Source organism: Monodelphis domestica, chromosome 4 (assembly GCF_027887165.1).
Source record: "Monodelphis domestica isolate mMonDom1 chromosome 4, mMonDom1.pri, whole genome shotgun sequence".
NCBI classification, from domain to species: domain Eukaryota; kingdom Metazoa; phylum Chordata; class Mammalia; order Didelphimorphia; family Didelphidae; genus Monodelphis; species Monodelphis domestica.
In genome coordinates this window covers 438,695,159-438,839,337 of record NC_077230.1, presented here as the reverse complement: position 1 = coordinate 438,839,337, position 144,179 = coordinate 438,695,159, and the positions used below count along the sequence as shown (strand labels likewise).

Genomic DNA, 144,179 nt, shown 5'->3' with positions numbered 1-144,179 from the left:
AGCATTATTTTTCGTAAGTCCCTCAGAATTATCCTGAATCATTACATTGCTTTTAGTGGCAAAGTCAATCACAATTGATCATTCCACAATGTTTCAGTTACTATGTTTAATGTTCTTCTGGTTCTGCTCATTTCACTCTACATCAACTCATGTAGTTCATTCCAGTTCTTATAGAAATCCATCAATTCATCATTACATATAGCACAAAATATTCCATCACCATCAAATGCCACAATTTATTCAGCCATTCCCCAAAAGAGGGACATCCCCTCATTTCCCATTTTATTGCCACCACAAAAACAGCAGCAATAAATATTTTTGTACAAACAGGTATGAAGATTAAAATTAACTCTCCCCTGATTGTGAAGATTAAATTGTAACCCCAGCCTATTTTTAGATTTTAATCACCAAAAGTGCAAACATTCCACTTAATCATTAAGTGGGAAGTCTGTGACCCACATGTGCAATAGTGGGTGATGAATCAGAATCAATTCACTGCCTCCTGGTCAGTCCTAAAGCAGGATTTCGAATATTATTGGTAGAAGTAGAATTAGGGGAAGACACAGGAAGTGATGCAAGAAAAAGTGTCCTTAAAAGGAAATGACAACATCCTGAGTGAGGGCTACTGGCAGTTCTTCATTCTTTGAAGTGGAGGCTGGACCCGATACCGTGCTCCTGGTGAGGCTGTTTTAAAATCTCTTCCTTTGAACTGACACATGGTGAGTGAAAAGCTGATTCTTAACTGCTGGATATTCTGGGGGAAAAAAACACTAACCTCAGGAGAGACTTACCTTATCCTCTGTAAATGCTAAAAACTGTAAATGCCAAAAATGTAAAGGCTTTTGATCAAAATTGTAAGGATAATTTTAATGTTTTGACTTAAAATCTAAAATAAGTGGTCTCCATGGGAAATTCCCAAATATGAAGAATTACCCAAGTCAGCTGGGATTATGGAGATTTTAATTAATAAAAAAAGAAGGAATTAAAGGATGGAGAGAGAGAGAGAATTAATTTAAATTGCCCAGGATCAGGCTGAGCCAAACAGTAGGAAAAAGGCCTAGGCCATTTTGGCCTAAGGGAGCCTAAGGGAGAGGGAGTCAGTCTTTATCACTCACCACAAGATCATCTCCAAGCAAACTCCAGTCCTCCACTGAATCTCCTGAACTGAGTTCAGAATCTCACTCAATACATCTGACCTCCTTTTAAAGAGAATTTTCTCTTATATCACCTCCCCTAAATGTTCACGTCTACCAATCACAGTAGATGCTTTTTTCCAGGACTGCCCATTTTTAGTTTTCACCTTCTTTAGTTTTTACCATCTCTGGTTAGATAAAATCTTCTGAGTACTTCATACCTCCTTGTTCATCTTGCCTTTTGTAAGTTACTTTACCTTTTTTGTGATTAATTTAACCTTACAAGTACTTAACACCTTTTTGTATTAGATCTAAAAATAGACCTAGCTTAAGGTTTTAGCTTTACTATAAGGTATGAGTTGGGGAGTTTCATTGTTCAATCAGGAGTTTACAACTTTATCTTCCCCTAAGGCTCTGTATGAGTAGGGTGGAGTAATTTTAAAAGTTCCCAAATACATTCCTGATTAAGTATCTCCATTGTTAAAATAGGGGAATAGTGTAACCAAATATTCTAAAGTAGAGTCTGAGTAAATTTTAAGATTCACAACTCTCTCTGATTTTTTTATTTCACTCTATCTACATTTTGTAAATAAATAGTAAATAAATCTCTTTGGAGCTCCCTCATTCCTTCTTCTAAACAATTTTGATGTTAGCTGGCTCCCAGATTCCATTTACTCTTAGAAGCACAAATTCCTGCCAGTGATAGACCACTGATCCATGGTAGGAATTTTTCTGTGTCCCCAGTTATGCAGTTTATTATTGGTATCTGTCCTCTTGGTCATTTTTCCTCATTTGTCTGAAAATCTCTTCCTTGGGAATGATCAACTATGAAAGACTTAGCTACTCCGAAAAAAGAAAATGATCCAAGACAATTCCAAAGGACCCATGATGAAATATGCTATATACCTCCACAGAGGGAATTGATGAATTCTGAGAAAAGATTAAAGAAGACTTTTAAAACTTTATTTTTCTTCTTTGTGTGTGTGTGTGTGTGTGTGTGTGTTTTCTTTTGCAACATGGCTAATACAGAAATATGTTTGGCATGACTTCATATGGATAATCAATATCATATTGTTTGGCTTCTGAAGGACAAAAAGGTGAGGAAGATATGGGAGGGAAGGAGAGAATTTGGAACTCAGAATTTTAAAATGAATATTACTTTTTTCATGTAATTGGAAAATTTTAATGAAAAATATATTTAAAAATATCTTCCTTGGATCCATTCTCTCCCTCCCTTCTGGGTATTAGTTGTCCACAAGAGCTCTGGTTCCCCTTCTCATGAAGGAGAATGAGTGATACCTCTAAATGCCAAATCCCTATCAATCATATGTTTTGTAAGAAAACTCCTCTCTCATTATAGAATATCTTTCTTCTCACATTGAAGCATTCTCCAATGGTTCCCTTTTTCCACCACTGAGTAAAAACCTCCCTTCTTATTTTCCCTTTTTTAATTCCTCCTTTGACATCCTTGTACATTCACATTTGGGCTCTTCTTTTTGAGAGAACTCAAGATTCTGAAGGAATAGAGTGGATTTGAACAGCAAGTGGTGAATTGTGGAAACTGAGTGAACCATACTGACTCCATCTTAGGACTCAATACTGGAACTTGTTCAGTTCCCTTTCCAATTATGGATCTAATTAAAATTCTGTCTTGTAGGAAAACTTTATTCACATGTATGAATTGAGAGAAAAACTTATGGTATTGTTTGAACCTGTTCCTGAATGGCTGTGAAGCTGGACCACTTTGATCTGCTAGTTAGAGATCCTTAACTAAGGACTGTGGTTATTCAAGTCAATCAGACCCAGAGACTGATGTAAGGAATTTTCTCACTAATATGCATCTCAAGTAACCCATTTGTCTTATCAGAAAACTGGTCTCATGCTGATTAGTCAGTTATTGTTTCCATGTTCCTTTCACTATTTACAAGTACATGGGGGAAGAGGGACATCTCTTTTTCTGATTTCAGGGAATTGAACCTATTTACTCTTCCCTTCCCAAGTTGAAAAGTCCCTAATTTTTCACACAATAAGAAATCATATCACCTAAGGTTGTATTTTTTCATTTCAATTAACTTGCCTTATTGGATTGTTTTAATGCACAAATGTCTAACTCCTCCTGTGTTCAGGGTACAGTCTGAAGCTGAGAAAGAGGCCTGGTTCTAGTTTGCTAGGAAATGGCATGCATTGCTTAATAAATCAAAATGTTCAGAAATTCAAACCTTTGTTTCCTCAGTCATTTCATCTTCTCTTTCTTGGATAGAGCCCTAAAGACAAAGTATTGACAGGGCTACTCCATGATACTTCTAATTTGTTTCTCTCTCTTCATTTGAATGCAGTTTGGGCTTACATCTTGGTATCCTTATGTGCGTTCAGAAAGAAATATCTTAATGACCTCTCTGTTGATATTTTGTCATCCTTGTTCTTAGTTGTTGTATTTCTTTATCTTTCTTCTATATTCATTGTCTGAGTATTTGAGATTTACATATTTTTAAGGTATCATTTTTCTTTTAGGTATGTTTTGAGTGATCCCTTTAAATTGGATATTCATCTCCCCCACTTCCCCAATTATGGTTATCCTCCTATTTACAGGGTAGGTATACTTTAACTTTATCTTGAGCTCCTTTACTTATTGGAACACATTATTGCATTCTTTCCTGCAGTTCGTAGAGGATGCAAAAGTCTTGAATTATTCAAATTTTTTTCCTTTTAATTTGAAGAACTTTCTTCTCGTTGCTTATAGAATTTGTTGTTTGTTAGTAGAAGTGTTAGGTTTATCCTCTGTGTGTCTTGGAGTTTGCAACATGCGTCTTTTTTTAGCATGTTATCTGTGGATTTTTGTTTTTTGGTTGACTCTTGTTTTCCATTATGGTATTTGGATTTTTTGACTTATAATTTTCTTCAAGGAGTGCTACAATTCTGAATTTGTTATTTTTAAGAACAACATGCTTTGATTCTATGGAGATTGTGCTTTCTTTTTGAGTTGTAATTTTTTTCTTTCTCTTCTTTCTTTCTCGTCTCTTCTGATTTTCATTCTCTTCCTTATAATTTCATTGTCAAATGACTATCCTCTCTTTTGTTTCTTTGGTGAGACTTGCCACTATGTATTCAAGTTTTTCTATTATGTCAAATACTTCTCTTGTGTAGGACATAAATACTGTCCTCACAATTCTTATTTCTTTTTTGAACCTTTCATGAATGCCCTCTTGTGTTTCCATGCTGTCTTGGAAATCCACAGGCTCTTCTGTCCAATCATAGGCTGTATTGTTTTCTTTTGTCTTACAATATTTATTCATAGATACCTGAATTATGTTAGCATTTTTGGAGGACACTTCTACTATTAATAGCTTCTCTACTTGTTCATCTGCTTAAATGGAAGCTTTAAATTGAGTTTCCTTTCTTTTGATCCATTTAATAATTTCATCTCTTTTATTTATTTTCTTTTATTGTTCACTTTTCAATTCCTTCTCTCCAATGCTGGTTTTCCTAGGGTCTAGATCTCAAAGCATCTCAGTCTCTTCTCATGCTGGGCAATTCATGTTTAGTTTCTCTTGTTTTTTGGCCTAAACAAAGATTTATTTCCCTAGTAGATAATCCCTTTTCTCATCTTTAAATGATAGCCAAGTTAGTGACACTATTTGGTCAATTCCTTAGAGATCAAAGTAAGAGCAAAAAGAACACATATGAACAAAAGTATTTGTATCAGCTCTATTTTTTGTAGTTGCTAAAAATTGCCAACCAAGGGAGTGTCTGTCAAGTGGGAAATGATTGATCAAACTGTGATATTTGAATGTATTTAATTTTACTATATTATAAGAAATTACGAAAGTAATGATTTCAAACTCATGTGAATTGCTACAAGATTGAATGAACTGAACAGTTTCTACAATAACAACAATATTATAAAAAACAAATAACTTTGAAAGGCTTATGACCTATGTTTAACAAAATTACCAACCATGATCTACCTCTTAACAGAGTGGTCATAGATTGAGATTGCTGATATATAATTGAGCAATATGGGGGAAGTTGGTTTTACTTGACTATTGTAAAGGTTAAATTCATTGAATATATGCAATTTATTTACCAAAACAGAGGGGAAACAATAAAGTATAGAAATGTGAAAGAGGTTGGAGAAAATAACTATACTAGTCCTTAGCCAGGAGGGTCAATAGTGAGTAATCACATGCCGTGGGCTCCTCAAAGATGGAAGCTAGTCTCTTACGATACTAGGAAGGGAATCAGCCTTTTCACTCATCCAACCAAGTAGTCCAGAAGTCAGTCCAAGCTGAAGTCAGTATCCACACTGAAGTATTCAATGAGATTCCATCAAGACTATCTCCAGGAGACACTGTCCATGAGACTCTAATTCATGAGCTGAAGGGTTTCTTGGCTTTTTTTTTTTTTTGGCGGTTTCCTGTCTCTGCCCCTCTTCATAGGGGCCACTCACAGTTTCCAAAATTGTCACACATCTCATCCTCTAAAGGTAGCAACTATCTTCTTAGGGTTCACAACTTTGGATTCACATTTTTCTGAGTGTGTGAACTTTTAAAACAATTCAAAAGTTTCAGGCTGTTTGAGTTAGAGAAAAGGATGAAGCTCTTCCAAATATCTTGCAAGCTTCTTACTTCTAAAGGGGTTAACTCTCCTCCTAAGGGTTTGTGGACTTCCCTTATTTTAGTGTTAAGAATGGTTGTATTTGCTATTGTTGATTAATTCAAAAGTAGACAAAAGAGACTTAATCCTGTCTTCAGCCTAGTGATGTACTGAGTAAGGGTACTTATGTTATTTTTATTCCAAAGTGTTAACTCCAACTAGGCAAAGAGAAAAAAGATTCCCTTTTTACAAGTGAAAATACAGAATAGACAAAGAGAACTAAGAATTTCCTTTCACAATCACCCCCTGTGATTCTTTGGGAGACTAGTCTCCACAGTGAATCAATTTACATAACTATCTTGTATCTCTAAATATCTAATTAAAGATGCATACAATATTCAATAATTAAAGATGAGAGAGAGAGACAGAGAGAGAGAGAGAGAGAGAGAGAGAGAGAGAGAGAGAGAGAGATCAATGATTGCTAGTCACATTGACAATAAGCCAATTAGGAGGGAAATCCCCTGTGGCATAAAAGTTTACATTGATAATACTTGTGTTCAACCCCCCAAAGTTCGATCAGTTATACTCCAAAGTTCATGCCTGATCTTCTGATGCTGTGGTGGATTTCTTTAGGCATCTTCATGGTGCCTTCTTCAAACAATTCATCATCTAGATTCAAAGAGTTATCAAGCTCTCTTTCCTGAAATGTTTCTTTCTCAAAAGGTGTTTTTTGTTTTATTGCAATTATGCCCCCCAGGAGGGTATTGACCAACATTCATATTAACTTGGGATACATGATTGAGTTATGGGATATATTCAATCAGTTTCAATAGAAACTTCTCTCTTTATATGTGAGCAATAAATACAAGAATCCTTTTATCCAATTTTTATATCTCTAGGAGTGGTTAACAGTACTTGAAATGGACCTTCCCAGGAAGACTTAGTTGCTCCATTATGCTGGAAGGTTTTCATGTATGCCTTGTCTCCTGTGTTTAGGTCTTGAAGTGAAAAGTCTATAGTTCCTGCTTGTACTGCAGCTCCAGATTCAAGGAGTTCACATAATTTGTTTTGCAATTCTTGTTTATGTGTAGCAATAGAAGTATCTCCCCCTAATAATAATGTATATGCAGGAGAAAAAGGTAAAGTTTGTATAGGAGAGTGTCAAAAAAGCATCTCAAATGGTGAGATGTATAGATCTCCTCTAGGCCTGCTTGGAGATAATAAAAAAAAATCTAGGGGGGAGAGCTTCAGGCCATTTTAGATGTATTTCAGTGCATAGTTTGCCAATCCTAGTTTTGAACTCTCTGTTCATTCTTTCAACTTGTCCTGAGCTCTGAGGATGATATGGTACGTGGGATTTGGGAGTTATCCCCAAACAGGAATAAATGTGAGATAAAAGTGAATTGGTAAAATGGCTTCCCCTGTCTGAATCAATACATGCAGGCAGGCCAAAGTAAGGAACGATATCTTTTTTAAAAAACATTATTTTATTTGGTCGTTTTCATACATTATTCACTGGAAACAAAGATCATTTTCTTTTCCTCCCCTCCCCCCCCACCTTGCCCTCTCCCATAGCCAACGCATGATTCCACTGGTTATCACATGTGTTCTTGACTCGAACCCATTTCCCTGTTGTTGGAATTTGCATTATAGTGTTTATTTAGAGTCTCTCTTCAGTCTTATCGCCTCCAACCCTGTAGTCAAGCAGTTGCTTTTCATCGGTGTTTTTACTCCCACAGTTTATCCTCTGCTTGTGGGTAGTATTTTGTAGATCCCTGCAGATTGTTCAGGGACATTGCATTGATATTAATGGAGAAGTCCATTACCTTCGATTGTATCACAATGTATCAGTCTCTGTGTACAATGTTTTTTTGGTTCTGCTCCTCTCGCTCTGCATCACTTCCTGGAGGTTGGTCCAGTCTCCATGGAATTCCTCCACTTTATTATTCCTTTTAGCACAATAGTATTCCATCACCAACATATACCACAATTTGTTCAGCCATTCTCCAATTGAAGGGCATCCCCTCATTTTTCAATTTTTGGCCACCACAAAGAGCGCAGCTATGAATATTTTTGTACAAGTCTTTTTGTCCATTATCTCTTTGGGGTACAGCCCCAGCAGTGCTATGGCTGGATCAAAGGGCAGACAGTCTTTTATCGCCCTTTGGGCATAGTTCCAAATTGCCCTCCAGAATGGTTGGATCAATTCACAACTCCACCAGCAATGAATTAATGTCCCCACTTTGCCACATCCCCTCCAGCATTCATTACTTTCCTCTGCTGTCATGTTAGCCAATCTGCTAGGTGTGAGGTGATACCTCAGAGTTGTTTTGATTTGCATCTCTCTGATTACAAGAGATGTAGAGCACTTTTTCATGTGCTTATCAATAGTTTTGATTTCTTTGGCTGCGAACTGCCTGTTCATATCCCTTGCCCATTTTTCAATTGGAGAATGGCTTGCTTTTTTGTACAATTGATTTAGTTCTTTATAAATCTGAGTAATTAAACCTTTGTCAGAGGTTTTTATGAAGATTTTTTCCCAATTTGTTGCTATCCTTCTGATTTTGGTTACATTGGTTTTGTTTGTTCAAAAACTTTTTAAATTGATGTAATCCAGATTATTTATTTTGCATTTTGTAAATCTTTCTAATTCTTGCTTGGTTTTGAAGTATTTCCCTTCCCAAAGGTCTGACATGTATACTATTCTGTGTTCGCCTAATTTTCTTATAGTTTCCTTCTTTATGTTCAAGTCATTCACCCATTTTGAATTTATCTTGGTGTAGGGTGTGAGGTGTTGATCTAAGCCTAATCTTTCCCACACTGTCCTCCAATTTTCCCAGCAGTTTTTATGAAATAGTGAATTTTTGTCCCAAAAGCTGGGATCTTTGGGTTTGTCATATACTGTCTTGCTGAGGTTGCTTGCCCCCAGTCTATTCCACTGATCCTCTTTCTTTCTCTTAGCCAGTACCAAATTGTTTTGATGACCGCTGCTTTGTAATATAGTCTGAGATCTGGGACTGCAAGACCCCCTTCCTTTGTATTTTTTTTTCATTATTTCCCTGGATAGCCTTGATCTTTTGTTCTTCCAAATAAACTTTGTTATGGTTTTTTCTAAATCAGTAAAAATAATTTTTGGAAGTTCCATGGGTACGGCACTAAATAGATAGATGAGTTTGGGTAGGATGGTCATTTTTATTATATTGGCTCGTCCTACCCATGAGCAGTTAATGTTCTTCCAATTGTTCAAGTCTAGTTTTAGTTGTGTGGAAAGTGTTTTGTAGTTGTGTTCATATAGATCCTGTGTTTGTCTCGTGAGATAGATTCCTAAGTATTTTATTTTGTCTAAGGTAATTTTGAATGGGATTTCTCTTTCTTGTTCTTGCTGCTGAGCTGTGTTGGAGATATATAGAAAAGCTGATGACTTGTGTGGGTTTATTTTGTATCCTGCAACTTTGCTAAAGTTGTTGATTATTTCGATTAGCTTTTTGGTTGAATCTCTAGGATTCTTTAAGTAGACCATCATGTCATCTGCAAAGAGCGATAATTTGGTCTCCTCCTTGCCTATTTTAATGCCTTCAATTTCTTTTTCTTCTCTAATTGCTACTCATAGTGTTTCTAATACAATGTCAAATAATAGAGGTGATAATGGGCATCCTTGTTTCACTCCTGATCTTAATGGGAATGGATTTAGTTTATCCATATTGCAGATGATATTAGCTGATGGTTTTAGATATATACTGTTTATTATTTTTAGGAATGACCCTTCTATTCCTATGCTTTCTAGTGTTTTTAGTAGGAATGGGTGTTGTATTTTATCAAAGGCTTTTTTTGCGTCTATTGAGATAATCATGTGGTTCTTGTTGATTTGCTTGTTGATGTGGTCAATTATGTGGATAGTTTTCCTTATGTTGAACCAGCCCTGCATCCCTGGTATAAATCCTACTTGATCATGGTAGATGACCCTTCTGATCACTTGCTGGAGTCTTTTTGCTAGTATCCTATTTAAGATTTTTGCATCTATATTCATTAGGGAGATTGGTCTATAATTTTCTTTCTCTGTTTTTGGCCTGCTTGGTTTTGGAATTAGTACCATGTTTGTGTCATAAAAGGAGTTTGGTAGAACTCCCTCTTTGCTTATTATGTCAAATACTTTGTATAGTATTGGGATTAACTGTTCTCTGAATGTTTGATAGAATTCACTGGTGAATCCGTCAGGCCCTGGCGATTTTTTCTTAGGAAGTTCTTTGATGGCTTGGTGGATTTCATTTTCTGATATGGGATTATTTAAGAAAACTATTTCTTCTTCTGTTAGTCTAGGCAATTTATATTTTTGTAAATATTCATCCATATCACCTAGGTTGGTATATTTATTGCCATATAGTTGTGCAAAGCAGTTTTTAATGATTGCCTTAATTTCCTCTTCATTGGAGGTGAGATCCCCCTTTTCATCCTTGATGCTGTTAATTTGTCTTTCTTCTTTCCTTTTTTTAATTAGAAACCAGTTTTTAACTATTTTGTCTGTTTTTTCAAAGTACCAGCTTCTAGTCTTGTTTATTAGCTCAATAGTTCTATCACTTTTGATTTTATTATTTTCTCCCTTAATTTTTAGGATCTCTAGTATGGTTTTCTTCTGGGGATTTTTAGTTTGTTCATTCTCAAGTTTTTTGATTTGCATTTCCAATTCCTTGATCTCTGTCCTCCCTTATTTGTTAATATATGCACTCAGGGATATGAATTTTCCTCTAAGTACTGCCTTGGCTGCATCCCATAAGGTTTGAAAGGATGTTTCGCCGTTGTCATTTTCTTCAACGAAATTGTTAATTGTTTCTATGATTTCTTCTCTAACTATCCAATTTTGGAGTATCATATTATTTAATTTCCAATTAATTTTTGATTTGGCTCTCCATGTACCCTTGCCGATCAATATTTTTATTGCCTTGTGATCTGAAAAGGCTGCAGTTATTATTTCTGCTTTTCTGCATTTGAGTGCCATGTTTCTATGACCTAGTGTATGATCTATTTTTGTGGATGTGCCATGTGGTGCTGAAAAGAAGGTGTATTCTTTTTTGTCCCTATTTATTTTTGTCCATATGTCTATTAACTCTAATTTTTCTAAGATTTCATTCACCTCTGTTACCTCTTTCTTGGTTATTTTTTGGTTTGATTTATCTAAATTTGATAGTGGTTGGTTCAAGTCTCCCACTAACATGGTTTTACTGTCTATTTCCTCCTTCAATTCTCCTAGTTTCTCTATTAAAAATTTGGATGCTATACCATTTGGTGCATACATGTTGATTAGTGATATTTCCTCATTGTCTATACTCCCTTTTAGCAGAATATATTTACCTTCCCTATCCCTTTAGGAATAATATCTTTTAAGAGTATCTTAGAAACAGAGGCCACTGTGGTTCAGGCAGTAGGAAATGCTTCTGGAAATCTGGTCAGCTGATCTGTTATAATTAGACAAAATTTAAAACGTCCAGGGTTGGCATTGTAATAAGATCTATTTGCAGGTATTCAAAAGGTGTGTAAGTCAAAGGGCACCCACCAAATGCCTTACCAAGAAATGTGTGTTGGTTATATTCTTGGCAAGTGTGGCAGATTATACACACTTTAGAGACTATAGTGGTTATACCAGGGGCTATCCATACTCTTTTAACAAAGTCAACAATAACTTGCATGCCAAAGTGACCATTTTTATGCACAGTTTGGCATATTTGGTGATAAAAACTTCTAGGGAGCAGGGGTTTTCCTTCAGATGAAACCCATATTCTATTAATCTGTTTCAACTTAAGTTTTTGCTTTCATTCTTCCACTTCATTTTCATTATAGGAAAGTGATACATGTGATTCATTATTTGTTGTCAAAATTAAAATTAATTCAGGTCCTACTACAAACTCTAGTTTTTCAGTGGTATCTGCTTGGTCATTTCCCTTAGAGTCAGGGTGAGCCCACTTGTATAGGCAGAGCTATGAACTACGTCTAAGGCTTCATGTAGCTCAAGAGCATAAAGAACTTCATTAATAACTTTTGCATTGGCTATACTTTTTCAAGCTGAGGTTAAAAATCCTCTGTGAAGCCATAACATACCCAAATGCATGACAAATTCCAAATGCATATCTAAAGTCTGTGTAAATTGTTGCCCTTTTTTCTCTGGTAATTATACAGGCATGTTTTAAATCTGTAAATTCTGCACATTCAGCACTTATATTTGACGGTAATGAATCTGACTATACAATGGTAAATTCTGTGACTGCTGTGGCTCCAGTGTAATGTATACCATCAATCATGAAAGAAGAACCATCAGTGAATAACACTAGATCTGAGTTGTCTAAAGTAATGTCCAAGAGATTATCTCGAGGTTTTTCAGTCATGGACACTAAAGATTCACAGTTGTGTAATGGTTCTCCTAAAACTGGCAAATCAGGAAGCAAAGTGTCAGGGTTAGGAGTTGTTCAAAATTTTAAAGTGATATTTCTATTGTTTAAGAAAATTATTCTGATTATTCTGAGTCTTTGATCTGAGAATGCCTGTGTTCTATGTCTGAGCAACAATGCTTCTACTTTGTGTGGGCAAATAGTTGTTTATGGGCATCCCAATATTAAGTCAGCCTCCTTAGTTACTAATACAGCTGTGGCATCTATGCCTCTAAGCCGTGGTGGTGCTCATGAAGCTACTGGGTCCAACTGGGCCAAATAATAAGCAACTGGATGCTAAACCAGTTCCAAAGTTTGGGTTAAAACACCGGAAACCACCCATTTTTGTTCATATACATATAAAGTGCATGGTTTATTATAATCTGGGATATCTAGAGCTGAGGCAGACAAGATAGCCTGTTTTAAATCTGACAGGGCTGACAAGTGTTTTGTTTCTAATCTAAGTGGTTCAGTGACTAAATCTTTTCTTAGAGCTATAAGGGGTTTAGTGATTTCCCCATGGCAAGGAATCCACAATCTAAAAAAACCTGTTGCTCTTAATATTGCTCTTAACTGTTTCTTAGTAGTAGCAGTGCTTAATTTGTTAATATCTTCAATATGCTTTGGAGAAATAGAACAGGAACCAGTAGTTAAAATGAACCCTGAATATTCCACATTGGGGAGACACCATTGAATCTTTGCCTTAGAGACCCTGTGTCCTCTATTATGTAATTCTAACAGAAGATGTTTGCTATCTTCTTGGAATGCTGCTGCATTTTGTGAATCAAAGAGAAAATCATCCACATATTGAATTCAGTGACTTTAAATTGAATATTATCTGTATCTTGGGCCAAAATTAATGCTAAAAGGGTAGGGATTTCCATGTACACTTTTGGCAATTGACACCAGGTCTACTGTGAAACTTTCCAGGTAAAAGCAAATATATTTCTGAAATCTTCGAGAATTGGGTCAGTGCGGGGAGCCAACAGACCCCCATTGGTTGACATAATGACAGTTTGGGAAATGGGAACTGCAAGGCAGCCCCCTAAGAACAAAGCCCCCTGTTCACCCCCCTCTCTGACTTCTCTTTCTCAAACTTTCCTTACTAATAGGCTTGTTATGATTATTGTTTCCTCCCTAACATAGGAGAAATAACATGAGAGTAAGTACTTATAGGATCAATAGGTATATATTCCACTTTAATCTCCCTAGGTTATTACCCCCAAAAGATTACATTTACAGAATTAAAGCCCAAAGATTATTGCCCCCCCCACCTCCTTTCCTTCTCCACAGAGCTACATTCACTCCCATTACAAGCCAGGCAAGCCAAGAATATCAATCACCTTCACGACACACTCCACTGAATTCTGTTTATGGACAGAAACCAAGCAACAATTCCAGGTGCTTTAAAGTAACATCAAAAAAATAGAACTTGTAAATTGAGGAAAACCCCAAATCTGGTCTGTCATTAAATTGCCCTCTAACCTTGTACCTAGCTATGAAATGTTTTGATAACCATATCCTAAGTAATTGTGATTGATTGGGAAAGCAGACCAAAAGTAACAATAGTTCTCGTAGGTCAGGGAGAACTAACCTCTAGATCACCCTGTTTATGTCATTCATCTATAGCAACAATGTTTCAGTGACTCTCTCCTTAGGCTACATGTCTTGTTAAGTTCCATGGAAACACATATGTAGGAAATTGATGTGGTGTCAAAGAAGTATCTACCTGAAAACCTATATAATAAATGAACCACAGTACTATGGAAGAACACTGTGTGACACCTATGCACATGGGCCTGAGCACACAGTGTCTCCCATCTCCATTACTCGACCAGATTGTCACACTTAGATGGAGAAACCTCAGACCCTCAGAGAGACTGCTAGATGGATCTCCTTAGGCAAGATCTCCTTGAACAGCTATCAGGGGACTGAGACAATCACCCCAAAAGAGAGGGGGACAGACCCAGGACAAGAAGGGGAGGGAGGGCATGAAGTAATTTCTCCTACTCTTGCCCCTCCCAACAAAACTTCCTGGAGAAGATTTGAGCAGGCAAAGCTGGCAGAGGGGCATCTACAGGCTGCCCATCCTAGCTCAGCAGACTGAGCTCTGGAACTGGGCTCAGGAAAGTTCTGGGGCCCTTCCATTTGGGAGACATCAGAACGTAGATGGCCTCCTCACTGGAATCTCTGCTTCAGCATGGCTGGGGCTCCCCACCACTTGGCTAGCCTTCCAGAGATGACCCATGAGCAGGTTCTTCCCTGGGTATGTGTGTTTCCATGTAGGTAATCCATAGAGATCTGCAACTAGCTCAGGGAGAGAGCCTAGACCTGAGACTTTCCTAGTGGACTGACCTCCTCTCCAAGGTTGATGGATACCTTCTCTGCAATGTCAAAGCCCTCGAGAGTGACCTGGTACAAGAAGAGGTTCAAGAATTTCCCAAGTGGCACTGCCAAGAGGTGGCAGTGGCAGGGCTGGAGCTGGGTCTTCCTGACCTTGGGGGGAAAGTCCTGAGCACTCTGCAGCCCTATCTCCTGGTCCCAAGCAAGACTTTTATTTGGGGTTTGTTTTCTTGCTAAAACAGATCAACAGAGGATGCCCAAAGGGATAGGAAGCACCCATCTCATTTTACACAAGATATTCTGAAAAGAGTCTATAAGAATCTAGGAATGATACCTAAAGTATCATGTTCTTTATCATCCACAAAGTTCAGGTCAAGTGGAGCATGTAAATAGGGAATTTAAGACTATGGTGTGAAAAATATGTGCTGAAATTCATCTAAAATTATCAGATATTCTTCTCATAACTTTGTTTTACCTACATACAAGACCAAAAGAAGATTTACATATATCATCTTATGAAATGTTCTTTGGACATGCTCCATTGCAGGCAAAAACTTGTAAGGCTATTTATGCATCTCTCCTAGGAGGAGATTGTCAAATTGCTTCTATTTAAATGCATTACAACAACAGCTTAGAGAACTACATGATATGAGAGAATTGATCCAATCTGGTCCATTGATTTATTCTCTTCATAGTTTTCAACCAGGTAATATGGTGTATGTGAAAAATTTTGGTAAAACATGGACAACACAAGAGAGTTGGGTAGGTCCTTATCTGATTGTGTTAGTTTCACCATCTTCAGTGAAAGTATTAGGAAGAGATTCATGTTATCATTGTTCACATATTAAATTAGCTTATGGAATTGGATAATGAAAATGTAGAAATTCTTGAAGAAGAACAAGAAGAGTTTGTGGAAAGCTGATATTCATTAGGCAAATAGAGTCTGCAGTCAAACAGATCAGTAAGGAGAGGAGAATTCCAGTGGAAGAGGGCATTTGGATAAAAGAGGACATTGTTGTTAAGAGGAGGATTCAGAAAATTGATGGACATTGTACAAAGACTGAAAGACTTAGAAATATTAAGCAGATGAAGATTTTGAAGAGAATGTTCAATGAAGAGGATCAAGTGATTTAAGGACTAATGATTCTAAGGAATTTGGGTAATGTAATATAGAAACATAACATATAATCATAAGCATTCGCCAATACATATTACTACAATGGATTATGGAGATGAATATTTCTTCAAGCAAGATGAGAAGAAGAAAAAAATTCAAGATAAGGAAGGTATATTGCATGCAACAGTAACACTAAAATAACACAGCATAACTTAGCATGAATTGCAACATCACAAACATATATTCAAAAACAGATATCTGGTTAGGATACATTTATTCACTAGTTGAATGAGTGAAACAATGTAAAGCTAGGTACTAACAATGTTATAATTAGTTATAAAGTAGTGAGTTACTAACAAGTAATAGTTAGCTACTTAGTATAGAATTTAGTATAGGATTTAGTTCATTTAAAATAGTAATAGTATAGGTAGACAGGATTAGTTTTAGGAGATTTTATTAAGATAGGGCTGTAATTTGATAGATTAGAATATGAGGTTGATAAGATAAGGTAAGATCCTGAATTACATTACAAAATACATTGCAACATACCTAACAACATGCATTACATAGTACATATGACATACAACAAATCACATATCACACAAACATGTAAATTCATATGTAAATATATGTAAATTGTGTGTATTCTTGTTAGTATTGTAGAATTGTATTATAGGGTATATATGTATATATGTAACATATATGTTGTAAGGATAATTTAGGGTCATAACCTAATCTAAATTTAATTTTTGGTCACCAGGTGATATGCCAAATAAAAATACCCAAGTCAGTTTGGAAATATATCGTGGTTTAATCAATATATAGGGAAGAAATCAAGGAGAAGAGAGAGGGAGAGGGTATAGGATTTCTCCCACCTGGCCTGTGCCAGGGGGAATTCAAAATCCTCCACCACAAGGTTTCTGAAGATTAGAAGCTTCTAAGTGGATCGTGTTTAGAAGGTAAAAGAGAAAGAAAGAATCAGCCTAGAACTCTGAGAGATCTCAGAGAAAATGCCTCACTGAACTAGGTTACTAGGTTTCCTCCAGTATGGTCTCAAGGAAAACTCCCCACTAAAACCCAGATAATAGCAGCTGCCATACTAAGATGCAGACACACTCAGCCAGCTGTCACCAGCCACCTCTCCACCATCCAAGAAACCTGAGAGAGGAAGTGACAACCAAATATATAGACAGTTTTACATCCTTTTCCTGCATCTCACATGTACCAATGATATCTTAGGCTTGACTTAGGACAGCCCAGGGAACTGTCAGTGGTTTCTGATTTGCCATTTGCTAGCAAATGTCTGTCATAAGTCATCCTCGTAAATACTTAATCCTTATGTATGGGTGTAGACATTCCTGATTTTGTTAGACTAAGTAGGGTGGAGTAATCTAAAGTTCACAATGTAAGTATAAACTGTATATATGTGTGTATGTATACCTTACATGTATATATTTTATGTATGTATTTATTATATGTATATGTGTGTTATGAAAAAAGATCATATTTGATAAATTCCTAACATAGAATAAGATTATGTTTAATTTTCATCTATTGTCAAATGTATTTTGCATAAGTAAGTTTGATGTCTTGGTTTAATTTTTTGTAAAACTTATGCAATGTTGTGTTCATTGTATTTTTTCAAAAAAATTTTTGCTATTTCTTATATTGCAATAATAACAGAATTTTCTGTATTAGTTGATAAGAGTAGTATTTTATAATTTTGATGTTTTGCATGAAATTTGTTTGTATTTTGATTTTTGTGTTATTTGCTTGTTTTGATTTTGCATATATTGGATTGGTATTTTGAATTTTGCAAGTGTTTATTGTATAATTTCCCTTTTCCTCTCCTTGATTAAATCCCTAGAGTAAGATAGGATTAGATAGGATAAAATAGATGAGTGTAGGTTGTTTATTATTTGGGGTAAGAATTTTAGTTTAGGTGGGGTATAAATTTGTTAGTGCACAAATACTAAAATACTGTTTTCAACACTATTTTGGCTTTGTGTAAAGGGGGAACTGTTATAAAGAGATAAGGAAATCCAAAAGCAGGAACAGGAGCTGCTGAAAAGGCAGAAGCAGAAAGATTCCAGAACTCTGGAGAAATGGCAGGGCTATTGCTTTTCCTAACAGTCAGAAGAAGGAGGAGGTTAATTTTTAAACCAGTCTTCTAGGTTGGACCTAGTGATCTGGTTTTTATCTCTCCTGTGGCTTTCCTGTTGATCTGTCACAACTTTCTGCACCTGTGTATCCTGTGGACAGACTGAGATATTCCTACAGAGCTGCTGAAGACACCAAAAGCCAACTGTCAGTGAGACGATCCTTTTGAAATCTGTCCTGCTTTACCTTCCTATCCTACTACCTCCATCACCATCCAAGGAGGCAATTTGGGTTAGAGAAGCGTAGTTTATAGTAGGTAGTAGGATTTTTAGGTAGAGAGCTAACTGACACTGCAGACTCCATCTCTCCGAAGTTACCAGCTTGCTTTGGGCTCGTTAGTTTAGATATCCCAAACTCTTTTCACTTTTCCCTTAGTTATTAAACCAAACTGTCCTGTTATAATACAGTGTCTGTGTTTATTAACTTGGGGTCTGCCTCTGCATGCCCTCGATTGATATACCCTTTCCCAACCATATTACTGGCCCTGTAATACCACCCTTGAACCTACAATTATCCCAAATAAGTTAGTCAAATTCAGTTCAGTATTTCAGAGTATGGGTTTCATAAGATTATTCTCCGACAAAAATGAACAGGGAAGTATGTTTTGTATGATGAGACATGAATAACCCAGATCGAATTGCTTGCCAACCCAAGGAGCAGGGAGGGAAGTTAAGGGAGAGGAGACATTTTGCATCATATGATTTCATGTGAAAAGAAAATTAAAAATTAGAAATTAGAAAGATGGAGAGACCCCTAAATAGATGGAGAGAGAGACAGATGGGGATAATAGGTAGTGTATAATTAGAATATTGTACCCTAGGATTCAGTTTCCCAGAATCCCACATTTGTTCTCTTTATGTCCTTACATTTTAGAGATAAAGTTTTTGTAACCCTGCCCCTCTCCCTCTCTTCTCCCTCTAATGTGGTTGGGAAAACTTCTCTTTACTCAGTCTTTTACATTTGTCTTTTTATTTCTACTTCAAGTGATTAATAAATCTCATAAAATATAATACCTGGAGTTATTGGATATTAATTTTAATCTTGCATTTCTGCCATGCCACAAAGGGATAGAATCCTTACTTTTTTAAGAAAGCCTTTGAGTAAAGGATAGGGAGCAGATAAATTATGCTCCTGCCAATAAACTGCTTTTCACTGTGCTTTTTTTTTTTTTCTCCACAGGCTGTCCACAAGCTACTGCAGTTCATGCCGTCACTCCCCTCACTCTCATCATAGCCTCCCTATTGATGTTTTTTGTCCAAGGGTCTGAGAGCTGTTTGGAAGCACCTTCTTTTTCCTGCCAGAAGGGTGAGATCCAAATCCAAATGGGCTACCTCCCCCTACACTCATGTGGGTCTCAAGCCTGCACTAGCCACTTTTCAGCAGGGGAACACAGTATGGAGCAGCCAATCCACTCTATCCCTTAAACTCTAGCCTGCATAACCCAGGAGAGCTTCCATGCTCCTGGCTATGGGGGTGGGGACTGAGGTATCATGGGGCCACTAGTTTTACCCCTAGGGGGGAGACAATGGAAAGTTACTCTTAGAAACCTCTTAACTTTAGCCAGTGCATACTAAGGTAGCACCACCTATAGACAGGAAGTAGAATTGCAAGTATCTATGAAAGTGCAGTGCATTACAGCATTAGGATGCCCTTTCTTACTACTGTTCATGGGTATACTGATTGGATACCTTGCAGTTGATAGCTTGAGTAAACCTGAGATTCAGGGAGGAGATTCATCTCCCTACACACCCTTGCCATTTTGGCCTGCCCAGTCTCTGCAACACATCCAAAATGGGGTTCATCCACATTATCCTCAGTGTAGGTTTGGGGAACCCCAGAGGTGTAACAAAAGGAATCAGGATGGAAGACAATACTGGAGAGGGAAAGGAACCTTAGAGTCTAGAAGCGAATTTTTAGCTTTTCCGATTCCATTGATCACTGTTTCAGTTTGTTTCCCTCCAAATATTGAAGAAGACTTTGTAGTACCACTATATGAATTGGAGAAAAGAATTCTTGGATTGATTGCTCACATCCTGTCACATATATTGTATTTGCTGATTATTTGTTTTAAGATTTAATTTTGTTTGTTAAGCTCACATATTAATCTAATCTAATCTATTCTGTTACACTAAGTCATTTTCAGCTACTGTGTTTTGGGCATTACCTATATGTTCTGTTACATTGTCTTTATTTGTACCTTCCCCTATGACTGTACTGGAGAAAATACCATTTTAAAGGTCCATAAACAAGTTGGACAACCTCTTTTCTGTGACAAATTATAAGTCCTTATTCTGGGTTTGTAACCGGATCCATCAAGATCACGTTGCCTTAACAGACTTTTGTTCCTTTTTGCCTTAATTGTCTCATAGATGATAATGGATGAACTCCATCAAACTGGTTACAAACTGTACACAAACTTTGGAGAATTTAATGACCTAAGAATTTAAATTGATTTTTAGGGGTCTTCTGAAAGGATTTTCAGATATCTATTAGCACCACTAATTCTGACTGATCATTTGCCTGCCTTTGATTTGTTTGTAACAAGAGGTCAGGGTCCATTTAGTAGTTGAAGTAGAGTGCAATAGCACTATTGTATTCCCCACTTCTGCATTTATAAAAATGTAATGGATGAGACATCTGAAGTGATTTTCACTATTGTATTCCTTGCCTCCACATTGCAATGGATGAGACATATAAAGGCATGCCTTTTATGCTGTTACTATCTCATACTAGAGGAGGGAGGTTTCCCAAGGGGCTTGGTTACCTGGTGACAAGTTATAATCTCATTCAAGAGGTGGGAATGATTTTCCTAGGGGGCTTGGTGGCTCATGGGTGGTTTTTATGTTTATAACTCTTCATCTTATTCTACCCTTCCACCAGAATGATCTAGATCCTTGGTAACATTTTTAGATCCAAAAGGTTTTCATCAACAGGTTTACACAGGTAAGAGGTTTGTATTTTCTGGGCTCCTCTGCCACATTTTGGAATTATGGCAGTAATAGACTTCTTTAAAAATGTCTTGGCCAAGGCTGAAAGATTGCCTAGATCTGGAGAACTTTTGAGAAATATTCATGAGCTTCAAAGGTTGTATTTTTTTTAATGCCACACAAAAACTCATATGAATCCTAGATGATAGTGGCTTTGTTTGCTATTGTCATTAAATGAGCTATTATGATTTGGGGGATTTGGGTACTTCTTTGAATGTGCAGTAACTGCTGTACTACTTTTTCAAATCTTTTAACTAAGAGGCCTTTTATTCTTTGGATAGAGGAGGTAAGAGGAGTGAGGGGGTGAGAGGAAAATAGGTCTCCCTAATTTTATTAGTTATATTTTAAAATTGTGTTTGGACTCTGAATATAAATATGCATATGTATGTATATATATGTATATATATATATATACATATATATTAGGCAGTTACCAAGGATTTAATTCTAAATCCCAAAATGAATTACTAAAGTAAATGGAATTTATGGTAGTTTATTTACAATGTTTATAATAGAAGAAAGATATTAAGGAATGAGAGAGAGAGAGAGAGAGAGAGAGAGAGAGAGAGAGAGAGAGAGAGAGAGAGAGAGAGAACTCTGGCTTCTTCTGATACCAGTTAGAATTTCTAAGCCCCAGCCAGGGGAAGAGAGTCTCAAGAAGTTGAGCCTTTCCTGGAGGCTTCATGTCTCCAGAAAGGCAGGGTCACTAAGTCAGCTTTTCACTCACCAATGGAGCAGTCTTTTTATTTGGTCCATTACAAACATTATTCCTTGGTTACAAAAATCCTATTCTATTCCTCCCTCCCCTCCCCCTGCCCTTCCTGTTGCTGATGTGCAATTACATGTGTCCTTGATCAGAATCTATTTCCATGCTGTTGATGCTTGCACTGGGATGTTCCTGTAGAGTCTATATCCCCAATCATATCCCCCTTGACCCATGTAATCAAGCAGTTATTTTTCTTCTGTGTTTCTAATCCCATAGTTTTTCCTCTGAATGTGGATAGTGTTCTTTCTCATAGATCCCTCTGTGTTGCTCAGGATCACTGCATTGCCACTAATAGAAAAGTCCATTACATTCTATTATACAACAGTGTATCAGTCCCTGTGTACAATGTTCTACTGGTTCTGCTCCTTTCACTTTGCATCACTTCCTGGAGGTTGTTCCAGTTCCCATGGAATTCCTCCACTTTATTATTCCTTTGAGCACAACAGTATTCCATCACCAACATTTACCACAATTTGCTCAGCCATTCCCCAATTGAAGGGTATCCCCTCATTTTCCAATTTTTGGCCACCACAAAGAGTGCAGCTATGAATATTCTTGTACAGGTATTTTTTCCTTATATCTCTTTAGGGTACAAACCCAGCAGTGTTATGACTGGATCAAAAGGCAGACAGTCTTTTAGCAGCCTTTGGGCATAGTTTCAAATTGCCTTCCAGAATGGTTGGATCAGTTCACAACTCCACCAGCAATGAATTAATGTCCTGACTTTGGCACATCCCCTCCAGAATTCATTACTTTCCATTTCTGTCATGTTAGCCAATCTGATAGGTATGAGGTGTGATACCTCAGAGTTGTTTTGATTTGCATCTCTCTGATTATAAGAGATTCAGAACACTTTTTCATGTGTTTATTAATAGTTTTGATTTCTTTAACTAAAAATTGCCTATTCATGTCCCTTGACCATTTGTCAATTGGAAAATGGCATCATTTTTTGTACAATTGATTTAGCTCTTTGTAAATTTGAGTAATTAGACCTTTGTCAGAGGTTTTTGTAACGAAAATTGTTTCCCAGTTTGTTGCTTCCCTTTTACTTTTGGTTGCATTGGTTTTGTTTGTACAAAACTTTTTAATTTGATGTAATCAAAATTATTTATTTTACATTTTGTGACTTTTTCAATGTCTTGCTTAGTTTTAAAATATTTCCTTTACCAGAGGTCTGACATGTATACTACTCTGTGTTAACATAATTTACTTATAGTTTCCTTCTTCATGTTCAAGACATTCAACCATTCTGAGGTGATCTTGGTGTAGGGTGTGAGTTGTTGGTCCAAACCTAATCTCCCCCACAATGTCTTCCAATTTTCCAAGAAGTTTTTATCAAATAGTGGATTTTGGTCCCAAAAGCTGGGATCTTTGGGCTTATCATAGACTGTCTTGCTGAGGTCATCCTCCTTTCTGTCTCTTAGCCAGTACCATATTGTTTTTATGACCACTGCTTTATAGTATATTTTGAGATCTGGGACTGCAAGGTCACCTTCCTTCGCATTTTTTCATTGTTTATCTGCATATCCTTGATATTTTGTTCTTCCAATTGAACTTTGTTATGTTTTTTTCTAATTCAGTAAAAAAGGTTTTTGGTAGTTCAATGGGTATATCACTAAATAAGTAAATTAATTTGGGCAGGATTGTCATTTTTATTATGTTAGCTCTTCCTACCCATGAGCAGATAATGTTTTTCCAATTGCTCAGATCTACTTTTAATTGTGTGGAGAGTGTTTTGTAGTTGTGTTCATATATTTCCTGTGTTTGTCTTGGCAGATAGATTCCCAAGTATTTTATATTGCCTAGGGTGATTTTAAATGGAATTTCTCTTTCTAACTTTTGCTGCTGAGATGTGTTGAGATATATAGAAATGCTGATGACTTATGTGGATTTATTTTGTATCCTGAAACTTTGCTATAGTTGTTTATTATTTCCAATCCCTTTTTAGTTGATTCTCTAGGATTCTTTAAGTAGACCATCATATCATCCACAAAAAGTGATAGATTGGTCTCTTCATTGCCAATTTTAATACCTTCAATTTATTTTTCTTCTCTAATTGCTACTGCTAGTGTTTCTAGTACAATATTAAATAATAGAGGTGATAATGGGCATCCTTGATTCACTCCTAATCTTTTGGGGAATGCGTCTAGTTTATCCCCATTGCAGATGATGTTGGCTGATGGTTTTAGATAAATACTTTTTATTATTTTTAGGAAATACCCTTCTATTCCTATACTTTCTAGTGTTTTCAATAGGAATGCGGTCCTTTATGTCAAAGGCTTTTTCTGCATCTATTGAGATAATCATGTGATTTTTGTTGGCTTGCTTGTTCAGATGGTCAATTATGTGGATGGTTTACCTAATATTGAATGATCCTTACATTCCTGATATGAATCCCACCTGATCATAGTGGATAACCCTCATGATGACTTGCTGGAGTCTTTTTGCTAGTATACTATTTAACATTTTTGTGTCTATATTCATTAAGGAGATTGGTCTATAATTTTCTTTCTCCATTTTTGACCTGCCTGGCGTTGGAATCAGTATCATATTTCTGTCATAAAAGGAATTTGGTAGAACTCCTTCTTTGCTTGTTCTGTCAAATAGTTTGTATAGTTTGGGGATTAGCTGTTCTTTGAATATTTGATAGAATTGACTTGTGAATCAATCAGGCCCTGCAGATTTTTCCTTAGGGAGTTCTTTGATGGCTTGTTCAATTTCTTTTTCTGATATGGGACAATTTAAGAATTCTTTTTCTTCTTCTGTTAATCTAGGCAATTTATATTTTTGTAAATATTTGTTCATATCACCTAGATTGGCATATTCATTGCCATATAATTTGGCATAATACTTTTTAATGATTGCCTTAATTTCCTCTTTATTGGAGGTGAGGTCTCCCTTTTCATCTATGATACTGTAAATTTGATTTTCTTCTATCCTTTTTTTATTAGATTGACCAGTATTTTGTCTATTTTGTTTATTTTTTCAAAATACCAGCTTATAGTCTTATTTATTAGTTCAATAGTTCTTTCACTTTCAATTTTATTAATTTCTCCCTTAATTTTTAGGATCTCTAATTTAGTTTTCTTATGGATATTTTTAATGTGTTCACTTTCAAGTTTTTTGATTTGCATGTCCAATTCATTGACCTCTGACCTCCCTAATTTGTTAATATATGAACTCAAGGATATAAATTTTCCTCTGAGTACTGCTTTGGCTGAATTCCATATATTTTGAAAGGATGTCTCATCACTGTCATTTTCTTCAATGAAACTATTAATTGTTACTATGATTTGTTCTCTAACTAACCAATTTTGAAGAATCATATTATTTAATTTCCAATTAATTTTTGATTTGGCTCTCCATGTACCCTTACTGATGGTTATTATTTTTGCATAATGATCTGAAAAGGTTGAATTTATTATTTCTTCTTTTCTGCATTTGTTTGCCATGTTTTTATGACCTAGTACATGATCAGTCTTTTTGAATGTACCATGTGCTCCTGAAAAGGTGTGTTCCTTTTTGTCCCTATTTATTTTTCTCCACATATCTATTAACTCTAATTTTTCTAAGATTTCATTCACACCTTTTACCTCTTTCTTATGTAATTTTTATTTGATTTATCTAAATTTTATAGTGGTAGGTTCAGTTCTTCCTCTATTATAGTTTTTCAATCTATTTCATCCTTGAGCTCCACTAGCTGCTCCTTTAGAAATTTGGATGCTATACCACTTGGTGCACACATGTTGATTGCTGATATTTCCTCATTGTCTATACTCCCTTTTATCAGGATGTATTTACCTTCCCTATCCCTTTTAATTAGATCTATTTTTACTTTGGCTTTGTCAGATACCATGATTGCAACTCCTACTTTCTTTCTATCAGTTGAGGCCCAATAGGTTTTGCTCCAACCTTTAAATATAACCTTGTGAGTATTGTAACATTTAGAATAGTTGTCTACCATAAACTGTGGCAGTTAAAAGAGTGGATGCCATAAACTGTTATAATTTAAAATGGTTGATGTTGTAAATTGTAGTGAGTTAAAATGGTGGAAAATATAAATTATGATAGATATAAGAGATGGTGAGTAAATTTGACAGCTGAAAATATGTTTCACTACAGTGTCTTGGTTTTTAAATCAAATATAAGGTGGTCGCCAGGGAATATATTCCCAAATTATGAATATGCCCAAGTCAACTGGGTTTTATAGAGAATTTAATTAATAATACAATGAAGAATTAAAGAAAAGGAGAATGAGAGAGAAAAAGAATTAATGAGAAAAGAATAGGTCTGCCCAGGGCAGGCCTGGCCAACCCAGGCCTAAGCCTTAAGAGAGAAACCAGTCAGTTATCACTCACCACAAGAATTGTCTTAAGCAAGGATGTTTGGGAAACAGAGTCTCCCCAGAGGGAGTTCCAGCCAGAGTCAGCCTCCCATGGGACTCCTTCTCAAGCAATCTTCAAAGGGCCTCCTCCAAAAGGATCTATCTCCAAGGACCTAAGGATCTATATCCAAGGATCTATCTCCAAGGATTCTATCTCCAACCTCAAGAGATTCCTTTTCTTATATAGGGTTTTTTTTCCTATGTCACCTCCCCTAAGTTCTTCCATCTACCAATCACCGTAGATGTTTTCTAAAAGACAGCCCATCTGAATTGCTGCTAAATCGACTAATCTCTTCAGTATATCTGAACCAGAGAAAATGCTGCTGTGTCGACTAATCCCCTCAGTATGTCTGAACCAGAGAAAACACAGCTGAGTCGACTAATCTCATTAAGAGAAAACCTACCCGACCTTTTTTAGGTACCTAGCATCCCATTGTATCAATTCTAAAAAACAGGCATGGTTCAAAGAACGACTTGCCTTATTATAAGCATGGGTCCAAGTACTTTCATTGTTTAGCAAGGAGTTTTCTCCCCTAAAGCAGTCTTGAGTACGGGTGGAGTAGAGGTCCACCCATAGCAAGGAGTTTTCTCCCCTAAAGCAGTCTTAAGTACGGGTGGAGTAGAGGTCCTCCCATTTCTGATCCTGGCGAGTTCTCACATCAAAATGGAGAATGTTTCCAGTAGGGAATTTGTTCCAATGGAGGATTCCTCAATGTGAAAATTTTGAACATTCACAAGTCTGAGAAATTTAAAGATTTACAGTATCTACCTGCCTCAGGTGTGTTTCATGTAGATAACATATGGTAGGATTTTGCATTGTAAATCACTCTCCAATTTCTTTTCATTTTATGGGTGAGTTCATCCCATTCACATTCGAAGTAATGGTTGTCACTTGTGTATTCCCCAGCATTTTGATATCCTCTCCTATTTCTGTCCTTTCTTCTTTTGCTATAACCTTTTAAACCAGTGGTTTACTTTTAATCAATCCCGCTAATCCCCTCCCTTAATATGCTTCCTTTTCTGGCCCCTACCTTTCGTTCCCTTCTTGTTTTTTTAGTGTCCATTAAGTCCCTTCCCCCCTCTCTTTCCCTCCCTTTTTGTACTCCCTCCCGCCTACCCCTCTTAGTTTTCCCTTCTCACTTTCCCTGTAGGATAAGATAGAATTCAAGACCCCAATGGATCTAGAGGCTCTTCCCTCTCAGAATTGATTTCACTGAGAGTAAGGTTTAAGTATTACCTATTAGCACTCTCTTCCTGTCCTTCTTATAATAGTATTCTTCCCCTCCCCTTCCCATGTATATCTTTGTGTGATAAAGATTATCCTATTTATTTTATTTCTTCAAGTATCTCTTGGTACCATCTTCAATCCCTTCCTCCCTTTTTCTTTTTTTTTTTTGTATATCATCTTATGGCACTTGTTACCCCAATCCCTTCCTGTGGATGATTCTTCTAATTACTATAATAGTGAATATAATTTCTGAGAGTTACAAACAACATTTTCCCCATATATTAATATATATAATTTGATCTAATTGTAGCCCTTGATGAAAAGAGTTCAAATAAAAAAGCATTTTCCCCTTTTCCCTCTCTTTCTCATTTACCTTTTTATGTTTCTCTTGACCTTCATGTTTGGATATCAGACTTTCCACTTACTTCTAGTCTTTTCTTTACAAATACTTGGAAACCTTCTATTTTGTTGAATGCCCATACTTTCCCCTGGAAGTTTTGATGTATAGGTTATCCTTGATTGAAGACCCAATTCTCTTGCCTTTCTGAATATCATGTTCCATACCTTGCAGTCCTTTAGTGTGGAAGCTGCCAGGTCTTGTGTAATCCTGATTGGTGCTCCTTGGTATCTGAATTATTTCTTTTTGGCTTCTTGCAGAATTTTCTCCTTAGTTTGAAAGCTCTTGAATTTGTCAATTACATTCCTGGGAGTTGTCTTTTGAGGATTTAGTGTAGCGGGTGTTCTATGAACCCTTTCAATGTCTATTTTGCCCCCTTGTTCAAGGACATCAGGGCAGTTTTCTTGGATGATTTCTTGTAGTATGATGTCAAGATTTCTGTTTATTTCTGACTTTTCAGGTAGACCAATGATTCTCAAATTGTCTCTCCTTGCTCTGTTTTCCTATTCTGTAATCTTATCAATGAGATATTTTATGTTTTCTTCTATTTTGTCAGTCTTTTGACTTTGCTTTATTAATTCTCACTGTTTTGCAAGATCATTGTCTTCCAGTTGTTTAATTCTGGTCTTTAAAGACTGGTTTTCCCTTTCAGTTTGGCCTATCCTGCTTTTCGTGGCTTCCAGCTGTTTCTCCAATTGTGAGTTCTTGTCCTTTAAACAGTTATTGTCTCTTTGAACTATTTCCCCCTTTTCTTGCCAGAAGGCTTCCATCTTTTTGATAAGCTCCAATTTAAATTCTTCAAAAACTTGTGGACAATTTCCATTTTGGGGGGAAGGTTTTGGATTTATTTGAGTTTCCTCCTCTACTTCCTCTGTAGCCTGGGTTTTTCCTCCTTAAAATTTTTCAAGGGTCAATCCCTTTTTCCTGTTTTTCTTGGAGGGAGGTTGTACCTCCTGGGCACAATTTGCCATCACAGTGGTGGTTTTTCCTTCCATTTTAGTCAGAAATTGGAGTGAAATGGACAGGCTCTCTGTGTATGGATTTAAGGAGCAAGGATTTTGCCTGAGGCCAGCTCTCGATTCCCCACAGCTTCTGCTGTTTGCTGCCCTTCTCTGTGCTATCTTCCCATGAGCGCCCACGGTCTGTGCTCCTCAGCCTGCTGGGCTTTCAGGTGTAGCTGCTCTCAGGGGTATGTCTTTGGTGGTCTTAGTCACTGCCAGGGACCTAGAGGTGCTCCTTACCCACTCTAGCATTGCCCTTCTCTCACTCACTGACACTAGCTCTGACTGACTCCATAGGTTGGGTGGGAGAGGGTAGATCAGTTCACATTTTTATGGGAGATTTTTTACCCTCTTATAGTGTGGAAATGCCCAAATCCCACATAGCTTCAATACTGGGCCCTACTGTAGAGTCCCTTCGTTCTTATGAATTTGATTTTTTTTTCGTCTTTTGAAGTAGTCTATATTGGTGGGTGTTGAGGAGAGGAAGAGTCTTGCATCTAGACTGCCACCATATTTACCCAGAAGTTCCCCCCAAGGAAGTGTTCCATGAGTCAGAGTCCAAGTTGAGACAAGCTTCAAGCCCACGATCCAAGGCTCAGTCAACAGCAAATCTCACTCGAAGACTCTCCCCAGTCAGAAGACTATCTCCAGAAGACAATCTCTTCAGACTATCTTCTCAAAGACAATCTGCCTGGAGACAGTTTTAAAGAAGTCTTGGTGTCTGCCTTCCCGTTGCTCCTCCGAATCACTGCCCGAATCTCTGAACAAATTTCTGAATGTCCATCTTCCCTTCAGCTCCAAGTGACTAATCCTTCCCTCCAAGCTCGAGTGAGTGACTCTTTCTTTTTCAGTCTTTTTTTCTCTATTTAAAGACCTTTTTCTCTTGTGTCACCTCCTCTAAATTTTCACATCTACCAATCACAGCAGATGCTTTTCTCCAGGACTGTCCATTCTTTAATTCTCACCTTCTTTGGTTAGATTATATCTTTTAAGGTTACTTAACACCTCTTTTGTTAAGTTCACCTTTTGTAGTTACTTATCACCTTTTTGTAGTTAAAATCTAAAAAAAATATTATAGCTTAAAATTCTAGCTTCACTATAAAGTAAGAGCTAAGTACCTTCATTGTTACAATCAGGAGATTACAATTTTATCTTCACAATAAACAAAGAGCTAAGTATCTTCATTGTTACAATCAAGAGATAGTTAAATCCCATCTTCACATATGCCCATTGGTTGATGATTCTAAGATGTATTTAAATTCAGGAAATAATGGTATCTTTCCCTTAGGAAATATGTTAACAGCAAAGGCTGACTGGTTTCTTCTGAGCTAAACCCAAAAGTCTTCTCAGCACTCAGTCATATAGATAATCAATGACCAAAAAGAGTTTGTCTTCTATCTTTCTCTTCCAACCACCAGAGAAGAAATCTGGGCTTCCTAACTGCTCCCTTCAAAATTCCATTAGAACTCTGTCTCCATGGCATTTGATTGGCATTTTACCAAGTTCCAAGCCTCTTGATTTTTCTGCAGATCCATTTTGTCACTTCTCAAAATCCTCATTTACAACTCACACTGTGGATCATGGCCAAGTTAAAAAAGAAATGGACCTCATTTGGGGGTGAGAAACCTTTGTATTGCACCTCTCTTGGGCAAAAACAGTGTGTCACTGATTATGAACTATATACTTTTGATTTTTTAAATGTTATTATTGTTTTTTCCTTGTATGCACAATAGATTATTTGAGTTTTCTTTTTTCTCTTATTTTTTGTGCTTGAAGCACATGTTACAAGTATTAATGTTTGTTTTGTTTTTTTTTTTATTTTGTACTAGGGTATTAGCCTAATGTCAATACATACCCAAAAGCTTTAGACTATGGAAACCTTCTACTGATTGTTTAATATTATGGGACTTTTAATAATGATTCTGTCTGATTCCAGGAGAAGGGATCACAAAAAAGCCACTGCACAGTGCCAAGCAGAACAAAGTTAATCTGCACAGTGCCAGCAAGCACAAGGTCAAGGAGACCAATCAATCCCAATGGAATTGATGAAATTCTACACCAAGACAGGGGACTTGGACTTATTTTGGGGTTTGAGGAAGTAGCTGTTTACAAAGTGAGAAACAGGATTACCTCATACCAGATCTACACTTCTAGGAAGTACCTGACTTTGGCAGCCATTCTGGCTCCCATGTCCCTGGGAGCAAAGGCAAAATAAGACCAAGGAATGCTAAAATATAGTCCTTTTTCCTTCTTTAATATGGTGACAATTTTCTGTAGTCCTGGCTACTGATTAGGTAAGTGTGTAATTGCTACTACAGGCTTGTGGGACAAAAATCACTTTAATCAGGCTCTAATTCAAGGACCTTTTATAGGTTTATTTTTCCTTACTTAGAATTTTTACACATAAGATTTTTATATTTTATATTTCATTAAGATATTATTTTTTTGTTTTTATTTGGATTTTTTGACATTTTTTATTTCCTTTGACAAGTGATTCATATAGCTCATAACTCAGCCATGTATCCCTGGGTGATCTGTGCGTTTGTCAACACCCTCCTCTGGTGGGAATGTATTACTTATCCTATAATGCATAATTTAAATGCTTTTGAGGGTAATTTTGGGATAAGAAACTTGTTATCTCCCCGAATCCAGAAAGTGAACTGTTTGGAGAAGAATCCATGAAGATGCCTGCAGAAACCACACACTACACCAAAAGATGCAGAAAGGATGTTGGGATGTGGTGATCTGACCTGGGGGTGGGGGGGGGGAGTTAACACATTAATTTTGAATGTACATTCTAATGCCAAAGGGAACTTCCCCCTAATTGTTTTGTTTTACTGCAATGTAGCAATCATTTGTTTGGGGATTCTTTCTCTTTTATTTCCCTCTTATCCCCAAATTTTGTAATTTCCCCTTAGAGAGTACAATATTATATGTACCTCTATTTAGAGATCTTTAGAGATATAAGTTGGTTATGTGTACTGATTCCATGGGGAAACTAAGCATGTAAATCTGGGAGATTTCTACATACTCATTGTCCAATGGAATCACAGTAGGGAATGAGTAATTAGAAATTTGCACTCAAGGACTCCATTTCCCAGAATACCACTTTGGTCTTCACATTACATTCTGAAATTTTAGAGATAAAGTTTCTGGAACCCCATCTGTCTCTCTCTCTTCTCCTTCTAACGTCTTTGGGGAAACTTCTCTTTACTCATGCTTTTATTTTGGTCTTTTTATTTCCTCTAATTCAAGTGATTATTAATAAATTGTATAAAATATAATCCTTGGAGTTATTGGATATGAATTTTAATCTTACAGTAGCTTTGCTTAGCACTTGGCACACTGGCACATAGTATGCTCTCAATAGAGATTTATTATTTGATTAATAGGCGAATGGACAGATAAGTAACAGACAAATGAATTGATGCATACATATAGATGAATAAGTGAACAGAGAGGCAGATAACCATAGATAGACAACCAACCTGGGGAGGGCTAACAGAGAAAAGGTATCTCCAGAAAGCTTTTTAGCCAACCTAGTCTACACTCCCCCCAATCTGGGCTGCTCGTTGAGTTCGATGTTTGACAGCATCTCTGCCTTTGCACCAACTGCTGCTGAGATGCTCCCCCTCCTCCCCACCTCAAGTCAGATGGTCCTCTCAGACCTCTCAGTTCAGGTCATTCCTTTCCCAATTCCCCAGGACTTCTTCAGGCTCTTGCCAGAAAATGAGTTCTCTTGTAGCCTTCTGAGTGCTGAGATACTGAGGCAGCCATTGAAAATGCCCATGGAGCAGCTACTCATGCTGCCCTGGAGCTCAGCAGAGGGAGTAATGCTGAGGATATAGACCTGCAGAAAGAGAATCATTGAACCCCAGGAAGCTGAAGAGATAGAGAGACAGACAGACAGAGACAGAGAAGACAGAAGAAGGCACCAGAAAAGGCCTTGAAGGACACCCATAGTAAGAGAGAAAGGCTTGGATGATTTGGCAGAGAATACTGAAAAGGAAGGATCAGAGAGGCAGGACTAGAACTAGAAAGCAATGAGAAGGTCTCAGCACTCCCAGCCCCAAGGAGAAACCCTGAGGAAAGAGGATCAAGGAAGAAAGGGGGGTCAACAGTGTCCAAATGCTTCAGAGAGAGCAAACAGCATAAGTGAGCCTCCAGGAACCCTTCTAGTTGGTATCCAGGAGGACAGCAGCATGGAAGCTCTCACCTGTGGAAGCACACACTCACATACTGACCCAGTAACCCAGTTAACAAAGGACAGGGACTCCTTGGCTGTCCTCCATGGAAGGAAGAGCTCAGGGCAAGGGGGAAGAGCTGGGACTTCCATGGTTCAGCCTGTGCTCTGGGGAATGGGGCAGCTGGTGGTGGATGGAGCAATGGATTCATATTCATGATTTCAAATCTGGCCACAGACTCTTACTAGCTGTACAATCCTGGGCAAGCACTCAGCCCTGCTGCCTCAGTTTCCTCATCTATAAAATGAGCTGGAGAAGAGAATGGCAAACCACTGCAAGAAAATCCCCATGAGGGCTCACACAGTGTAGGACACAAATGACTCAACCACTCCAGGGACTAGAGGAAGTCTTGATTCCATTCAACAAGCTGCACACAGTGGAGCTAGCTGTGGCCCTGAAAGTTCATCAGGCCAGGCCAAAGGCATCCCAACCCAGCAGGAGCTGAGTGTGGTTTCACCCTGAACCCGAGGCCCTGCTCACACAGCTCCAACCTATGTGGGCAAGGCTTTCAGTTGGGTTTCCTTCTTTGTCAATTAGGGCTAATAATAGTTGCCTGGGCTCTCAGGGGGCTGTTGGGAGGGAAGTGGTTTAGGAGCCTTGAAGAGTTGCTCCTGTTTCAGTGATCATGTTCAGCTGCTCTGGGTCTCTCTGGAACCACCAAGCCTGCTTGTCCCTGGGCTGTTATCCCCCTTGGGTGGCTGCAGACCATCTGCCCCTCCCCCCACATCTCCCTTCTTCCTCCCTCCAACACCCACCTTCCACCTCCAGCTCTGAGAACCATCATCCACTGAAAGCTGCTTGTCTCTGGAAAGGGGGCACCAGGGATCTGTCCTCCTCTTCCACTCCATCTCCCAGAGACTTTCCACACCACAGTTCTCTTACCTGAGCACCATTCCCTTCTCTCAGTTGTCCTGGCCATGAGGGGGGCAAGAACAAACTTGCCTTTTTTCTTTGTACCTCCAGAGTTCAAAGCAGTGTTGGGGAAGTAGGAAGAGCTTAAGAGGAGAGGCTGGTGGCCCTGGATAGAGCCCTGACGTCAGGAAGACTCCACGTGGTGGCCTCAGACACTTCTTAGCTGTGTGCCTCTGGGCAAGTCCCTCATCCCTGTGGGCCTCAGTTTCCTCATCTATAAGATGATCTGGAGAAGGAAATAGCAAACCATTGAATTCCTCCACCTCAAGAACCCTCTCATGTGACAAATAATTTGTAGAGGTTCCGATGAGCAGTATTGTGAGGGCAGAAATGCAAAGAAAGCAGACGTTTGAGTATGTAGAAGAATAAGAGAAGAATAGAAAAAAGGATCCGAGGCCGTGATCTCCACTGATTGGGAGGGGAGGCTGGTGTACTCCAAAGCAACAATGGAGTTTGGAAGAAGAGTGGTCTGGGTCTTTGTCTGGAGAAAAGGTCATGATTTCTGTTATGGATGGGGAGAGTTAGAGATATCTAAGGGAGAGCCCATTGGAGGAGTCTGAGGGGAGGATGGGAGAGAGGGTAGGACTGGACATCTAGATCTGGGGATCATTTAGACTGAGGTGGTAACTGACCCTTTCCCCTAGAATTTATATATCTCCTATTGCTTCCCCAATTTGAAATGTGACTTTCTTTCCATACTGCACTTCTCTTCTCATCGTCAAATACCCCCGTTTTCTTTTGAAAAATTATTGACTTATTCTTAGCATTCATTTTGAGTCCCCACAGCAGCCCCTCCTCTCTACACTGACATGACATCCATCATACATGTGAGATCATACAAAACATATTTCTATATTAGTCCTGTTGCCAAAAAAGGAATAAAAATAGAATAAAAAGCAATATGGTTCAATGTTCACTGAGGGTGCATCAGTTCTCTCTCGGAGGTGAAAAGACTTTTTCAACATAAGTCCTTTGGGATTGTTTTCCATCATTGTATTCATTGGAGTAGCTAAGTCAATCCCCAACAGATGGACTTCCCTTCAATTTCCAGAGCTTTGCCACCACAAAAAGAACTACTAGGAATATTTTTGTACAAATAGTCCCTTTCCCTTTCCCTTTGATCTCTTTGGGATACAGATCTAGTAGTGGTACTGTTAAAAGTTATCGTGCATCAAGCTAACAGTACTTTGGGGTCAACAAGTGTGTACAGTTTCATAGCACTTTGGGTATGGTTCCAGGGGCTTTTCTCCACAATGGTTGGACAAGTTCACAAGTCCACCAACAGTGCATTAGTGTACATCCACTCAAGCATTAGTCATTTCTGATAGGTGTGAGGTGGAAAGTTTTCATTTGCATTTCTCTTATCAATAGGGATTTAGGGCATTCTTTGATTTGTTTCTTCTTCAGAAGACTGCCTGCTCATATATTTTGGCTCTTATTTCTTTATGGATATCAATTTGTCTTCATTCCTCTATATATTTGAGAAGTAAGCCTTTTATTAGAGAAACTTGCAGAGAAACTCTGATACCCTCCATTCCAATTTTCTTTTTACCTTCTAATTTTGACTGCATTTGTTTTGTTTTTGCAAAACCTTCTTAATTATATGTAATCAAAATTTTCCATTTCACCTCTCATGATTCCCTCTCTCTCTTTTTTAGCCATAAACTATTGATTTACTCATAGGTTTGATAAATACATTTTAATTGAAAATTTTATTTAATTAATAAATTTAGAGTATTTTTCCATGGTTACATGAATCGTGTTCTTTACCTCTTCTCCTTCCAGGCCCCTCCCATAGACAACAGGCAATTCAACTGGGTTTTACATGTGATAAATACATTTTTATATATTTTCCTGATTTACTTGTGATATCACTCTTTATGTCTAAATCAGGGATCCATTTTGACCTTTTCCTTGTTTATGTTGTGAGATGATGTCCTAGAATTACTTTCTGACAGACTACTTTAGTTATCCTGGCAGTTTTGTCAGATACGATATTTGGATCTACCAAATACTAGATGCCATAGTCATTTCCTATGGTATATTGTGTACTGAGTCTATTCCATTGATCCACCAGTTGATTTCTTCCTCGTACTAAAGATTACTGCCTTGTTTGAAATCTGGTACTGTTAGGTTCCCTTTCTTCACATTTTCCCCTATCAATTCCCTTGATATTTTTGACTTTTTTTAAGGTGAATTTCCTTCTAGTCCTATAAAAATAATTCTTTTATATTAATTTGATTGGTCTGAAACTGAATAAGAAAATTCATTTATTCAGACTTGTCATTTGTTATGTTGACTCGGCTTATATATGAGCAATTAATGTCTTCCAATTGTTTCTGTCTTTATTTGTGTAAAGGTGTTTTACAATTGTGTTATTCATAGAGCCCTTGGTATAACCTGAAAGGTAGTTACAGAATTGTATTTTCTATTGTCTTGAATATGTTACACTGTCTGCAGTTATTTGAAATGGAATTTCTCTTTCTAAGTCTTCCTGCTGGATTCTGTTGGTAATATATAGAAAAGCTCATGATTTATGGAGATTTACTTTATATTCTGCAACTTTTTTGGAGTTGTTAACTGTTTCCATTAGTTTTTAAACCCATTCTCTTGGTTTCTCTAAGTCCACCATCATATCATCTGCAGAGTGATGGTTTTCTTTTCTTGTTGCCAATTCCTATTAATTTAATTCCTTTTCTTGTCTTGTTGCTATAGTTACCATTACTAGAAACAACATTGAATAATAGTGGTGGTAATGGCCATCCTTGCTCTTTCTCTGACCTTCTTAATCCCCTTCTTTTCTAGGGACTGACCTAAACCAGTTCTTTCCCCTTCAGTATCTAACTCAGATTAATTAATTAAGAAGTCAAGGAACACAGGACCAAGAGCAATGTGTGAGGAACTCCACTGAAGCCATCTGCCCAAGAGGAGATCAAACTCTTCATGACTACTTTTTCAGTGAGGGCATTATACTAGTTTGGAATCCATTGGAGATAATAGCAGTCATTTCTCTAGTGCTTTACAATTCACAGAGCATTTCATATCCATTCTCTCATTTCATCTTAACAATAACCATGCAAATAAATGCTTTTAATAACTCCATTTTAAAAATAAAAAAACTGAGGCAGACAAGGCTTAAATGACTTGCCCCCAATCACAAATCTAAGAGTTTGAGCTAGGAAGGGAACTGAGATCTTCCTGATTTCAATAACACTTTCTTCACAATGCCACCTGGCAGCCCCAAATAAGAAGCCAGTACATAGAGGGTCTATGAATGAAGAAGAAAGAGGGAAGAAGAAAGGGCAGGATATGACAAAACTGGAGTCAACCTTGGAAATGGTTTTGTCAAACCCACCTTGTTGTATAATATATTTGGAAAAAGAATCTTATAGACATGAAATGACTGGTCCAAGGCCAGATTCATTGTTGGTGGTACAGTGTAGAATCCAATCTCCATTTCCCAACTCCAAGCACATTACCTTTTCTTCTAAATATTTCTGAGATAACACTTGAATGCCTGAGAAAAATGATGTGAGGACTGGAACAAGGAAGGAGAGTCAGAATAGTTTGTGGAAGTCAAATAATCCAAATTTCACAAGTTTTTTTTCAGGGTCCAGGGAGACCTAATTTTCAGGGGGTGGAGATTTTCAGCAGTTTCGGCCACCACATCCTGGACTTGGCCCCTGGTTCCTGGCTCCGGCCACTCCTTTACTTCTCACATCTGAGGCCATTCAGTGCATATTGGAACTGAAGATCCACCATGCAGCCCACAAGTATAGTTCTTCTTTGGCTTGTGAGTCTAGGGGACAGACTTAAAGGGAGGAAAGAGATTTGGAAAAGATATTTGCATTGTAGAATCTAGGAACTGTGGATAACAACAAGTGCTAAAGACAGGCTACATAGAGTGATTAAAATCCCGCAACCTGGCTCTCCTTCTGTCTGACCAAGATGAAATTACTGTTGGTGGGGACAAATGAGAAGACTTCTCTCACAGTGCTCTCCATTATAGGGCTGTGTCTATACCAGGGAATCAAGGCACAAACAGGTGAGTCCTTTTACCCAAATGACCCTTGACTTTGCTAGATCAATATTGACTCTCCCTTGCTATGCAGGGGATGGAGAATAGGATTGAGAGAGGACTGTCTGGGATAAACTAATGGGTAGATAATGCAATAGACCTGTGTTGGCAAACCTATGGCATGCGTGCTGGAGCGGGCTGCTCTCCTCCCACTCTCCACCATGCCTCAGGACATTTTTTTCATATCATCTGCCCCTCTACCCAGCAGCCCAGTGGAAGTGTTCCTTCCTCTTCTATCTGGTGTCAAGGAGACAGATCATATGTGGTGTGAGGGTGCAGTTTGGGCACTCAATCTCTAAAAGGTTTGTCATCACTGCAATAGACCAATATTTAGAGAGAGCTAGAATGTGGCAATTGGAATAATAGAAAGACACTGGGATCCTTCTAGAGATCAAGATTATAATTCCCTTCCAGCTATATTCCCCAGACAAACCAACTCTGGTCTTATTCCAACCCCGATGTCCTTCTGCATTACAAGAATACCGATAGCGGTCAGGGTTCTCCAGAAAACCAATGCATCAGCCTCTGGAAGTGGGGAAGCTCATGATGCACAGAACACAAAGTAAACAAAATACAAAGTAAAGTCATGGCTGAAGATTTAAATGGTACCTTCACACTGGGGTTATGGCTTATCCATGCAGTATATATCTTCTATGCACATGGCAGTCCATATGCTGAATCCTCCATTAGAATGGAAGCTCCTTAAGGGCACAGACCACATCTTTTTCTTTCTTTGTATTGCCAAATTTAACACAGTGCCTGGCAATGGTAATGACTTAATAAATGCTTGTCTACTCATTGGGTTATTGAGATCTCAGTGGCCTCCTATAGCTGAGAGAGGGGAAATCAGTACAAAACTAGTCCTGGGAGCCAAATGAAAGGGCTCCCTCTGCTATTTGCTGCCAGCTACCCCTCTGTGCATGATATCTATGGTCCTGATGAAATCAGTTTCACAGCAGGGTAGCATTTCTCCCAGGGATCTCTTGGAGACTCAGGCTACATTCTTCCCTTTCATCCTCTCTGAATCTATTTCCTAGGTGAGAAAAATCCCTTCATTCAGAATTCCCCAGAGTATTCTTAGCCCTTTAAATCCTGTGGGGATGTGGTTCAGGAGATGAGGGAAACTTTGTTGTATTTCAAGTTTTGGAAATTTTTATTTAATTAATTGATTTAGAATATTTTTCCATTGTAGCAGTCCACTCCTAACTAGGGGCAAGGGGGAAACAGTATGTGCAGATTGCTCAGTCTTGGGCATGCTCAGTAGTGCTCATGGCTGGGAAGGCCTCTGACCCTTGACCCCAGCTTCTCCCAGGTTAGGCGGGAAAACAGGTTTCTTTGTTCTCACCTGGTTAAGAGAAACCACACCTATGCCTTGTCATTGACCAATGAGAATCATCCCTATGTACTGTGTATATTTGCATATCAAAAACTATATCTAGCCCAGCAGGCTCCGCCTTCTCTCTCTCTGCTCTCTGCCCTCTGCTCTCTGCCCTCTGCTCTCTGCTCCTCCTTCTCTTTCAGGCTACCTGATGGCTGTCCTTGCAGGAGCTTGGCCTCTGGCCAAGCTCCATCTTTAATCTTTCTCTCTCCCCCTTTCCTTTATATACCATGCTTTTGCCTCAATAAACGACTTCTCTTTGCATACCATGTGAAAGCTGTCCGTACCTTCTTTCTCGCTTCCCCTTTCCTTCTCTCTCTCCCCCTCCCCTCTCAGGGGTCGTAAGGGGCTGGTCCCCGACATTCCATGGTCACAAGATTCATGTTCTTTCCCTCCCCTCCACCCACCCCCCAAACTGATGCTCAATTCCACTTGGTTTTACATGTGTCATTGATCAAGACCTATTTCCATATTATTGATATTTGCACTTGGGTGATCATTTGGACTTTATATCCCCAATCATATCAATAAGGGGAACTTTAGATTCATCTGGTCATTCCCCCTATTTTTGCAGTTGGAGAAAACAAAACACAAGGAAATGAAGTAAATTCAGTAGGATTATACATTGTTAGAAAGGCAGGATTCTAATCAAATACTTCTGTTTCCAAATCCAGTGATTATATAAGTGTCAGTAATTTGTTTTGTTTTGTTTTTTCAACCCTTACCTTCTGTCATGGAGTCAATACTGGTATTGGCTCCAAGACAGAAGAACATTAAGGGCTAGGCAACGGGGCTTAAGTGACTTGCCCAGGATCACACAGCTGGGAAGTGTCTGAGGCCAGATTTGAACATAGGACTTCCCAACTCTAGGTGTGACTCTCAAAAGACTGTGCCACCCAGCTGCCCCCAGTAATTTGTTTATTGAGGAGGATCTGTTCCTTGTCTATGAACCAGCACTGACAGATTGAGAAACAACTTGCTCACTCATTTCACCAGTTTTTATTTAACCCAGACCAAGCACTGGGAATAAACATAAGGGTGACATAGTCTCTGTCTTCAAAAACTTTTTAAAAAATTCTTTTAGAAGGACAGAGTACACAGTGGAGAGGGCAGCAGGAAAGGGAGTTCAGATCTATATGGCCCCAGGATATTGAATCACCATGATTTTTGCCAGTAGCAATGGAAGCAGGGATTTATTTGCTGTCAAGAGGCCAAGATTCCAACATGAGTGGATACTCACACCATTTAGAGAGCCTCTCCATGCCTCAGCTACCCCAATTCTCAGATGAGAAGAATAATTCCTGGGTTAGTTACCTTGAGGGGTTGTTTTCTGGAGAATGCTTTTGTAGGCATTTGTAGGTTGCAAAGTGAGATTGAGATAATAGACCTTTGGGTTATCCTCCTCATTCTTCTCATCCCTATCAAAATGAAGCCATAGATGTAAAGTGCTTTGCATACCTTCAGGCTGTATATAAAATTGATCTAGCACTAGATATCAAAATTGGCCACTGTTTAGGGGGCAGCTGGGTAGCTCAGTGGATTGAGAGCCAAGCCTACAGATGGAATGTCCTGGATTCAAATCTGCCCTCAGACATTAACTAGTTTTGTGACCCTAGGCCAGTCACTTTACCCCCATTGCCTAGCCCCTACCACTCTCTTGCCTTGAAATGAATACATAGTATTAACTGTAAGGTGGAAAATAGAGGTGTTTAAAAAATTGCCTACGTCATTAATGGGGGTGGGGTGGCCTTTATCGTGAGCCAGTACTTCTGAGAGTTCCAGAGACCTGGACTAGAAGATCTAGAGAACTCCATCTATTTCTGAAGCCAAGAAGATATCCATGCACTTAGATAGAAAAAAAAATAATGATAACTATTTGTATGTAATTGTTTTTCTTTGGAATCCAGTGTATTTTAATTTAATGGTTTTAAAAAGCACAATTCAGAGGAGGATCCATAACTTCTACTACATTGATTGGTAAAAGGATCCATGAAAATCACAAAAAGATTGAGGGCCTCTGCTAGGGATCTTCTCATTCTAAATGGTTGACATGTCCTCATGTTCAGGATCTTGGTGCTGAGAGTTCTAAATGCCCCCAGAAAGGTTACTGTTGAAGGAAAGCAGGATAACAGGAGTCTTTGGAAAGATACTGGGGGGAGGGGGGCGGTCTGTGTTCCTTTCTCTCCATCTCTGAGAATCTAGAGAGGACTACACAGAAAGTTCTATCACCTCTGCTCTGCTGTCCCTCTGGGGTGTTGGCATGTAAATGTGCAGATGGAGGTTGAGTGCTGTAATGGACAGACCACTGGGTTTGGAGGCTGAGCACCTCCCCACCTGCCAAAGGTAGGCTCAAGCTGGAATCATGTGAACCATGGCAGCTGTCACCTCCACCACCACCACCAGCAGCAGCATTCTCCCTAATATTGTGTTTATCATATTGTTGTCTGTCCAGGAACTCAAGGTGTGTGTAGGCAGAATCTGCTTCCTTTAGGAATGGTAATGGAAGGAGTCTCAGGTGGGATGCAGAGGAGACAATCTTCCTTACCTTTCTCTCAATCAGTACATTGAGGGGGAGGATTTATTATTAGTGTCTTGGTATCTCCAGTCAATGAATGAATCAATAAGCATTATCAAGGGCCCAATATATGCTAGACATCCTGCTGAGTTCTGGGTATACAAAAAGAGACATAATACAGTCCCTGCTCTCAAGGAACTTATAACCCAATGGGGAAGACAAGCAAGTGTGTACAGAGCAAGTCATATCCAAACTAAGTGGGAAATAATTGAATGAAGAAAGTCTTGGATTTGAGCCAGCTTAGGGAAGGCTTCCTATAGAAGGTAGGGTTTTAGTTGGGCCTTAGAGGAAACCAGGGTGGTTATTAGTCAGAACTGATGAAGGAGACTGTTTAGACATGGGGAAGAGCCAGAGAAAATGCCAGGAGTTGGAGATGGAACAGGCAGGAAATCAGTGTCACTGGATTGAAGAGTAGGGATTGGGGAGGAAGAAGCCTGGAAAGGTAGGATGGGGTTACATACTAAAGGGCTTTGAATGCCAACCAGAGCATTTCATATTTTTTTTCCTGGAGGAAATAGGAAGCCACCATATCTTATATAGTGAGAGGGTGACATGATTGGCCCAGTGTTGAAATGGGAACCACTTTAGTGACTTAATAGAGAATGGATTGGAGTAGGGAGAGACTTGAGGTAGGCAGACAGCCCAGCAGACTATTCTAGCAGGCCAGGTTTGACACAATGGGCACCTACATTAGGGTGGTGGCAATGTCATAGGAGAGAAGATGAGACAGTGGAGTAGTGGAGTACTGAGTGGAGAGAGAGCTGCAAGGAAGAAAGTATCAGGCTTTGGTAACAACTTGGATCTGGAGTGGGGCAGTGAGAGATAGTGAGGAATCCAGGATAATTCCTGGAGTGAGAGTCTGAAGGACTAGGGAGATGGTGGTACCCTTGACAATAATAGGGAAGGTGGTGAAGGAGGGTTTAGGGTGGAAGGTAATGAGTTCTGTTTTGGACACATTACATTTAAGGTAACTACTTATCCCATGACCCAGAGGCTGCTGGAGATGTGACATTGGAGGTCAGCTCAGGCTGGAACAAGATGGGTAGATGGGACAGTTCTTAGCATAGAGATGGTAATTGAATCTATGGGAGCTGATGGGATGGCCCAGTGAAGACTCAGAGAGGAAGAAGAGAAGAGGTTCAGGACAGACGCCAGAAGAACACCTACAGTTAGAAGGTGTCATCTGAATCCAGCAATGCAGACAAAGTAGGAGCAGTCAATCACATAGGAAAGGAATCAGGAGAGAGAAATGTCATGAAAACTCAGAGATGATAGTATCAAGGAGAACAGAGCGATCAACAGCAGAATTGGAGGCTACAGGATAACTCAGAGAATGAGGAGAGAAGAGGCCATTGGATTTGGCAGCTAAGAGACTAATTTGCCTTCCTCTGTTTGATCTAGTAATTCCTTTGCTACTCAAGCCCCAGCTTCCTTCTATTTCCCCTTTCTGCCCCTTTGTACTGGCTGACCCCAGTATCTTCCTCTGTGAAATGGAGACAATAGTACCTACCTAGGGCTATCTGAGGGTCAAAGGAGATATTGCTGAAATGCTTTGGAAACTCTGAGCCAGTAAATATATGGTACTTGGTTACTTCCTAAACTGGAGAAATGGAAGGCAGGAACTCCTTTAGGCCAACAACTCTGGGCCACAGGCCTTATTCCCTTAAAAATAGAGTTAGGAGAAAAGTTTTGGTCACTTAACATAGTGGGAAGTCAGATTGTAGCTGCAAAGGGCAGAAGACAGAGAGGATGAGAATTAGTGGGGAAGGAAGGAGAAGTGAAGGCTTTTCAGGATGGGGTGGTGTGGGTCTGTTTGTAGGCAAGAGAGATTGAAAATAAGGGCTAGACAAGAGGCAGCCCCCAATCAGGAGAAGAGTTCAGGTCAGAAGGTCCTCCAGGATTCAGTCTCTGGTGTGGGAGGCTGAGGAGGAGCTTGTGGAGGAGGTTGCTGAATGGGGGCCATGGGAACATGGTGCTGCAGGGCAGGATTGTGGCCTGGAAGGAGCACAGGACTTGTAAGACTGGAAGAACAAGGCCCTAAGGAGCTCCCAGGGCTCTTTTCAGCATGCTGTTGGGCTTCCCTTTTAGCACCAAAGGAAGGCAGTTTCTTCATGGAATGGTTGGGAGTCATGTGTGGCCAGGAGGTGAAGGCTTAGAGTGTCAGTCCTTGAAGACTGAACTATGTATGAAGGGGTATAGCCAGGTGCAACAGGACAGCGCCAAATCTCCCCTCTCCCCAAGTGCTGTGTCAAGGCATTTCATCCCCTCCCCTTCCTGAGTAGCTTGACCTGTCCATCAAACATTCCTACCATAACACAGTTGCCCCAGGTTTTCATCCGTGTACGTGTCGTATGTCAATAACTATCAAGGCTTTGCGCTTGAGAGGAGAGAGATTCGAGAAGAGAAGGAAGAGGGAAGAAGGAAGAGGGAAGAAGAGGCAACAGAGCAGGCAGGGGTAAGAGGGAAGGAGGAAGTGGCTTTCAGGCAGGGCACCTCATGGTCAGGTTACTCAGAGAAATGCTTGTCTGCCCTTTCTAATAAACGTGATAAGATACGTATCTGGGTAGAAATATTCCATTTGTATTCAGATTTGCAGCCACTGGACCGCCTTTTTTAGGACCTTTCATTTTCTTCTGAGAAGTTTTGAATGAGGGCTTCAATAAGCTTAAGAATAGAAACAACTTCAGTTGCTCTCCCGCCTACATACATGAACCTGGCTGAGAAAGAGAAGCAGAACCGTCTAAAGCACGTCCCCAGATGGATTGGTGAGAAACTCCCTCCCATTTGTATCTCCACCCCCCCCCATTCTTTTCCTTAGCCCAGGTTGGGTCAGTAGAGTCCTGGCCAAAGCCCAGGAGCCAAGCCCAGCCCAGCCCAGCCCCTGACTTCCCCGGCACATGAACCTGCTGGCTCCTACTGCCGCTTTGCTCAGCCAGCTGCTATGCTGACTATGAACGTGCCCCTTAAATTAATCCTGGGTGTCCTATTAATCTGTGGATTCGAATTAGGGGCTCCCTGGGGCAGTAGAGAAGGAAATGGAAGCTTTTTGCACAGACAGAACTCAGGCCTGACTTTTCCAACCCAGTCACTGAGACTCTTGACCCAAAGCCCTCCCACTGCACTTGGCACAGCATGGCCCTGGCAGACTGGGGGAACGGTACGCAGGGGTGGCCCCCTAGGAATTGGTGTAAGACCTCGCCGCAACTTCTGACTCTGGCCGTGAGGGGCTGGATCAGAGAACCCGCATGCTCAAAGGTCAGACCAAGAGGGAGGTTCCTGGGTAAAAAACTAGCACTGATTGATCAGCTCCCTGGTAGTTACCGGCGTCCCCCAACTTTTGAAAGTAACAAGTGGCTGCTTGCTCACACTGGGGCAGGAGAAGGGACTTAACCCCATTTTTCTTTCCCTTCTCCCTTTCCCCCCTCAAACAGGCCATAGAACTGGGCTAAAAGGAAGTGCATTTTGGAATTATTTTCTTTCCTCCCTTCCCCCCTCTGCATGTTACAAGGAAGTTCTCATTTCAATTTTCTCTCTCGCTCCTGTAAAGATGAAAATTTAGGGAGACTGAGGCAGGTAGAAATTAGTTTCTCTCTGCAAGGAGTATTATATTTTTAGTGGTTTATTAAAGGTTAAAGATTAAAGAAAATACATAATAATAAAAAACAAGTGCCTAGATCAGAGGCCTAGGCCAGATAACCTCACATCACGGAAGAGACGCATCTGCTCCAAAACGGAAGTCCAAAAGAGCCCTCAAAAGCCTTTGTAATCAGCTTAAATACCTTCTCGATCTCACCCACCTCAGAATTCCGTGGGATTACAAAGCATTTTGGGGAAGTGGAGCAAGGGCTTGTGGGGACTGAAGTCCAGAGTTGAAATCTCAATTTTACACTCCCCTACACTCAAACTTTCTTTGCAGTCTGCCTGTCTTCCTTCAGCATATGAAAACCCACATTTTCTCTCAAACATACCTTGCAGACTTCCTGCCTTCTATAGCATATCAAAAGCCACATTTTTTCCCCTTTCTCTTCCTTTACCTTACTGCTTTTAGAAAGGGAATTCCTTTAAGTGCTTTCCACTCTATGTGCATTTATAGCGCCACCTACTGTCTAGAATTAAAACAGCAGGAAAATAAAAAGAATTCCTTTGCTACTGCTACTAGTGATGAAAAATGTAGCAGTGGTCCTCAGCTCACTCCTGTATGGTGTGAGACATGGACACTGTACCGGAAGCACATGAAGCAGCTGGAGCAATTCCACCAACGCTCCCTCCGGTCAATCATGAGGATCTGATGGCAGGACCGAATCACCAACCAGGAAGTCCTCGACAGAGCCAACTCCACCAGCATCGAAGTCCTGGTCCTCAAAGCCCAGCTACGATGGTCTGGACACGTCATCCGCATGGACCCACAGCGAATACCAAGACAGGTATTCTACGGTGAACTGTCAGCTGGACTCAGGAAACAAGGCCGACCAAAGAGAAGATTCAAGGATCAGCTAAAGTCCAACTTGAAGTGGGCTGGCAGGACACCAAAGCCACTAGAACTCGCTGCCTCTGACAGAAGCAGCTGGCGAGCCCACATTCACCAGGCCGCCATCTTTGAACATGAGCGACGTTGACGTCTTGCCGCTGCGCGTGAACGCCGACACCAGGCCACAACCGCACCTCCCGTAACAACTGGCGTCCCAGGCCCCATGTGCCACAGACTGTGCGCCTCATCCTTTGGACTTCAAAGCCACATGAGGGTACATCAATAGATGAAAACGCACAGAGACAATTGTCATTCTCGGTCACCGAGAGACTACCACAACATTCAAATAAAAGGATTGTTAATAGTTATATATTAATAATGTTGAATTTAAATGAAAACCAAATTTCTAAAATTGAACAATGCCAACATTAAATTAAATTAATTATATGCACTATTAAGGAATAATTTTACAACACAATAGTATTAATAATACTATCAATAATAATAATTATTAATTTCTAATAACTATTATTAGTCACTACTAATTACTAATAGTTATTATTTATGACTGATACTTATTTATGTTTGTGCGTTATTGTTGATTATTAATAACAATTATTATAAATGCATATTATTAATCATTAATAGCATTCTCAATAATTATAACAAATGTATATTGTTAATAATTATTAATAACAACAATTATTACACTAAATACACATCCATTACTGATACAATTGCTATGCAACTATTACTGTTTCCTTACATTATCTTTTTTGTTTTAAAACTCCTCTTATTGCCTTCCACAATAACACTGAAGAACTTTGTGTCTCCATTTCTTTATGTTTTGGGAACTTTTCATTGTTTAAGCTTACCATTTAGCAATACTCAAAGTAGCTTAAATAGGCAGATTAAGATGTACAGACTAGACAATATGTGAAATACTGCAACACATCAAGGGAAATCAGGAAATATTCCTCCTGTTTCACCCCTGCATGCATTTCTAAATTCCTGGAGTGAACCTGATTTCCCTTAGGAGAATTGAATGACAAAGATGCTAGAAAGCTTTGAACGGCATAGATGGACACATCTTTTACCTGGCCAAAATATGGCTCTTTTGACTTCAAGATCTTAAAAGATTTGAAGATAGACATTAAAAAAAAGATTCCAAAGATTATGAAGACTGGTTCTTGTGGGCATATCATTTTGATAAATTGACCATTCACTCCAGTGAGGAAACCATTCTGTCTTTGGAAGGAGACCATTCTAGCTTAACTCCCTCAGTGCAATCTAGCAAGAAACACAGTCTATCATCCCACCTGTCCTGTGAGGAGGGTTCTCCTCATACGGACTGTGATAATTGAAATATTTGGGAGCAAGGGAAATATATAACAATTATGACTGCTGAAATATGTTTTCTACTGTGTCTTGTTTTTATATAAATATAAGATGGTTGCCAGGGAATATATTCCCAATCTATGAATATGCCCAAGTCAACTGGGTTTTATAGAGAAATTTAATTTATAATACACTGATTAATCAATATAAAAAGAGAGAAAGTAAGAAAGGAATAAGAATGAAGGGCCTCAAGCCAATAAGGCCTAGACCTCAGTCCTAAGAGATAAATCAGTCAGTCGGTTTTATCACTCACCCAAGATCTCTCTAGATAAGGCTTCTCATGCCAACCTCAGGCTCCACCTTCAAGAGAGCCTCCTTTCAAGAAATGTTTTCAGAGAATTCTCCTCCTGACTCCTCCTGAGTCCTCCTTCCACAGCCTCCTTCAAAACCTCTCCAGGAGCTCTCCCTCCAGGACCTCTATCCTCTCAGACCTCCTTCAAAGCAAAAAAAAACCCTCCCCAGAGCAAAACCTCTCTCCAGCAGCTCTCCCTCCAGGACCTCTCTCCTCTCAGACCTCCCCCAGAGTCCCAGACCCCGCTATCTTTAAGCCAACAATCTAAGGTCCCTCCCCTCAGTTCTTACATCTACCAATCACTGTCGATGTCTCCCCTGTGCCAATGGTGGCTCTAGCTTAACCCAGGACCGCCCAGAGGTCTGGCCTCTTTGCACATGTCTGTTGAAGGTCATATTCTCAAATACTTAAATCTTGATCTTTGCTGCAGCCCTTCCTAAATCCTGTTACTCTGAGTAGGGTGGAGATTGTAGTTTCCAAGACCTGGTTCTGTCATTCCAAGTATCTCTATTGTATCAATTCTAAAATCAATCATGACTCAAAGAACTTCCTGTTCTATGTTTAAGCATAGGTCAAAGCCCTTTCCAAGTAGTCTTAAGTAGGGAGTAGAAGGATCCTCCCATGCCTAGGAGTTTCATATTCCAATAGAGTTCTTACTATAAGTAGGAAATTTTTTCAAGTATGAACTTTCCCAATGGGGAAATTTCCAACATTCATTACTCTAAGAAATTTTAAGGTTTACATGACCCAAACCAGGACTTGAACCCCTCAGCTCCTCTCCCTGTCAGACCTCACTCATCCCCTACTCCTCCTTTCCCCTTTCCACCCAATCTAACTCTCTACCCTCCCTTACCATCCCACCACTCATACCACAATTCTAACTATCCAGTGCCCAACTATCTCCCCTATCCGCACCTGTACCATCCCTACTTATATCTTTTTCCATACCCTCCTTCCCACCCATCTTACTATGACTCCTCTAGACCTCACCCCTCCTACTCCTCTCTACCCTGTACCCAGTCCAACCCCCTTCCTCTCCACCCCATCCCCATCCCCCCTATTCCTCTCCACCACACCCCAGTCCCACCCCTGATCCTTTTGCTCTTCCTCCCCACCTGCTGACCAGATCCATTCCACCACCCCATTCCCTTCCCCTACTAGCCTCAATGCAATCCATTCCATTGAATTCCAGAACACAGGCCAAGCAGCAGTTACCACAGATGATTCAATAAAGGTCTTTTCCCTCTAAGAGATGTCCCTACATGTAACAGACATGGAGATTTAGTAAACATTAGATTTCATACACCTTTTTCTCCATAGGACATTGAGAGATTCAAAGAAAAATTTCCCTCATTTGAAACAGAGCCTATATTTTTAATAAATAAGATTGAGAACATTTTTCATACACATAACCCCACATGGCTTGATGTGGAAGATTTTCTCCAGGTCTTCCTAACAGAAATGGAAAGGAATAAGATTTTTTTCTCTTGTAATCAGGTCCAGGGAGAGGAAACAACTTGTTGGCCAACTGAAGATCCCAAATGGGACCCAAATTCAGAGCAAAATTACTTACAACTCTGCCAAGCTAGAAATGCATTACTAAAAGCTATGAGACTGTTCTGATAGGCCTGGTACATGGACTAAATTTTACAATCGTAAGCAAGAAGATAATGAAAACACCTCCCAGTTTATGAATGGACTTAATTTTTAAAACCTTTACCTTCCATCTTGGAGTCAATACTATATATTGTCTCCAATGCAGAGGAGCGGTAAGGGCTAGGCAATGGGGGTTAAGTGACTTGCCCAGGGTCACATAGCTGGGAAGTGTCTGAGGCCAGATTTGAACCTAGGACCTCCCGTCTCTAGACCTGGCTTTCAGTCCACTGAGCCACCCAGCTTCCTTATGGATAGATTTATTGACCCGGGCGGAAGATATTTTAAACTCGACCTTTATAGAGAAGGGACCTTAGACAAATCAGAATACAATTTGTGAAAAATAGTTGTAAGGTAGTTGGGAATTATTTTATGACTCGCTGTCCAAAATGGCCTACTATGGACCTTGAAGAGCTGAAAATGGTGGCAGTTTATGCTTTTGAGGGACATAAGGAAAAGGAGAAGAACACTAATTTGGTGGAAGCATTAAGGAAGGAAATAAAGGAAATGGCTGCTAAACAGGGTGAGAAGAATAAGGAGAATTCTACTTTAGTAGAGACATTGAGGAAGGAAATAAAAGAATTTACTAAAACAGTTGGAAAGGAAAAGCAAAGAGAGATCATAGCTCCCTTACGAGAATCCACAAAACAACCACTAACATGTTATTTTGTGGAAAAGTGGGTTATGTAATTTTGAATTGTAAGAAGAGGAATCAGATAAATAGGAATAGAAGTTTCAGGAATAATAATATTAATAAGAGGAATTGTTATTCAAATTAGGCAAATCAAGACTCACACCAAAACATCTGTACTCAGTGTGGGAACTCCCCTCTTTATGGGGAAGGGACGTAGAGGTGTGGACAAAGGGATTGTGATGAATGGTGGTACTTGGGAGAGGAAGGAACCTCAAAGAGTCTGGAGGTGAATTTTAAAACTTTTCAGACTCCATTGACGTATTAATATTAACTGTTTCAGTTTGTTCCCCTCCCAAGAATGAAGAAATCTCTGTAACACAATTCTAAATATAAGATGTATGTAATTTAATGTCAACTACTTCACAAGCTATCAAAATTGAAATATTATTTTATTGTCTTTATTTGTACCTCCTCTATGATTGTATTGTAGAAGAATATCACTGTAAAAAGTCCATAAACAGCATTTTGTTCCTTTTTTGCCTTTGTTAATTGTCACTTATATGATGATGGATGGACTCCATCAAATTGGTTTCAACCTGTATGAATGTTTTGGAGAATTTAAATTATTTAATAACTTACTTGATTTTAATGGATCTTCAGAAGTGATTTTCAGACGCTGACTGATCATTTGCCTACCTCTGAGTTGTTTGTAACAAGAGGTAAGAGTTCATGTATAGTTGACATAAAATACAATGGTATTGTATTTTTCCATCTCTGCATTTATTGTAAATATAATGGATGACATATCTGAAGTGATTTTTGCTTTTAAAAAGTCCTTGGATCCACGTGAAAATTGTTGGGACATATTGAGTATAGTTGTGTTACACTATTACAGTCTCAATCCAAGAGAGAGGGAGGTGCCCAAGTGGCTTAGTTACCCTGGGATGTGTTATAATCTCATTCAGAAGGAGGGGATGATTTTTCCTGTGAAAGCTAGTAGCTTTATAATGGTTTTTTATATTTGTATCTTTTCATCAACTGTACAGAGGTTTTTCTGGGTTTCTCTCCCAACACATTTTGGAATGAGGGTAATAATAGACTTGGTTAAAAATATCTTTGCCAAGGCTGAAAGATTGGCTAAATCTGTAGAACTTGTGACAAATATTCATGATTTCAAAGGTTTTTGAATGGCACACAGCAACTCATGTGAATCCTAATAATAGTGGGTTTGTTTGCAGCAATCCTTAAATGGGCTCTTATAATTTGGAGGATTTTGGTACTTCTTAGAATCTGTATTAGTTGTTGTACTACTGTTTTTAAAGGCTCTTACCTGGTGAAAAAATTATGTACACTCACTGTGGATTCTGGCCAAGCTAAGAGGAATATAAATTTCATTTTTGAGTTAGCACATTTTGTGTTGTGCCTCTGCCTGTCTAACACACTGTCACATTGAATATGAACTGTGAAATTATGACTTTTAAAATTATTTTTATTTCTCTTTATGTTTGTAATAAGATGTTTGTTTTTCCTCTTTCTTTTTCTCTATCCTTAGTGATACTTGGAGAACACGAAATCAGTATTAATTTTTTTTAACTTGAAGGATATAGTTTACAGTATAAGTTTACAGTATCTATTAGCCCTAGTAAGATGCATACCCAAAGGCTTTACACTATGGAAACCTGCCATTTATTAACAAATGATATAGGACCTTGTTAAATGATTGTGTCTGATTCCAGAAGAAGGGAACAAAAGAGCCACTATGCAGTACCAAGTAGCACGAGGTCAAAAAGGACCAAACCCAATGCTGGGAGGATTGTGGAACTTCTATGCCAATACGAAAAGACTTGAACCTAGTGTGAGAATCGAGGTTGACATATGTTAAGATGCAGAACTCCTTGTATCACACTCCATGTGCAACATTCTGAGTCAAGTACCTCAGTTTGGCTACCATCCTGGCTCCTCCTATCTCTGACAGTGAAGGTACAATCAGACCAGGGAATGATTTTTCCCATTTCCAGCTGAAACTTAGTCCTTACTCTCTTATTGTTTGGCAATTTTCTGTAGTCCTGGCTGCAAATGGATAAAGTGCTATATTGCTGCTATTGTCTTATAGGCTTATGGTACACATGTCACTTTAACTGGTCCTTGCTGTGATTCAAGAACCTGTTACAGGTTTTTTACTTTTTACTCAGAATTTTACACATGAAAGATTTTAATTTTATTTTTATCATTTCTGTATTTCTTATTATTTTTATACAGAACTTAATTTTAATCTTTTATTTGGGATTTTTGGGGGTGGGTTTTTTTAAAACTTGTTTCATATACCTCATAACTCAGTCACAAATCCCAATGTGATTCTGGCATTGGTCAACACCCTCCTCAGGGAGTATTGTGTAATTATCCTAAAAATCGAGGATTTAAATTTTTTGGAGAAATTTCAGTAAAAGAAACTTGCCAACACCCCAAATCAAGAGAGCATATTCTTTTGGAGAAGGTGCTGTAAATCATTACTGATTTACTGAAGAAGTCACACATGGCATCAAAAGATCTAGAATTAACTTTGGGATATAATGAACTGAACTGAAGGGGGTTGAACATTCTTATTCTGAATGTAAACTCTTATGACAAAGGGGACTGCCTCCTAATTGGCATTTTTTCAGTGTGTCTATCAATCAGGTTTTGTATTTTACTCTCATCTCTATTGTATCTTCCTCTTAGAAAAATGCAATATTGGAGATACTTTTAGCTAGAAGTTATTTAGAGTTATAAGATAGTTATATTTAAATGATCCACTGGGGAGACACGTCTCTCAAAGGATAACAGGGGGTCTGTGTCAAAGAAGATCATACCCTCCCCTTCCTGAGTAGCTTCACCTGTCCATCAAACATTCTTGATCCTGTACGTGCTGTACGTCAATAAAAGTCTAGACTTTGGGCTTAACGGGAGAGAGAAGCGAGAGGAGAAGGAAGAAAGAAAAAGCAGGAACAGAGCAGACAGGAGTAAGAGGGAAGGAGGAAGTGATTTGCAGGCTAAGCACCTCGTGGTCAGGTTGCTATGAGGAATAATTGTGTACCCTTTCTAATAAACTTTATAAAATATATATCTGGGTAGAATTATTATTCCAATTCTTATAGCCCCCCGGATCACCCAGAGCATCCCTTAGCATGTGGGATGGGCCAAGCACTGTTACACAGACACAGAGTGTCCTACAAGGCTGGGAGAGAGTCCAAGAAGGGCCCTTGATGACCCTCTCCATACTGGATGTGTCTCCTGATATTCTGGGGGTGAGGGCCAACACCCACCTTACTCATTGGCCTCCTTCTCTCCCAGGACTCCCCAAACCTGACATCTTTGCTGAACCAAGCTCTGTAGTTGCACCAGGCACCAATGTGTCTCTCCATTGCTCAGCATTCCAATTGACTCCTTGGGAGTTGTTATTCACCCTGTTGAAAGCTGAGAACCCTGGATATGTTCTTGAAGATAAGACAGGAAGACAGGTTAGGTTTTCCCTGCCATCTGTAAAGGTCAGAGATGCTGGGAGCTACAGCTGTTTTTACTCTGAGAGGAGATCCGCAAAGGGGAAGTCAGAGACCAGTGAAACCCTGGACTTGGTGGTCACAGGTAAGAAGATGCCTCAGAGGGGTCTGCGGTCAACACTGGCCCCTCCTTCCCAAGCACGAATGGCCCAACAGAGACAAAGCCATCATGTGGAGGGAGCCAGCTGAGCTCCAGGAGCCCTTCAGGGTCAGAGGGTGAAGGAGATGAGGTCCGTCTACTGCAGTTGAAATGGAGGGATGGGACAGAGTGTAAATAGAATAGAATCCCAGAGCTGGAAAGGGCCTTCCAGTTCAGGTGACAAATTCTTCAGTCCTGAACAAACAACATGAATCCCAGAGAAGGGGATAAGGTTGGCCAAGGCCACCGAGCAAGGGAGGGACTGAGCCAGGACTGGCATCAAGGCTCCTGGACTTCCAGGTCATGCTCTGAGCCTTGGCTCATAGGATGGACTCCAGCCCTGCCTGTGGTTCCCCTAGAGAGAAGGTGGGAAGAAGGGAAGACTTTGGAATCCTTCCATTAAACCTTCCCCTTCTGAGTCCTCCTCTAGAAGGGCTGGAAGGTGGGAGAACCTTGACCTAAGAGGATCTCTTTCTTAGATTCGTAGCACCAGAGCTAGAAGGGAACTTAGTGGCCCTGCTGTCCAATGTCCTCATGGGAAAATGAGAAGTTCTGGAGGTCCCCCAAGTCACAGAGAAGGGGCAGAGCTTGGCGTGAAGCCCAGATGCTCCCCCTCCAAATGCAGCCCTTTCCCCATGGCGCCATGCTCAGGGCTGGAAGGCCTGGTAGACTTTGCTAGTGCAGCTCCCTGAATTGAGAAACGATGAGGCATTGGGGGCCCGGAGAGGGACTGGCCATTTCCCGATCACACCGTTGAGTAGGGACAGAGATGAGCCTCCAACACAGACATTCCGTGCCTGGTCTGGTGGGATTTGGGAGATTTTGGTTTGCTTTGTCTGTTTTCTTGCAGGTTCTCTTCCTCAGCCCTCCCTCCAGGCCTTGCCTACTGCTAAGGTGTCCCTCAATGGAAGGGTGACCCTGAGGTGTGTCCTGCCAATGAAACCATCCCTTGGAAGTGTGATGTTTATGTGGCTGAAGGCAGGGATCCCAGAACCCCTAGGACGAGCCCTCCAGCAATCCCAGAGATGGGCTGATTTTACCCTCCTGTCTGTGAGAGTCCAGGATGCAGGGAGCTTCAGATGTGTTTACTATGAGAAGACAGTCCAGCCTCGGGCCTCAGAGCCCAGTGAGCCCCTCCATGTCTGTGTGACAGGTGAGAAGGGCACCAGGCTCCGGACCCCGAGCTGAGGGACGGGGAGTCACCCAGGGAGGTTGGAGAGGGTGCTAGTCAGTGACTGGTGTAGGAGGGATCCTCCATGCTTGGAGCGAGGGCAGAGGGCTCCTGGGGGGAGGCAGGGGGAGATGTAAGAAGGGCTCCCCTCCCTGACACTGGCAGGGATCAGATGAAGGCCCTCTTGGCCCAGGGAAATCCAGGGAAAGGCAGCTTCCAGGAGCAGAGAGAGAGAGAGAGAACAGAGACTTGGAACATGGCCGGGGCTTCTGCCCTGGTGGTCTGCTCTGACATCTCTTAGACTCTGTTAACCTTCTCAATCAAAGGTAAATTTTCTCCAGAAGTCAGGAAGGGAAAACCATCTACACATTCACCCAAGTTCCCTCCAAGAGGGAGGTCAAGACAATTAAAGCTGAAGCGCACTTCCTGAAGCTGACTTTCTTCTTGAAGCCCATTTCCCAGCCCTAAAATTCAGGGCCTTTTATACTGGCTTCTTGTCCCTTCCCCCTATTCACTTTAGGTTTCAGGTTAATTCACATTAGATTCAGGTTAATCAAAGCCTCCCAATTGCCCAGCACTGCCTGGGGTGGGGGGTGTCTTGTGGGATCCATTTCTCACCTCTGAAGGTGTTAATTCTTATTATGGGTCTCTGAAGGTTTTATCTTTTTATCGAGGGATTCACAGTTTCTGACTGGGTTAAAGTGGTGGAGCTCTCTTTAGTGGTTATCTAGGTACTAAGTAGGGGTACTAAAAGAAAGAGCTGACTAAGTGGTAACTCAAAGAAGACAAAGAGAATGAAGAATTCCCTTTCAGAGGGATTAAAGCTGAACATATAGAACTGCAGAAAGAGGATCATTGAACCCCAGGAAGCTGAAGAGATAGAGAGACAGAAGAAGGCACCAGAAAGGGCTTTGAAGGACACCCACAGTAAGAGGGCAAACCTTGGCTGATTCAGCAGAGAAGACTGAGAAGGAAGGAGCAGAGAGGTAGGACTAGAACTAGAAAGCAATGAGAAGGTCTCAGCACTCCCAGCCCCACGGAGAAACCCGGAAGAAAGAGAATTGGGGAAGAAAGGGGGGTCCACAATGTCCAAATGCTTCAGAGAGAGCAAACAGCATAAGTGAGGCTCCAGGAACCCTTCCAGTTGGTGTCAGTGAGGACAGCAGCATGGAAGCTCTCACCTGTGGAAGCACACACACACATACTGACCCAGTAACCTAGTTAACAAAGGACAGGGACTCCTTGGCTGTCCTCCATGGAAGGAAGAGCTCAGGGCAAGGGGGAAGAGCTGGGACTTCCATGGTTCAGCCTGTGCTCTGGGGAATGGGGCAGCTGGAGATGGATAGATTCATCTTCATGATTTCAAATCTGGCCACAGATTTTTACTAGCTGTGTGAACCTGGGCAAGCACTCAGCCCTGCTGCCTCAGTTTCCTCATCTGTAAAATGAACTGGAGAAGAGAATGGCAAACCACTGCAAGAAAACCCCCCTGAGGGCTCACACAGAGTTGGACACAAATGATTCAACCACTCCAGGGACTAGAGGAAGTCTTGATTCCATTCAACAAGCTGCACACAGTGGAGCTAGCTGTGGCCCTGAAAGTTCATCAGGCCAGGCCAAAGGCATCCCAACCCAGCAGGAGCTGAGTGTGGTTTCACCCTGAACCCGAGGCCCTGCTCACACAGCTCCAACCTATGTGGTCAAGGCTTTCAGCTGGGTTTCCTTCTTTGTCAGTTAGGACTAAAAATACTTGGCTGGGCTGTCAGGGGGCTGTTGGGAGGGAAGTGGTTTAGGAGCCTTGAAGAGTTGCTCCTGTTTCAGTGATCCTGTTCAGCTGCTCTGGGCCTCTCTGGAACCACCAAGCCTGCTTGTCACTGGGCTGTTATCCCCCTTGGGTGGCTGCAGACCATCTGCCCCTCCCCCTGCATCTCCCTCCTTCCTCCCTCCAACACCCACCTTCCACCTCCAGCTCTGACAACCGTCATCCACTGAAAGCTCCTTGTCTCTGGAAAGGGTGCACCAGGGTCTGGTCTCGTCTTCCACTTCGTCTCCCAGAGACTTCCCACACCATAGTTCTCTTACCTGAGCACCATTCCCTTCTCTCAGTTGTCCTGGCCATGAGGAGGGCAAGAACAAACTTGCCTTTTTCTTTTTATCTTCCGAGTTCAAAGCAGTGTTGGGGAAGTAGGAAGAGCTTAAGAGGAGAGGCTGGTGGCCCTGGATAGAGCCCTGAAGTCAGGAAGATTCCACGTGGTGACCTCAGAAACTTCCTAGCTGTGTGTCTCTGGGCAAGTCCCTCATCCCTGTAGCCCTCAGTTTCCTCATCTGTAAGATGAACTAGAGAAGGAAATGGCAAATCACTGAATTTCTCCATCTCAAGAACTCTCTCATGTAACAAAAAATTTGTAGAGGTTCAGATGAGCAGTATTGTGAGGGCCAAAATGCAAAGAAAGCAGACGTTTGAGTATGTAGAAGAATAAGAGAAGAATAGAAAAAAGGATCCGAGGTTGTGATTTCCACTGATTGGGAGGGGAGGTTGGTACACTCCAAAGCAACAAGGAAGTTTGGAAGAAGAGTGGTTTGGGTCTTTGTCTGGAGAAAAGGTCATGTTTTCTGCTATGGATGGGTAGAGTCAGAGATATCTAAGGGAAAGCCCATTGGAGGAGTCTGAGGGGAGGATGGGAGAGAGGGTAGGTGTGGACACCTAGATCTGGGGATCATTTAGACTGAGGCGGTTACTGACCATTTCCACTAGAATTTATATATCTCCTATTGTATCCCCAAACTGAAATGTGACTTTCTTTCTATACTGCACTTTTATTCTCTTCTTATCTTCAGATCTCCCCATTTTCTTTTGTAAAATTATTGACTTATTCTTAGCATTCATATTGAGTCCCTGCAGCAGCCTCTCCTCTCTCCACTGACACAACACCCATCATCCATGTGAGGTCATTCAAAACATATTTCTATATTAGTCATGTTGCCAAGAAAGGAATAAGGAGACTTCCGGGTAAACATGGCTGCAATCTAGAAGCTTCCTCTCCCCTGCACCGAACAAAATAGACTACCTCAAAAGAGCATAAAAATCATCTTTGGAAAAATGGAGGGAATATCCAGTACCCCACAGAAATGAAGGTACATAGGATTTGAACATTGCTACACTATAAGAAGGAGGAAAAGCTTGCACAAAAACATGAACTGAGCCTCCCTTCCCCCTACTCCCTCAAGGAACCACAGTAGGGGCTCAAAGCGCTCACCGGGACAGTAAGTGAGTGAGGATCATCTCTGTCTGGGGGGGGGGGCACAGCAGGGTCCTTGGGATCTGAAGACTGCTAGGAAACAACCTCTTAGGGCGGTTTCACAGGAGAACCCTACGCACTGGGGAGCTCACAGAAGGTGGGGCCCCTGCAAACTCCGAACACTGAGGACTCTCGAGATACTGAAAAAACTACCTAAGGCCAAAGTGTTGCCCCTCACTGTAGTGAGGGAGGGGGCAAGCCAGGCTCCCTGGAAGCTGACAAGGAATACCAGAGATCCACCCCTCAGAGCGATTTCACAGGAGATTCCTGCGCATGGGTGAGAAGAGATCACTGAGCACAGGGGTGGGTGTGCTAAAAAACCTTAGAGGATGGGAAGTACTAGTCTGAGGCAACCTAAATCCACACAAAACCCGCCCAAATCACCCAAACCTCAAACCAAAAAGAAAAGGGATGGCTCACATGACCCAAAATCAAGCCTCCAAGAAGAAAGGGGAAAAAGTGACTATTGAAAATTTTTATGGCAGGAGTACCCAAGGAAAAGAAGAGAAAGAGGATGAAATCCACACAAAATCAAAACATGCCCCCCCCAAAATGGAAATTATCCACAAGCTCTGGAAGAACTCAAATTGGAGCTTACCCAAAAGATGGAAACCTTCTGGAAAGAAAAATGGGAGAAAGAGATCAGCAGTCTGATAGACAAGACTTCACAATTGGAGAAAGAGCTGGAAGTCTCTAACAAAGGAGTAGAACAAGCTGAAAAAACAAACGCAGTCCCTAAAGTCCAGAAATAAGCAACTGGAAGACAGTGAGCTTGCAAAACAGCAAGAATTAATAAAGCAAAGCCAAAGAATTAACAAATTAGAAGAAAACATAAAATATCTCACTGACAAGGTGACAGACCAGGAAAACAGAGGAAGAAGAGACAACTTGAGAATCATTGGTCTGACCAAAAAACCAGAGGTAAACAAAAACCTCGATGCTATACTACAGGAAATTATAGAAGAAAATTGTCCACGTGTTCTGGAGCAAGGGGGCAAAATAGAAATAGAAGGGGTTCATAGAACACCCTCTGTACTAAATCCCCAAAAGACAACCCCCAGGAATGCAATTGCCAAATTCAAGAGCTTCCAAGCAAAGGAGAAAATCCTACAAGAAGCCAAGAAGAGGAGCTTCAGATATAGAGGAGCCCCCATAAGGATCACACATGACTTAGCAGCTAACATGATAAGAGACCGAAAAGCATGGAACACAATATTTAGAAAGGCAAGAGAACTGGGTCTCCAACCAAGAATCAACTACCCATCAAAACTGACTATATACTTCCAGGGGAAAGTATGGGTATTCAACAAAATTGAAGATTTCCAAGTATATGCTAAGAAAATACCAGAACTTAGTGGAAATTTTGATATCCAATCACAGAAAGCAAGAGAAACATGAAAAGGTAAATATGAAAGAAAGGGAAATGGAGAAAAATCTTATCTTTTTCTTTAAGTCAAACTCTCTTCTATAAGAACTACATTTATATCGAATTATATATATATATATATTAATATGAGGGGAAAATGTATTGTGTAACTCTCAAAAATTGTATGCATCATAAGAGTAGTTAGAAGAATCACACATAGGGAAAGATTGGGACATCAAGAAGATTTTTGAAAGAGGGGACAAAGAAAGGAAAAGGGAAGGGGGAATCATCAACGATGCTAAGATTTACTTCAAGAAATAGGGGGAGGGAACTAAATAGAATAATCTTTCCCATACAAAGATACACATGGGAAGGGAGGGGGAAAACTCTCATATGAGGAGAGGAAGAGAGCACAAAGTGGTATTACTTAAACCTTACTCTCAGTGAAATCAACTCTGAGAGGGAAGAACATCTAGATCCATTGGGATCCTTAATTCTATCTTATCCAACAGGGTAAGAGAGAAAGGAAAATTAAGGAGGGGGACGGAGAGGGAGTATAAAAAGGGAGGGAAGGAGAGGGGGGAGGGGGAGGGAGCATTAAAAGGGAGGGGCTAGAAAGAAAAGCATATCAAGGGAGGGGACTAGGGGGGCTCACCTAAAGTAAATCACTGGTTCAAAAGTTTATGGCAAAAGAAGAAAGGTCAGAACTAGGGGAAGATATCAAAATGCCAGGGAATACACAAGTGACAATCATAACTTTGAACGTGAATGGGATGAACTCACCCATAAAACATAGACATATAGCAGATTGGATGAGAACCCAAAACCCTACCATATGTTGTCTTCAAGAAACACATATGAGGCGGGTTGATACTCACAAAGTTAGAATTAAAGGATGGAGTAAGACCTTTTGGCCATCAACTGATAGAAAGAAGGCAGGAGTTGAAATCATGATATCTCACAAAGCCAAAGCAAAAATAGACATGATCAAAAGGGATAGGGAAGGTAATTATATTTTGTTAAAAGGGACTTTAGATGATGAGGAATTATCACTAATCAACATGTATGCACCAAATGGTATAGCATTCAAATTTCTAATGGAGAAACTAGGAGAACTGAAGGAGGAAATAGTAAAACCATATTAGTGGGAGACTTGAACCAACCACTACCAAATTTGGATAAATCAAACCAAAAAATTAAATAAGAAAGAGGTAAAAGAGGCAAATGAAATCTTAGAAAAATTAGAGTTAATAGACATATGGACAAAAATAAATAGGGACAAAAAGGAATACACCTTTTCAGCACCACATGACACATTCACAAAAATAGATCATACAATAGGTCACAGAAACATGGCATTCAAATGCAGAAAAACAGAAATAATAAATGCAAACATTTCATATCATAAGGCAATAAAAATATTGATCAGTAGGGTACATGGAGAGCCAAAGCAAAAATTAATTGGAAATTAAATAATATGATACTCAAAAATTAGTTAGTCAGAGAAAAAATCATAGAAACAATTAAAATTTCATCGAGGAAAGTGACAATGGTGAGACATCCTTTCAAACCTTATGGGATGCAGCCAAAGAGGTACTCAGAGGAAAAGTCATATCCTTGAGTGCATATATTAACAAATTAGGGAGGCTAGACATCAATGAATTGGAAAGGCAAATCAAAAAACTTGAAAGTGAACAAATTAAAACCCCCCAGAAGAAAACCAAACTAGAGATCCTAAAAATTAAGGGAGAAATTAATAAAAATTGAAAGTGATAGAACTATTGAACTAATAAACAACACTAGAAGCTGGTGCTTGGAAAAAACAGACAAAATAGACCAAGTACTGGTCAATTTAATTTAAAAAAAGGAAAGAAGAAAGGCAAATTAACAGCATCAAGGATGAAAAGGGGGATCTCACCTCCAATGAAGAGGAAATTAAGGCAATCATTAACAACTACTTTGCCCAACCATATGGCAATAAATATACCAACCTAGGTGATATGGATGAATATTTACAAAAATATAAATTGCCTAGACTAACAGAAGAAGAAATAGATTTCTTAAATAATCCCATATCAGAAAAAGAAATCCAACAGGCCATCAAAGAACTTCCTAAGAAAAAATCCGCAGGGCCTGATGGATTCACCAGTGAATTCTATGAAACATTCAAAAAACAGCTAACTCCAATACTATACAAATTATTTGACATAATAAGCAAAGAGGGAGTTCTACCAAATTCCTTTTATGACACAAACATGGTACTGATTCCAAATCCAGACAGACCAAAAACAAAGAAAGAAAATTATAGACCAATCTCCCTAATGAATATAGATGCAAAAATCTTAAATAGGATACTAGCAAAAAGACTCCAGGAAGTGATCAGAAGAGTCATTCACCATTATCAAATAGGATTTATACCAGGGATGCAGGGCTGCTTCAATATTAGGAAAACTATCCACATAATTGACCACATCAACAAGCAAACCAACAAAAATCACATGATTATTTCAACAGATGCAGAAAAAGCCTTTGATAAAATACAACACCCATTCATATTAAAAACACTAGAAAGCACAGGAATAGAAGGGTTGTTCCTAAAAATGATTAACAGTATATATCTAAAACCATCAGCTGATATCATCTGCAATGGGGAAAAACTCAAAGCCTTCCCAATAAGATCAGGAGTGAAACAAGAATGTCCATTATCACCTCTATTATTTGACATTGTTCTAGAAACACTATGAGTAGCAATTAGAGAAGAAAAAGAAATTTAAGGCATTAAAATAGGCAAGGAGGAGACAAAGTTATCGCTCTTTGCGGATGACATGATGGTCTACTTAAAGAATCCTAGAGATTCAACCAAAAAGCTAATCGAAATAATCAACAACTTTAGCAAAGTTGCAGGATACAAAATAAACCCGCATAAGTCATCAGCATTTCTATATAATTCCAACACAGCTCAGCAGCAAGAACTAGAAAGAGAAATCCCATTCAAAATCACCTTAGACAAAATAAAATACCTAGGAATCTATCTCCCGAGACAAACACAGGAACTATATGAACACAACAACAAAACACTCTCCACACAATTAAAACTAGATCTAAACAATTGGAAAAACATTAATTGCTCATGGATAGGATGAGCCAATATAATAAAAATGACCATCCTACCCAAACTTATTCTTCTATTTAGTGCCATACCCATTGAACTTCCAAAAAATTTTTTTACTGATTTAGAAAAAAACCTAACAAAGTTCATTTGGAAGAAAAAAGGATCAAGGGTATCCAGGGAAATAATGAAAAAAAATACAAAGGAAGGTGGCCTTGCAGTCCCGGATCTCAGACTATATTATAAAGCAGCGGTCACCAAAACAATTTGGTACTGGATAAGAGATAGAAAGGAGGATCAGTGGAATAGACTCAGGGTAAGTGACCTCAGCAAGATAGTATATGACAAACCCAAAGATCCCAGCTTTGGGGACAAAAATTCACTATTTCATAAAAACTGCTGGGAAAATTGGAAGACAGTGTGGGAAAGATTCAGTTTAGATCAACGCCTCACACCCTACACCAAGATAAATTCAAAATGGGTGAATGACTTGAACATAAAGAAGGAAACTATAAGAAAATTTGGCGAATACAGAATAGTATACATGTCAGACCTTTGGGAAGGGAAATATTTTAAAACCAAGCAAGACTTAGAAAGAGTCACAAAATGCAAAATAAATAATTTGGAATACATCAAATTAAAAAGGTTTTATACAAACAAAACCAATGTAACCAAAATCAGAAGGAAAGCAACAAATTGGGAAACAATCCTCATAAAAACCTCAGACAAATGTTTAATTACTCAAATTTACAAATAGCTAAATCAATTGTACAAAAAATCAAGGCATTCTCCAATTGATAAATGGGCTAGGGACATGAATAGGCAGTTTTCAGATAAAGAAATCAAAACTTTAATAGGCACATGAGAAAGTGTTCTCAATCTCTTATAATCAGAGAGATGCAAATTAAAACAACTCTGAAATATCACCTCACAACTAGCAGACCTGGCTAACATGACAGCAAAGGAAAGTAATGAATGCTGGAGGGGATGTGGCAAAGCAGGGACATTAATCTACTGCTGGTGGGGTTGTGAAGTGATATAACCATTCTGGAGGGCAATTTGGAACTATGCCCAAAGGGCGATAAAAGAATGTCTGCCCTATGATCCAGCCATAGCACTGCTGGGTTTGTACCCCAAAGAGATAATAAGGAAAAAGACTTTGTACAAAAATATTCATAGCAGAGCACTTTGAGGTGGCCAAAATTGGAAAATGAGGGGATGCCCTTCAATTGGGGAATGGCTGAACAAATTGTGGTATATGTTGGTGATGGAATACTATTGTGCTCAAAGGAATAATAAAGTGGAGGAATTCCATGGAGGCTGGAACAACGTCCAGGAAGTGATGCAGAGTGAAAGGAGCAGAACCAGGAAAACATTATACACAGAGACTGATACAGTGTGGTACAATTGAACGTAATGGACTTTCTCCATTAGTGTCAATGCAATGTCCCTAAACAATCTGCAGGGATCTAAGAGAAAAAACACTATTCACAAGCAGAGGGCAAACTGTGAGAGTAAAAACACCAAGGAAAAGCAACTGCTAGACTACAGGGATTGAGGGGATATGACTGAGGAGAGACTCTAAATGAACACTCTAATGCAAATACCAACAACATGAAAATGGGTTTAAATCAAGAACACTTGTGATACGCAGTGGAATCACGCATCAGCTGTGGGATAGGTGGGGGGGGGGGAGAGAAAATGATCTTTGTCTCCAATGAATAATGCTCGGAAATGACCAAATAAAATAATGTTAAAAAAAAGATTTATTTAAAAAAAGGAATAAAGATAGAGTGAAAATCAATATGGTTCAATATGCACTCAGGGTGCATCAGTTCTCTCTCGGAGGTGAAGAGCCTTTTTCATCATGAGTCCTTGGGATTGTTTTCCATCCTTGTCGTCATTGGAGTAGCTAAGACCTTCCCAGTGGATGATTGGGTCAAAATTGCAATGACTTTGTCCAGGGCTCCCTTGGTTCCATTCACTTCACTTTGTTTTAGCTTATACTCAACTCCTCTTCTCCTTCATCAGTAAAACAAAACACACAAACCCTCACCATCCATCTTAGAATTAATATCATGGATTGATTGTGTGGCAGAAGATTAGGAAGTGCAAGGCAATGGGGGGTAAGTCACTGGCCAGGGTTACATAGCTAGGAAATGTCTGGGGCTAGATTTGAACTCAGGACATCTCAACTCTAGGTTTGGTGCTCAATCCACTGAGCCACCAAGTTGCTCCTGCTCCTTCACTATTTTTGTAGCATAATAATATTCCATTACAATTATATGCTACAACTTGTTCGGCTAATCCCCAACAGATGGACTTCCCTTCAATTTCCAGAGCATTGCCACCACACAAAGAACTACTAGGAATATTTTTGTACAAATAGGCCTTTCCCTTTCCCTTCCATCTCTTTGGGATACAGACCTAGTAGAGGTACTATTAAAAGTTATGGTGCATCAAGCTAACAGTACTTTGGGGTCAAAGAGTGTGTACAGTTTTATAGTCTTTTGGGCATAGTTCCAGATGTTTTCTCCACAATGGTTGGACAAGTTCACAAGTCCACCAACAGTGCACAAGTGTACCTATTTTCCCCCATCCACTGGAGCATTTGTCATTTCTGATAGGTGTGAGGTGGTACCTCAAAGTTGTTTTAATTTGCATTTCAGTCTTCAATAGGGATATGGGGCATTCTTTGATTTCTTGTTCAGAAGACTGCCTGCTCATATCCTTTGGCTCTTCTTTGTTTATATATAGCAATTTGTCTTCATTCTAAATACTTATGAGATGACACTTGAATGCCTGAGTAAAATGATGTGAGGACTGGAACAAGGCAGGAGAATCAGAATAGTTTGTGGAAGTAAAATATGCCAAATTCCACAAGTTTTTTGTCGGGTACCTGTGAGACCTAATTTTCAGGGGGTAGAGATTTTCAGCGGTTTCTGCCACCACATCCTGGGCTTGTCCCCTGGTTCCTGGCTCTGGCCCCTCCTTTCCCTCTCATATCTGAGGCCATTCAGCTCATACTGGAGCTGAAGATCCACCATGCAGCCCACAAGTATGGTTCTTCTTTTCCTTTGTGTGTCTAGGGGACAGACTTGAAGGGAGGAGAGAGATTTGGAAAAGATCTTTGGATAGGTAGAGTCTAGGAACTGTGGATAACAACAAGTGCTAAAGACAGGCTGCATAGAGTGATTAAAATCCCACAACCTGACTCTCCTGTCTGACCAAGATGAAATTACTGTTGGTGGGGACAAAAAAGAAGACCTCTCTCACAGTGCTCTCCGTTATAGGGCTGTGTCTGTGGCAGGGAATCAAGGCACAAACAGGTGAGTCCTTTTTCCCAAATGACCCTTGACTTTTCTAAATCAATACTGACTCTCCCTTGCCATGCTGGGGATAAAGAATAGGATTGAGAGAGGACTGTCTGGGATAAACTGATGGGTAGATAATCCAATAGACCCATGTTGGCAAACCTATGGCATGCGTGCTGGAGCGGGCTGCTCTCCTCCCACTCTCCACCATGCCTCAGGATATTTTTCATACCATCTGCCCCTCTTCCCAGCAGCCCAGTGGATGTGTCCCTCCCTCCTCTGTGCAGTTTGGGCACTCAATCTCTAAAATGTTTGCCATCACTGCAATAGACCAATGTTTAGAGAGAGCTAGAATGTGGCAATTGGAATAAAAGAAAGACACTGAGATCCTCCTGGAGATCAAGACTAAAATTCACTTCCAACTATATTCCCCAGACAACCCAACTCTGGTATTATTCCAACCTCAATATCCTTCTGCTTTACATGAATACTGATGTCAGTCAGGGTTCTCCAGAAAATCAATGCATCAGCCTCTGGAAGTAGGGAAGCTCATGATGCACAGAACATAAAGTAAACAAAATACAAAGTAAAGCTATGGCTGAAGGGTTAAATGGTATCTTCCCAATGGGGTTATGGCTTATCCATGCAGTATATATCTTCTATGCACATGGCAGTCCGTATGCTGAATCCTCCATTAGAATGGAAGCTCCTTAAAGGCACAGACCACATCTTTTTCTTTCTTTGTATTGCCATATTTAACACAGTGCCTGGCAATGGTAATACATTTATAAATGCTTGTCTACTCATTGGGTTATTGAGATCTTAGTGACCCCCTATAGCTGAGAGAGGGGAAATCAGTACAAAATGAGTCCTAGGAGCCAAATGAAAAGGCTCCCTCTGCTATTTGCTGCCAGCTGCCTCTCTGTGCATGATATCTAGGGTCCTGATGAAATCGGTTTCACAGCAGGGTAGCATTTCTCCCAGGAATCTCTTGGAGACTCAGGCTACATTCTTCCCTTTCATCCTCTCTGAATCTATTTCCTAGGTGAGAAAAATCCCTTCATTCAGAATTCCCCAAAGTATTCTTGTCCCTTTAAAAGCTTTGGGGCTGTGATTCTCGAGTTGAGGGGAACTTTGGAGTCATCTGTTCATTCCCTCTCTTTTTGCAGATGGAGAAAATGAGACTTGAGGAAATGAAGTTAATTCAGTAGGGTTACACATTGTTAGAAAGTCAGAATTCTAATCAAATACTTCTGTTTCCAAATCCAGCTATCATTTAGGTGTCAGTAATTTGTTTTGTTTTGTTTTTCCACCCTTACCTTCGGTCTTGGAATAAATACTGGTATTGCATCCAATGCAAAAGAATGGTAAAGGCTAGGCAAAGGGAGTTAAATGACTTTCCAGGATCTCATAGCTAAGAAGTATCTGAGGTCAGATTTGAACCTAGAACCTCCCAACTCTAGGCCTGGTTCTCAATCCACTGAGACACCCAGTTGTCTCCAGAAATATGTTTATTGAGGAGGATCTATCCCTTGTCTATGAACCAACACTGACAGACTAAGAAACAACTCACTCATTTCACCAGTTTTTATTTAGCCCAGACCAAGCACTGGGAATAAACATGAGGGTGACATAGTCTCTGTCTTCAAGGACATTCTATTCTTTTAGAAGGACAGAGTACACAGTGGAGAGGGCAGCAGGAAAGGGAGTTCAGATCTATATGGCCCCAGGATGTTGGATCTCCATGATTTATACCAGTAGCAATGGAAGCAGGGATTTATTTGCTGTCAAGAGGCCAAGATTCCAACAGGAGTGGATACTCACACCATTTAGAGAGCCTCTCCATGCCTCAGCTACCCCAATTCTCAAATGAGAAGAATAATTCCTGGGTTAGTTACCTTGAGGGGTTGTTGTCTGTAGAATGCTTTTGTAGGTTTCAAAGTGAGATCAAGATGAGAGACCTTTAGGTTATCCTCCTCTTTCTTCTCATCCCTATCAAAATGAAGCCATAGATGTAAAGTGCTTTGCATACCTTCTGGCTGCATATAAAAGTGAACTAGCATTGACTATCAAAACTTCCCACTGTCTAGGGGGAAACTGGGTAGCTCAGTGGATTGAGAGCCAGGGCTACAGATGGAATGTCCTGGATTCAAATCTATCCTCAGACACTAACTAGTTTTGTGTCCTTAGGCAAGTCACTTAACCCCCCATTTCCTAGCCCTTACCATTCTTTTGCCTTGAAATGAATACATAGTATTGACTGTAAAGTGGAAAGTAAGGGTGTTAAAAAATTGCCTACTGTCTAGAGTCATTAATGGGGGTGGGGTGGCCTTTATCCTGAGCTAGCACTTCTGAGGGTTCCAGCCAGCTGGCCTAGATCTCTGGGGTTGCTTCTATTTCTGAAGACAAGTAGGGATCCATGCACTTAGATGAAAAAAATATTGATAACTGTTTCTATATAATTGTTTTTCTTTGGAGTCCTGTGTATTTTAATTTAATGATTTTAAAAAGCACAATTCAGAGGAGGATCCATAACTTCTACTACATTGATTGGTAAAAGGATCCATGTAACTCAACAAGATTGAGGGCCTCTGCTCTGGAGCTTCTCATTCTAAATGGTTGGCATGTCCTCATGTTCAGGATCTTGGTGCTGAGAGTCCTAAATGCCCCCAGAAGGGTTACCATTGAAGGAAGGCAGGAAAACAGGAGTCTTTACAATGATACCAAGGGGGGAGTCTTTGTTCCTTTCTCTCCATCTCTGAGAATCTAGAGAGGACTACACAGAAAGTTCTATCAGCTCTGTTCTGCTGACTATCTGGGGAGATGGCATGTAGATGTGCAGATGGAGGTTGAGTGTTGTAACGGACAGACCACTGGGTTTGGAGGCTGCTCACCTCCCCACCTGCCAAAGGTAGGCTCAAACTTGAACCATGACAGCTATCACCTCCATCATCATCATCATCATCATCATCATCATCATCATCATCATCATCATCATTCTCCCTAATGTTGTGTTTATCATATTGTTGTCTGTCCAGGAACTCAAGGTGTGTATAGGCAGAACCTGGTTCCTTTAGGAATGGTAAGGGAAGAAGTCTCAGGTGGGAAGCAGAGAGGACCATCTTATTCTTTATCTTTCTCTCAATCAGTACACTGAGGGGAAGGATTGATTATTAGTGTCTTGGTATCTCCAGTCAATGAATGAATCAATAAGCATCATTAAGAGCCCAATATATGCTAGAAGTCCTGCTAAGTTCTGGGTATACAAAAAGAGGCATAAAACAGTCCCTGCTCTCAAGGAACTTATAACCCAATGGGGAAGACAAGCAAGTGTTTACAGAGCAAGTCATATCCAAACTAAATGGGAAATAATTGAATGGAGAAAGTCTTGGATTTGAGCCAGGTTAGGGAAGGCTTCCTGTAGAAGGTAGGGTTTTAGCTGGGCCTTAGAGGAAACCAGGGTGGTCATGAGTCAGAACTGTTCTAGAAATGAGGGAGAGCCAGAGAAAATGCCACGACTTAGGAGATGGAAAAAGGCAGGAGGTCAGTGCCACTGGATTGAAGAGTAGGGATTAGGGAGTAAAGTAGAAGAAGCCTGAAAGGTAGGAGGGAATTACATGCTGAAGGGCTTTGAATGCCAACCAGAGCATTTGATTTTTTTTTTCTGGAGGCAATAGGAAGCCACTAGAGCTTATATAGTGGGAGAATCACATGATTGGCCCAGTGTTACAGGGAAATCACTCTAGAGACTGAATAGAGAATGGATTGGAGTGGAGAGAGACTTGAGGTCGGCAGGCTATTCCAACAGGCCAGGTGTGAGACAATGGGCACCTACATTAGGGTGGTAGCAGTGTCAGAGGAGAGAAGACGAGAAGGTGGAGTAGTGGAGGGATGCTGCAAAGAGGAAATCATCAGGCTTTCATAATAACTTGGACCTGGGGTGGGGCAGTGAGAGATAGTGAGGAATCCAGGATAATTCCTGGAGTGTGAGTCTGAAGGACTAGGGAGATGGTGGTACCCTTGACAATAATAGGGAAGGTGGGTGAGGGAGGGTTTAGGGTGGAAGGTAATGAGTTCTGTTGTGGGCATATTACATTTAAGGTAACTACTTATCCCATGACCCAGAGGCTGCTGGAGATGTGACATTGGGCGTCAGCACAGGCTGGAACAAGATGGGTAGATGGGACAGTTATTAGCATAGAGATGGTAATTGAATCTCTGGGAGTTGATGGGATGACCCAGTGAAGACTCAGAGAGGAAGGAGAGAAGAGGGTGCAGGACAGAACCCTGAAGGGTACCTACAGTTAGAAGGTGCCATCTGGATCCAACAATGCAGACAGAGAAGGAGCAGTCAGTCACATAGGAGGGGAACCAGGAGAGTGAAATGTCCTGAAAACTCCGAAAGAAGACAGTGGAGACAGTGGATCAGGGAGAAGAGAGTAATCAACAGCTGTGTCAAAGGCTACAGGATAACCAAAAGAATGAGGGGAGAGAAGAGCCCATTGGATGTGGCAGCTAAAAGACGAATTTGCCTTCCTCTGTTTGATCCAGTAATTCCTTTGCTACTCAACCCCCAGCTCCATTCCATTTGCTTTCTGTCCCTTTGTACTGACCCTGGTATCTTCCTCTGTGAAATGGAGAGAATAGTACCTACTGAGGGCAATCTGAGGGTCAAATGAGATATTGTTGAAATGCTTTGGAAACGCTGAGTTGGTAAATAAATGGTACTTGGGGTTACTTCTTAAAGTGGAGCAAGGGAAGGTGGGAACTCCTTCTAGGGCAACAACACTGGGCCACAGGCCTTATTCCCCTAAAATCTTGAGTGCAGAGACACGTTTTGGTCACTTGACAGAATGGGGAGTCAGATTGTAGCTACAAAGGGCAGAAGACAGAGAGGATGAGAATTAGTGGGGAAGGAGATGTGAAGGTTTTTCAAGATGGGGGGTGATGTGGGCATATTTGTAGGCAGGAGAGATTGAAAATAAGGGCATACATACATGTACCAGTGAAAAGAGAATCAGTGAGAAACAGAGAGCTCTGCCATCTCACTTCCAAAAACTCTGGAAGGCCATATATGAGTGAAGGAAAAAGCATTTATTACCTGCTTACTCTATGCTAACACAAAGAATGCAAACAGAAGCAAATATAATGCCTGCCCACAAGGAGCTTACATTCCAGTGGAGAAGACCACACACAGAGGAGTGGTGGCCGTTTTGGTCCAGAAGGCTGTAGGGATGGTGAGAGGGACATAAAGGAGTAGATTGACACAGTCCATCCAGGAACAATGGCAGAGTGATGTCTTCATGGTTCATGGTAGGATGATGGAGAGGAAGGTTGGCTGCTGGTTTCCAAGAAGAGAAGGTTCTGGACTGGGTAGCCAGAGAGGAAGAAGTGAAGTAGAGCAGAGGTGTTGGGGTTTTCCTGCAGTGATCGTCTGGTAGAGGCAGCCCCTAATCAGGAGAAGAGCCCAGGTCAGAAGGTCCTCCAGGACAGCCTCTGGTATGAGAGGCTGAGGAGCTTGTGGAGGAGGTGGCTGGGGAGGAGGCCATGGGAACATGGTGCTGGAGGGCAGGGTTGTGGCCTGAAAGGAGCACAGGACTTGTAAGGCTGGAAGAACAAGGCCATAAGGAGCTCCTAGGTGACACTTCTGGTACCAAAGGACGGGGGTTTCTTCATGGAATGGTTGGGAGTCCCCTCTGGCCAGGAAGCAAAGGCCTGGGGGGGTGGAGTTTCAGTCCTTGAAGTCCTTGAAGGCTGGACTATGTATGAAAGGGCTTAGTCAGGTGCAAGAGGACAGTGCCAAATCTCCTCCCCCCTCCCAAGCCCCCAGGATCACCCAGAGCATCCCTGAACATGTGGGATGGGCCAAGCACTGTTACACAGACACAGAGTGTCCTACAAGGCTGGGAGAGAGTCCAAGAAGGGCCCTTGATGACCCTCTCCATACTGGATGTGTCTCCTGATATTCTGGGGGTGAGGGCAAACCCCCACCTTACTCATTGGCCTCCTTCTCTCCCAGGACTCCCCAAACCTGACATCTTTGCTGAACCAAGCTCTGTAGTTGCACCAGGCACCAACGTGACTCTCCGTTGCTCAGCATTGCAATCAACTTCTCAGGAGTTGTTATTCACTCTGTCGAAGGCTGGGAGCCCTGGATATCCTCACCCAGAGAAGACAGGGTCAGAGGCTAGGTTTTCCCTGCCATCTGTGAAGGTCAGAGATGCTGGGAGCTACAGCTGTTTTTACTCTGAGAGGAGACATGCAAAGGGGAAGTCAGAGACCAGTGAAACCCTGGACTTGGTGGTCACAGGTAAGAAGATGCCTCAGAGGGGTCTGGGGTCAACACTGGCCCCTCCTTCCCAAACACAAATGGCCCAATGGAGGCAAAACCATCATGTGGAGGGAGCCAGCTGAGCTCCAGGAGCCCTTCAGGGTCAGAGGGTGAAGGAGATGAGGTCCTTCTACACCAGTTGAAATGGAGGGATGGGACAGAGTGGAAACAGAATAGAATCCCAGAGCTGGAAAGGGCCTTCCAGTTCAGGTGACAAGTTCTTCAGTCCTAAACAAACAACATGAATCCCAGAGAAGGGGACAAGGTTGGCCAAGGCCACCGAGCAAGGGAGGGACTGAGCCAGGACTGGCATCAAGGCTCCTGGACTTCCAGGTCATGCTCTGAGCCTTGGACATAGAATGGACTCCAGGCCTGCCTGTGGTTCCCCTAGACAGAAGGTGGGAAGAAGAGAAGACATTGGAATCCTTCCATTAAACCTTCCCCTTCTGAGTCCTCCTCTAGAATGGATGGGGAGGTGGGAGAACCTTGACCTAAGAGGGTCTCTTTCTTAGATTCGTAGCACCAGAGCTGGAAGGGAACTTAGTGCTCCTGCTGTCCAATGTCCTCCTGGGAAAATGAGAAGTTCTGGATGTCCCCCAAGTCACAGAGAAGGTGGCAGAGCTTGGCGTGAAGCCCAGATGCTCCCCCTCCAAATGGAGCCCTTTCCCCATGGCGCCATGCTCAGGGCTGGAAGGCCTGGTAGACTTTGTTAGTGCAGCTCCCTGAGTTGAGAAACGATGAGGCATTGGGGGCCCGGAGAGGGACTGGCCATTTCCCGATCACACCGTTGAGTAGGGACAGAGATGAGCCTCCAACACAGACATTCTATGCCTGGTCTGGTGGGATTTGGGGGTTTTTGGCTTGCTTTGTCTGTTTTCTTGCAGGTTCTCTTCCTCGGCCCTCCCTCCGGGCCTTGCCCAGTGCTAAGGTGTCCCTCAATGGAAGGGTGACCCTGAGGTGTGTCCGGCCAGTGAAACCATCCCTTGGAAGTGTGATGTTTATGTGGCTGAAGGCAGGGACCCCAGAACCCCTAGGACGAGCCCTCCAGCAATCCCAGAGATGGGCTGATTTTACCCTCCCATCTGTGAGAGTCCAGGATGCAGGGAGCTTCAGATGTGTTTACTATGAGAAGACAGTCCAGCCTCGGGCCTCAGAGCCCAGTGAGCCCCTCCATGTCTGTGTGACAGGTGAGAAGGGCACCAGGCTCCGGACGCCGAGCTGAGGGACGGGGAGTCACCCAGGGAGGTTGGAGAGGGTGCTAGTCAGTGACTGGTGTAGGAGGGACCCTCCATGCTTGGAGCGAGGGCAGAGGGCTCCTGGGGGGAGGCAGGGGGAGATGTAAGAAGGGCTCCCCTCCCTGACACTGGCAGGGATCAGATGAAGGCCCTCTTGGCCCAGGGAAATCCAGGGAAAGGCAGCTTCCAGGAGCAGAGAGAGAGAGAGAGAGAGAACAGAGACTTGGAACATGGCCGGGGCTTCTGCCCTGGTGGTCAGCCACAACATCCCTTAGACTGGACTCTGGGGGAGCCCAGCCTGTGCTTGTGTCTTGGCTTCCAGACTCCCTGACCAGGCCCTCCCTGACAGTCGAGCCGAGCTCCAGCGTTTCTCTGGGAGAAAAGGTGACGTTGTGGTGCCAGTCAGCATCGTGTGGCACCAGATTCACTCTGTACAAGGATGGAGAGGACAAGCCTGTGCAGACCATCGATTCCCCCCAGGACAAGGCTGGATTCCTCATCCCTCGTGTGACCCGCAACGACACTGGGACCTATCGCTGTCTCCATCACACAGGAGAGGACATCCCCACCCCAGCCTGGCTCAGTGACCCCTTGGAGCTTTCCGTGTCTGGTGAGCAGGAGCAGCTGCTCCATAAAGCCTCAGAATGGGGAGATGGCGGGTGGGGGACAAGGCTCTGGGCTCTCTGATACTGGCCTGCCTGGAGGTCAGAGTCAGGGCTTGACTCCAGTTTTAGGATGTAGAATGTCACCTTCCAAGGGTTCCTTCTGGAGGAGCACCTTGTGGCCTGCTGCCAGGGACCTCCCTGCCTTTGTCCCCCCTTTTCTTTGCCTTTCACTCATGGTGGAGATGCTTTGGCAAACCAGGCGCCATGATATGCCAGAGAGCTGAGGATTGGTCTCCACCTTCCCAGAATCCATTTAGAATCCAGAGCCAAGTCAAGAATTGTTCATCTCCTTTGATCTGGAGATCCCCCTCCTGAGCAGACGTACCCCAAAGAGGTCAATTCACCAAGCAAGGTCCTGTGTGGAAGGAGCCATGACCAGCAGCACCCTTCCAGTAGTAAACAGTCATCCTCATCCATGACAAAAGCACATCAGACCCTGTATTGCTTTGTACCCACGCTAAGTGATTGTTGATTGACTTATACATGTCTCCTCTGGTTTGCAGGGAAACATGATGGGCCTTTTCCAGAAAAAGGTAAGTCTGAGGGTAGGGAATGAGGTTCTTGTGTCTTTGGATCCTGGTACAGCACTGACTAGCCAATGGGTGGAGAGTGGCCGAGGGTGGGAGAATGGGCGAGCGCTGGGAGAGGCAGTGAGGATCCTCCTTTCAGACAGTCACATTGGACATTGTCCTCACACACAGATATTCGCACAATTTTAACCATCGCTCTCAGCTGTATTGCCATCCTCCCATTCTTGGCCTTGCTAGGCTGCTGTCTCCATCATCTAGGTGAGTATTGGGAAGAGGAGCCCAACCCTTGGAACAAACCCAGGGGTGATGACTGAACCCCATCAACTGGTCTTTCTCTCTCTCTCTCTCTGAAGGGGCTTGTGGCAAAGAGACCCCACAAAGGTAAGAGACTCATCTCCTCTTCCCAACGTACCCCACAAATGCCAGCTTTCATCACTCAATGTAGTAACCCTTGTGGAGAAAAATCCCTGACGAAGGTGGATTCAGAGTGATACCACATCCTTGGGTTTCTCTCTCCATATAGGACTTCAAGACGGCATCCCATGCACCCGAGAGCACCCAAAGAGGAAGTCACATGTAAGTGGCCTGGGTGAGAAGGGGGAAGCACCCTGGGAGGACGAGGGAGGCTTAATCTGTGTGCTTATGAGAATTTCTCCCCACTATAGATGCAGAAGTGGGCATGGAGGGAGGAACGATGTCTTCGGTGAGTATTTCCCACTCTTCTCCCTGAACTATTCGCAGACTTCTCCCAATCACATTTGGGGTGCCTATAGACACCCAACCAAAACTATGGGGCTCCTGTTCCCACTTTTCAAGACAAATTCCAATTCTAACTCTCCTGTCCTTCCTCCTTCCTTTGGTCACTTCTGGCTGGACACAGAACCTGATCCCTACTACTAGAGGGAATCCAGAATCCTTGTGGCACTCTAACCATTAAACCCACCTTCCCCTTTCCATTGGTGGCAGGCCACTGAAGAGGACAATCGTCCTCCTGAATCCCACAGATTCTTGGATCTTGCCCTGTAGCCTTTCTTGCAGCAGAAACCCTGTGCATAGGTTTCCTATATCAATTACAAGATGAACTCCTTGAGTTCAGAAATGTCATTTCTCTTTATATCCCTAGTGTTGAGCTCTATCCTCAGCATACAGTAAGCCTTAAGAGATCCTTCTTCATTTGTTTATTCCCTTCTTCTCAAGTAGCCTCCATCCCATCCTTGATCCCAGCCTCTCCATTCACGTTCTTCCCCCATTTCCCATGATTCCACATCCCATCATTTTTCCTTTATCCCCTCCAGTGGCAGTTACAATCCTCTCATCTTTCTCTTGTGTTTCCAAGGCTGAGGATCCCCAGAGAATGGTATACACTCCGCCCAGAATATCTTCTCTACCTGAGAGGAGATGAGCCAACTAGGTTCCAGAAATCTGCTTTTATGCGAAGATAGGACAGACTCGCTAGAGAGCAAAGAAAGCACCATCTCATTGAAAGGTTGAAGAGAAGAGAGAGTTTTAGAAAGAACAAAAGAGGCAATATTTTAGGATAAGGAAGGAGCTGAGAATTTCAGCCTGTGAGATTTGATTTAATGCTATGGGGAGAACTGGCAGTTTCACACACCTCAGGACTTGTAGCTACCCCTTACTTCTGGAGCCAATGGGACCACCTTCATCCAGACACATCCTAGACCTCAACATAAATGGATCTGGCCTTTGGCTCACTTTCTAGGAACCCTGGCCTAGGAAAAATCCCTGATCTTCTCGGGGAAGCCCAATTATGCCCTGAGCTTGCACACATGTGATGGATTGCCTCCATAGCACCAGGGTCCTTGGTGTCCAGAGTCTCAGAAAATGGTTTTGCTATGGCTGAGCTACTACTGCAGTCTATTTCCTGGGGGAGGGGAAACATGCAGACTGCTCCACCTCTGGAATCTAGCTGGCCTAGGCCCTCTCCTTCCCCCTCCTCTGGTCATTATCTGATTTCAGACTCCATGTCTTTTCACCTGGACTGTTCCTCTGATTTCCATGGTCTGACTGGTCTCTCCCTGCCATTCTCTTTTGACCAGAGCACCAGAGACATTCTCCCAAAGGCCAGCTCTAATTGTACCCCTCTTGTATGCTCCCTTATCTAATTTGTAACAGCTGGAGTCCCCATTCAGGTGTGGGTTAGGTCAGATTGCTGCTGAGGGCCTCAGAAATGGACTCTCCTACCTTGACCTCCATGCCTTGGAGGCTGGATAGGCTACATTTTCATCCTTCCCTCAGGGTTCTCTGGCATCCTTAAGGGAAAGGGGGATTATCTATCTCAAGCCTCACCATTGTAGGGATGGATCCTTGCCCTCCAGTCCCATATAAAGGCTGACAACAAGATTACCTTTTATACATGAACTTTCACTTCCAGGGAAAGATAACTCCAACAACAAAAGACGAGCTCTGCCAGGTGTGGAGAATTCCCTCCACCCAACCACTTGAGCCTCTAGGGAGGGGAAGGGGTCAGTCCCTATAGACCACAGTGGCAGCTCCAAGTCCAAAAACATCTCTGGATAAAGATCTGGAGAATCCACCCTCTCCAGGCTTCTCTGTGGCTCTTCCTCCTGGGTCTGGTTGGTCTCATCAGGATCACCACAGGCACCTGAAGCCAAAGGGACGGCCAGCACAGAACAGAACCAGAAATAGCCCAGACCTATTCCTCTGTTCCAGGGGAAAAGGAGGTCCTTCCTCCCCACCAGCCCAGTTTCTGGCCCCTGGGAGCCAGCACTGTGAGCAAGGTGAGCCGTTACCCTGTGGGCCTGGCAGGAAAGAGCCCCAGCCTCAAGGAGAAAAACTGTCTCCTGTAGCCAGTTTTCAAGATGGTGCCTTTCTGCCAACCCTCCCTCACAGGCTAAGGAACACAGAGTGTCTCTACCTTGGGAGACCTGGGCACAGCCAAGCAAGTCGCGTTGGGGTGCCTCCATGTTAGGTGATCTGGTGTACTCCAAAAGTTCCTTACATATCCCCATCTCTGAAATTAGTAATCCCCAGCAAATAGGCTTTTCTTATTTCTTTTTTTTAAACCCTTAACTTCCATCTTGGAATCAATACTGTGTATTGGTTCCAAGGCAGAAGAGTGGTAAGGGCTAAGCAATGGGGTTCAAGTGACTTGTCTAGGGTCACTCAGCTGGGAAGTGTCTGAGGCCAGACTTTGAACCTAGGACCTCCTGTCTCTAGGCCTATCTCTCAATCCATTGAGCTACCCAGCTGCCCCCACTTTTCTTTTTTCTTAAGCAAATAAATAAACAAACTCTTACCTTCTGTCTCAGAATCAATACTGTGTATCAGTTCCAAGGCAGAAGAGTGGTAAAGTCTAGACAATTATAAAAATTAAAATTAAATCTCAATAAAGAAAATATTATATTTTAAGAGATTTAATTAATGATCTTTAGAAATCAAGGAATAAAGAAGATACAAAATGAAGACCACATGCCCATGGCTGATCAGCCCATTCAAACACCCACCTTACTACCACCAAGCTCAGGACCAGAAGTAAAGAGCTGGGACATCCTTGCCTAATATACCCTGTCTGTAGGAAGTATGTAAGAACAGGAGGTCAATGGAATCCTGGGAATTGTAGTTTTGTTTTTAGGGTAACAGATTTTCAATTTTACATTTCCTACCCACCCCCCACGTCCATGGGAGACTAGTCTTTGCAATGGATCTTGGAAACATAAAAAAACTTTGAAATTACAATAATTTGAGGATAAGAGGAAAAGAAAACAAAACCAATGATTGCTAGGCACATTGACAAAAGCCATTTGGGGGGGGGGGCAGTCCCCTTCAGCATAAAAATATACATGCAAAACAAATGCATTCAACCCCACACAGTTCAAATCACCACATCCCAAAGTTCACTCTGGATCTTCTTGTGCAGCTTGTGGTCTGTGGAGGCATCTTCATGGTGTCTTCTCCAAACAGTTCACTTTCTGCATTTGGAGAGGTATCATGTTTCTTAAACTAAAATTACTCTCAAAAAGAATTTAAATTTTGCAATTTAGAATAATAGTAATACATCCCCCCCCCCCCCCCAGGAGGGTGTTGAAAAACACAGGCATCACTTAGGAATACATGGCTGAGTTTTGAGTTATATGAATCAATTGATGAAATACAGACTATCAAAGTCTTATGTGTAAAAATTCTAAGTAAGGGAAAAACAAATCTATAACGAGTCCTTGAATCAGAGCCCAATTAAAATGATTTAAGCAATTATGCATTTACCCAATCAGTAGCCACGACTATAGAAAGTTTGCCACACCATGAAAGACAGAAAAGGGATTAGATTATAGGAGCCAAATTTGAGATACTTGGTAAAATGTGGGACAAGGAATACCTGCCTTTCACACATGTTAAACAGCTGCAACCTCAAACCTGTGTCAAGGAAGATTATCCCCTCCCCCTCCTGAGTAGCTTGACCTGTCCATCAAACATGCCTGAGATAACACAGTTGTGCTAGGTTTGTGTCACTCTACGTGCTGCACATCAATAAAAGTCAAGGTTTAGAGCTTGAGAGAGGCGGAGAACCAAGAAGGGAGGGAAGAAGGAAGAGGTCAGGAGCAGAGTGGGCAGAGGAGAGGGACAGAGGAAGAGACATGCAGGCTAGGGCCCACGTGGTCAGGTTACTTAGAGGAATGATGGTCTACCCTTTCCAATAAACTTTATAAAATATATATCTTGGTAGAAATATTATTTCAATTCTTACAGATGGCGACCATCAGTCAGGGGCTTTTTTAGGACCTTAATTTTCTTCTGAGAGAAGTTTTAAATAAGTGCTTAGCTTATGTAAGGGAGAAGCAGCTGCTGCCTGCCTGCATACACGAAACTTGCTGAGAAAGAGAAACAGAATCATCTAAGCTCCTCTTCAGATGTATTGGGGAGAAACCTCCCTCCCATGTGTTTCCCCATCCCTGTTCTTTTACTATAGCACAGGGTGGGTCAGTAAAGTCCCAGCTGGGGCACAGGAACCAAGCCCAGCCCAACCAAACCACTGGCTTGTACTGCTGCTTTGCTCAGCCAGGAGCTGTGCTGATCGAGGAAACACCCCTCAAATTAATCCTGGGGGTCCTTCTGGGCTGGGGATTAGAGTTAGGGGCTCCCTGGGTCAGTAGAGAAGGGGAAGGATGCTTTTTGCCTGAAACAGAACTGGGGACCCAGGCAGGGGAGTGGCTGTTTCCTCCCACCTCCAATCATTAAGGACTCTCCTCATGTGGTTCCCCATCCCCCACCCCACCCCACCTGACCCATTTTGGATGAGAATAAAGAAGCTCCCTGGAGCGGTGGAGACTAGGGAAGAAGCCTTCTGCAGGACCCAGCCCTGTTTTCCCTGGCTTGAAAAACACAGCCTTTTAGCTACCATGAGTGTGACTGGCTGCTTGGACTCTGATGCAAAGCCCTCCCACTGCACTGGGCACAGAACAGCCCTGGCAAACTTGGGGAACAGCTCACAGGGTGGCCCCTTAAGAATTGATATAAGAACCCCCACACTCTGGCAGTGAGAGACTGGAGCAGGGAACTCACATGCTAGTTCCTGGGTTAAAAACTGCACTGATTGAGCAGGTCCCTGGCAGTTCCCTGCCCCCCCCAAATTAGAAACTATTGAATTTAAATTAAAACCAAATTTCTAAAATTGAATGAAGCCACCATTAAATCAATTTAATTACATGTAATACTAAGGAATAATTTTAGAACACAATAATATTGATACTATCAATAAAAATAATTATTAATTTTCAATAGCTATTATTAGTCATCTATTATTAATTAATAATTACTATTATTAGTGACTGGTACTTCTTTATGGTTGTTAATTGTTATAACAATAATTATAATAAATGCATATTATTAATTCATGATAACATTATCAATAATTATAAGTGTATATTGTTAATTATTAATAGTATCATCAATAATTATAATGCATATTGTAATTAATTATTAATGCAACAATTATTAAATGAAATACACATTCATTACTGATACTATTGCTGTGAAACAATTACTGTTTCCTTACATTAGCTTTTTGTTTTAAACCTCCTTTTATTGCCTTCCACATGTGATAAGGAAATCACTTTAAAAGACTGATATATGTTAATTTAAGGTCACCAAGGAATTCAGCTATGTAATTCCTAAATGAAAACTCAAATCAGCAGTCAACCTTTTATAGAGCTTAATTACAAACAGGAGGAAGAAAGGTATTAGAGAGAGAGAGAGAGAGAGAGAGAGAAGGGGGGGGAGAGAAAGGGGAGAGAAGGGAATAGGGCTTAAATACCCCTTCTGTTTAGGCTGGGCCAAAAGGCCCAAGCCCTTAGAGGAGGCAAAGAAAAGAGATCAGTCCCTATCACTCACGTGACCAAAATGGAGAAACAGTCTCAGGGGCCTCCACTCCAGCTTCCTTCAGAGCCAGCACAACCTCTCAGAGCCAAACCTCTCCAACCAACCCTCCTAGTCATCAGACCCCGCTATCTTTAAGGAACCCATCCAAGTTCCCTCCCCTCAGTTCTCACAACTACAAATCACTGTCCATGTCTTCCCTGTACCAATGGTGGCTCTAGCTTAACCCAGGACCGCCCAGAGGTCTGTGGCTTTGCACATGTCTGTTGAAGGTCATATTCTCAAATAATTAAATTTTGATCTATGCTGCAGCCCTTCCTAAATCCTGTTAGGACTGAGTAGGGTGGAGATTGCATTTTCCAAGACCTGGTTCTGTCATTCCAAGTATCTCTATTGTATCAATTCTAAAATCAATCATGACTCAAAGAACTTCCTGTTCTATGCTTAAGCATAGGTCAAAGCCCTTTCCATTGTTCAGCAAAAGGTTTCTGTCCTAAAGTAATCTTAAGAAGGGAGGAGGAGGAACCTCCCATGCCAATGGGGTTCACATTCCAATAGACTATCAGTAAGAAATTTTCCAAGTAGGAAATTTCCCAATGGTGAAATTTCCAACATTTATAAGTCTATGAAATTTTAAGGTTTACACACAATAACATTGAAGAACTTTGTATCTCCATTTTTTGTTTTAGGAAATTTTCATTGTTTAAGCTGATCATTTAGCAATACTAAAACTAGCTTAAATAGGACATACAGACTAAACAATATGGGAAATATTGCAACACATCAAGGGAAATCAAAATGTATTCCTCCAGATTCACCCCTGAATAAATTTCTAAATTCCTGGAGAGATCCCAATTTGCCTAGGGAGAATTGGATAACAAAGAAAGAAGTTAGAAAGTTTTGTAAGGCATGGATGTACATATCTTTTACCTGGCCAAAATATGGCTCTTTTGACTTCAAGATCTTAAAAGATTTGAAGTTATCCATTAAAAACAAAGATTCCAAAGATTATAAATACTGGTACTTATGGGCATATCATGTTGATAAATCAACCATTCCCTCCAGTGAGGAAACCTTTCTTTCTTTGGAACCAAACCATTCTAGCTTAACTCCTTCAGTGAAATCTAGCAAGAAACACACTCTATCATCCCACCTGTCCTGTGAGGAGGTTTCTCCTCATACTGAACCAAACCAGGACTTGAACCCCTCAGCTCCTCTCCCTGTCAGACCTCACTCATCCCATACTCCTCCTGTCCCCTTTCCACCCAATCTAACTCTCTACCCTCCCTTACCATCCCACCACTCATACCCCAATTCTAACTATCCAGTGCCCAACTATCTCCGCTATCTGCACCTGTACCATCCCTACTTATATCTTTTTCCATACCCTCCTTCCCACCCATCTTACTATGACTCCTCTAGACCTCACCCCTCCTAATCCTCTCCACCCTGTACCCAGTCCCACCCCCTTCCTCTCCACCCCATCCCCATCCCCCCTATTCCTCTCCACCACACCCCAGTCCCACCCCTGATCCTTTTGCTCTTCCTCCCCACCTCCTGACCAGATCCATTCCACCACCCCACTCCCTTCCCCTACTAGCCTCAATGCAATCCATTCCATTGAACTCCAGAACACAGGCCAAGCAGCAGTTACCACAGATGATTCAAATAAAGGTCTTTTTCCTCTGAGAGTTGTCCCTACATATAACAGACATGGAGATTTAGTAAACATTAGACATCATACACCTTTTTCTCCACAGGACATTGAGAGATTAAAAGAAATATTTCCCTCATTTGAAACTGAGTCTATATTGTTAAAGAATAAGATTGAGAACATTTTTCATACACATAACCCCACATGGGTTGATGTGGAAGATTTGTTCCAGGTCTTGCTAACAGAAATGGAAAGGAATAATATTTTTTTCTCTTGTAATCAGGCCCATGTATAGTAGTGGTATTCTCTCGGTAACCGAGGATGACGATTGCCTTTGTGCATTTTCATCTATGATAGATGAGTGTGCACAAAGACACTTGTGCGTGAAGGAGATTTAAGTGGAAAAGTCAATACACAGAGAAAGTTCCACTCTCTCGGCATTGGAAGCCTGGGTCCAGTGGCACAAAATGTCATTACACCTGGAGACTTCCTCAGCTGCATTGGGTGGCCGTGTTGTCTTTTGTGCTCCAACACACCCTAAGCACTCCACAGTGCTTTGCTGCATCACCCTCTCAGCTGTTGAACCCTCATATTGGTTTCTTCCATCTGTTTGGCCGAAGCAGTCTTCACATGCTGGGTGAGCAAGGCCCTGATTCACCAGGGGTCTATGACCCGATGGTTACCCTCACAAGGTTTAGCCAGCCTGTTGAAGCCTTTGCCTGGGGTGTGGCTACTGCCGCATGCTAGCAGCTACTAGGAGCCACAAGTGAGAGCTGGGTGTCAGGTGGGGGTCAGAGGCTGGAGACCTTCCCTAGGAGGGCATGATAAGCCCTCCATACCAGAGATACTTCCCCTCCCTGAGAACCCCATACATCAAAGAAAACACCAATGAAAACTAAAGAAAGTATAAAAATAATAAGACACAGTTTCCAATCCTCAGTGATCTTACAAGGCTAGATTCAAATAAGAAATTGGGATCATATATACTATTATATTTAATGTAATTTGGCAAGTTTATAAGAAAGGAGATAAGAACTTCATCTGGGAAGGATAAAATCATATGAATTAGGATCAGATAGACTTGAAACTGTGATTAACGTAGTTACTTTCTCTCAATAAAAGTTGTATCTTGGTTTAAAATTATGTTCTATAAAGGTGGGATTTTGTTATATTAATATTTCTTTTTTTTGGTTGGTACTATATCCCAAGCTAGGTTTATTTTTTTGAAGTGAAAAATAGTCATTTTTAATTGAAAATGAAGAAAAACATATTTATATGATGACTTCAGTACTTTTAAGAACTCATGATTGAAAAGACAAAAAAATCATGTAAATAACAGCTTTTATAGTTATATTTTCCTAGATTAATTAAAAACCCCAAAGCTGCCACAAATGTTTGGACTTACCTCCAGCAAGCTCTTCTAAACATGGCACATGAAAAGGAAATTTCTCAACACTTGCCATTTTGGGAAACTCGGCCGTAGCCTCCACGTCAGACCCATGTATATGTAGTTATGCATACATATATCTATATACCTATTTATATATTGTTATTTCATTCTATACAGTATGTCACTGTTTCCTCTAAGTGTAATTCTTCTAGCTGCCCAGGTGATAACAGTTTTTAAGAGGTACTAATGACCTCTTTTATTATACGGATATATATCATTTTAACTTATTGAGTCTCTTAAAAAAGGATTTTTTTGGTTCATTTTGTTTTTCTTTTTCCCTCTTTTTTAATTACCTTTTGATGATTATCTTGAGTTCTGTACTTGGACATCAAATTTTCTGTTCAGGTCTGGTCTTTTCTTTACAAATTCTTGGAATTCTTCTATTATGTTGAATGACCATACTTTCCCCTGTAAGAATATAGTCAATTTTGCTGGGTAGTTGATTCTTGGTTGTAGTCCTAGTTCCCTTGCTTTCCAGAATATCATATTCCATGCCTTTCGGTCCTTCAGTGTAGATGCAGCCAGATCCTGAGTTATCCTCACTGTGGTTCCATGGTATCTGAATGACTTTTTCTTGGCAGCTTGTAAACGTTTTTCTTTGGTCTAATAGTTCTTGAATTTGGCTATAACATTCCTTGTTGTTGTCAGTTGGGGGTTAAATACAGGAGGTGATCTGTGGATTCTTTCAATCTCCACTTTTCCCTCTTGTTCTAGAATATTGGGGCACTTTTCTTGAATAATTTCCTGTAGTATTATGTCATGGCTTTATCTTTTGTCATGGTCTTCTGGTAGACCAATGATTCTAAAATTGTCTCTCCTCAAACGATTTTCTAAATCTTCTGTTTTTTGAATGAGATGTTTCATATTTTTCTAAATTTTTTCATTCTTTTGGTTTTGTTTTATAGTGTCCTTCTGCCTTGTGAGGTCACGTAATTCTAGTTGTTGTATTCTGGTTCTTAAAGACTGGATTTCATCCCTGGCTTTTTGGTCATCCTTCTCCTTCTGGTCTGATTTTCTTTGGAGGTCATCTTTCATCCTCTTTGCCTCATCTCTCATCTCCTTTGCCTCATCTTTCATCTCCTTTGCCTCATTTTCAAGCTGGTTGACTTTGGCTTTCAAGACACTATTTTCTGTTTCCAGATGACTTATCTTAGTTTTTAAGTTTTTTTCCCAATTGTCTTCAGCCTCTCTTAATTGTGTTTTGAATTGCATTTTGAGTTCTTCCGAAGCCTGTATCCAATTAGCTGGGATTTCTGTTTTAATGCTTGATGATCCCTTCCCCTCCCTTCCATTAGCTCTTTGCTCGTTACCTGTACAGATGCTATTGTAATTTCTTTCTTCTTTTTCTATTGTTTGCTCATATTTACCCCTTCTTTGCTCCCCGTATTTGTTTGTGCTCTTGCTCCTCTCATTTTTTTGGTTTTGGGGGTTTTTTCTGTCAGTCTCCCCTCTTGGAGCTTTGACAGATCTCTCTCTGTAGCCTGTCGGGGAGGGGTGTTCAAGTTTGAGCTTCCCTGTCCTCTGGATGCTTTTGATTGGATTAATTTAAAGTTCAGCAATCTGTGAGGGAGGGGTGTTAGAGTTTGGGCTTCCCTGACCTCTGAAGACTTTTGATGAGATTAAGTTCAGCTGGGTTGGGATGGATGTGCCCTGAGGTCAAAATCTCCTGGAAAGCTGGAGCAATATGGAGGGTCACAGCCACTCTGACCAGGCTGCCTCCTCTTTGCTCCCTCTCCAGCTCCTTCTCCCCCCGACCTGTGTTCTACACTCTGAGCCTGGCACAGCGCTGCCTGCAAGGTACTCCCACCAGACCAGCTCCTTTGCCTGCCCAGAGGTTCCTGCTGCTGCTGGAGGCTTAGCGCTCTAAGGGGGGAGGGGTCCTGGGACCTTCCTTCTGCCTTCCCCTTAAACCCAAGTATTCTTGGATTCTGGCTTTTGGGGGGTATACCTTTTGGATTGAGTCCAGCAGGAGGGTTCCTTGGCTCAGTCCTGTTGTTAGGTTTTATTTTAATTCCCCTAGGAGCATTCAGTTTGTGATTGGTAAGTAAGGGTTTTCAGACGTCTGAACTTTTGCTGCCTCTATGCTGCCATCTTGACTCCACCTCTCATAAAATGATATCTTACATAGAGCTTGGACAATGGTTTTGCTTCTCTCTTTGCCACAAAGATTATCCGTTCTGACCAAAGAGGATTTACACATGAGATGCAGGGATGGCTTCATAGAAGGAAAACTATAAATACAATTGATTACACCAACAAACTGTAACAGAAACCATAGAATTCCATTGTGTAAGAAGGAAAACTATGAGACTGGTTGGAAATGGATCATTTTATTAATCAAAAGTCATAGGGGGAAAGGATGGAGAAAATAAGAGAAATATCTAGGTTACTTTCCTTATTGCTCCATTTAGCTTACTGATCTTTGGCTGCCATTGGGACCTCAGGAAAGGTGAAAGGGTAAACTTCACAATGAATTCCAAGGAAGTTATTCGAATAATACCTAAGGCTTTAGTGATTGTTGCACATGCGGGGTTCCTGGCTGAGTACATCTAGTCCAAATGGTTTGGCATCTTCAGGATGTTGCTTGCATTTTTCTTACCTCCTTTAGAAGCAAAAAAATCATATAAACACAAGTCCCAAAGGCTTGGGGCACTTTCTAGTTTACGAGTGAATGGCTTACTAAGTCATGACTCTAAATATACATGAGCTTTAGGGTTATGACTTGACTCATGTCCCATAATCGTCATTCAGTACTGGAATACCGAGCATTGATATAGCACCATCTCTGCTGGGCACTGTGCTAAACATCATCTCAGACTGTACTTCCAACCACCAGAGGGGGTAGGTGCTGTTATTATTCCCATTTTATAGAGGGGGAAAGTGAGACAAACTGGGTTAAAGAACTTGCCCAGGGTCCCATAGCTAGTAAGTGTCTGAGGCTAAATTTGAACTTGGGTCTTTGCAACTCCATGTCTTGTGTTCTATCTACTGGGCAACCTGGCTGTCCCCAGGCTTTCATGACAGTAGAAATAAATGCCTTGAGGAACACCACTACTGCCTAGTATGGGGGGAAGGGGACAAAGGAGAATCACTTTCTATTCCAGTGACTAATTCAAAATGCTGCCATTCGTAGACTGCTCTCTAGGGTACAATCCTTTGAACCAGGGGAGGTGGAGTTCATTTCCTCTGTTTCTGGCTTCTCTCATTCCTCATACAATTGCTTCTCTTATGAATCACTGGGGAACCCTGGGAAGGAGGGTAGGTTCTTTCCAGCATATCTATTCCAGTCCAGTCACTTACAATTCCCTCCACTTGGCCCCTCTAAAGGCCTTTCCTGAATTCATGACAGTCAAACCAAAGGGAGAAGAGAAGGAAACCTTTGGTACCACTCAGACCTCATTCAATGATATGCTGGTCAGAGCAAAGCTTTATGGATAGAAGTATGGGAAACCCTTTGGTAAAAAGAAACAATAAACCCAATTTTAGGACCCATCAGGGGCTTGCCTTACTGAACCTGGTCCTGGAGGGAGGCCCCTGGAAGCCTTCCAAAGGAAAGCCTAAGTTAAAGTATGTGTTAGTGACCATAACAGAATTCCTACACAGTGAAGCTCTGACTCTACCAAATGTGGGAATGCCTGTGGGCTAAAGGCAGATCCTTAGAAGCCCCCAGAGAAAGTCCTGGGTTGTTCAAAGTTTAGGCTGGTCCTGAGAGAGGAATGGAAATCATTCTTCTAAGACTAGACCCAAAGGTTCTGAGACCACTCAAAGTCTCCCATTGAAGGTGGCTGTAAATATACAGGGAAAAATACCAAGAAATGGAAAGACCACCAGGCAGGCCTTCCTCACCTTCATGTGATCCAGGGAAGAACAAAAGAACAAAGATCAGGCAGCATCCTAAATGGAAAATAGAATGGGACAAAGTCCACAGGATTGTGGATGAAAGAAAACAGTAGGTTTGGATGGAATCTGGAACATCCCCTCTTTGGCTGCCATTCCCTTCCCTAAATCTCACTTCCTGACAAATTACAGGCCAAACTGACACTGTTCAGTGGGTAAGAGCCACTTTATTAGATGATCTTCAGATAAAAAACTTCAAGTACTGTCCCAAGAGGCCACTAGCTGCCAGGGCTGAATCAGTTTGACAATCTAGTCTGGGAAGATGCTTCAATCTGAAATTTCTTCCGTCCTGGATCCTCTCGTCCTTGAGAAAGGGTCCATGACTGACTGACTGACTGGCTGGGATTCCAGGCAGGAGTCCATAAGGGTTTGGGTAAAGGTGCAAACAGTGTCATATGGGGCCCTGTATCCTACCCCAGTGGAAGACAATTCCGTGGTCTAGTCCTTCTTCCTTTTCTTCTTCTTCTTTTTGCCTTCTTCAGAATTATCCTGGAAAGGAAAAGAACTGAATTCCAAGAGCACTGACCAATGGCTTCCTCAGTGTAAAGCATGACTCCGTGGTCTAAGATCCCAAAGATTCGTTCAGAGCCTTCACCCCTGAGAACTTGGGGAGATCTGACATGGGCACAGAGCATTGGAAAGGATGGAATTTGAGAGATAAGAATGAAGCATCAAGGAGGGATTTCATTGTTAAGTGACTGCCAGGATTCCAAGTAGCTGGATGTAGAAGGAGAGTCTTGTAGACATGGAGGATAGACTGTACAAAATGCTGGGATGGGAAGATTTCCCAGAATGCTTCCCTGGGAGTCCTTCTAAGCTTCCTCCTGACTTCTTTCTCCTGCAAGTCACAACCAGGCCTCTTACCTCCCTGGAGCCTCCCTCAGCAGCTGACTTAACTCCAGTTTGGGTCTTGCAGTCGAGTCAGGCTATGGCCCTGGTAAAGCCTGGAGTAGCTACAGACCTGGCAGATTTTCTCCTTGTCTTCTCGACAGAGAAAGCTCAAGCATTCCTGGTGTTTGGTGCACCAGTCCTCTAGGAGGCCCTGGGGCTGCTCAAGGAAGGGCTTCAGCTGCTTGGCCACTTGTACCATGCTCTGCATTTTCCAGTTGGTATGGAGGTAGGAAAGCTGGGATCCCTGAGGGAGGCAGCCCCGGCAGAAGGTTTTGCCAGAATCATCCGTTATAGGATCATTATAAAAGCTTCCACAGACAGGGCAGGTGAGGAGGTCCTGCAGGCCCTTAGACAGTCTCCAGTCAGTCTTAGGCTCTGCAGGAAAAAGAAGACAGAATGAGAATCAGCACCACAGACAGCTCCATTTCAACCATGCTCTCCCCTCTGTTCAAAGTCCAGGGACAGAGACAAGGCAGTGTTCATGAGCCCCAGAGGCCCCAGCCAGAAAGTGAGGCTCAGAGAGGACAAAGGACTGGTCCACACTCAAACACAACTGGGGGCAGCTAGTTGGCTCAGTGGATGGAGAGCCAGACCTAAGGACAGGAGATCCTGGGTTCAAGTCTAGTCTCAGGCACTTGCTAGCTATGTGACCCTGGCCAAGTCACTTCACCCCAACTGCCTGGTCCTTACTACTCTTCTGCCTTGGAAAGGATCATTTAAGGAATGACTGAGACAGAAGGAGGTTTCCAAGGAAAACATAACTAAGACCCCCTCAGGAGGAGGGATGGAATTCCAAAGAGGAAGGTAAATGCTGAGATTCCAGAAGGTACCAAACACATGAAGCTCTTCATTACCTGGGAAGGAAAAACCGAGCTCTCCTCATGGAGGGGACTTCCCTAAAGTGAACCATGCAGGCAGTTTGGAGCTAAGCATGGTCCCATGGCTCCCGTATGCAAGTGCCATGCAGGGGTACATACGGGGCAGTCAGATGGAGCAGGATGGGAATCGTACTTAGAAACAGAGAATCCCAGCTTTGATGGTTACTCCCTGTTGTCATCATCATCAGAAAACTTCCTCACTCTGTATTTGCTCATTAAAATTCTCTATCAAAAATCAAGCTGGGTGTGCCTGCTTGTTCTTTGTGCTCAAGAATGCCCCTCCCCGGCCCCCAATGTGGAATAAGCATGGAGCCAAAGCTCCAAAGGACTCTGAGTGCAGAAGGCTAACCCTGTACAAAGTGCCCAGGTGCCTCCCAGGCATTTGGTAGCTATGCCCAGGCAGAAAAGTTGCCTCTGTTTGGGGGTTTGGCAGTGGTCCCTCCTAGGCATGATCTCTGCCACTATCCAGTCTCTTTCCAGTCCATCTAGTCAATTCCACAAACATGAATGAAGCCCATCCTCCAGAGTTCAGCTAAGGCAGGATGGACTCTTAGGACCCTTGGTTTGGATAGGATTTGGGCCTAATCCACCAGAACTTCTCCCTGCAGGGACTCACCTTCAATGACAGGGCTATTATCTTTCTCCATCTCTCCTCTGTGTTGCTTTCAAGAGTTCCAGCTTCAGGAAAGTCTGCCTCCCAGGCTCTTGCACCTCAGTCCACTTCTCTGGCCACAGAAATTCTCCCCTGTGGGAAGTGGGAGCTCTGGAAAGTCAGTTGGAGTCACTATGGATCTTTGCTGCAATCCAAACCTCCAGAACCAATGCCATTTGAAGCTCACTCACAAGGCGTTATACAGCCGCTGTGTCAATTCTTCCTATAAGCTCTGCTCACTGGAGTAATCCTTTCTGCTTTGGGGAACAGCCCTTCTGAGAACGTTTCCTTCACATTAAGCTTAAATGTCTTACCAACCTTGCTCCTAATTCTAATTCTCTCTCTGTCTCTGTCTCTGTCTCTGTCTCTGTCTGTCTGTCTGTCTGTCTCTCAATCTCTCTCTCTCTCTCTCTCTCTCTCTCTCTCTCTCTCTCTCTCTCTCTCTCTCTCTCTCTCTCTCTCTCTCTCTCTCTCTCTCTCTCTCTCTCTTTCCTGCATCCTTGGCAATCTGGCTCTAGCTTCTGAGTGTTCTGCCTCTGTCAGGAAAGAGGTCTTACTGAGGAAAGTATGGCTCCTGTGCTCCTGATAGCTTTGAGAACCACCAGTAATCTGGTTTCTAAGAATATGACTGTGGGGACAGGCAAGTGGTACAGCAGATAGAACACCAGGCCTGGAGTTGGGAGGACCTGGGTTCAAATGTGACCTCAGATACATCTTAGCTGTATGACTGTGGGCAAGTCACTTCACCAAGACTGCCAAGTCCTATATGTTCCTTTCTGAGAGTTGAAACTAAGACAGAAGGGTTAAAAAAAAAGAAAAGAATGTAGGATGGGCAGGTAAAATGGGTTGGTATTGCTTATACCCAGGATCCACTTAGGAAAAATGAGGACAACTCAAAAACGTTCATTGTTGAGGGCCATCAGACCATGATGCCTTGACAGAGTCACACGTGGGGTAGCTGGGGAGACCACAGAGTGGTCCTTGGCAAGATGTGATTGCCCACCCAACCCCCTTTTACATGACTTCTTTCATCAATGCCCCTTACCTATGAATTGACATGATTATCATTACCTGTAGTCTCAAAATAAATAATGCAAGAGCAAAACACATGTACCCTTATTCCCCAAAACAACACCAAAAGATCAGACCCTTAAACCCAACCCCAAAAAGACTATCATGGGTTAACTTTTACTTAGGTACATAATTCCCAGGAAAACCGCAGCTATAGGCCAAGCCCAAGGAAGTGAAGAAGCAAAGGAAAAAAGCAGAAGTAGGGGAAACACAAACAGAAGGAGAAGAAACAGAAAAAACAATAGCAGAAGACAGAGTGCAAATTGAGCTGTGAAAGATTCCAAAAACTTGTCAGGGATGATGAGGACAGCAAAACTAGGAAAGCCATCCTCGAGAGGTGGTGGGCTCCCCCTCACTGAACCTTCAAGCACTCACCCTACCATTTATTGGCTGTGGCATCATAGGGATTCCTTTGGTGTATGCACTGGACTAGATGGCAGCTGAGGTCCCTTCAAGCTATCTAATTCTGTGATTCAGTGAGACTCCCCGATGGAGGAGGGATCAACAGTTAGCAGTATGATTTATATAGTGTTTTAAGATTTGCAAAGCAGTTTATAAATATTTTCTCATTTGATCCTCACAACAACCCTAGGAAATTGAAGTAGATTATGGTCAAGTGCTTCACCCAGTGTCACACTGCTAGTCTTCCAAGACTTCCAAACTGCTACGTTTCCAATTTGGATTTGAACTCAGGTCGTTCTGACTTCCACTTCAGTGGTCTACCCCATATGCCACCTACATATGCTAATTAAGGAATTAGGGTGGTAAAACAAAGACAAAAAGGCACTTGATTATCAAGGGCCATGAAGGTATTGGGGCAGGAGACCAATCTCAAACCCCTAGTAATACCGGAACCCCAATACATACTATTTTTTTAAATTGAAAATTTTTATTTAATTAATTAATTTAGAATATTTTTCCATGGTTACATGACTCATGTTCTTTCCCTCTCCTTTCCCCACCCCCCAACCCCCAGAGCCAACATGCAATTCCAGTGGGTTTTACTTGCAACACATAATAGTTTACTCAATTCTTTGCAGAGCTGGTCCTACTGGTTTCCAAACAGAATGTTTTCCTTTATTTCCCCCCTTAAAATGGGCAAGTAGAGAAAAGATTTGGGGGAAGTAAGATGTGACAATTACTTTACAGTTTAAAATTTTTTCTATTTTCTAGGATCACAGACCCTCGGTTTAGAACTTGGAGTAGCCTCAGAAATTACTGAGTCGCATCCCCTCCTTTGGGGTCAACCAATCCATTCAGTCTATGTATCCTAGAAAAGACAAAGAGTCGCTTGGATAAAGCAGTTATTTGCTGCTTATGATCACTGCTGCTCTTGCTGCAGCTTGATATAAAAAAGGAGAGATACTAGAGAGCCTTGTGATGACTCAGGTTGGGACTATGGGCTGGAGACAGGTCCAAGGTGTGTTGTCATGGCCAGATAAATGAGACAGAGACAAAGCATGACTGGATTTTCTTTGGTCATGAAGACAGTCACTGGTAACACCAAACTAGAGAGGAGTCCCAACTCTTTCTTCTCATTTTATCCGTTAGTTTGAAGAGATGGTCCTCCTGGGTTTCAAACACATACTTCCCCTTCCCTTATTCTTTTCCATAGTTTCTTTGTTGGGAAGAGGCTTGGGGGGAGATCATATGGGATGAGGATTGCTATATGTATTTTTTTACATTGCCAATTTTTAATAATCCAAATGATCACAGAGAATACAATTGTCTGGATTTTATAAAACTATGGAAAAAAGAAAACAAAAATGGAAGATGAAAAAAATAGAATACAAAATGAAGCAGCTAGGTGGTGCAGTAGAGAAAACATTGGAGCTGGAGTCAGGAGGTTGTACTGGTTGTTGAATTATTTCAGTCCCTTCTGACTATCCCTGACCCCATATGGGGACTTTCTTGGAAGAAATACTTGAATTGTTTGCCATTTCTTTATCTACCTCATTTTATAGATGAGGAACGAAGGCAAACAAGGTTAAGTGACTTGCTCAGGATCACCCAGTTAAGGGTCTGAGGATGGTTTTGGACTCGGCTCTTCCTGACTCCAGACTTGGTGTTCTATCCACTGCTCCACCAAGCTATTAGGACATTAGAAAGTTCAAATCTTACCTCGCACACTTGCTAACTATATGACTTGTGGTAAGTCACTTCTGCCTGCCTCAGTTTTTTCAAAGATTTTGCAAAATGGGGATAATAAAAAGACCTGGTTCTCAGGGTTGTTGCAAAGATGATATGAGTTAATATTTTTAAAAATGCTTTATGAACCTTCAACAGAGATACAAAGACTGGCTATTCCATGGTTATTGTCATCCCATCCATCCTAGCCCCCATGTCTATCCCTTTCCTCCTCCTATTCCTCTTCGCACGGTAACAGCTAAAATTCTCCAGAGGCACTATTTCTTATTTCTTCATTTTCAATGGACTAACAGGTCAAGATGCCTTCATCTGGTCAGTTATTTCTCTCCATTATCCAAAGGAAAAAAAAATGGCTCACTCTTCTGCCACAGGTCTGTCTACGTACAGGCTCTCCATTCAGTCCCTTCCCTGGACATCCTGTAACAGTTAAAATTTAGGGAAGACTGAGGCAGGTAGAAATTAGTTTCTCTCTACAAGGAGTATTATATTTTTAGAGGTTTATTAAAAGTTAAGGATTAAAAGAAAATACAGGATAAGGAAAACGTGCCTAGGACAGAGAGGCCTAGACAAGACCTCACCTACATTATGGAAAGAGCCACATCTGCCCCAAAATGGAAGTCCAAAAGAGACCCAAAAGCTCTTTCAATCAGGTTAAATACCTTCTTGATCTTGGCCCATGTGAGAATTCAAAGCATTCTGGGGAAGTGGAGCAAGGACTTCTGGGGATTGAAGTCCAGAGTTCAAATCTCAATTTTATATTCCCCCCATTTGATCTTCTGGAAAAAATTAATTTTTTTTCAAAGGATCATGAAAACATAATAAATTTAAAGATTACAATAATTTGAGGATAAGAGAAGAAAAAAAAGAATAAAACCAATAATTGTTGAATGCATTGACAAGAAGCCAGTTAGGGGGCAGTCCCCTTTGGCATGAAAGTATACATACAAATAAATAAATGTTCAATCAACCACACCCAAAGTTCATTTTTGTGCAGCTTGTGGTCTGGAGGCTTCTTCATGGTGGCTTCTTCAACAGTTCAGTTCTGGATTCAGAGAGGTAGCATGTTTCTTAACCTAAAATTCTTCTCAAAAGGAATTTAAACTTTGCAATTTAAATAATGATATTTTTTACATTACCCCCATTAAGAGGGTGATTAAAAAAATAGGATCACTTAGGGATGCATGGCTGAGGTATGAGGTATATGAATCAATTGGTAAGAGAAATGAACAAAAACATCAGAAAAATCCAAAAGAAAAGAAAAATTTCTGAATGAAAATATAGACTATCAAAGTCTTATGTGTAAAAATTCCAAGTAAAGAAAAATAAATCTATAACAGGTCCTTGAATCAGGGCCCAATCAAAATGATCTAAGCAATGATGCATTTACCTAGTCAGTAGCCAGGACTACAGAAAAGTACCACACTATGAGAGGCAGAAAAGTGGACCAGATAATAGGAGCCAAGTTTGGGGATACTCATCTGTGAGTATCTTCAGAGTGAGTGTGGACACAAGGAAAGCCTATGTCTAACAATGTTAAACACAGTAACCTTGAGTCTCACACTAGGTTCAAAACCTTTGTAGTGGCCTAGAAGTGCATCAATCCATCCTGGATTGGCTTTTCTTTGGCTTTGTGCAATGGCTCTTGTGTGTATATCTTGTCCTGGAATCATACAGAATCATTAAACAAAGTCCCATAATTTATTTAAATAATTAGTGGCATCATTTTTATAGTCTCTAACCTTTTAGGGCATGCTCTGACAAATGTATCTTAAACTTGTAGTACTGAAAAGTCAAAAAGTTAAAGAAAACCTTAATGTTGGTGACATGTGCTTCAAATATAAAAAGGAGAGAAAGAAACACAAATAGTATATTGCACATGCATGAAAAATATAATAATAAAAGAGCTTTAAAAATAAAAATGTAGCTTATAATCATTGACACTCTGTGTCAGCTAAGAAAATAAAGATTACAAGACTTTCTCACCAAAAATGAGATCCATTTCCTCTTCATGCCTGGCCATGCTCTACTGTGAGTAGAAGGCAAATGAATTTAACAGTAGTACAAATATGTAGTATCAATATCCCCAAAATTTTCAATAGCCCAATTAATTACAATAGCAAACAAACACACTATCATATTTCACATCAGTTGTATGATATTTAAAAGCCTATGAATTGATGGACATTTGTCACAATTTTTACAAACATAGCAATTTTTCAACCTTGGTAATAAACATATTTTTTAAACAAAGCAAAACTCATCTTGGGTTTAGAACATAATCAAGAAATCCATATATCATTCTGGTGCAAGTAAAGTAGTGAGCTGAAGAGCATAAATAAAGGGGTGCTCCTTTTTTTGGAGGCTTATAGGGATACAAATGCCCTGAGATTAACTGCCCAACTTCTATTCACATATTTAGAAATGAGGGAAGGTTGGGGGTTATAAAATGTATTTCACTTCAGCTACTAGAATGGGCCTTACCTCGTGGTAGGGGCAGGCAAAATAACCAGAGATTGTTAAAGAAAAATTCCAAAAATCATATCTAAAAAAACCCTTAAAAATCATTTGAGATATTTAGCACGTAAAATTTTCCAAAGGTTGTTATACAATTGTAACCAGTTCTGAAGTCCATCTATCCTCGGCAAAATAGAAAAAAAGCTGTTTTTTCATATATGGGCTTATTCAATAATATTTGTTCAGCATAGTTATAGGGGAAAAACAACAGAATTTCAAAACTCAGTACATTCAAAATGAACAGCATAACAGAATAATATTCAATCCAGTAATATATGAACTTAAAATCACAAAGTTATATCTTAAAACAATCAGGAAAAATGCAATAGAGTACAGAGATCTGTATAAACCATTGGAGTCTGAAATGCCTTAGAATATAGCCTTTAGTCTCTTCAAAGTTCCTTGGGGTTTTTGTTTGTTTGTTTTTAATTATCCATTTAAATGTCTATTTATGTCTATAAATGTCCGAAGGCAGAGTAGTAAGGGCTAGGCAATGGGGGTTAAGGGATCTGATTATAGCCCCACAGCTGGGGAGTATCTGAGGCCAGATTTTAACCCAGGACCGCATGTCCTCAGGTCTGGCTCTCAGTTCACTGAGCCACCCATTTGCCTCCCAAAGTTGAATCTTTGGGCTGAATCTTTCTTCTGGCACGCAGGTGAAATCAATGAAATTACCAGAACAGTCAAAAGGTATCCTTTTAAACAGCCCATTGCTATTAAGTTCCTGCTTGAAAAGGTCTGTTTCTTCTCTGTCCCCTGCTATGAACCCCCTGTGGTCAATACCCCCAGCCTCGTGGAGGCTTAGCCTAAGGGAAAATTACCCATTCTCCTTTCCCTCTCCTCTCTTTCCTCTGCCCATGTGGTCAATACTGTTACCAGCTGGTCGCAATGAGTCCTGAGCGATCTGCTCCAAGGATCTGGGTGATGAGCCGGCTGGGGTCACGCTGGTGGGTCTGGGACTGGCGTGATGAGCCATCTGGGTCGGAGGCCAGATGGGTGAGAGACAGACCACCGGGGTGGGCAGGGCCGGGAGCTGGAGTGCAGACAAGCAGGGCCGGGAGCTCAGGCACCAGGTGAGAGGCCAGGAGCAGAAGCAGGAGCCAGAGAGGGCTGCAGGCAGGAGCTGATCAAGATGGTTTTCTAAAAAGCATCTTGGAGAAAACATGGCTTAAAAAAAAAATCATTATCTAGACCAAAAAATTTGAGAAGTTCTCATCCAATCTAGTGGTCACCAAAAATTGTAACAGTTAAAATTTAGGGAGACTGAGGCAGGTAGAAATTAGTTTCTCTCTACAAGGAGTATTATATTTTTAGAGGTTTATTAAAAGTTAAGGATTAAAAGAAAATACAGGATAAGGAAAACGTTGTCTAGGCCAGGGAGGCCTAGACAAGACCTCACCTACATCATGGAAAGAGCCATGTCTGCCCCAAAACGGAGTCCAAAAGAGACCCAAAAGCTCTTGCAATCAGGTTAAATACCTTCTTGATCCTGAGAATTCAAAGCATTCTGGGGAAATGGAGCAAGGACTTCTGGGGATTGAAGTTCAGGGTTCAAATCTCAATTTTACATTCCCACGCCAACTCTGACTGTTAAATTGCCCCTGAGGAGGCAGCCTTGAACCCTCAACTCTTCTTGTGTTCCCCGCACATTCTGCCACATGGCTGGACCACTGGATTTGAAGTCAGTTCCGCACGGCTGCTCGGCTCATCTTTCATCAGGGCTCCCCAAGGCTGCTCACTGGCTCAGTCTTTAATCCTTTTGGCCTTAACAAAGACAGAAGATTCCAACCCATTTTCATAGCCTGGAGAGGGGCAAGATTGACAGTGGGGGGCCCAAGGGAGAGTCGTTCTGTAACTCCATTTAGCATAGCATCTTGCAGCCACACTCCCACATTAGTGAAGGAGCTCATGGAGGGAGGCTGTGAAGGAGAACATAATGGGGGGAAGATGGCTCTTGGAACTGCTTTTTCCCTTCTGTTTCTCTTCACACAGGTTGACCTGGAGACTTTCTGGGCACCTGGAAAGAGGACGAGTAAAAAGTGAACGGGAAGTGACAAGCTTGTGGTGGCCCCCAAAACAAAGGTCTATGCTCTACTCTGATGGGAGCTACTCTCAAGTTCCCCATTGGTCTGACCAAGAGTCAGAGAAAGTCTATATGACTCCCTTAGGAGTCTGTAGGGAAGATTCTGGGAAACGTGGAGGGGAAGAGATGCCATCTCTTGGCCCCCTCTCACGCTCGGATCCCCCAGAACTGGAAGTGGTGAGAATAGGAAGTCTGTCACTTCTGCCTCCACCCTATCACCAGGTTGCACCCGATTCCTTGGGGTTCACTGACCTGCACTGGAATTGGGGGGTGGATGTTTCTTCAGGGAGCATTACTGTACCCACACACACACTGTTGGCCTTTTCCTGCCCTGTCGATGGGGTGTCCAGGCTCTCCCCAGGGGGCTCCAGGGAATAGCGGCAGGGAGACCTTGTTGTATGGCCATGTTTCACCAATGTCTTGGGGAATTCAGACCATTGTGGGGTGGCTCTCTGTCCCCCCCTGCCAGATCATCCCAGGGCAGCCACTTTCCTGTTAAAGCTGGACTCCACAGTGGAGGGGCACCAAGAAAAGAACTTGAGGATGCCTTGGTTTCCCTTGACAGGATGGCCATGACCCCCTGTGAGGTGTACTGATTTAGAACCTTGAACCCTAGGCACTACATTTCCCCAAATCTCCTTTTCCTTTTCCTGTTTATACATCTCCTTGTGTGGATGGAGTTTTGTGTTTCCATTTACACCCACATGGGCTCGTGGGCTGGTATCACCTGAAGGAGGGAGCAGCTTTTCTGTTTTGTCTTTAATTTCTCAGGTTGCTCTTAATTTTGCTCTGCTCTAAGTGGATTTGAATAAATAGTATTCAAAGTATACTTGGAGTATTGAATATTACTTTTAACCTTTACATTTTTGGTGACTCTATGAAGAGACTTTAGAACTCAGAGGTTTTGTTGTGTTTTTTTAAGCCAGCAGCCCAGCTGCAGCCAAGCAACCCCACAGTTTAAAACTGCTACTGGTTTGCAACCAAACGCTGCTTTTCTGCTGGGAGTTTTCAACCCCCCTCCAGCTACCCAGCAGTGACTCATTCCTCCAGATCTCCTTCAGCCTTCCAAGCCTCCAGCAGCTCTGAGTATGTGACATCTCAGCCTGCCTGCACCCTCCTGCTGGCCCAGCTGCCTTAATTTAGGGGACATTATGTGGTGGAGAAGCCTCTCCCCACCCACAGCCTGGAGAGCAGCCCATTCTTGCCCACAACTTGGCCAAACCCCAGCTAAGTGGCAGGTCCACTCCTCCCCCACTGCCTCAGCTGTGGCACCCAGGGCCCACCCCAGTGCTGCTACTGCCTTCTGCTGCCCTGATCCCCATTCCAGCTGGTGAGAATAAGCTTTCCTTTTCATAGGCAGCTCAGAAGGGAAACCCCTTGCCTCCCTGGACAGCTGATTGCCTCCTAGACTCCACCAGGCTCTTTGCCTTGGCTGGGAGGGTACTGGCCCTTTTTTAACAACCCCAGTTTAACGTCATATCCTCCATTTTGGTTTCTGGCAGTCCATAACCATATCCCTTACACTGAAAGACTACCCCCCTAACCACACCCCTAACCCCTCCCAGTTGTAGTGCTGCTTTGTGGCCACTAGAAGTCAATATTGAGCACTGATCGTTTTCCTACCTTTTTCCCTCTCTTTTCTTCTTCCTTTTTTCCTTCTTTTTTTATTTTTTTCACTTTTCTACAAATAAAAACCCAATAAAATCATAAAAATGAAATTAAATAATCTGAATACCTTCACCTTCTACCCTCACCCCTTATAATAACAATAATTTTAAAATAAATCAATAAAAAATATACATTATTTTTTTCCTTTTTTGATCAAAATGCTAGGCAGCATAAATACATGAAAGTCTTCTGCTTTTGACCCAATTAGAGGCATGTAAAATTCCAAATTCCCTCCTCCTCCTTGTACTGCTAGGAAATTTTATTTTTCTGATCTTCATTCTTAAGACAAAAAATGCTACTAAACGAGAGATAAAAGCAGAAATGAAGGCAGACAGGAAAATTCAATCGAAAAATTTCAAACACTTATATGATCTAATGAAAAATACTGATCCCATCCAAAACAAGTCTGAATTTTGCACACCTGTTCCTGAACCACAAATAAGAGAATGATCCTATTTCTCCCAATATGGAGATGAAATACCCCTCTCGTATACATCAGGTGCAGACCCTTCTCTCTCATGCTCTGTAACATCTCTCTCATGATCTGCAACTCCTGGCTGATCTTACCTCCCCTGATCCTTCTTCTAACCCCCTATTCTCTCCTGCCCTTTCTCCCACCCCACAACCAGTCACAACCCCAAAGAAATCACATTCTGCTACCATACCTTTTTCTACCCATGTTGCCTCAGCATCCCCACAGTCAATTTCTGAGGAATCACAGACACTGGATGACTACTATAAAGGTCTTTTCCCCTTAAGGTAAGTGCTCCAAATAGGACGTAATGAGGATGTGGTGACCCTAAGACACCATATTCCTTTCACTCCTCAAGAATTTAGAGAATTGAAATGTAATATACCTCCTTTTGAATGAGAACCTCTCGTGGTAACCAAGAAAATGGCTGATACTTTTTATCAATATGACCCATCCTATAAGGATGTTGAGAATTTTCTCAATGCTTATCTAATGAAATGTGAGAAAAATAAAATCATCTCTCATGTTAACAAGTTCTAGGGGTGTGGTGCAGCACACTGGCCAGCTCAGGATCCTGCATGGGATTATAACAGTACTGTGGACCAGTTGCAATTTCATCATTGTAGGGATGCCATTATAACAGCTATGTAAGAATGCTCCTCTTATCTCCAAATTATTGTAATTTCCCTTTTAAAACTGTAACATTTGTATATACCTGTATGTCAAGTTATAAGTTATGTTTCCATGATCCACTGGGGAGACTGGTCTTCCAAAGGATCACAGGGACATATGTATTGATTTAGAATCTTGAACCCTAGAGACTACAGTTCCCACAATCCCCTTTTCCTTTTCCTGTTTATGCATCTCCTTATGTGGATGGAGTTTTGAGTTTCCATTTCTGCCCATTTGGGATATGGGGCTGGTATCAGCATTAAGGAGAGGCCAGCTTCCCCTTTTCTCTGTTTTTTTTTTAATTTCTGTTTTTAATTTCTCTCTGCTCTAAGTGAATTTTAATAAATACTAATAAAATAATACTTGGATTATTGAATATTAATTTTAATCTTTACAGAGGCTACCGAAGGGGACAAGGAGAGAGGGTCTTTCTGGCCCCCCACAGGAAGGTGAAGAGCCATGGACACCAGAAGGCCAGCTTCCCCAGAGGCTGACCTGAACACACTGAGCAGGAGTTCATGAATATTTCTGGAAGCTCAGCAGGGCCAGAGACAGGAGCTCACAGAAGCCCTCTCTATGCCATGTAGGGCCACGCTTTGGGGGAGGGGGCTGCTCCCAGGGCTCTGGAAACAGGCTAGAGGCTGCCTCCTCAGTGCTTGGTGTCTGAATCACCATCCCTGGGGCACCTGTTGAATAACAGGGCCCTCCCTCCTCCTCCCCAGGGCCTTCCTGGGCCCTGCCCACCCCTGCTAGGCTACCAGCTGTCCCTAGTCCTCTCAGACTAAAGGAGGGATGAGGTTCTGGTCCTTGGGGAACTCGAGGGGTCTGACCTTCCCCTGGCCAACGGCCCCTCCTGGGTATGAAGTCTGAGGCTCCCGGTTGCCCTGTGTGAAGTTTGGATTTAGCTATTTCCTGATTTTAACAATGAAGATACTTAGTTTAACAAAATCAGGAATGTCTTGGGAACTCAAATTACTCCACCCTACTTAGACCGTACTTTAAGGGAAGATAACATTGTAATCTCCTGATTGAACAATGAAGGTACTTAACTCTTACCTTATTGTGAAGCTAGAACTTTAAGCTAAGTCTATTTTAAGATCTTAATACAAAAAGGTATTGTGACTATAAAGGTTAAATTAACCACAAAAAGGTTAAGTAACTCACAAAAGGTGAACTTAAAAAAGTGTTAAGTAACTCTAAAGATATAATCTAATCAAAGAAGATGAGAACTAAAAATAATGGGCATTTAGAGGAAGAGACACAAGAGGAAAGGTCTATATATTGGCTCATTTCCTCTCTCTGGTACCTTTGCGGCAGAGAGTTGGCTGATAGCAGCTAGCAGCATGCTGGGCCTTTTGGCATTTTAGCATGGCTACAAGCTATTGTCCAGTTCGGTGGTGAGTTTCTGCCTGAGCTTCCCTCCTTTACTTTTCCAACTTTATCATCTTAGAAGCCTCTAATCATCTTCAGAGACCTAGAGGCAGGAATTTTAAACTCCTCCTGGCACAGGCCAGGTAGGAGAAATCCTATATCCTCTTCCCTCCTTGCCCTTAAATTCCTTCCCTCTATATTAATTAAATTACCATAAATTTCCAGACTGGTGGGTATTTTATTTGGGATTTCCCCTGGCAGTCAATTAAATCTAGATTTTATTCACAACCCTAAAATTATCTTTACACCTGGCAGTGACACTCTCTCCTGTGACCTAGTCCAGGCCTGCAGGAATGACAAGTAGGGCCTCAGGGCAGGCTGGCAGAGAGGATTCTGGACCAGGAATCAGGCTTCACGTCCCATATGGGCCACTAAGTGGAGCTCAGGACTTACCTCAGTTTTGACATCTGGACACTAGGTAGGGGGGGATAATCAACTGTGACAACCTTGGCTACTCTCAGGAATATGATAATCCAAGACATTTCAGGAGGACTTATGGCCAAGAATGCCTCCAGAGAAACAATTGTGGGGGGTGGCAGAGCAAAGCATATAATTGTTACCTTTAGTTTATTTGGTTTCTAATTTGGGAGTATGGGTTTCATAGGATTATTCTCTGACAAAAATGAACAACACGAAAGTATATTTTGCATGATAAGACATGAATAACCCAGATCAAATTGCTCTCCAACCCCAAGAGCAGGGAGGGAAGGGAAGGGAGAGACTTTGGATTATATAACTTCAAAAACCTTATGTGGAAAGTTGTTATTACACGTAAAGAAAATTAAAAATCAAAAAGATGGATACACCCTTAGATAGATGGTGAGAGAGACAGATGGATGGGGATAATAGATAGTGTGTAATTAGAATTTTGTACCTTAGGACTCCATTTCCCAAAATCCCACTTTTGTTCATGTTACATCCTTACATTTTGGAGATGACATTTCTTTAACCCTGCCCCCCCCCCCTCTCTCTCTCTCTCTCTCTCTCTCTCTCTCTCTCTTCTCCCACCAACATGGTTGGAAAAACTTCTCTTTATTCAGGCTTTTACTTTTGTCATTTTATTTCCTCTACTTCAGGCAATTATTAATAAATCTTATAAAATATAATACCTGGAGTTATTGGATATTAATTTTAATCTTGCATTTCTGATGAGCCATGAAGGGATAGCATCCTTGATTTTTTTTTAAGAAAGCCTTTGAGTTAAAGGATAGGAAGCAGATAAATTTTGCTCCTGCTGATAAACTGCTTTTCACTGTGATTTTTTTTTTCACTTTTCACAGGCTTTCCACAAGCTACAACAGTTCATGCCATCACACCCCTCACTCCGACCGCGGCCTCCCTACCACTGCTATTTGACCATAGGTCTGAGAGCTGTGTGGAAGCACCTTCTTTTTTCCTGCTGCAAGGGTAAAATCCAAATCCTATTGGGCTACCACCCCCTACACCCACGTGGGTCTTCAGCCTGAGTTAGCTGCTTTTCAGCAGGGAAACAAAGAATGGCACAGTCAATCCACACTATCCTTCAAACCCCAGCCTGGCTAACCATTGAGGGCTTCCATGCTCTTGGCTATGGGGGGTGGAGACTGAGGCATCATGGGACCACTGGTTTTACCCCTAGTGGGGAGGGGAAGGAAGGTTACTATTCCAAACCTCTTAACTTTAGCCAGTACATACTAGGGTAGCACCACTTACAGACAGAAAGCAGAATTGGAAGCACACCCCATTCTATGAAAGAGTAGTGCATTACATCTTTATCACCCTATCCATGTCATTTATCTCCATCTCTGTTGTAGCAACAATGTTTCATTGACTATCTCCTTAGGCATCGCATCTGTTAGGTTCTATGGAAACATGTATCTTGAAAAATGATTGTGTGCCAAGAAAGTAGGTACTCATTGAACCTATAAAATAAACCAACCACTGTGCCATGGCAGAGCACAGTTTGATGTCTGACACGGGATTGAGCATGCAGTGCTTCTCATCCATTATTCAACTGAAATCTTCACACTTCGACAAAAGGACCCTCCCCCTCTGAGAGACTGCTGTATTGGCTCTCAAAGACCACAGAGATTCAAATTATGTGACCACAGCTACTCCTGTATACCATATACCATTTCTCATATATGAAGAACCATCCCTGAACAAAACAAGATCTGCATTTTCTAAAGGAATGTCAAGGAGATTTTCATATGGTTTTTCTGCCATAGTCACTAATGATTTGTGATTATGCAATGGTTCTCCTGTGAGCGGCAAATCTGGAAGCAGGGTAGCAGGACTGAGTGTTGTGCAGCATTTTAAAGTGATGTTTTCATTGCCTAATATTCATATCTTGTAAGCCTTTGGTCTGAAAATGCCTGTGATCTATGGCTTAATAGTAATGCTTCTACCTCATGAGGACACATTATAGTTAGTGGGCATCCCAACACTAAATCTGCAGATTTTGTTACTACCAGAGCTGTTGCAGTGAAACCTTGGAGGCATGATGGTGCTCCAGAAGCTACTGGGTGTGGAAGAGAGAAATTGGGAACTATGCAAAAGACAGAAGCAGTGGAGGCTGATGACCTGTCAGTCAAATGAAGGTTCTATTTGGAATGTTTCTGGGAAGAGCAGTTGGAAGGAAAGGAACAGACAGACTGAAGGGTTATGTCTTTTAACCTGGAAGACAGAAAGGAGTAGGGTTCTCTTGTGTTCTCTTGTGACTTTGAAGGCAGAAGAAAGAAGGACAAAAGTCAAGATATATCTCTGACTTACTCTGTTGATGATAGTTGACTGAACCTAAAGACCTATCAGACATTTCTCTCAATTTGAACAATATCCCAACGTCCTCAAACCTAAGGCTCACTGTAGTGTTAGGGAAATCCCCAACCCTCTTACCTCCATTCTCTATTTTTTCCTGTCTTCCCCAAATAAAATCTTATTTAAGAGAGAAGAAGATAAAGAGTATTTCATTTGAAACACCCTTAACTCACCCCTGAGTTGATCTAGAGAAATTAGAAGAAGAAGAAAGGAGGAGGGAAGCTGAAGAGGGGGAAAATGGGAGGAAGGGACGGTAGACAAAAAGAAGATAACTGCCTCATCTTTAGATATCAATTACCAATCAAATATAGTCCCATATTATGACTTATTACATGGGTCTAATTAACTGAATAATATGCAATTGCATGTTGAACAGGTCCTAAAGCTTGTGTTAAAACACCTCAGACTATTCCTCTTCATTCACGTACATTCAAAACTAATGATCTTTTGTAACCTGGGATGCCTAGAACAAGGGAGATAAAATTGCCCTTTTTGATTTAGTAAGTGCTACAAGTTGTTCTGCATCCAACTTAAGTGATTCAGTGACTGTATCTTTTGTCAATGCTATAAGTGGTTTGCTGATTTCCCCATAGAAAGGAATCCATTGCCTGCAAAATCCCATAGTTCCCAAAATTGCTCTCAGTTGTCTTTTAGTGGATGGGGCACTTAATTTTTGGATATCTTCAATCTGTTTAGGAGAAATGAAATGTTAACCTTCAGATAAAACAAATCCTAAATACTCTACTTTGGGGACACACCACTGAACCTTTGATTTTGAGGCTTTGTTTCCTCTCTTATGTAATTACAACAGGAGATATTTACTATCTTCTTAGCATGTTTTGGCATTTGGCAAGGTGAAGAGAAAATCACACACAAAATGTATTAAATGGCTCTCCTTAAACTCAATATTTGCTGAATCTTGTGTAAAAATTTGGGAAAATAAAGTTGGACTTTCTACATAACCCTGAGGCAGACTATGTTTCAGGAATCTACATGGATGGGTATTTTTAAAAGGCAGAAGAGAGATCTACTAATGTGAAATATTTTGTGATACTAGGAATACAGGAAATAATAGTTGATGGCTTTGGAACAACAGGATGTCTTTTGATAATGTAATTATTAATAGCTCTTAAATCTTGGACAACTAGATACACAGGTTTTCCATTTTTGTCTACTTTTGATTTTTTCATAAGCAAAATAGTTGTATTCAGATTTGCAGGGAATTAGTATTTTCTGTTTGATTAAAAAATTATCACTGGGATAATTCTCTCAAATGCTTCTTTTGATAATGGACATTGTGAAATAGACAAAGGTGAACAACCTCTACGTCTAATTTGACTTGGAACTGCTGGTTTAAGCAGACCTACATCAGTAGAAGATGTAGTCCAGAGAGATTCAGGTATATCTGTTGGTATTTTAAAGGTTGGAGTTTTATTCGCCTCCTGAGTATCTAAAAAAGAATACTGGAAATAAATTTAGAGTCTTCAGGTAGATCTAATGTAATATCACCATCCTGAGTACATATTATTGTGGATCTTAATTTACACAACAGATTTCTCCCAAATAAATTCATTGGGGAGTTAGACATTAGAAGGAACAAATGTTCCACAGATAAATGTCTCACAGATACCATTCGTGGTAAAAGCTTTTGGACTTCCAAAGGTGTTCCAGACACCCCAACAACATTAATAGAGCCAATAGAATTACAATTAGGATCAGGTGTACTCATTAGCACAGATCTTGATGCCCCCGTATCTAGAAGACATATATAAAATATTCTCTACTTTCAGGGTCAGTGCTATCTAGGGGAGAATGGACTGGGATGACTAGTGAAATTATACCTGTATCTAGAAAATCAAATGCTTCACTCTTTGATTCCAAAGTCCTTTCTCCCCTGGCAAACCTTCATTAAGGTCCATGTGCACCTCTCTTGAGATTCCTCTCATTGAGGAGGATTTATATTTTGGCTATTATATGGACATGCCCCATTATGGATAGATTGTAACAAGTCATTCGCCTCATTTTGGCTATTGATTCTATCATTCCCATAATTTCCAAAATGTCATATTGGAAATTGTTTCCATAGTCAAAAGCTTCTGGGTATGCATATTACTAGGGCTAATAGATACTGTAAACTTATACTGTAAATTTTGACCTTCAAGTAAAAAAAAATTAATATTGATTTCATGTGCTTCAAGTATCACCAAGGATAGGAAAAAGGGGGGGAATCAAATATCCTATTAAAAACATAAAGAGAAAAAAATAATTTAAAAAAAACATAATTTCACAGTTCACATTCCATGTGACAATGTGTTAGACAAGGAGAGGCACAATACAAAAGGTGCTCACTCAAAAATGAAATTTATATCACTCTTAACTTGGCAAGGATCCATAGTGTGAGAGTACATAATTTTTTCACCTGGTAAAAGCCTTTTAAAAACAGTAGTACAACAACTAACACAGATTCTATGAAGAACCAAGATCCCCAAAAGTATAAGAAACCATTTAAGGATAACTGCAAACAAAGCAGCTCCTTGCAGCCATGAGAGGTTCCATCAGCTATCATTAGGATTCACGTTGAGTTGCTGTGTGACATGTAAAAAAACCTTTGAAACTGTGAATATTTGTCACAAGTTCTATAGATTTAGTCAATCTTTCAACCTTGGCAAATATATTTTTAACAAAGTCTATTATTACCCTCATTCCAAAATTTGTTGGGAGAGAAACCCAGAAAAACCTCTGTACAGTTGATAAAAAGATACAAATATAATAAACCATTTTGAAGCTACTAGCTTTCACATGAAAAATCATCCCCACCTACTGGATGAGATTATAACACATCTAAGGGTAACTAAGTCCCTTGGGCACTTCCCTCCCTCTTGGTAGGAGACTGTAACAGAGTAACAGAACTGTCTCCAATACGTCCCACCCATTGTCACATGGAGCTGAGGACTAAAAAGGCATGTCTTACGTTACATTTACAGTAAATGCAGAGATGGGAAAATATAACAATGCCATTGCACTCTACTTCAACTACAAATGGACCCTTACCTCTTGTTACAAACAACTCAGAGGCAAGCAAATAATGATCAATTAGAGGTAGGGATGCTCCCAGATATCTGAAAATCACTTCTGAAGACCCATTAAAATCAATTGAGATGATTAGATAATAAAATTTTCCAAAACTTTCAAACAGGATGAAACTAGTTTGATGAAGTCCATCCATCATCATATGTGACAATTAACAAAGGCAAAAAAGGAACAAAATGCCATTCATGGGCTTTTTACAAAGATATTCATTAGTACAATCATAGGGGAGGTACAAATAAAGATAATGTAAGAGAAAATTTCAATTTTGATAACTCATGACATGGTTAACAGTAAATTATATACATCCTGTATTTAGAATTGTGTTATAGAGACTTCATTCTGGGGAGAGGAACAAAAAAAAAAAAATAGGGACACAAAGTTCTTCAATGTTATTGTGGAAGGTTTAAAAGTTGAGGAGGTTTAAAACAAAAAGCTAATGTAAGGAAACAGTAATTGTTGCACAGCAAGAGTATCAATAATGAATATGTATTTAGTGTAATAATTGTTATTAAAATTAATCATATTAATTTGTCATAAATATTATTAATAAGTAATAATATGCATTTATTATAATTACAGGTGGTGTTATTAATAATAACAATAAATAATTATCAATCATCAACAATAATAATTAGTAAATAATAATAGGAGTGACTAATAATAGTTATTTAAAATTGATAATTATTGTTATTGATGGTATTATTAATACTATTGTATTCTAAAATTATTCCTTAATATTGCATGTAATTAATTTGATTTAATGTTGGCTTTGTCCAATTTTAGAAATTTGGTTTTAACATAAATTCAATATTATTAATAGTCTATATTAATAATCCTTTTATTTAAATGTATTCAATTTAATAATTATTTTAGATCACTAGTAGCAGTAGCAAAGGTATTCTTTTCATTTTCCTGCAGTTTTAATTCTCGACAGTAGGTGGCACTATGAGGTATCTGGAATCAAAAGGTTGCAAAACTTTCTCCTTGCATTGTATGCGTGGGACCCCTAAGAGTTGAACACTCTTTTCTTATAATGACTGGATGCCCCACAAACTGGCTGGGGAGGGATTTACTATGCAAACTACAGGCCACAATAATTTGTGCTCCCGATGGCTCTTTATCACTGGAAGTACCTGAGGAATTTTTAAATTTACTCCCTCTACTTCTCTCAGAGAGCCAGGAGGTAAAAGAGCCTCCCACCTTTATAATACCTACAGATATACTAGTCTCTTTGGGCCACATCTTCTGATGTAGACTTACTTAAATCAGCTATCTCTGTCCAAATTAAAACTAAATCTAGCCCACCTCCTTCCCATTCCTCAGTATCCCCTATCAAAAGAGGCAATTGAGGATATTACCCCGGTAATAAACTCATTAGTTGACCAGGGAATCATAATTCCCTGTAAATCTGAATACAATACACCCATCCTGCCCGTTTAAAAAAAAAATGGGGGCCCAATGGGAAGCACTTCTATAGATTTGTACAAGACCTAAGAGCAGTAAACAATTATGTTATAAAGAGACACCCTGTAGTTTCTAATATAAATATTATTATTTCTTCCATTCCTAGCACAGCTACATACTTTACAGTAGTAGACTTGTGCTCTGCCTTCTTTTCCATACCTGTACATATTTTTGTCTTCACATGGAAGGGCTCTCGGAGTTCTTGGATTCATCTGCCTCCAAGTTAAATGGAAAGTCTAGGACTTTTTGCACAAATTTTAAGCCAAGACACTGACAATATAAGATTTTAAAAATAGAAAATTAATAAAATATGTAGATGATCTACTCTGGGCTTCAACAGATGATGAAGCATGCCAAGAGGATACTAAGCACCTCCTCCTAGAACTACATAAAAGAGGACACAAGATGTCAAAGGAAAAGGTTCAGTGGTGTCTCCCAAACATATAATACTTGGGATTTATTCTAACTGCTGGTGCCTGTGCAATTTCTCCTAAGCTCACAGAAAACATTCAAAAATTAAGTGCTCCTACCACTAAAAATCAATTAAGGGTGATTCTTGGAGCACCAGGATTTTGTCAGCAGGGGATCCCTTGTTATGGGGAGATCACTAAGCGCCTTGTATCACTTACAAAAAACTTGGTCCCTGAACAACTTAAATTAGAAAAGGAACACCTAACAGTTCTTTCTAATTGAAAACTGGCTATCATTTCTGCCCCTGCTCTAAGCATCCAAAATTATGTTAAACCATTTACCCTATATATACATGAACAAAAAGGGAGAGCTTTAGGGGTTCTGTAAACCTTAAAATTTTCTCAGACTTATGAATATTAGGGGTTTCCCCCATTGGGGAATCTTCTACTTAAAAAAATTCCCTAGCAGATGGTAAAAACTCTACTTGAGTGTGGGGGATCCTAGCTATGGGAGTGTCCCTGCTCCACCCTACTTAAGACTGCTTTAGGTCAGAAAACGGCTTGCTAAACAATGAAAGTACTTTGATCCATGCTTATGGAAGGGACAGGAAGTTCTTTGAGTTGTGACTGTTTTAGAATTGATACAATGGGATACTAAGTACCTATAAAGGTGGGGCAACTTGTAAACTACTTAAACCTAAAAGGGTGATAACTTATTCAGAGGTTTTTTCTTAATGAAATTTGTCAAAACAGCAGCATTTTTTCCTGACTTACTAAAGAGATTAAAACTACTCAGCTGTGAATTCAAAATGGGCGGTCCTTTAGAAACATCTACAGTGATTGGTAGATGTAAGGACTTAGGGGAGGTGACAGAGGAGATTTTGCCCTTAAAAATAAGAGCTCAGAGAAGAGCAAAAGATCTCGATTTCTGATGCTCATTCTGGAGGAGAGCTCCTTGTGGAACTCCTCTGAGGGGCTCTGTCCCTCTGGGGTAGGAGCTCTGGAGGCTCTTGAGAGAGAGGCCTTTTGAAACAATCTCTGGCTGGAAGACTTTTTGAGGAAAGACACTGGCCTGGTGTCACTAGTATCCTTGTTTAGTCAGACCTTGTAGTGAGTAAAAAAAAACTGACTGATTTCTCTTTTAAGACTCAGGTCTAGGCCAATTTGGCTTGAGGCCCTTCATACTTATTCCTTTCTTACTCTCTCTCTCTTTCTTTGATTACTCATTGTATTGTTAATTAAAATCTCTATAAAACCCAATTGACTTGGGTATTTGAATAACTGGGAATATTTCCCTGACGACCACCTTATATTTGATTTTTAAAACCCAAGACACTGTAGTGAAACATATTTCTGCGGTCAAATTTACTCACCCTCTCTTATATCTATCACAATTTATATCTTCCACTATTTTAATCACTACAGTTTAAGACCTCAACCATTTTAAATCTCACAGTTCTAAATCAATTATTGGGACCTGCTCAACGCCCAGTAGCCTATGATTCAGGCAAGCTAGATCTAGTAGCTGCTAAAGCACCACCATGCCTTAGAGGAGTATCTGCCACGAGATTAATAGTAACTAAATCAGCCAATCTGGTATTGGGATTCCATCTGACCATAATGTGCCCACACAAGGTTGATTCATTGTTATTAAGATATAGAACACAAGCATTTGCTGACCAAAGAACTACTAGGTATGAAATAACACTATTAAACAATGAACACATCACATTAAACACTGTGGAACACTTAATCCTGCAACCTTAATTCCTGATTTTCCAATTTCTAAGGAACCTTTACACTATTGTACATCTTTAGTGTCCACTGTTGATAAACCTCATAATGATTTACTGGAAACTGAATTAGATAATTCAGAAGTAAGATTATTTACAGATGGTTCTTCATTCATGAGAGATGGCATGCACTATACAGGAGCTGCAGTAGTTAATGAATTTGAAAATCTGTGGTCAGCTTCCTTACCCTCAAATGTAAGTGCACAATGTGCAGAACTTACAGCATTGAAGCATGCCAGTATCATTGCAAAGTCTAAAAGAGTCAAAATCAATACAGACTCTCACTACGCTTTTGTTATATGTCATGCTGTTGGCATGCTATGGCTCCAAAGAGGATTTTTAACCTCAACTGGAAAATCTACAGCTAAGGCAGAAATTATTAATGAAGTTCTTTCTGTTCTCCAGCTGCCCAAAGCCATGGCTGTAGTTCATTGCTCTGCAAATACAGGTGGCAATGGCGCTGTATCTAGGGGAAATGACCGAGCAGATTCCACTGCAAAGCTAGCAGCCATAAAAAAGCCTGAGTTAATTTTAACATTAACAACCACTAATGACTTAAATTTATCATTTTCCTATAATGAAAAGGAAGTGGAAAAATGGAAACAAAAATTTAAAGCAAAACAGATTAAGGGAGTATGGGTTTCATCTGAAGGAAAATCCTTGCTCCCCAGGAGTTTCTATCACCAAATTTGCTAATCTATTCATAAAAATGGTCATTTGGGCCCCCAGGGCATCGTGGACTTTGTTAAAAGAGTATGGATAGCCCCTGATATAATGACTATAGTCTCTAAAGTATGTACAGCCTACCCTACCTGCCAGACCTTTAATCAACACACCTTTTGTGGTAAAGCCTTTGGTGGACGTCCTCTTGCCTAAACACCATTTGAACATTTACAAAATGATTATATCTCTCTGCCGAAAGGTGGACAGTATAAATTTTGTCTGGTCATAGTTGATCAGCTGACCAGGTGGACTGAAGCATTCCCTACTACTCGGGCCACATCTGATTTTGTTGCCAAAGTCCTTTTAAATTATTCCACCCGAGACTTCGGGTCAAGATGGCGGCTTAAAAAGAGCTAAAGTTCAGATATCCAAAAGCCCTTCCTTACTGATCTCAAACTGTATGCTCCTAGGGCACCAAAATTCAAAACGAACAACAGGATAGACCGCGAGAACCCTCCTCCTGGACCTGGATCAAAAGGTACGGTCCCCCAAAAGCCAGAACCCTAGATCACTCGGTTCTAAGGGGTAGGCAGAAGGAAAGTCCCAGGACCCATTCCCCTCAACCCAGAGCTCTGAGGCTGAGGAAGCAGCGGGAACCTCAGAGCGGGCAAAAGGACCTTAGGGCCGGCTATTCTGAAGGCCTCATTTTGAAAACAACCTGAGCCAGTCGTGGGGGCACCCAACACAGAAGGCAGGGAAACAGAGAAAGACGGGGGTGGGGTGGAGCCTGTAGATCCCTGGCTGGATCCTTCCATCTGAGTCTCACAGAAGATCCCTGCGTCAGGGCACACTCAGTCCAACACAGCTGAAGTTAATCCTATCAGGAGCCCCCTGAGCTCCAGGAAGCCACAGCCCCTCCCCCCTCAGAGTGCAGGGTCTTCTGGCCGGCAAAGGCACTGAAATACCTTGCAGACAGTGCCAAGCCAGGCTCAGAGCAAGGAAGTAAGGCAATGGAGAAGCATCGGGAAGGAACTGGGAAGGGCAGTACACCAAAACACCAGCAAATTCCTGGCTTCCCAGGGAAGACAGAACAGCTGTGGAGAATGGACAATTTGCCTGGGTCTAAAGCCTCTGAACACCAGACAGATATAAGAAGAGCTAGTCCTCCCCACTCAGATAGAGATGGCAAACAGCACAGAAGCACAAAAGCCTCAAAACAATAAGAAAAACAAGAAGAAGGGGGCAACTTTGGACACATTTTATGGAGCAAAAATACAAAATACAGAGGAGATAGAAGAAGAAACACAAGCAAATGCTCCAAAAACTTCCAAAGGTAATGGAAACTCTCCACAAACACATGAAGAATTTTAATCAGAAATGATCAAAAAGATGGAAGCCTTCTGGCAGGGAAAGTGGGAAATAATGCAAAAGAATTTCACACAACTACAAAACCAGTTTGACCAAAATGAAAAGAAAAACCAGATTTAAAAGGTCAGAATCAGGCAACTGGAAGACAATGACCTTGAAAAGGAGCAAGAATCAATAAAGGAAAGCCAAAATATCAAGAAATTAGAAGAAAACATAAAATATCACACTGACAAGGTGACAGACTTGGAAAATAGTGGCAGAAGAGATAATTTAAGAATAATTGGACTACCAGAAAAGCCAGAAATAAACAGCAAACTCAACATCATGATACAAGATATAATCAAAGAAAATTGCCCAGAGATTCTAGAACAAGGGGGCAATACAGGCATTGAAAGAGTTCACAGAACACCCTCTACACTAAATCCCCAAAAGATAACTCCCAGGAATGTAATTGCCAAATTCCAAAGCTTTCAAGCAAAAGAAAAAATCTTACAAGAAGCTGGAAAAAGACAATTTAGATATAAAGGAATGCCAATCAGGGTCACACAAGACCTTGCAAGTTCCACTCTGAATGACTGTAAGGCATGGAACATGATTTTCAGAAAGGCAAGAGTGCTAGGTCTTCAACCAAGAATCAGCTCTCCAGCAAACATGACTATATACTTCCAAGGGAAAGTATGGGCATTCAACAAAATAGAAGATTTCCAAGTTTTTGCAAGAAAAGACCAGAGCTCTGTGGAAAGTTCGATATCGAAAAACAAAGACCATGGAATACCTGAAAAGGTAAATATGATGGAAAGGGAAAAGGAAAAAATTGTTATCTTTTCTTTTATTCAAACTCTCTTCTATAAGGACTACATTTATATCAATATATATATAAATATATGGAAAATGTAATGTGTAAATAAGGGGAAAAGAAAAATCAAATAGAATAATCTTTCTCACACAAAGATTCACACTGGAAGGGGAGGGGAAGAAAACTCTTATAAGAAGAAGAGGAAGAGAGTTTTTACTTAAACCTTACTCTCAGGGATGTATGGGGTGTATGGGGTGCTCAGGGAGGGGTAATATCTCTGGTATGGAGGGCTTGTCGTGCCCTTCTAGGGCAGCTCTCCAGCCACTGACCCTCACCTGACACTCAGCTCTCACTTGTGGCTCCCAGTAGCTGCTAGCATGCGGCAGTGGCCACACCCCGGGCAATGGCTTTGACAGGCCGACTAAAGCTTGTAAGGGTAGCCATCGGGTCGTCGTTGACCCCTGGTGAACTAGGGCTTTGCTCACCCAGCATGTGAAGACTGCTTCGGCGGAACAGGCGGAAGAAACCAAGAAGAAGTTTCAACGGCTGAGATGGCGAAGCAGCAAGGCACTGTGGAGTGCTTACGGCGTGATGGAGCACAGAAGACAACACGGCCATCCAATGAAGCTGAGGAAATCTCCAGGCATAACGACTTTTTGTGCCAATGGACCCAGGCTTCCAATGCCGAGAGAGTAGAACTGTCTCTGTGCATCGACTTTTTCACTTAAATCTTCATGCACAGGTGTCTTTGTGCACAAAAACGCACAAAGACAATCGTCATCCTCGGTTCGAGAGACAACCAACATAACATAACTCTCAGGGAAATCAACTCGGAGAGGAAAGAACATCCAGATCCACTAGGATCTTGAATTCTATCTTACCCAACAAGGGTAGGTAGAAGGGAAAACCAAAGGGGGGGGGGGGGGAGGGAACACAAAAAGGGAGGGAAGAAGAGGGGGCGGGGGAGGGAAAAAAGAGAGGGGATAGAAAGGGAAATATATCAAGGGAGGAGAAAAGGGGGACTGATTTAATGTAAATCACTGGATTAAAAGGTTAGAGCTAAAGAAGAAAGATTAGAATTAGGGAAGGATATCAAAATGCCAGGGAGTCCACAAGTGACAATCATAACTTTGAAAGTGAATGGGATGAACTCACCCATAAAACGTAGACAAATAGCAGAATGGGTTAGAATCCAAATCCCTACCATATGTTGTCTTCAAGAAACACACATGAGGTGGGTAGACACCCACAAGGTCAGAATTAAAGGATGGAATAAGACCTTCTGGGCCTCAAATGATAGAAAGAAGGAAGGAATTGCAATCATGATATCTGATAAAGCCAAAGCAAAAATAGACCTGATTAAAAGCGATAAGGAAGGTAATTATATTTTGTTAAAAGGGACTTTAGATGATGAGGAAATATCACTAATCAACATGTATGCACCAAATAAAATAGCACCCAAATTTCTAATGGAGAAACTAGGAGAATTGAAGGAAGAAATAGACAGTAAAACAATATTAGTGAGAGATTTGAACCAACCATTACCAAATTTAGATAAATCAAATTAAAAAATAAATAAGACAGAGGTAAAAGAAGTGAATGAAAACTTAGAAAAAAGAGTTAATAGAAATATGGAGAAAAATAAACAGGGACAAAAAGGAATATACCTTCTCAGCACCACATAGCACATTCACAAAGATTAACCATACAATAAGTCACAGAAACATGGCATACAAATGCAGAAAAGCAGATATAATAAATGCAGCCTTTTAAGATGACAAGGTAATAAAAATAATGATCAGTAATGGTACGTGGAAAATCAAATCAAAAATTAATTGGAAATTAAAGAATATGATACTCCACAATCGTTTACTTAAGAGAAGAAATCACAGAAACAATTAATAATTTCATCGAGGAAAATGACAAAGGCGAGACATCCTTTCAAACCTTTTGGGATGCAGCCAAAGCAGTAATCAGAGGTAAATTCATATCCCTGAGTGCATATATTAACAAACTAGGGAGAGCAGAGATCAATGAATTGGAAATGCAAATAAAAAAACTCGAAAATGAACAAATTAAAAACCCCCAAAAGAAAACCAAACTAGAGATCCTAAAAATTAAGGGAGAAATTAATAAAATAGAAAATGATAGAACTATTGATTTAATAAATAGGAATAGAACCTGGTACTTTGAAAAAACGAACAAAATAGACAAAGTACTAGTTAATCTAATTTGAAAAAGGAAAGAAGAAAAGCAAATTAACAACATCAAAGATGAAAAGGGAGACATCACCTCCAATGAATTAAGGCAATCATTAAAAACTACTTTTCCCAATTATATGGCAATAAATACACCAATCTAGGCAATACGGATGAATATATACAAAAATACAAACTGCCTAGATTAATAGAAGAAGAAATAGAATTCTTAAATAATCCCATATCAGAAAATGAAATCCAACAGGCCATCAAAGAACTCCCTAAGAAAAAATCCCCAGGGCCCAATGGATTCACAAGGGAATTCTATCAAACATTCAGAGAAGAGTTAATCCCAATAATATACAAACTATTTGACATAATAAGCAAAGAGGAAGTTATACCAAACTCCTTTTATGACACAAACATGGTACTGATTCCAAAACCAGGCAGGTCAAAAACAGAGAAAGAAAATTATAGACCAATCCCTCTAATGAATATAGATGCAAAAATCTAAAATAGGATACTAGCAAAAAGACTTCAGCAAGTGATCACAAGGGTCATCCACCATGATCAAGTAGGATTTATACCAGGGACGCAGGGCTGGTTCAATATTAGGAAAACCATTCACATAATCGACCATATCAACAAGCAAACTAGCAAGAACCACATGATTATCTCAATAGATGCAGAAAAAGCATTTGATAAAATACAACACCCATTCCTCTTAAAAACACTAGAAAGCATAGGAATAGTAGGGTCATTCCTAAAAATAATAAACAGTATATATCTAAAACCATCAGCTAATATCATCTGTAATGGGGATAAACTAGATGCATTCCCAATAAGATCAGGAGTGAAACAAGGATGCCCATTATCACCTCTACTATTTGACATTGTACTAGCAACACTAGCAGTAGCAATTAGAGAAGATAAAGGAATTGAAGGCATCAAAATAGGCAAGGAGGAGACCAAGTTATCACTCTTTGCGGATGACATGATGGTCTACTTAAAGAATCCTAGAGATTCAACCAAAAAGCTAATTGAAATAATCAACAACTTTAGCAAAGTTGCAGGATACAAAATAAACCCACATAAATCATCAGCTTTTCTATATATCTCCAACACAGCTCAGCAGCAAAAACTAGAAAGAGAAATCCCATTCAAAATCACCGTAGACAAAATAAAATACCTAGGAATCTATCTCCCAAGACAAACACAGGAACTATATGAACACAACTACAAAACACTTTCCACACAACTAAAACTAGACTTGAGCAATTGGAAGAACATTAACTGCTTGTGGGTAGGACGAGCCAATATAATAAAAATGACCATCCTACCCAAACTTATTTATCTATTTAGTGCCATACCCATTGAACTACCAAAATACTTCTTCACTGATTTAGAAAAAACCATAACAAAGTTCATTTGGAAGAACAAAGGATCAAGGATATTCAGGGAAATAATGAAAAAAAAAACACATATGATGGGGGCCTTGCAGTCCCTGACTTTAAACTATATTACAAAGCAGCAGTCATCAAAACAATTTGGTACTGGCTAACAAACAGAAAGGAAGATCAGTGGAATAGACTGGGGGAAAGCGACCTCAGCAAGACAGTATACGATAAACCCAAAGATCCCAGCTTTTGGGACAAAAATCCACTATTCGACAAAAACTGCTGGGAAAATTGGAAGACAGTGTGGGAGAGACTAGGAATAGATCAATACCTCACACCCTACACCAAGATAAATTCAAAATGGGTGAGTGACTTAAACATAAAGAAGGAAACCATAAGTAAATTGGGTAAACACAGAATAGTATACATGTCAGACCTTTGGGAGGGGAAAGGCTTTAAAACCAAGCAAGACATAGAAAGAATCACAAAATGTAAAATAAATAATTTTGACAAATCAAACTAAAAAGCTTTTGTACAAACAAAACCAATGTAACTAAAATCAGAAGGGAAACAACAAACTGGGAAAAAATCTTCATAGAAACCTCTGACAAAGGTTTAATTACTCATATTTATAAAGAGCTAAATCAATTGTACAAAAAATCAAGCCATTCTCCAATTGATAAATGGGCAAGGGACATGGATAGGCAGTTCTCAGATAAAGAAATCAAAACTATTAACAAGCACATGAAGAAGTGTTCTAAATCTCTTATAATCAGAGAGATGAAAATTAAAACAACTCTGAGGTATCACCTCACACCTAGCAGATTGGCTAACATGACAGCAAAGGAAAGTAATGAATACTGGAGGGGATGTGGCAAAATAGGGACATTAATTCATTGCTGGTGGAGTTGTGAACTGATCCTACCATTCTGGAGGGCAATTTGGAACTATGCCCAAAGGGCGACAAAAGAATATCTACCCTTTGATCCTGCCATAGCACTGCTGGGTCTGTACCCCAAAGAGATAATGGACAAAAAGACTTGTACAAGAATATTCATAGCTGCACTATTTGTGGTGGCCAAAAACTGGAAAACAAGGGGATGCCCATCAATTGGGGAATGGCTGAGCAAATTGTGGTATATGTTGGTGATGGAATACTATTGTGCTAAAAGGAATAATAAAGTGGAGGAGTTCCATGGAGACTGGAACAACCTCCAGGAAGTGATGCAGAGCAAGAGGAGCAGAACCAGGAGAACATTGTACACAGAGACTAATACACTGTGGTATAATCGAATGTAATGGACGTCTCCATTAATGGCGGTGTAATGTCCCTGAACAATTTGCTGGGATCCAGGAGAAAAAAAAACACTATTCAAGAGCAAAGGATAAACTATGGGAGTGGAAACACCGAGGAAAAGCAACTGCCAGAATACAGCGGTTGAGGGGACATGACAGAGGAGAGACTCTAAATGAACACTCTAATGCAAATATTATCAACAAAGCAATGGGTTCAAATCAAGAAAACATGTAATACCCAGTGGATTTATGCGTCGGCTATGGGGGGGAGGGGAGGAAAAGAAAATTATCTATGTCTTTAACAAATAATACTTGGAAATGATCAAATAAAATATATTTTTTTTTAAAAAATAGGCAAGGAGGAGACCAAGTTATCGCTCTTTGCAGATGACATGATGGTCTACTTAAAGAATCCTAGAGATTCAACCAAAAAGCTAATTGAAATAATCAACAACTTTAGCAAAGTTGCAGGATACAAAATAAACCCACATAAATCATCAGCTTTTCTATATATCTCCAACACAGCTCAGCAGCAAAAACTAGAAAGAGAAATCCCATTCAAAATCACCGTAGACAAAATAAAATACCTAGGAATCTATCTCCCGCGGTAAACACAGGAACTATATGAACACAACTATAAAACACTCTCCACACAACTAAAACTAGACTTGAGGAATTGGAAAACATTAACTGCTCATGGGTAGGACGAACCAATATAGTAAAAATGACCATCCTACCCAAACTTATCTATTTAGTGCCATACCCATTGAACTTCCAAAAATTTCTTTACTGATTTAGAAAAAGACCATAACAAAGTTCATTTGGAATAACAAAGGATCAAGGGTATCCAGGGAAATAATGAAAAAAAAAATACAAAGGAAAGGGGCCTTGCAGTCCCAGATCTCAAACTATATTACAAAGCAGCAGTCATCAAAACAATTTGGTACTATCTAAGAGACAGAAAGGAGGATCAGTGGAATAGACTTGGGGCAAGTGACCTCAGCAAGACAGTATATGATAAACCCAAAGATCCCAGCTTTTGGGTCAAAAATCCACAATTTAATAAAAATTGCTGGGAAAATTGGAAGACAGTGTGGGAGAGATTAGGTTTGGATCAACACCTCACACCCTACACCAAGATAAATTCAAAATGGGTGAATGACTTGAACATAAAGAAGGAAACTATAAGTAAATTAGGCAAACACAGAAAGTATACATGTCAAACCTTTGGGAAGGGAAAGACTTTAAAACCAAGCAAGACATAGAAAGAGTCACAAAATGTAAAATAAATAATTTTGACTACATCAAATTAAAAAGCTTTTGTACAAACAAAAACAATATAACTAAAATCAGAAGGGAAGCAACAAATTGGAAACAATCTTCATAAAAACCTCTGACAAAGGTTTAACTACTCAAATTTACAAAGAGCTAAATCAATTGTACAAAAAACCAAGCCATACTCCAATTGATAAATGGGCTAGGGACATGAATAGGCAGTTTTCAGATAAAGAAATCGAAACTATTAATAAGCACATGAAAAAGTATTCTAAATCTCTTATAATCAGAGATGCAAATCAAAACAATTCTGAGGTATCACCTCACACCTAGCAGATTGGCCAACATGACAGCAGAGGAAAGCAGTGAATGCTGGAGGGGATGTGGCAAAGTAGGGACATTAATTCATTGCTGGTGGAGTTGTGAATTGATCCGACCATTCTGGAGGGCAATTTGGAACTATGCCCAAAGGGTGATAAAAGACTGTCTGCCCTTTGATCCATCCATAGCACTGCTGAGTTTGTACCCCCAAAGAGATAATAAGGAAAAAGACTTGTACAAGAATATTCATAGCTGTACTCTTTGTGGTGGCCAAAACTTGGAAAATGAGGGAATGCCCTTCAATTGGAGAATGGCTGAACAAATTGTGGTATTATTGTGCTAAAAGGAATAATAAGGTGGAGGAATTCCATAGAGACTGGAACAACCTCCAGGAAGTGATGCAGAGTGAGAGGGGCAGAACCAGGAAAACATTGTACACAGAGAGTAATCCACTGTGGTACAAGAGAAGGTAATGGACTTCTCCATTTGGGTCAATGCAATGTCCCAGAACAACTTGCAGGGATCTAAAAAACACTATCCACAAGCAGAGGATAAACTGTGGGAGTAAAAACACCAATGAAAAGCAACTGCTTGACTACAGGGGCTGAGGGGAAATGACTGAGGAGAGACTCTAAATGAACACTCTAGTGCAAATACCAACAACATGGAAATGGGTTCAAATCAAGAACACATGTAAAACCCAGTAGAATCGTGCGTCGGCTATGGGAGAGGTGGTGGGAAGGGGGTAGGGGGAGGAAAAGAAAATGATAATTGTTTCCAATGAATAATGTTTGTAAATGACCAAATAAAATAATGTTTAAAAAAAATTATTCCGACCTTTGGCCTACCAGCACATATTGACTCGAATAGAGGAACTCATTTTACCATTTCAGTATTAGCACAAATGCATTCATGTTTGGGCATGTTTCATGCACCATATCATCCCCAGAGGTCCAGTAAAGTTGAATAAATGAATAAAGAACTTAAAAACATGATTGGAAAATTGTGCATGGAGACTCATTTGAAATGGCCTAAAATTCTACCTCTGGCCCTATTTTATTTATCTCAGAGGTGATTTACATATCTCACCATTTGAGATGCTATTTGGGCATCCACCTATTCAGGCACAACCATTTACCCCTGCCTATACCTCATTGTTAGGAGGGGATATAACCAGAGCTACATATATCAGACAATGACAAACAAAAATGCGAGAACACCATGACTCTGGAGCCGCTATTCAAGCAGGCCCTATAGAATGCTCGTTTCATATTTTAAACCCAGGTGATAGTGTGTATATAAAGAATTTCAAACACACTGGGTCGACTGAACTTGCTTATGATGGATGATTCCAAGTCCTATTAACTACACCAACAGCTATTAAAATTGGAAAGAACTCATGAATTCATTGTAGCCATGTAAAACGAGTACCCTCTGTTGATAATGAATAATTGACTATATTGATTGTATTTAACTATTGATTATGATAAGACTTCCTTATTGATAGGTCTGTAATGTTTTATTGCATTTTATTTTTGCCATACAGTATTTTATTTTTTTCTTTCTCTAATTTTTTGCATTTGAAGCACATGTAATTGTATTGAAAAGATTTTTCTTTTAACTATTTTGACTTTATCAATAAGCTAAGATATCTATTTGCTTAGCATAAAAATGTATACCCAAAAAGCTTTAGACTATGGAAACCTGCCATTTATTGATAAATATTATGGGACTATGATTAATGATTGTGTCTGATTCTAGGGATCAAAAAAGGAGCACAGACTTTATCTACATAGTGCCATAGACACACAGATTTAACCTGGAAAAGTGCCAAAAGAGTACACAGGACAAAAGAAAACAATGTACATGGGATTGATGAATTTCTATACCAATATGAAATGATTTGAACCTAATGTGAGACTCAAAGTTGAGGCCCTTGACATATGTTAAGAAGCAGGACTCCTTGAACCACACTCCTTGTAAAATACTTTTTATGAAAATGCCTAAAAATTGGCTAGTCTGGCTCCTCTATCCCTGAGAAATGATGAAATATCAGACCAGGACATGACACTTCCATTTTTATAAGAAAATCTAGTTTCTCTCTTAAGATATGGCAACTTCCTGTAGTCCTGACTTATAGTAGGTAAATACATTACTGTAATTTTTTCCCCTACAGACTTGTGGGATAAAAATTACTTTAATTGGACCCTAATAACAAGGGCCTGTTATAAATTTATTTTTTTTAATTCAGAAATTTTATATACATAGTTTTTGATATTTTGATTCTGATTTTGGCTTTTTTCACTCAAAACTTAAATTTTTTCCTTTATTTATTTTTCTTTTATGTTTTTTATTTTTTTGATTCGTCTCCTAAGGAGACAGAGTGAAAATTAAGGAAATTCCTTAATAACACTCCCTAACATGACATAATTTCTCATAGTCTTGGGGATCGTTAAAGTCCCAATGAGGATCATTTTCAGGCCAGTGTACTGTACTGTATGTACCCCAAGCCTCATTAGTGAGCCTGATAACGTTATCTTTTTCCCTTTTGGTTAGTAATTAATCTAATAGATATTGAAAATCAATCCAGTTTGGATCTAATTGCCTGTATATTGTTTCAAGCTTTTTTATAACTGCTATGGGTTCCTCCTCAAAAAAAAGAGTACACTATTTAAATCCCTCCATATCTTGAGGGGTAAATTGTCTTTGGTACCTAATAGTTACTAATTCTTTCTTCTTAGGAATAAAAGTTGGTACTTCTCATAAAGGGAGTCTATTAGGGATTGTATCTTCTTTCTTTTGGTATTTGGTTTTAGTTGCCTTTGTGGGAGAATTAGAAACAGTATAAGAGACCGGCTGGGTCATATGAGAGAGAGTTTCATTTTGTTGTTATAGTTTTAGCCATTTGAGAGATACTATCTTCAACTTTAGAGAGTTTGATTTTGGTGGACAATAGTTTTAGTCAATTGAGAGATGCAGTCCTCAAGATATATAACTCTAGTCTCCATTAATCTCTTTCAGTTGTTCCTTTTCTTAGTAAGAATTAAACTAAATACTTGATACAGTTAGTATCCTTGAAACAATCTGGACAGAACAAATACTCCCATAAGTGGTACTAACATGAGACAATTCAAAACTGTGAGTTGTAAAATCTCAATGAAGCTCCTCAGTATTGGGAGTTGTCTGAGGTAAATTGGAACCATCTCCTTTACTACACATACCATGATATCTAGCACCATGGTTACACCTCTACTTGTTCCTATTATTGATAAGGAACAGAAAAAAAATAGATTAATCAAACTCCTACCTGGCTCGCCAGGCTATGAAGGGTTAAAAATTTTGGTAGGAGTTTGAACAAAGGTCTGGAGAGAGGTTTGGTAAACATAAAACATTTAGTTTATCATTAGGAAAGTTCAGATACTAAACTCATTACCATTCCTCCAATCCTCCCATCTTCTTACTTTCTTAGTGATCTCCAGAACACTCCTCACCCAATCATGCACTCTTCATCCTCCCTTGAAAACTCACATCCACTCCTATTCAACATAATGGAAAGTCCTATTGATTTTTCCTTGGTGCCATCTCTCTCCTACCCCCCCCCCCTTCTCTCCCAACATTGCCACTTTCTGGAATCAGGCCTGAGGTATGCCAAAAGCCTACTTCCTGGTCTCACGGCCTCAAGTCTCTCTCTAGTCCAAACCATCTTACAGCAGATATTCACATTCCTCTTCCTAAAAGGCATTTCTGATCATGTCACTCCTTCCTCAAGAAACTCCCTTTGTACCCTCTCTCCAGGATCAAATAGAAAACCCTCTGGCTGGCTGTCAAAGCCTTTCATCCTCTCCCCCTCTTCCCTTCCCTGTCATCCCTCACGTCTCTCCTTTCCACAAATGCAATAGTCAGTGGTACAGGCCTCCTTTTGTTCCTTGACCAGGATACTTCATCCCCTGACTCCCTAGGTTTTCTCTGGCTGCTCCTCAGATAAACAATGCTCCCCTGACTTCCCTCAGATCCCCCAAAAAAAAACACTTGATTCCACCCTAAGTCTTGACTAGGCTTCCTTAACCTTGGGCTCTTCCCTCTCTAGATGAGCTCCAATGAATCCTAGATTTGGTGGGTTTCTACATAGCTGTGTGGGTGTTGTCTTGCCCTCTAGACAGGGAACTCCTTGAGAGGAGGGCTTCTCCCTTGTCTTTCTTTGCATTCCTGGGCTAACTACAGGATCTTCATACATTCTTTATGGTTTGAATAAACCTAGAAAATCTAGGACTGACCTTTCATCTTAAATGGCCTCCCCCCTTTCCCCAGGCTTTCGGGAGAGCTTCATGATCCACATTTCCCAACAGGGGATTCTCAGAGGATGATCACAGAAGTGAACAGAAAGTCCATGCAGGAAGAGACTGAGGCTCAGAGCTTACTTGCCCAGGATCCAGCTGGGTTAACTTGTCGGAAGAGAAATGCTGGGCCCATCACACCTTTCACTACAACCCACAGACACCCCACCTTGGGAGAAGAGCGGGCCTACACACTCACTGGGGCAGGAGTTCCTCGAGCCTCTCTGCTCCAGCAGCCAAGGAGCTTCACCCCCCCCCAAAAAAAATGGAGATCCAATCGTCTTGGGGATCCGGCAGCCCTGGTCACAAGGAGTAAGGAAGGGGTGAGGGCCAAAGCAAGGGACAATAACTCAGACCTTCCCAATTCATGCCCCATCCAAAGGAGGGGAGTGCCCTGGCTGGGGTTCCTGTCACCTCCCACCACAGACACCACAAAGCCAAGTGCAGCTTCGGGCATTCCTAGGCCCACCCAGAGGATCCTGGGAAGGCACTGCATCTGGCCTCTCCAATCTCATCTCTCCCCAGAGGCGGGCGAATGCCCAGAGGAGCTTACCCGCGCAGAGCACGTTCTGGGCGTTCTCCAGCATGACCTCCCGGTACAGCTCTTTCTGAGAAGGCTCCAACAGGCCCCACTCCTCCAGGGTGAAGCTCACAGCCACGTCCCTGAACGTCACTGACTCCTAAGGCAAGAAAAGTCCCGAGACTTGGGCTCCACGACTCCTCGGGGCTCTGTCTACCCTCACCCGCTGCCTGCCTGGAGGAGCCCCAAGCACCCCGGGGATCTGCCCCAAACTACCAACAGGACCCCAGGACGAGGGGAGGGGACGGGCCTGAGGAGGCCCAATTCTGCCCTCCCACAACACTGCTCACCTGAGGAAGCCTCCTTAGCTCCGCCCGGTCCCACCTGGCTGATAGTGTCAGGGCTGGGGGCCAGCCACACTCACCTGGGATGGGGGTCTCGGGGCCTCACGGGCCATCATCGCCTCTGGCTGCAGGCCGGACCGGGGTCACGGTCTCCCGTCTTCTCTCCCGAGGCAGAACGCTGGCTTGCCCTCGGAGGCTGCCCTCGGGGGGACAGACTGCACCCTATGGGAGGGAGGTGGGGGTGTCACACTGGGACAGGAAGGAGACTTCCGTCTTCCGAGCTGCTTCTCTTGCGCTCGTTCCCCACCCCGGCCTCTTACAGAGCCCCGGGAAGCCGGAGGGGTGTGGGATTCCCGCCACGCTAAGAGGAGGGTCAGCCTCAGGGAGCCCAACCCTAACCTGAACAACCAGAACACTCCCTGTCATCAGACCCGGAACATGAAGCCAATGGGACACCGGCGGGGGCGGGCTGGGCTTTGACCGGACGTGATTGGTTCTGACATCAGGCCCCGCCCACTCCCCGCCCCTGGGCGTTTTACTCGCCCCACCCACCACTCCCGGAAATCTGCTGGTGGGGACTGGTAATAGTCCCGGGGTTGCGAGCCCTAGAGCTGGGGTGCCGGAAGAGCTGTGCACGGGACCGTGGCTAACCATGCGCGCTGCTTCCACCGCCGGACCCTGGTCCGTAAGACTAAGAAAAACCACAGGAAGCGTCCACAAAAATTGATGCTGAGCAAGGACAGAAGAGGATCTTGGGGCTTTACTCGTAAGGCGGACTGTGAGTCTGAGCGCACGCAAAGGTTTAAAGTCAGGCTTGCCTCTGAGACCACGTGGACAAACATGGGCGTGGCTAGGGGAGTGAGGGGAGGGGGAGAAAGGGCCGGGCCCAATCGGCTTCCTCCCATCTTGAGCCTTCCAGGCTGCCCTATGGCTAGGCGAGGTGTGTGCCGGGATTGAGCAAGCGCATGCGCATAATCCGACTTTAACTTTTTGGTTCCTGGGGACTAAACTTGGAGCATGTGGTCACTGCTAGAGGCATCGGAGGTCCTGTGTAGAGGCAGAAGGTTAACAGAGCAGAGGCTATGGAGGAGGACCTGTGAGGAGGGGAGGCTCAGAATCCGATGCCCCCCCACCTGCCGTTCCTCATCCCCCACACTCCCCCTTTTCTCCTCACCCCCAACCCTAAACCAGAAGGTAGAGTTTAATTAAAAAAAATAAAAGCGAAGTAGAGAATTGTCCCTTTGGGAAATAACGGGGAACACGAGATCTTGACAAATATACAGCGTGTGGCACCTGCCTTGTGCCTCAGAGGTGCCGGTGCCTAAAGGTGCCCCCCACCCCACCCCGTGCTGTAAGGCCAGGGGCTGAGTGTCCCAGATGTAGGGTATCCAAGTGACCCTGTGGGGAGAGGTGTGGGTGGGGGTCCCCAGGAAACGAAAGTATCCCATGTGATTAAGGCACCAAAGTTGTCCATGAAGCCGCACTTTTAGCCTCTGATGAGCCCAGTTTGGGCTCTCCAAGGAGAACCTGTGAACCCAGATTCCAGCTCCTTCCATGGCCACTGCCTCGTTTCCTCAAGCTATCTTACATGGAGGATGTCTGGAATGATGGGATTCATTTCCTTCTCTTCTACGTCCACTCCTTGGTCATTTTGGACAAGAAGCTCTCAGTGAGAGAGCCAGCAATTCTTCCTTCATGTCCTCCCCTACTGCCACTGACCAACTCACTCCCTCACCCCCAGTGCAAGGAGAAGCCTTCCAGCTGCCCTCCTGACATAGTTTTTTACTGTTCCAAATCCTCTCCCCATGTGGGGATAGACATAATTTAACCTTACTGAATGTCTTTTGATTCTCTTTCTTGTTTACCTTTTTATGCTTCTCTTGAGTCTTGCGTTTGAGAGTCAAACTTTCCATGAGCTCCAGTCTTTTCATCAGGAATGTCTGCAACTCCTCCTTTTCACTGAATATCCATTTTTTCCCCTGAAGGATTATGCTTAGTTTTCCTGGGGAGGTGATTCTTGCTCCTTTGCTTTCTGTTATATCATATTCCAGGTCCCTCACATCCTTTAATATAGAAGCTGCTAAATCCTGTGTTAAACTGACGGTAGCTCCAGGATATCGCAATTGTTTCTTTTTGACCTCTTGAAGTATTTTCTCCTTGACTTGAGTTTTAGAATTTGGCTATAATATTCTTGGAAGTTATCCTCTTGGAATCTCTTTTTAGAAGTTGATTGGTGGATTCTTTCAATTTCTGTTTTACCCTCTGATTCTAGAATATCAGGGCAGATTTCCTTGATGATTTTTTTAATTAAAAATTTTATTTAATTAATTTAGAATATTTTTCCATGGTTACATGATTCATATTCTTTCCCTCCTCTCGTCCCCTCACCCCCCAGAATAATTCCAGTGGGTTTTACATATGTCACTGATCAAGACCTATTTCTATATTATTAATATTTGCATTAGGGTGATACCTTAGAGTCTACATCACCAATCATATCCCAATCAACCCAAGTGATCAAGGCCTTGTTTTTCTCCTGTATTTCTTCTCCCACAGTTCTTTCTATGGATGTGGATAACTGTTCTTTCTCATAAGTCTCTCAGAATTGTCCTGGATCATTGCATTGCTGATAGTAGAGAAGTCCATTCAGTTGTGCCACAGTCTATCAGTCTCTGTGTGCAATATTCTTCTGGTTCTACTCCTTTCACTCTGAATCCTTGATTATTTCTTGAAAGATGCTGTCTAAGCTCTTTTTTTTATTATGACTTAAAGTTAGTTCAATAATTCTTAGATTATCTCCTCTGAATTTATTTTCCAAGTCAAGTTTTTTGCCAGTGAAATTTTTTACATTTTCTATTTTATTCCATTCTTTTGACTTTGTTTCTTGATGTCTCATGAAGTCATTAGCTTCCACTTGCACAAGTCTCATTTTTAAGACACAATTTTCTTGTGTGAGCTTTTGTACCTCCGTTTCCATTTGGACAGTTCTACTTTGTAGAGAGTTCTTTTCCTCAGGGAATTTTTGTACCTTTTTTCCAAAGGACCACTTCTGTCCTTCAAGTAGTTTTTCTTTCAGTGCATTTTTATGTATCTTTTTCCATTTGGCCAATTCTGTTCTTTACAGAATTTTCTTCTTTGGATTTCTGTGCTTTTTTTTTTTAATCAATTGGTCTATTCTGTTTCGAGGTGGGGTTTTTTAGGATATTAATTCAGTATTTTTTTTGTACCTCTTATCAAACTGTTGACACTTTTTTCATGATTTTCCTATATCACTCATTTCTTTTCCTAATTTTTCCTCTGTCTCTCTCATTTTCTTTTTAAAATCCTTGTCACGGTCCTTTGTTAATTCTTTTCGGCTTGGGCTTGGGCTTGAGAGCAATTCATATTTTTCTTGGAGTCTTCAGATGCAGCAATATTAACTTTGTTTTCTTCCTCTCAATTTGATTTTGGTCTTCCCTGTCACCAAATTAACTTTCTTTGTTGTTTCTTTTTGTTGTTCTTGGTTGCTCATTTTCCAGCCTTTTTCTTTAATCTAAAAAAATAAATGCTAAAGCCCTAAGCTCCATACCTGTGGTGAAGGGAGCACTGTTCCAACCTTTGAGGTTCTTTGTGCAAATGCCTTCAAAGCTAACTCTGGGAATCTATTTGCCTTCTATTCTTCCAAACTGGTAAGATATAAGGAGAAGTGTGTTTGATACTCTCCTGGCCTGTTCTCTGGTCTAAGAGTATCCTTACAAGAGCACTCTTTTTCCCCTTGGAACTGTGTCCAGGGTCTCTGGCTCTCCTATAACTACAAGTGCTGGTGTATGCTGGTGCTTGTCCTCTTCTGGGACTGTGCCCTAGAACTGTGACCTGACTCTAGATATGGGCAGTGTGGCAAGTCTTGCACCCAGAGCCAGCAAAGGGTCCCCTGTAATCTCCTTATGGGAAGTGATCTAACTCCCCCTTTATTGTCGGGGGATGACAGCTCTGGAAGCCTTGGCTGCTGATTCAGCTGCTACCTTGGTAAGTTGTTTTGCATTCTGCTTGCACCCCAATGTGCTAGATCTTTATTGGAGACCTTCTAAGTTTTTAGGGCTGAAAAATTATTTCTTTTTCCATAATTCACCATGAGGCATTATAGCAGTATTTTGGAGGGGTATTTTGTAGATTACTTGATTTTCTTTATAGATTTAGTTGTCTACAAACAAGATACTCCATCTCTTGGCTCTATGTATTTTCTTTGCCATCCCTGAAATCCCAATTAAATCCCATCTTCTATAGGAAGCCTTTCCCAATCTCTTCATTCCAGTTCCCCCTGCCCCCTTCTTTTAGTAGTTTCCTGCTTATCCTGTTTCTAACTTGTCTCTTTCATTAGACAACTGAGACTGTCTTTTGCTTCTTTCTGTATTCCCAGAGCTTAGGACAATGCCTAATATATAGTATATACTTAATTAAATCCTTACTGATTTGACTGACTGAAAAAGAAAAACCTCCATATACATCAAAATATAACAACAATGTGGAAATTTAATACTGCCCAGTAGCCCATTCTTTGGTACTGGTTTTAAAGAAAGAAAGGTTTAATCTTAAACTTGAAACTACAACTTTGTTTCTTCCCCCAAACACTTGTGGAATAAGAATGGAGACAAAGCCTTTTGTTTATCTGTAAGTAAGCCTCTAGGGATAGTAGAGAAAAAATGGTAGGGTAGAGAAGTCTCCTAAATGCTGGCATCTACACATCCCCTGTCTCTTGCCCAGAATGAGTTTGGAGTCCTCCAGTCAGGGGCTTTGGAAAAGAGCATCATGAAGAACATAAAGTGGAATACTGTGAGGAAGTAGGGGCATTTTCCTGGGAATCCAGACTGTGGAGGTATACATAGAACCACCTCTCAGTTCTCAGCAGAGAAGACAAGGCAGTTGTCTACATGTGGCTGGTGCCTTCTTTTTCTCTGGTCTGCTTTTCATTCTTTAATAAATAATTATGAATTAATATGTAGTCTCCATCTTAGTTTAATCTTAACACCGATGTGGTAGCACAAAGCTGAGAACACACTAGTTAGCCTTTGATTGGAGAACCAATAAAAACCTGATGCACATTTTTGTCCTGGTAGAAACAACAAACATGATAAGTAGAAAGATGAAAATGCATGAACTGATGTAATGAGTAATTGCTGATTTTTCTTCTTTTTCTTTTAAAAATGCCTTTGTTGGAGCAACTAAGTGGCTCAGTGGATAGAGAATCAGGCCTGGAGACAAGAGGTCCTGGATTCAAATGTGACCTCAGATACTTGCCAGCAGGATTACCCTGGACAAGTCATTAACCCCAACTGCCTGGCCCTTACTGTTCTTCTGCCTTAGAACTGATATGATTCTAAGACAGAAGGTAAGGGTTTTTAAACAAACATATGTCTTTGTTATAAGGTATGACTTTCTAGAGGGAGATCTGGGCCACACAAGAATTAACTATCCATAAAAATCTATTTTGAGGAAAAGGAAGGTAGAAGAAGGACTCTGTGACCCTTGGGTCTGGATTCCATGGAGAAGGTCTGTGGAGCCACCAGAGGCCAAGTCAACCAACCGAACACTTGAGGAGCATTGTGTACTACTATGTGCCTGGCCCTGGGCTAAGGACAATCCCTGCCCTCAGGCCAGACCATCACCCAAAGAAATTAAAAGGGTTTTGTACAAACAAATCTAATGCAGAGTAAATTGAAAGGAAAGCAGGGAACTAGGAAAATTTTTACTTTATTTCTCTGAAAAAGGCCTCACTTCTCAAATACATAGGGAAGCAAGCAAAATTACAAAAATAAGAGCCATCTCCCATTTGATAAATGGTCAAAGGATATGATCCAGCAATTTTCAGAAGAAATCAAGCACTCAGTAGTCACATTTTTTACAAACTCTTAAATCATTAATAAGTAGAAAAATTCTATTAAAATAATTCTGAAATACTACTTCACACCTACCAAATTTGATAACATGACAGAAAAAGAAGATAGTAAATATTAGAGGGAATGTGGAAAAATGGGGACACTAATGCACACCTGGTAAAATTTGGACCAACCCCAACCCTAACTTTTAATTCTGGAAACTGATTTGGAATTAAAGGGTTATAAAACTGCATTCCCTTTCACCCAACAATAGATCTATATCCCAAAAAGACAAAGAAAATTAAAAAAAAAAAACCCAGAAACTAAAAAGGACCTGTTTGTACAAATACATTTATAGTAGCTCTTTTTGTGGTGAAAAAAGAATTGAAAATTAAGGAGATGTCTATCAGTTTGGAAACAATAGGGAATAAGTTGTGGCATAGGATTGTAATGAAATACTATTATGCAATAAGAAATGAGGGGGATGGTTTCAGGAAAACTTGGGAAGAATTAAATGAACTGATGCAAAGTGGAGCAGAATCATTAATGTAACAATGATCAACTATGAAAGATTTAACTACTCCAATTAATGCAATGATCCACAAAGACAGAGGTCTCACAATAAAAAGTATTACTGAATGCCAGTGAGGAAGAACTGATGCACTCTTGAGTACAGATAGTAACATTAGAATTCCCGAGTCTGAAAGTTGGGAAAGTGTGACCAAATGAGGAGAGTGCCCCAGGGTGCTGGAGAAATGATAAGGGGTCTGGATAAGAGTTAGGGGCAGGGAACTGGGCCAGGAGGGAGGCCTGGGAGGAATATATGTTCCCCATAGTTCTGGAGCACATTCACAATGAAGACAAACAGGGAGAATGAGGCCCAATGAAAAGTTTTGTTGCCTATTTAAATCTATAATATTATTTATGTTATTATTGTGCTTCTGCATTTTCTCAGATTGCGATTTTTTTGGAAACCAATGTATAAGAAAGCTTTGAATTTGAAAATTTATTCCTGAGGGTAATAAGTTGTATCCTCAAAAAATTAACTCCTCTTTTGATCTGGACACTGAAATGATGAATCAAGCTGTTAAAGAATGTGGTTACAACATTTAAAAACTTGTGTTCAATTGAAAACATCTTGCTTTAATATTATAATCATTATTATTTACTATGTATTAAAAGAACAGGAAGACTTGTAAGTTCTCCCTATGTGTGAGGTTCTTTGGGGACTGTTAAAAATCCTGAATTTTCTGTTAAAATTTTTTTTTAAATCATGAGCATTCATCAGGAATATCAGCAATCTGAGTGTTTATTTAAGATATAACATAGTGGGAAAATAAGCAGTAAAGGCAAGACCCTGCTAAAGGAACAAGGCCTGATTCTAAGTGACCAAGCATTTCTTTTATACAGAGCCAGTTTGGGATTCTTATCTACAAATATGCTTATCAGAATGGGCAGGAGAGTCAAGAATTTCCTTTGGTCATCTGGACCAGATACTGTAGGGTTGACTGTTCAGATATCAACACCAGATGTTCAGGCTACCAAATGTTCAAAGAACAGTTTGTCAGATACTTGGAATTCCTTCATTTGGATATCTGGTTAGACATGGTCTGCAACTGGTTCAGGGCTGCCTGGTGCTCCACTTGAACCCAAGTAATAGACCTCTGCTATTGAAATTTAGCCCAAGTATGATATATTCCTAATAGTCACATTCTACTGTAATGATTAAAATTCTCTGGAGACTGTATTGATTTATAATAATTTATTGGTAAAAATTGGAGAAAGATCACTGGGCTGCCCTAACTAAAAAGCCTCTCCAGGCTTCCTTGGCTCCAACAATGTGAGATGAGCCAGTGAGATGAACTGAGTCACCTCGCTCCCCTTTCTCCTTTCCCTTCTAGGGGTCACTTAGTTATGACACTGCAGGGCTAGGGGACCAGTTTCCTCTAACCACATCCTCTACTGTAGATGGCAAAGAGAAAAAAGGGAAAGTGTACAAGCACGTTCATCATTACAGAGGCTTTTTATTATTATTCCTATTTCTTTTTTATCTTATTTAATTCACACAGTTACGGCTTATCAAACAGAGGATTCCTTATAAGTGAATAAAAGCAATTTGATTAAATTTCTTCTTACAGATGTTATCCTCATTTTCAAAAACAAAAAGAAAATGAAGAAAGAAAAGAAAAAAAAGAATGTAAAGAAGAAAAAAAAGAAAAGAACAAAGCCTGCACACTTTTATTAGCCTGTATTTTGAGACCATTGTCAGGCATAAGGTAGTCCCTCTTAAAAGGATGCAGCTGCCAACCTGTTGAGACTTTGTCCAGCTACCAAGTTTATGTTTAAGGAACGGCCTTTGGGCAACCCAGAAACATTGGGGAAAACAACACCTGAATAAATTTGCATGCTGAGGATAACATAAAATGATAGGAGTCAATTCAATGCAAAGCTTTACTGAAAGCAAAAGAGGACTAACATACAACTCAGGCATACACGCTGAAAAAAATCAAATAAATGTTGTTTTGGCATTTTATATTCCATTCCTTTCTATAAAATTGATTCTTAAAACAAACAAAAATCCTTACCTACTGTCTTGGAATTAATTATATATATATCCATTCCTAGGCAAAAGAGTGGTAAAGGCTAGGCAATCAGAGTTAAGTGACTTGCCCAGGGTCTCATGGCTAGGAAGTCTCTGAGGCCAAATTTGAACCCAGGACTTCTCATCTCCAGACCTAGTGCTCAAACCACTGAGACACCCAACTATTCCCCGCTGTAATTGATTCTATTCTGCAACTGCCTGGGCCAATTTGCTTTCTTTCTCCTTTAAAAATACTAATCAATGAATTTATTATGGATATAAACTGATTTTATACTCTACTTGCTGTACTAAAAAGTATCTTTTGTTTATATAATTGAAGGGAAGCTCATAAGTGAACTTCTCTTCAGGCCAGGTGCAAGGATGCCAAGGAGACTCTTGTTATACAAAAATAAACTATTGAGAATATAAGGATATACAAGGATTTCTAACTCTAAGGGATTCTAACCCCACCCAAATAAAACTCCCTGGTTCCACAAGGAACAACTTCTCCTGTTTCCTGTGGGAAGGAAATCACTTTAAAAGACTGATGATCCTTCCTGATCTGACTAACCCAAATTTTCCCTATTCTTCAATAAACTAATACTATTTCCTTATAAGAAGTATATAATTCTTAACTTTGTCTCCAAGTTATAAAAATAATAAAGGCTACCTGGCTGAGCCTCAGCAAGAACCAAGTTAGGACTCTGAGCCTTAATAGACTCAGAGTCCAAATCAAAGACCAGGTCTTTCTTTGGTCTCCCCTGTAAAGATTAAATTTTAGGGAATATGGGGAGACTGAGGCATCTGAGGCAGGTAGAAATTAGTTTCTCTCTGCAAGGAGTATTATATTTTTTAGAGGTTTATTAAAGGTTAAAGATTAAAGAATATACAAGTAAGAAACATGTGCCTAGGCCAGAGACCTAGACAAAATAACCTCACATCACGCAAGAGACCGCCTGCTCCAAAACGGAAGTCCAAAAAGAGCCAAGAGAGAGCGACCCTCAAAAGCCTTTGAATCAGCTTAAATACCTTCTTGATCTCAGCCCAGGTGAGATTACAAGGCATTCTGGAGAAGTGGAGCAAAGGCTCGTGGGGATTGTAGTCCTGTATTTGAGTCTATTTTTTACATTCCCCCGTGTGATCATTTTTGGAAAAATTAATTTTTCCCCAAAAGAGAGTTAATCCTGTCTTTAGTCTAGTGAGTTACTAAGTAAGGGTACTTAAGTTATTGTTATTCCAAAGTGTTAACTCTAACTAGTCAAAGAGAACAAAGGATTCCCTTTTCTCAAGTCCAAACTCAGAACAGACAAAGAGAACCAAGAATTTCCTTTCACAAAATGGAAAGTAGAAGGTACTGCTCTGTGCTCAAACCCTCCTCAGAAAAGGTGAGCAAGTGCCTGTCTCCAAGAATGGATCAGCTCTGCAGCTGTCTCTTAATGGCGCCAATACTGGCTTTCTTTCTGGGCTCAGGGACAGAGGAGCTTCTTAGGGCTCTTTCTGGCCTGTGACCTCTCCCATGACTTGGAGATTCCAGGGTACCCCATGCTCCACTACAAAGTGACTGGCTCAGGGTCTCACAGCAAGAAAGTGTCTGATTTCAGATGGGAACCTAGGCCCTTCCATCTCTTGACCTGGCTCTCAATCCCTGGAGCTGCTGAGCTACCCCCCCTAGTCCTGTAGAATGAAGGGAGATCTGGGGTCTTGCTAAGAATCCATCCAAGATGCAGGTGGGTGCCATGAAGTCTGTTCTCTCTGCATCCTTGGCTGTCTTTTCGGAGGTCAGGTCTGCTATCACGGTGACCCTCACTAGTCACAAGATGGAAGGAGGGGGCTCTCCACATTTCATCCAAACCTACTGTTTTCTGTCATCCATAATCCTGTGGACTTTTCCAATTCTGTTTTCCATCTACGATGCTGCCTGATCTTTGTTCTCTTGTTCTTCTCTGGATCATATGAAGGTGAGGAAGGCCTGCCTGGTGGTCTTTCCATTTCCTGGTATTTTTCCCTGAGTTGGTTTTAGAGCACCTTTAGAAGCACTTTTACAGCCACCTTCAATGGGAGACTGTTTGAGTGGTCTCAGAACTTTTGGGTCTAGTCTTAGAACAATGGTTTCCATTCCTCTCTCAGAACCAGCCTAAACTTAGAGCAACCCAGGACTTTCTCTGGGGGCTTCTAAGGGTCTGCCTTTAGCCCACAGGCATTCCCACATTTGGTATAGTCAGAGTTTCACTGTGTAAGAATTCTGTTATGGTCACTAACACTTGTATTTTAACTTAGGCTTTCCCTTTGGAAGGCTTCCAGGGGCCTCCCTCCAGGACCAGGTTCAGTAAGACAAGCCCCTGATGGGTCCTAAAATCGGGTTTATTGTTTCTTTTTCCCAAAGGGTTTCCCATACATCTATCCATAAAGCTTTGCTCCAACCAGCATGTCATTGAATGAGGTCTGAGTGGTACCAAAGGCTTCCTTCTCTTCTCCCTTTGGTTTGACTGTCATGAGTTCAGGAAAGGCCTTTAGGGGGGCCAAGTGGAGGGAACTGTAAGCCACTGGACTGGAATGATCCCTCTGGATGGAATGAATGCAGAGAACGAGCCATTAGAGAACTCCTAGTGGAATGGAATCAGTGGGGGACTGGAAATAACAAGAGCACCCAAGGAGCAACCGTAAGGGTCTTTAATCCCAAGGCAAGGGGATTGCAACTCAGGCTCATCTGCCAGCTGTAGAGTACAGGAACCCCCAAAGAGGGCCAGAAGCTGCAGGGTAGGAAGACACTTGTGTAGGAGGAGTGATTCACAGCTCCCTGGATCAAAGGGATCCAGGTGGGATTACCATCTGTTTTTTGAAGTCTTTACCTTCTCTTAGTAACCACTCTAAAGGTAGAAGGTCCGGCACCTAACACATGGGAATTAAGTGATTTGCCCAGGGCCACATAGCTGGGAAGTGTCTGAGGTCACATTTGACCCCAGGTCCTTCCAACTCCAGACCTGGAGCTCAGATCTATTGAGCCACCCAGCTCTCCCTGGGATCTGAACAACTCAAGGGCTCCAGGTGTGATCCCTACATTCTCATTAGTATCTCCAGACCTTCTCCAGCTTTGAGGCAGTGAAGTGCAGGTGCCCCCCTCTGATAACTGCATTTAGGAGCCCTTTAAAGGAAAAGGATTCACTGAGCTCTCAGCAAGTATAGCTAAGTGTTGGTTCTCTCAGAAAGCAGACCTCTGGGGACATAGATATGCCGGAAAAGAACTACCCTCCTTCCCAGGGTTCCCCAGTGATTCATCATAGAAGCAATTGTATGAGGAATGAGAAGCCAGAAGTGGAGGAAATGAACCCCACCTCCCCTGGGCCTAAGGATGGTACCCTAGAGAGCACCCTACTCGAGGGAATGGCAGCATTTGGAATTAGTCACTGGAATAGAAAGTGATTCTCCCCTGCCCCCTCTCTACCCCATACTAGGCAGCAGTGGTGTTCCTCAAGGCATTTGTTTCTACTGTCATGAAAGCCTGAGAACAGCCAGGTGGACCAATAGATAGAACATAAGACTTGGCGTTGCAAAGACCCAAGTTCAAATCCAGCCTCAGAAACTTGCTAGCTATGGGACCCCGGGCAAGTTCTTTAGCCCAGTTTGTCTCACTTTCCCCCTCTATAAAATGGGAATCATAACAGCACCTACCCCCTCTGGTGGTTGGAAGGACAAACTGAGGTGATGTTTAGCACAGTGCCCAGCAGAGATGGTGCCATATCAATGCTCATTCTAGGACTAAATAATGATTTTGGGACATGAGTCAAGTCATAACCCTACAGCTCATGTGTGTTTAGAGCTATGACTTACCAAGTCATTCACTTGTAAACTAGAAAGTGCCCAAAGCCTTTGGGACTTGTGTTTATATGGGGTTTTTTTGCTGCTAAAGGAGGTAAGAAAAATGCAAGCAACATTCTGAAGATGCCAAACCATTTTGACTAGATGTACTCAGCCAGGAACCCAGCATGTTCAACAGTCACTAAAGCCTGAGGCATTATTTGAATAACTTCCTTAGAATTCATTGTGATCCAAACAGATATAAAGAAAAAAGAAATTATTAGAAGGATTGGCTTTGGCCAGAAGCTAGAATTATACTATACCATTGTAAGAATTTAAATGTCAGTTTTTATGCTAATATGAAAGTTCATGTGGTTGCTGAATTTAAAAATTAATGCGTAAGTCACAAGTCTGTTAGCCACTCTTAACAATTTAGTTTAACAGAGATATATAGTAAAAGAGAGAAATGTAGGAAGTAAATTGCCTAGCTAGATACCCTGTAATTTCTGTCTGAAGAAGTTCACCTCACCTCTTGGCAAGGGCTCTCAAATCCCGACCTCCACATGGAGTCATGGTAGTCTCTGAGCCAGAAGTCCCAGTGGTGTCTTCAGCAAGGGTTCCACCAACACAGCCTCCTCCAGGAAAGGAAGGCCTCTCCAGAACCAATCTCTCTAGAAGCCAGGAAAAGAAGGCCAGCTACTCACCTAGCAAGCTGACACAGGATCCAGGGAAAGAATCTCCTCCTTCAGTTCAGCTCACCCACACAGAGTGTCCAAAGACAAACTCCAAAGAAGAAGAAATTCAAAGGAGAAGCCCCTTGAACAGGAAGTTCAGGACTTTTTATAGTCCTTTTTCCACATCACTTCCTATCACTTCCCCACTTTACAGGAACCAATCCCAGTCTTTCAATTTGCCTAGCATGGACCAAGGGCCTCTGGAATTGTCACCCACTCTAGCAAGTGATGTGTGAACTCTCTTAGTGTCAGGAAGGGGTACTTTAAGTTTTTATTTTGATTAGTTAAAAATAGGCAAGAGGAAGGTTAATCCTATCTTCACGCCATGTTGGGGAAACCCAGAGATTAGGTATTTATTTTTTAAAAACCCTTTCCCTCTGTCTTGGAATCTATATCAGTTCTAAGGCAGAATTGCAGCAAAAATTAGGCAATTGGGCTTAAGTGACTTGCCCAGGGTCACACAGCTAGGAAATATCTTGAACCCAACTGCAGACCTCCCAATTGCAGGCCTGGATCTATCTACTGAACCATCTAGTTGGGTCTAGAATGAGAAGTTTAACTGGAGGCTCCTGGAGGCAGTCAAGATGGCAGAAAAAGAGGAATCAATTAAGCCTAACTCACCACTTTCCCTTCTCCATAAATGACCTGGAAAATGCACCCATTCAAATGCTGACTGGAAAAAAACAAGAAAAAGTCACAACAAACCATTTTCCAATCTAGGACACCTTAATGAGACAGAAATACAGGATGAAAGACATTATCTGTCCAGGTATACCTGGAGCATTCCAGTGCCCAAGAATGTAAGAAAGACTGGGGAAAAGCATCAAAGCAGAAAGAGATCCATGAACAAAATGAATACTGGATCCATCTCATAGGAGATCTTGAAGGAAAGGACAGATAGTCCCTTATGAAGACCTTTTGGTTCAGGGATATAGAACATGTTATGAGTCCCATCCAATGTAATCCAACCCAAGAAATATTTCTTGAGCACCTGTGAGATACCAGCCACCATGTTAACTGCTGGAGAGCTAATGAATACAAAGAGATACCTCCTGCCCTAAAGGGGCTCACAAGCTAATGGAGAGAAACAATACACAAAAAAAGCAAGAAAGTCAGGGTAGACTGCAGGGGTATCCTGAACGGGGCCATCTTGTTCTGTAGACTTGGGTGGAGAGAATACAGATGCCCAGCCCTGCTCTCTCTCAAGGAAAGCATTGTGTGGAGTTGGTCTCCAACCCTCCAACTCTCTGGTCAGAGGTGAGAAGAGGCTGAAGGAGGTGATTTCAATCAAGGCCTGAATGAACAGCTTGCAGGTGAGTTAAGCAGTAAGGAGCTTAAACTAGTGGGAGGAGCATCTTGTTTGGAGGAGTCCAAATAGGCAGAGTCCATGGGTATATGGAGAATCCCAGCCTGAGAGTTGGGGGATGTGTGATTTCTCAGAGTTCACACCTCTCTGAAGCTACCATAAATAGCAGCTCCTCAGTGGCACTCTCAGAACTGGGAGTCGGCAACAGCAGCACAGAGGAGAAGCTGGGGAAGGAAGGAGCATGGAGGAGCCCAGTGAACGTAAGCACTGCAAGAGAGAGTTTCCTTTACATTGAGACCTTTCTGTGGGGCCCAGTTTTAGGCGCCCATTGAGGCTGAGGGAATCCTGAGGTTACGGATCACATCTAAGCCAACACACACTTGGTGCTTCACCTGTTTATATGGAATGGGCTTGACAAACCTTGAAAGGGGGGCTTAGGACTGACTTGGGTCAAACCCTGGAGGGCCTACACCACTCACTCTCTCCCACAAGTTCAATAACTGAACATACTCCTGTGCCCCTAGTATTTGGGTGCTATGTTCCTGGGATGATCCTTTCTGTTGGGCCCCTCCTTTGTCCAAACCTAGTCCATAGGGAGATGTTGATATCTAAGGATTAATCAGAGTATTGAGGAACCCCCAACCCCCACTGCCACCCTCTTCTCTTTTGACAGTTGGAGTCATAGAGGAAGTCCAAAGAGGGAAAACAGTTTGTGGAGGATGGCCCAGCTGGTGACCCTCAGAGCCAAGATTCTTCTTCATTTGGCCTGTTCCCATCCAACTCCATTAAATACACACACTAAGTAGCTTAGCTACAGGAGGCCTGGGTACAAGTCTCTCTCCAACAATAGCAGATGAATGACCTCAGGAAGTCTTCTCTGTGGACTACATTCCAGTTTCCCCATCCTGATAATGATGGGATGGGCTCGCTTAATCCCAGAAGGCCTCTTTCTGGTTTAAATCTTTTAGCTTGGCAACTCTTCTGCCTGTGGGAATCCTAGCTCTCCTGTACTAGCTGGGACCATAAGTCAGGCCTCCCCAACTTTGAATTTGCAACTGTGGACAATAGAGCTAGAGAGTCCCTCCCTCCCTCCATCCCAGGGCTCCTCCATGGACACTGGAGTAAAAACTAGAGAATCATTTGGACTATAGATGGAAAAATGTCTGCTGTGCCCATCAATGTTGTGATTTCTTTCCCTGCAGGAGACAGGAGTATTCTTGGACTCTATGATAGTCTCCTCATCAGTCTGCAGAACCTCCTCACCTGTCCAGTCTGCAAAAGTTATTACGATAAACCTGTAACCTTATTTAGCGGCCACACCTTATGTCAGTCCTGCCTTCCCCAAGAATCCCAAACTGTCCACATCAAGACCGACTGGAGGATACAGAATATGGCAAACCTGGTCAAGGTGTTGAAACCAAGCCTGGAAGAGCCTCAATCTGTCTCAGAGAGATAGTGCTTCAGGCATGATGAACCCTTCACCCTCCTCTGTGAAGAAGACAAGCAGGAAATCTGCCAGATCTGCAAGTTCTCCATCCTTCACAGGGGCCATAACCTGACCCAACTACAAGACCTAGAAGCATGTCTGGAGGTAAGTTGGCCAAACAAGCCATCTTAGACCTGTGGGCCACCACTGAATTCTCTTCCCCCGGCCTCTCATAGAGAAGAATACAGGAAGCACCACCATCCATCCTGTGTTCAGTCCACCCCCATCCATCCCCTCTGCTGTCCTCCCTGGAAAACAAGTCTCAGTTTCCCATGGACAGCATCATGAGGAAGACAGAATCCAAGATGGAAGGAATCCCTCAACTGGAGCATCTTCCCAGCCTACATTCTGTCATGCCTGCCACCTGCTGGCCTATTTGGTGACTAACCTTGAATAAAGTTTCTTCTCTGACCTATTGGATGTTGTTTCAGAGTCCTAAGATTTGTCTGTGAGTGGTTTCATGGTGGGGAAGAGCATCCTGGGGTTCTTTCAGCCAAACGATGGGCCATGAGTGCCACCCACAAGGAAGCAGGTGATTAAACACAGTGCCAAGGACTGGGTGGAAAACACATAGTCCAGACCATCCAGCGGGCTGTATATGCTGGTTGCTGGGTTGTGGGGAAGGTGGGGAAGAGTTAGGTGCAGGTAGAGGCTCACCTGATCCCCCCTCTCTGGCTCAGAAAGCCCACCTTTCCAGGAACCATTGCCTTTTCCCATACAAGCTGCACACCCTGCCTTCTGCTGTGCCCTGGGATGATTACTTCTCAGGCCAAGCCAAAATCTGCCCTTTGTCAGTTCCACCCATGATCACAGTGTGTGCCTGCTGAGAGGAGGCAGAATCATCCCCATCCCTCTCCTTAGTATGGCTTTCCCAGTATTAGAGGACACCTACTGTGTTACCGCTGAGGCTCATCCCCTTCACAGACAACATCCCTATTTCCTTGTCCAGCTCTCACAGGGCAGGAAGCCAAGACCCTCCTCCATTCTGTTTTTTTTTCCTCCAGACACTCCCTGAATGATGACTCCTCCCTCATTTGTGGTCCTCACCCAGACCTGAACATGATGTTCTAGAACTGCTCTGCCTGGTGCAGAGCTTGATAGGAACAGAAGGTGTCTTTGGATGGCTCTAGAAATGGAAGAAGCCAGTTGATATGGGAAATGGGCAATGATAACCTGTGACTCAAACCTGCCACTTGCATGAGACTCCTTTGGTGGATCATGCCAGCTTCTTCCCAAAATCTTTCCCAAGAGGGAGAGCCTTCACCCTCTCTCACAGCTGAAAGCAAGACAAAGAAACATGTCTTCTGTGCATTTTTTATGGAGAGCCAGTTAAACACTGACAAACACACCACTGGGAGATGGAGTCAGCAAACATATATTAAGCACCTACTGTATACTTAGCAATAGGGGTACCAAAAAAAGGGAGAAGGGCAATCCCTGCCATCAAGGAGCTCCCAGTCTACTGGAGGAGACCATGTAAGAGGAACTCTCTGCAAACAGGATATATGAAGGATACATTGAGAGAATCAAGAAAGATGTCATCAGAATGAAGTGGGGCGCCTGGAAAAGCATTTTGTAGAGGAGGGGTTTAGGGTGGACTTGAACAAAGCAAAAGAACCCAGAAAACAGTTTGATGAATGCCAGCCAAGACATGGAGTCACTTATTCATGGAACCA

General features: G+C 41.2%; 1 protein-coding gene and 2 long non-coding RNA genes across 4 annotated transcripts; 2 read left to right on the top strand and 1 right to left on the bottom strand.

The window, feature by feature from the left end:
* Nucleotides 1-75,018: 75,018 nt before the first annotated feature.
* On the top strand, nucleotides 75,019-75,427 carry LOC103098443 (uncharacterized). The gene is made up of 3 exons (XR_008918222.1): nucleotides 75,019-75,110; nucleotides 75,206-75,233; nucleotides 75,376-75,427. It is a non-coding gene; the product is annotated as an uncharacterized LOC103098443 (long non-coding RNA).
* A 7,378-nt stretch (nucleotides 75,428-82,805) lies between these two features.
* Nucleotides 82,806-127,235, bottom strand: LOC103101546 (neurotrophin receptor-interacting factor homolog). 2 transcript variants are annotated; one of them, XR_008918217.1, is made up of 6 exons: nucleotides 127,149-127,235; nucleotides 126,830-126,971; nucleotides 126,439-126,565; nucleotides 100,065-100,122; nucleotides 90,590-98,375; nucleotides 82,806-89,470 (listed from the first exon to the last, which is right to left on the bottom strand). XR_008918217.1 is itself a non-coding variant. In XM_056825785.1 (3 exons), the coding sequence occupies exons 1-3, from the start codon at nucleotides 126,863-126,865 to the stop codon at nucleotides 98,074-98,076; spliced, it is 465 nt and encodes a 154-aa protein (XP_056681763.1). In that variant the 5' UTR covers nucleotides 126,866-127,154; the 3' UTR covers nucleotides 93,371-98,073. The 2 variants fall into 2 exon arrangements, 1 of the variants encoding a protein (XP_056681763.1); XM_056825785.1 differs by lacking the exons at nucleotides 82,806-89,470; nucleotides 100,065-100,122 and having other exon boundaries at nucleotides 93,371-98,375; nucleotides 126,830-127,154.
* Nucleotides 127,236-127,281: 46 nt separating this feature from the next.
* On the top strand, nucleotides 127,282-142,923 carry LOC103094640 (uncharacterized). The gene is made up of 3 exons (XR_008918218.1): nucleotides 127,282-127,527; nucleotides 134,740-141,277; nucleotides 142,220-142,923. It is a non-coding gene; the product is annotated as an uncharacterized LOC103094640 (long non-coding RNA).
* Nucleotides 142,924-144,179: the final 1,256 nt, after the last annotated feature.

Coding starts and splice junctions, on each gene's coding strand:
- LOC103101546 (XM_056825785.1), bottom strand. CDS start 126,865: ATGATGGCCCGTGAGGCCCCGAGACCCCCATCCCAG. Junction 126,566..126,829: donor CCCCGAGACCCCCATCCCAG/GTGAGTGTGGCT, acceptor TTCTTGCCTTAG/GAGTCAGTGACGTTCAGGGA. Junction 98,376..126,438: donor CCAGAACGTGCTCTGCGCGG/GTAAGCTCCTCT, acceptor TCCTCTTTCCAG/GTGCCCAGAAAGTCTCCAGG.